The sequence below is a fragment of the Triticum urartu genome, chromosome 2 (assembly GCF_003073215.2).
Source record: "Triticum urartu cultivar G1812 chromosome 2, Tu2.1, whole genome shotgun sequence".
Taxonomy (NCBI): domain Eukaryota; kingdom Viridiplantae; phylum Streptophyta; class Magnoliopsida; order Poales; family Poaceae; genus Triticum; species Triticum urartu.
The window spans coordinates 717,010,456-717,154,634 of record NC_053023.1 but is presented as its reverse complement, the minus strand read 5'-3'; the positions used below and the strand labels follow the sequence as shown (position 1 = coordinate 717,154,634).

Genomic DNA, 144,179 nt, shown 5'->3' with positions numbered 1-144,179 from the left:
AGCCACTGGGTAGAGAAGAGGAAGCTGAACCGGCGAAGGATGATCCACAGCCGTCAGGCCAAACTGGTGACCAACCATAAACCGGGAGCCGGTTTAATCCTCTACATGCTGCGACATGTATTTGAGAAAACAATGATCCTTTTGGGCACTGGAGCGCTTTGTAATAGGCTAGTTAAAATACTTGTGTTGATATGCCTTCGCGCATATTTATCTGCAATTGATGCTTGCTTGATTTGTCAGACATATGATATGCTATCCATATTCGTTTGTCCAAGTTGTTTCTGCAGACAAAAGCTTAAAAGTGCCCTGACGGTTTACCACTGGGCGGGTTATGATACCTATATATATATATGTACAACCAAGGTGTATAACCAAGGTGATAAAAGATAACGAAACACAGATATATATATATATATGCAATACCTGTGATTTTGAAGCATAAGGTTGGCTAAGCAACGTTGTAGTGAGGGGCATGACCCAACTCTTGGAGGAGAAACGACTCCTGTGGACATAAGGTCGGTTTATAGTATAAACCGTTCCGGGTTATTATAAACGCCGGTTTACTCTGTACTTCGAGTTTGATTGAAAACCAAACCGGGTTGATAGTCTCCGGATGATTATTTGATCGTGTACTGTCAACTTGTGATTGACAGTCGAGCCAGGTTGTTAACGCCAGTTTAAAAAGCAAAAATGTTTATCAAAAAGAGAACAAAACTCAAATCAAGGCAAATAAAACCGTTGTAGGCGAGGCTTTGAACCGATCAAGAGGTGTGACCATGGTTCGGACACGACCAAGCCCCCAAGAGGCGTAGCTATGGTTCGGGTTCGACCAGGTCCCCAAATGATGCTGTGGCATTACGCCGATCAAGAGGCGTAGCTATGGTTCGGGTTCGACCAAGCCCCCAAGTGATGTTGTGGCATTGAGCTGATTAAGAGGCTAGCTATGGTTCGGGTTCGACCAAGCCCCCAAGTGATGTTGTGGCATTGAGTCGATCAAGAGGTGTAGCTATGGTTCGGATACGACCAAGCCCCCAAGTGATGTTGTGGCATTGCGCCTATCAAAAGGTGTAGCTATGGTACGGACACGACCAAGCCCCCAAGTGATATAACATAAAGCTTTGAGAAGCTAAATCAAGGGGTAAACTGGACGCCACTTTAAAAACAGAAGCTCCATGTAACCACACATGATGAAAGAAAACAACAGATCCCTCGCTTTAGCTAAGGTTCCAGTTTATTATATTGATCATAATATATACATTGTCATAATATATACATAAGCAGAGCCTATAGCTCAAGTATAGTAGGGCCGAAGATGAGAAATATTCCACGGCCGGTTGGTCTCCTCCTCCGATTTGCATGAGTCTTTGCGCTCTCGAACATCGATTAGGTAGTACGACCCGTTGTGTAGAATCTTGCTGACCACAAAGGGTCCTTCCCAAGGGGGGGGGGGTAACTTGTGCATGTCCGTCTGATCAGGGATGATCCGAAGCACCAAATCTCCTTCTTGAAAGGTTCTGGTTCTAACCCGACGGCTATGATAACGACACAGATCTTGCTGATAAATTGCCGAACGGGCCGCCCCTATGTCACGCTCCTGATCTAACAGGTCAAGAGCCTCTTGCCGTGCCTTCTCGTTGTCAGCTTCAACATACGCCGCTACACGAGGTGAGTCATGACGTATGTCACTAGGAAGAACCGCCTCTGCTCCATAAACCATGAAGAACGGCGTGTATCCTGTCGATCTGTTGGGTGTTGTGTTGGTGCTCCATAACACAGAAGGTAGCTCCTCAACCCAACAACCCGGCATCCGTTGCAAAGGAACCATAAGTCGGGGTTTAATGCCTCTCAAGATCTCTTGATTGGCCCTTTCCGCTTGACCATTGGACTGTGGGTGAGCCACTGATCACACGTCAAGCCGGATGTGCTCACATTGACAGAACTCCTTCATGGCACCCTTGGACAGGTTGGTACCATTGTCTGTTATAATGCTGTGTGGAAAACCAAACCGGAAAATCACCTTTTTAATGAATTGAACCGTCGTGGCCGCATCACACTTACTAACTGGCTCTACCTCCACCCACTTTGTGAATTTGTCAACCCCCACCAAAAGGTGGGTCTTCTTGTCCTTGGACCTCTTGAAAGGCCCAACCATATCCAGCCCCCAAGTCGCAAACGGCCAAGTGATTGGAATCATCCTCAATTCTTGAGCCGGTACGTGAGCGCGCCTTGAGAATTTTTGACAGCCATCACATTGTCTGACCAAGTCCTCGGCATCAGCATGGGCCGTTAACCAATAAAAACCGTGACGAAACGCCTTGGCCACCAAAGATTTTGAACTGGCGTGGTGACCACAGTCTCCTTCGTGGATCTCATGTAAGATTTCACAGCCTTCTTCAGGAGACACACAACGCTGAAATGCCCCTGTCACACTGCAACAATGCAACTCTCCATTGATAATGGTCATGGACTTGGACCGCCGGATTATCTGCCTGGCCAGAGTCTCATCCTCTGGCAACTCGCCCCGGTTCATATACGCCAGATAAGGAACCGTCCAATCCGGGATTACATGAAGAGCCGCCACCAACTGAGCTTCTGGATCAGGAATAGCCAAATCCTTTTCACCAAGGAGCTTGATGGACGGGTTATGCAAAACATCCAAGAAGACATTAGGCGGAACCGGTTTACGTTGAGAACCCAGGCGGCTTAAAGCGTCCGCCACTTCGTTCTTCCGCCGGTCCACATGATCCACCTGGTAACCCTTAAAGTGACCTGCAATGATGTCCACCTCACGTCGACGCTCCCATGAGTGGGTCATTGGAATCCCAAGTGCCAGACACCTGTTGGGCCACCAGGTCCGAGTCACCGAAACACTTAACTCGGCTTAGGTTCATCTCCTTAGCCATTCGAAGACCATGGTGTAAGGCCTCATACACAGCTCCATTGTTAGTGCAAGGGAACTTTAAGCGGAGAACATAACAAAACTTATCACCTCGTGGGGAAGTTAATACGACTCCAGCCCCTGACCCCTCCAATTGTCTGGACCCATCAAAATGAATAGTCCAATAAGTGTGATTCGGCTTCTCTTCAGGTGCTTGTAATTCTGTCCAATCATTGATGAAATCCACAAGTGCCTGAGACTTGATCGCCGTTCGGGGTATGTATTTCAACCCATGAGGCCCGAGCTCAATAGCCCACTTGGCAATCTGGCCAGTTGCTTCCCTGTTCTGGATTATATCTCCCAAAGGAGCAGAGCTGACCACCGTGATAGGATGACCTTGGAAATATTGCTTGAGCTTCTGGCTTGCCAGGAAAACCCCATATACTAGCTTCTGCCAATGTGGGTACCTCTGCTTGGACTCAATAAGTACCTTGCTGATATAGTAAACTGGACGCTGAACCGGATATTCCTTTCCTGCCTCCTTGCGCTCCACCACAATAGACACACTGACTGCTCGAGCATTAGTCGCCACATATAGCAACAATGGCTCCTTGTCAACCGGAGCAGCAAGAACCGACAGATTAGCCAACTGCCACTTTAAGTCCTCAAACGCCTCATCTACGGCAGAACTCTAGATGAAGTTATCCGTTTTCTTCAGCATCTGATACAAAGGAATGGCCTTCTCGCCGAGGCGGCTGATAAACCGGCTCAATGCGGCAATCTGGCCTACCAAGCGTTGAACGTCATTGATACACTTCGGTTTAGCCAAGGAGGTGATGGTATGATTTTTCCGGATTAGCTTCAATGCCCCTGTTAGACACCAAAAAGCCCAAGAGCTTGCCTGCCGGTACACCAAAAACGCATTTGGCCGGGTTAAGCATCATCTTGTAAACCCGCAGATTATCAAAGGTTTCCTTCAAGTCATCAATCAATGTTTCCTTCTTCCTTGATTTGATCACAATATCATCCACATAGGCATGAACATTATGGCCGATTTGCTTATGAAGACAATTTTGCACACATCGTTGATAAGTCGCCTGGGCACTCTTGAGCCCAAAGGGCATGGACACATAGCAGAAGGCTCCAAAGGGAGTTATGAAGGCCGTCTTCTCCTGGTCCTTAACTGCCATTTTGATCTGATGATAACCAGAATACGCATCCAAAAAGCTCAAATGCTCACAACCTGTCGTAGCATCAATAATTTGATCAATACGGGGGAGAGCAAAAGGATCGGCTGGACAAGCTTTGTTGAGATCTATGTAGTCCACACACATACGCCAAGTGCTATTCTTCTTAAGGACCAGCACCGGATTAGCCAACCATTCAGGATGGAAAACTTCAACGATAAATCCAGCCGCTAAGAGCCTGGCCACTTCTTCTCCAATAGCTTTGCGTCTTTCTTCATTGAACCGGCGGAGAAACTGCTTCACCAGTTTATACTTAGGATCAACATTAAGAGTGTGCTTAGCGAGTTCTCTCGGTACACCTGGCATGTCAGAAGGCTTCCACGCAAAGATGTCCCGATTCTCACGGATGAACTCGATGACTGCGCTTTCTTATTTCGGGTCCAAGTTGGCGCTGATGCTGAACTGCTTGGACGAATCGCCAGGTACGAAGTCAACAAGTTTAGTTTCATCAGCCGATTTAAACTTCAGGGCCGGATCATGCTCTGTAGTTGGTTTCTTCAATGAAGTCATATCTGCCGGATCAACATTATCCTTGTAAAATTTTAACTCTTCTGTGGCACAAACCAACTCAGCGTAAGCCGCATCACCTTCTTCAAATTCCAGAGCAATCTTGCGGCTTCCATGGACGGTTATAGTTCCCTTGTGACCCGGCATTTTGAGCTGCAAATAGACATAGCAGGGCTGTGCCATAAACTTAGCATAAGCCGGCCGTCCAAACAGGGCGTGATACGGACTTCTGATTTTCACCACTTCAAAGGTCAAAGTTTCTGATCTTGAGTCATGATCATCTCCAAAAGCCACCTCCAGAGCTATCTTACCAACAGATACATCGATTTACCATGCACCACACCATGGAACACCGTATTGGATGGTTTAAGATTTTTATCTGTTAACCCCATGCGCCGGAAGGTTTCATAATAAAGGATATTGATACTGCTTCCTCCATCCATGAGTACCTTGGTGAACTTATAACCTCCCACCTGAGGTGCCACCACCAATGCCAGATGACCTGGATTGTCAACCCGGGGTGGATGATCCTCTCTACTCCATACAAATTGGCTGCTCAGACCAGCGTAAGTAACGGGGCACTGCCGGTTCAACGGAATTCACTGCCCTCTTATGAAGCTTTTGGTCACGCTTGTCTAAGCTAGTGGTGAAGACATGATATTGCCCACTGTTTAACTGCTTCAGGTTGCTCTGGTAACCCGATTCCTGCTGCTGCTGTTGATTGCCTTGCTGATTGTAGCCACCCTGGTTGCCCTGACTACCCTGATTGTTGTGTCCGCCCCGATTACCATGGAACCCTGAACCGGAATTTCCTCCACCATAACCCGGCCCATGAGATCCGGGGCCTGAACCACCACCTGGTCCGTGATCATACCGGAAAGCATTAGAATTTTTGAACTCTTGCATGATGTAGCAGTCCTTCCAAAGGTGCGTGGCCGGCATCTCCTTCGTCCCATGTTTTGGGCAGGGCTAGTTCAACAGGTAAGATAGGCGGTCCGGGTTACGATTAGGTGCTCCACTGCGCTGGGGCGGTTTACCCCTACGTCGCTGGCCCTTATCTTGCACGCTGGTGTTAGCCACAAAGTCCAAGCTGTGATCCGCTTTACGTTTGTCGTTGTTTCCATGACCCCCCAGGTTGTGGTGCTGTCCCTTGGCATTACCGCTCTTTTTTCCCTTCCCTGTCTTATCATCATCAGACTCGGGATCCTTGGTACTATTAGAGTCAGCATACTTCACTAAAGTGGCCATGAGGGTTCCCATGTCATTGCAATGGCGTTTCAACCATCCCAACTTCAACCTCAGAGGCTCAAACCGGCAATTGCCCTCCAAGGTCAGAACCGTAGTATTCGCATTGATGCGGTCTGATGAATGCAAAATTTCTGAAATCCGGCGCACCCACCGGGTTGTTGACTCTCCTTCCTCCTGGACGCAGGCAGCTAGGTCCACAATTGACATGGGCTGCTTGCAGGTATCTTTGAAATTCTGGATAAATCGGGTTCTCAACTCGGCCCACGACCTGATAGAATTCGCCAGTAAGCTCTTTAGCCAAGTGCGTGTCGTTGCTTCCAAAATCATGGTGAAATACTTTGCACATGCCGTATCATCCACATCCAACATCTCCATGGCCATCTCGTAGCTCTCAACCCACGTCTCAGGGGATAAATCAGCCGTGTAATTCGGCACCTTACGCGGGCCCTTGAAATCCTTGGGTAGGCGCACATTGTGCAATGCTGGGACGAGACACGGCACCCCCAAAGAACTAGAGGTAACTCCTGGCTCTACTGACGTGGTTGGATGAACCGGAGTAAGCTGACGGGCTTCATGCTGTGCCGCTAACTCGGCCTCCCTGCGTGCTCGAGCCCGGTCCACCACCTCCTCAGCATCACCAGCGCCACCTGCCGGGTTGTTTCCACGGGGCGGTTCATAGTTCCATGCATTGCTTGACACAGCCGGTTCATCCATACGCCTGCTGTAACTCCGGCTTGGACGGGGGGGGGGAATGAATTCGATCACGACTGTATGAGTATGCCTCCTGTTGAACCAAGGCCGTCCGAAGAAGCTCCTTAACCCGACGCGTCTCGACCGCCGCCGGAGAATCACCTTCAATCGGGATAGCCTCCAACCGTGAAGCGGCAGCGACAAGATTGTCCATTGGAGTAGAATAATGACCCGGTGGCGTTGGGACGCTGTGCTACAATGTTCTTCTGTCGAGGCGCATCCATCAATCGTGGCTGAACCGGCGCCCCTGCCCCAGGTGCTTCCGCCCGGTTTACCATCGGCGGTTTACTGGTCCCTGCTCCCGGGGTGTTGAAGAGGTTTCTAGCATCATAAACCGGAGGCAGGCGAGAGCGGTATCTCCTTTTCAGGACCTCATGTGACACGTTCTGATCCAGCATAAGCCGGTAAGCCTGGGCATCCAAAGCGGCCTGCTCTGCGGCCATCCTGGTATCCTCACCGGCTAAGTCAACTTTGGCCTGAGTAATCTGATCCTTTACTTTCGCGATTTCTGCATTGTGGGCGTCCTGATCCGCCGGGTTAGCCTCCGCCATCAGTATTGCCAACACATCGAATAAATCAGACAAAACCTGAGTCGATGGTCGCACAGGGCCTCCGGCCCCGGCTGCCGTCGCCGCCGCTGATCTAGAAATCATCGCCGCTGCGGTCGAAGAGTGGATCGCTGTTTGTGTACTGGCCATGAAGATTCCAACGGGCCGGTTTGGCAGATCGGAGGGGTCCAGAATACTGTCGCCATCGGAACAGCCCCCAATTCGGCCATCTTGTAACTGATATAACGACTCGGTCTCTCCGTTCGATGACTCATCGCCAGAATAAATGACGGTTTCACCACTAGATTCCGATCTGTCCTTGTATTCCCCTCCATGGATGACTCCCACGAAGGCACGCTTCATGGCAGGCTTGACCCGGGCAGATCTCGCACGCTGAGCCGTTTCGACGAGGTCGGTGCAGATGTCCGGCTCAGGGCCCGGTTCGCCGATCTTGCCAATGAAAACGTGTATACCGCCAAAGGGGACCCGGTACCCGTACTCGATTGAGCCGGCCTCGGGGCCCAAGCCTGCGTCGTCGATGTAGAGCTTGCCGTGATGACTCTTGGTCATCCGGCCCACAGCGTAACCCTTGAGTCCTTCGAAGTTGCCCTCCAAGAACTTGAAACCATCGTGCGATAGCCCCACGGTGGGCGCCAACTATCATGGGTTTGTCACGGCAGATGTCCTCATGAAAGGACTTAGCCATGGAGCCATCGCTACGGGTTAGCTTAAAGGGGTTAAAGCGGACAAGGGACGCAAGAGAGTTTTATACTAGTTTGGCCCCTTACGATGAAGGTAAAAGCCTACGTCTAGTTGTGATGGAATTGATGGGGTTTCGATGACCAGGGAGCGAATACGCTTGGCCTGAGTCTCGAGTTGTTGTCTGTCGTCCTGAACCGCCGCCGGGTCATCCCCTTATATACATGGGTTGACGCCCGTCGGTTTACAGAGTCCCGAGGCCGTCTCATAAACGTGTCCGGATCGGTCTCCACTCTTTCTATCTTACAATGCAAGTTACATACCAATGCCGGTTTATAGCTACAGGCCTTTAAACCGGTTCTGGGCCCTGGGCCTTTACACATCATCACCGTCTGTCTCCATGGGCTTCAAGTTAATCCGGCCTCTCCTGGCCGGTTTACGCCCAATAGTAATATCCCCAACACATTGAAGGAAATATGCCCTAGAGGCAATAATAAAGTTATTATTTATTTCCTTATTTCATGATAAATGTTTATTATTCATGCTAGAATTGTATTAACTGGAAACATAATACATGTGTGAATACATAGACAAACAGAGTGTCACTAGTATGCCTCTACTTGACTAGATTGTTGATCAAAGATGATTATGTTTCCTAACCATAGACATGAGTTGTCATTTGATTAACGAGATCACATCATTAGGAGAATGATGTGATTGACTTGACCCATTCCGTTAGCTTAGCACTTGATCATTTAGTATGTTGCTATTGCTTTCTTCATGACTTATACATGTTCCTATGACTATGAGATTATGCAACTCCCGTTTATCGAGGAACACTTTCTGTGCTACCAAACGTCACAACGTAACTGGGTGATTATAAAGGTGCTCTACAGGTGTCTCCAAAGGTACTTGTTGGGTTGGCGTATTTCGAGATTAGGATTTGTCACTCCGATTGTCGGAGAGGTATCTCCGTGCCCACTTGGTAATGCACATCACTATAAGCCTTGCAAGCATTGCAACTAATGAGTTATTTGCGGGATGGTGTATTACAAAACGAGTAAAGAGACTTGCCGGTAACGAGATTGAACTAGGTATTGAGATACCGACGATCGAATCTTGGGCAAGTAACATACCGATGACAAAGGGAACAACGTATGTTGTTATGTGGTCTGACCAATAAAGATTTTCGTAGAATATGTGGGAGCCAATATGAGCATCCAGGTTCTGCTATTGGTTATTAACCGGAGATGTGTCTCGGTCATGTCTACATAGTTCTCGAACTCGTAGGGTCCGCACGCTTAACGTTCCGATGACAGTTATATTATGAGTTTATGTGTTTTGATGTACCGAAGGAGTTCGGAGTCCCGGATGAGATCGGGGACATGACAAGGAGTCTCAAAATGGTTGAGACATGAAGATTGATATATTGGACGACTATATTCGGACACTAGAATGGTTCCGGGGGTTGTCGGATATATACCGGAGTACCGGGGGGTTACCGGAACCCCCCCCCCCCCGGGGGTTATTGGGCCCCATGGGCCCAAGTGGTGGAAGAGGAGAGGCGGCCAAGGGGCAGCCGCGCGCCCCTCCCCCGCCCCCAAGTCCGAATTGGACAAGGAGGGGGGCGGCGCCCCCCCCCCTTTCCTTTCCCCCTCTCTCTCCTTCCCTCTCCTCTCCTACTCCAACATGGAAGGGGGGAGTCCTACTCCCGGTGGGAGTAGGACTCCTCATGGGGCGCGCCTAGGATGGTCGGCCCCCTCCCCCTCCTCCACTCCTTTATATACGGGGAGGGAGGCACCCCCTTGAGACACAACAATTGATCTATTTGATCTCTTAGCCATGTGCGGTGCCCCCCTCCACCATAGTTCACCTCGATAATATTGTAGTGGTGCTTAGGCGAAGCTCTACGTCGGTAGAACATCAACATCGTCATCACGCCGTCGTGCTGACGAAACTCTCCCTCAACACTCGGCTGGATCGGAGTTCGAGGGACGTCATCGGGCTGAACGTGTGCTGAAGTCGGAGGTGCCGTGCGTTCGGTACTTGATCGGTCGGATCGTGAAGACGTATGACTACATCAACCGCATTGTGCTAATGCTTCCTCTTTCGGTCTACGAGGGTACGTGGACAACACTCTCCCCTCTCGTTGCTATGCATCACCTTGATCTTGCGTGTGCGTAGGAAAATTTTGAAATTACTACGTTCCCCAACAGTGGCATCCGAGCCTGGTTTTATGCGTTGATGTTATATGCACGAGTAGAACACAAGTGAGTTGTGGGCGATATAAGTCATACTGCTTACCAGCATGTCATACTTTGGTTCAGCGGTATTGTTGGATGAAGCGGCCCGGACCAACATTACGCGTACGCTTACACGAGACTGGTTCTACCGACGTGCTTTGCACACAGGTGGCTGACGGGTGTCAGTTTCTCCAACTTTAGTTGAACCGAGTGTGGCTACGCCCGGTCCTTGCGAAGGTTAAAACAGCACCAACTTGACAAACTATGGTTGTGGTTTTGATGCGTAGGTAAGAATGGTTCTTGCTCAGCCCGTAGCAGCCACGTAAAACTTGCAACAACAAAGTAGAGGACGTCTAACTTGTTTTTGCAGGGCATGTTGTGATGTGATATGGTCAAGACGTGATGAGATATAAGTTGTTTTATGAGATGATCATGTTTTGTTGAATTTACCGGCAACTGGCAAAAGCCTGATGGTCGTCTCTTTTATTGCATAAGATGCAAGCGCCAAATAATTGCTTTACTTTATCGCTATGCGATAGCAATAGTTGCAAGAGCAATAGTTGGCGAGAGGACCACGTGATGACACATTGATATAGATCAAGATGCTGGAGATCATGGTGTCATGCCGGTGACGATAGAGATCATGACGGTACTTTGGATATGGAGATCAAAGGCGCAAGATGATCATGGCCATATCATGTCACATATTTTGATTGCATGTGATGTTTATCTTTTATACATCTTATTTTGCTTAGTTCAATGGTAGCTTTATAAGATGATCTCTCACTAAATTTCAAGATAAAAGTGTTCTCCCTGAGTATGCACCGTTGCCAAAGTTCGTCGTGCCCAAACACCATGTGATGATCGGGTGTGATAAGCTCTACGTCCATCTACAACAGGTGCAAGCCAGTTTTGCACACGCTACTCAGGTTAAACTTGACGAGCCTAGCATATGCAGATATGGCCTCGGAACACTAAGACCGAAAGGTCGAGCGTGAATCATATAGTAGATATGATCAACATAGTGATGTTCACCATTGAAAACTACTCCATTTCACGTGATGATCGGTTATGGTTTAGTTGATTTGGATCACATGATCACTTAGATGATTAGAGGGATGTCTATCTAAGTTGGAGTTCTTAAGTAATATGATTAATTGAACTTTAATTTATCATGAACTTAGTCCTGGTAGTATTAGCATATCTATGTTGTATAGCTCGCGTTTAGTTCCCCTGTTTTATTTTGGATATGTTCCTAGAGAAAAATAAGTTGAAAGATGTTAGTAGCAATGATGCGGATTGGATCCGTGATCTGAGGTTTATCCTCATCGCTGCACAGAAGAATTATGTCCTTGATGCACCGCTAGGTGACAGACCTATTGCAGGAGCAGATGCAGACGTTATGAACGTTTGGCTAGCTCAATGTGATGACTACTTGATAGTTTAGTGCACCATGCTTAACGGCTTAGAATTGGGACTTCAAAGACGTTTTGAACATCATGGACCATATGAGATGTTCCAGGAGTTGAAGTTAATATTTCAAGAAAATACCCGAGTTGAGAGATATGAAGTCTCCAACAAGTTCTATAGCTAAAAGATGGAGGCGAATAGCTCAAGCAGTGAGCATGTGCTCAGATTGTCTGGGTACTACAATCGCTTGAATCAAGTGGGAGTTAATCTTCCAGATAAGATAGTGATTGACAGAATTCTCTAGTCACCATCACCAAGTTAGTAGAACTTCGTGATGAACTAAATATGCAAGGGATAACGGAAACAACTCTGAAGCTCTTCGTGAAGCTGAAATCAACGAAGGTAGAAATCAAGAAAAACATAAAGTGTTGATGGTTGACAAGACCACTAGTTTCAAGAAAAGGGCAAAGCGAAGAAGGGGAACTTCAAGAAGAACGGCAAGCAAGTTGCTGCTCAAGTGAAGAAGCCCAAGTCTGGTCCTAAGCCTGAGACTAAGTGCTTCTACTGCAAAGGGACTGGTCACTGGAAGTGGAACTGCCCCAAGTATTTGGCGGATAAGAAGGATGGCAAAAGTGAACAAAGGTATATTGGATATACATGTTATTGATGTGTACTTTACTAGTGTTTATAGCAACCCCTCGGCATTTAATACTGGTTCAGCTGCTAAGAGTAGTAACTCGAAACGGGAGTTGCAGAATAAACAGAAACTAGTAAAGGGCGAGGTGACGATGTGTGTTGGAAGTAGTTCCAAGATTGATATGATCATCATCGCACACTCCCTATACTTTCGGGATTAGTGTTGAAACTAAATATGTGTTATTTGGTGTTTGCGTTGAGCATGAATATGATTTGATCATGTTTGTGAAGGAAATATGCCCTAGAGGCAATAATAAAGTTATTATTTATTTCCTTATAATCATGATAAATGTTTATTATTCATGCTAGAATTGTATTAACCGGAAACATAATACATGTGTGAATACATAGACAAACAAAGTGTCACTAGTATGCCTCTACTTGACTAGCTCGTTAATCAAAGATGGTTATGTTTCCTGACCATGAACAATGAGTTGTTATTTGATTAACGAGGTCACATCATTAGTTGAATGATCTGATTGACATGACCCATTCCATTAGCTTAGCACACGATCGTTTAGTATATTGCTATTGCTTTCTTCATGACTTATACACGTTCCTATGACTATGAGATTATGCAACTCCCGTTTACCGGAGGAACACTTTGGGTGCTACCAAACGTCACAACGTAACTGGGTGATTATAAAGGAGCATTACAGGTGTCTCCATAGGTAGATGTTGGGTTGGCGTATTTCGAGATTAGGATTTGTCACTCCGATTGTCGGAGAGGTATCTCTGGGCCCTCTCGGTAATACACATCACATAAGCCTTGCAAGCATTACAACTAATATGTTAGTTGTGAGATGATGTATTACGGAACGAGTAAAGAGATTTGCCGGTAACGAGATTGAACTAGGTATTGGATACCGACGATCGAATCTCGGGCAAGTAACATACCGATGACAAAGAGAACAACGTATGTTGTTATGCGGTCTGACCGATAAATATCTTCGTAGAATATGTAGGAGCCAATATGGGCATCCAGGTCCCGCTATTGGTTATTGATCGGAGACGTGTCTCGGTCATGTCTACATTGTTCTCGAACCCGTAGGGTCCGCACGCTTAAGGTTACGATGACAGTTACATTATGAGTTTATGCATTTTGATGTACTGAAGGTTGTTCGGAGTCCCGGATGTGATCACGGACATGACGAGGAGTCTCGAAATGGTCGAGACGTAAAGATTGATATATTGGAAGCCTATGTTTGGACATCGGAAGTGTTCCGGGTGAAATCGGGATTTTACCGGATTACCGGGAGGTTACCGGAACCCCCCGGGAGCCATATGGGCCTACATGGGCCTTAGTGGAAAGGAGAAAAGGGCAGCCCAAGGGGGCTGCGCACCTCCCCCCTCCCCTAGTCCTATTAGGGCTAGGAGAGGTGGCCGGCCACCCTTCTCCCCCTTTCCCCCTTAGGAATCCTAGATGGAATAGGATTGGGGGGGAGTCCTACTCCCGGAAGGAGTAGGACTCCTCCTGCGCCCTCTCCCTGGCCGGCGCCCCCCTCCCCCCTTGGCTCCTTTATATACTGAGGTAGAGGCACCCTAGAACACAGAAGTTGATCCACGTGATCTATTCCTTAGCCGTGTGCGGTGCCCCCTGCCACCATATACCTCGATAATACTGTAGCGGAGTTTAGGCGAAGCCCTGCTGCTGTAGTTCATCAAGATCGTCACCACGTCGTCGTGCTGACGGAACTCTTCCCCGACACTTTGCTGCATCGGAGTCCGTGGATCGTCATCGATCTGAACGTGTGCTCGAACTCGGAGGTGCCGTAGTTTCGGTGCTTGATCGGTTGGATCGTGAAGACGTACGACTACTTCCTCTACGTCGTGTCATCGCTTCCGCAGTCGGTCTGCGTTGGGTACGTAGACAACACTCTCCCCCTCGTTGCTATGCATCACATGATCTTGCGTGTGCATAGGAAATTTTTGAAATTACTACGAAACCCAACAGTGGCATCCGAGCCTAGGTTATTTATGTTGATGTTATATGCACGAGTAGAACACAAGTGAGTTGTGGACGATACAAGTCATACTGCCTACCAGCATGTCATACTTTGGTTCGGCGGTATTGTTGGACGAGACGACCCGGACCAACCTTACGCGTACGCTTACGCGAGACCGGTTCCCTCGACGTGCTTTGCACAGAGATGGCTTGCGGGCGACTGTCTCTCCAACTTTAGTTGAACCAAGTATGGCTACGCCCGGTCCTTGCGAAGGTTAAAACGGAGTCTATTTGACAAACTATCGTTGTGGTTTTGATGCGTAGGTGAGATTGGTTCTTACTTAAGCCCGTAGCAGCCACGTAAAACTTGCAACAACAAAGTAGAGGACGTCTAACTTGTTTTTGCAGGGCATGTTGTGATGTGATATGGTCAAGGCATGATGCTGAATTTTATTGTATGAGATGATCATGTTTTGTAACCGAGTTATCGGCAACTGGCAGGAGCCATATGGTTGTCGCTTTATTGTATGCAATGCAATCGCGATGTAATGCTTTACTTTATTACTAAACGGTAGTGATAGTCGTGGAAGCATAAGATTGGCGAGACGACAACGATGCTACGATGGAGATCAAGGTGTCGCGCCGGTGACGATGGTGATCATGACGGTGCTTCGGAGATGGAGATCACAAGCACAAGATGATGATGGCCATATCATATCACTTATATTGATTGCATGTGATGTTTATCTTTTTATGCATCTTATCTTGCTTTGATTGACGGTAGCATTATAAGATGATCTCTCACTAAATTATCAAGAAGTGTTCTCCCTGAGTATGCACCGTTGCCAAAGTTCGTCGTGCCCAGACACCACGTGATGATCAGGTGTGATAAACTCTACGTCCATCTACAACGGGTGCAAGCCAGTTTTGCACACGCAGAATACTCAGGTTAACTTGACGAGCCTAGCATATGCAGATATGGCCTCGGAACACGGAGACCGAAAGGTCGAGCGTGAATCATATAGTAGATATGATCAACATAATGATGTTCACCATTGAAGACTAATCCATTTCACGTGATGATCGGTTATGGTTTAGTTGATTTGGATCACGTGATCACTTAGAAGATTAGAGGGATGTCTATCTAAGTGGGAGTTCTTAAGTAATATGATTAATTGAACTTAAATTTATCATGAACTTAGTCCCTGATAGTATCTTGCTTGTTTATGTTGATTGTAGATAGATGGCTCGTGCTATTGTTCCGTTGAATTTTAATGTGTTCCTTGAGAAAGCAAAGTTGAAAGATGATGGTAGCAATTACACGGACTGGGTCCGTAACTTGAGGATTATCCTCATTGCTGCACAGAAGAATTACGTCCTAGAAGCACCGCTGGGTGCCAGGCCTGCTGCTGGAGCAACACGAGATGTTATGAACGTCTGGAAGAGCAAAGCTGATGATTACTCGATAGTTCAGTGTGCCATGCTTTACGGCTTAGAATCGGGACTTCAACGACGTTTTGAACGTCATGGAGCATATGAGATGTTTCAGGAGTTGAAGTTAATATTTCAAGCAAATGCCCGAATTGAGAGATATGAAGTCTCCAATAAGTTCTACAGCTGCAAGATGGAGGAGAACAGTTCTGTCAGTGAGCATATACTCAAAATGTCTGGGTATAATAATCACTTGATTCAATTGGGAGTTAATCTTCCAGATGATTGCGTCATTGACAGAATTCTCCAATCACTGCCACCAAGCTACAAGAGCTTCATGATGAACTATAATATGCAAGGGATGAACAAGACTATTCCCAAGCTCTTCGCAATGCTGAAAGCTGCGGAGGTAGAAATCAAGAAGGAGCATCAAGTGTTGATGGTCAACAAGACCACTGGTTTCAAGAAAAAGGGCAAAGGGAATAAGAAGGGGAACTTCAAGAAGAACGGCAAACAAGTTGCTGCTCAGGAGAAGAAACCCAAGTCTGGACCTAAGCCTGAAACCGAGTGCTTCTACTGCAAGCAGACTGGTCACTGGAAGCAGAACTGCCCCAAGTATTTGGCGGATAAGAAGGATGGCAAGGTGAACAAAGGTATATATGATATACATGTTATTGATGTGTACCTTACTAGAGCTCGCAGTAGCACCTGGGTATTTGATACTGGTTCTGTTGCTAATATTTGCAACTCGAAACAGGGACTACGGATTAAGCGAACACTAGCAAAGGACGAGGTGACGATGCGCGTGGGAAACGGTTCCAAAGTCGATGTGATCGTGGTCGGCACGCTACCTCTACATCTACCTTCGGGATTATTATTAGACCTAAATAATTGTTATTTGGTGCCAGCGTTGAGCATGAACATTATATCTGGATCTTGTTTGATGCGAGACGGTTATTCATTTAAATCAGAGAATAATGGTTGTTCTATTTATATGAGTAATATCTTTTATGGTCATGCACCCTTGAAGAGTGGTCTATTCTTGTTGAATCTCGATAGTAGTAACACACATATTCATAATGTTGAAGCCAAAAGATGCAGAGTTGATAATGATGGTGTAACTTATTTGTGGCACTGCCGTTTGGGTCATATCGGTGTAAAGCGCATGAAGAAACTCCATACTGATGGACTTTTGGAACCACTTGATTATGAATCACTTGGTACTTGCGAACCGTGCCTCATGGGCAAGATGACTAAAACACCGTTCTCCAGTACTATGGAGAGAGCAACAGATTTGTTGGAAATCATACATACAGACGTATGTGGTCCGATGAATATTGAGGCTCGTGGCGGATATCGTTATTTTCTCACCTTCACAGATGATTTAAGCAGATATGGGTATATCTACTTAATGAAACATAAGTCTGAAACATTTGAAAAGTTCAAAGAATTTCAGAGTGAAGTTGAAAATCATCGTAACAAGAAAATAAAGTTTCTACGATCTGATCGTGGAGGAGAATATTTGAGTTACGAGTTTGGTGTACATTTGAAAAATTGTGGAATAGTTTCGCAACTCACGCCACCCGGAACACCACAGCGTAATGGTGTGTCCGAACGTCGTAATCGTACTTTATTAGATATGGTGCGATCTATGATGTCTCTTACAGATTTACCGCTATCGTTTTGGGGTTATGCTTTAGAGACGGCCGCATTCACGTTAAATAGGGCACCATCAAAATCTGTTGAGACGACGCCTTATGAACTATGGTTTGGCAAGAAACCAAAGTTGTCGTTTCTTAAAGTTTGGGGCTGCGATGCTTATGTGAAAAAGCTTCAACCTGATAAGCTCGAACCCAAATCGGAGAAATGTGTCTTCATAGGATACCCAAAGGAGACTGTTGGGTACACCTTCTATCACAGATCCGAAGGCAAGACATTCGTTGCTAAGAATGGATCCTTTCTAGAGAAGGAGTTTCTCTCGAAAGAAGTGAGTGGGAGGAAAGTAGAACTTGACGAGGTAACTGTACCTGCTCCCTTATTGGAAAGTAGTACGTCACAGAAAACTGTTTCAGTGACACCTACACCAGTTAGTGAGGAAGCTAATGATGATGATCATGAAACTTTAGATCAAGATACTACTGAACCTCATAGATCAACCAGAGTAAGATCCGCACCAGAGTGGTACGGTAATCCTGTTCTGGAAGTCATGCTACTAGATCATGATGAACCTACGAACTATGAAGAAGCGATGGTGAGCCCAGATTCCGCAAAATGGCTTGAAGCCATGAAATCTGAGATGGGATCCATGTATGAGAACAAAGTATGGACTTTGGTTGACTTGCCCGCTGATCGGCAAGCAATTGAGAATAAATGGATCTTCAAGAAGAAGACTGACGCTGACGGTAATATTACTGTCTACAAAGCTCAACTTGTCGCAAAAGGTTTTCGGCAAGTTCAAGGGATTGACTACGATGAGACCTTCTCACCCGTAGCGATGCTTAAGTCTGTCCGAATCATGTTAGCAATTGCCGCATTTTATGATTATGAAATTTGGCAGATGGATGTCAAAACTGCATTCCTGAATGGATTTCTGGAAGAAGAGTTGTATATGATGCAACCGGAAGGTTTTGTCGATCCAAAGGGAGCTAACAAAGTGTGCAAGCTCCAGCGATCCATTTATGGACTGGTGCAAGCCTCTCGGAGTTGGAATAAACGTTTTGATAGTGTGATCAAAGCACTTGGTTTTATACAGACTTTCGGAGAAGCCTGTATTTACAAGAAAGTGAGTGGGAGCTCTGTAGCATTTCTGATATTATATGTGGATGACATATTGCTAATTGGAAATGATATAGAATTTCTGGATAGCATAAAGGGATACTTGAATAAAAGTTTTTCAATGAAAGACCTCGGTGAAGCTGCTTACATATTAGGCATTAAGATCTATAGAGATAGATCAAGACGCTTAATTGGACTTTCACAAAACACATACCTTGACAAAATTTTGAAGAAGTTCAAAATGGATCAAGCAAAGAAAGGGTTCTTGCCTGTGTTACAAGGTGTGAAGTTGAGTAAGACTCAATGCCCGACCACTGCAGAAGGTAGAGAGAATATGAAAGATGTTCCCTATGCATCAGCCATAGGATCTATCATGTATGCAATGTTGTGTACCAGACCTGATGTGTGCCTTGCTATAAGTTTAGCAGGGAGGTACCAAAGTAATCCAGGAGTGGATCACTGGACAGTGGTCAAGAACATCCTGAAATACCTGAAAAGGACTAAGGATATGTTTCTCATATATGGAGGTGATAAAGAGCTCACCGTAAAAGGTTACGTTGATGCAAGCTTTGACACTGATCCGGATGATTCTAAATCGCAAACCGGATACGTGTTTACATTAAATGGTGGAGCTGTCAGTTGGTGCAGTTCTAAACAAAGCGTCGTAGCGGGATCTACATGTGAAGCGGAGTACATAGCTGCTTCGGAAGCAGCAAACGAAGGAGTCTGGATGAAGGAGTTCATATCCGATCTAGGTGTCATACCTAGTGCATCGGGTCCAATGAAAATCTTTTGTGACAATACTGGTGCAATTGCCTTAGCAAAGGAATCCAGATTTCACAAAAGGACCAAACACATCAAGAGACGCTTCAACTCCATCCGGGATCTAGTCCAGGTGGGAGACATAGAGATTTGCAAGATACATACGGATCTGAATGTTGCAGACCCGTTGACTAAGCCTCTTCCACGAGCAAAACATGATCAGCACCAAAGCTCCATGGGTGTTAGAATCATTACAGTGTAATCTAGATTATTGACTCTAGTGCAAGTGGGAGACTGAAGGAAATATGCCCTAGAGGCAATAATAAAGTTATTATTTATTTCCTTATAATCATGATAAATGTTTATTATTCATGCTAGAATTGTATTAACCGGAAACATAATACATGTGTGAATACATAGACAAACAGAGTGTCACTAGTATGCCTCTACTAGACTAGCTCGTTAATCAAAGATGGTTATGTTTCCTAACCATGAACAAAAGAGTTATTATTTTATTAATGAGATCACATCATTAGTTGAATGATCTGATTGACACGACTCATTCCATTAGCTTAGCACCCGATCGTTTAGTATGTTGCTATTGCTTTCTTCATGACTTATACATGTTCCTATGACTATGAGATTATGCAACTCCCGTTTGCCGGAGGAACACTTTGGGTGCAACCAAACGTCACAACGTAACTGGGTGATTATAAAGGAGCATTACAGGTGTCTCCAAAGGTACATGTTGGGTTGGCGTATTTCGACATTAGGATTTGTCACTCCGATTGTCGGAGAGGTATCTCTGGGCCCTCTCGGTAATGCACATCACATAAGCCTTGCAAGCATTGCAACCAATGAGTTAGTTGCAAGATGATGTATTACGGAACGAGTAAAGAGACTTGCCGGTAACGAGATTGAACTAGGTATTGGATACCGACGATCGAATCTCGGGCAAGTAACATACCGATGACAAAGGGAACAACGTATGTTGTTATGCGGTCTGACCGATAAAGATCTTCGTAGAATATGTAGGAGCCAATATGGGCATCCAGGTCCCGCTATTGGTTATTGACCGGAGACGTGTCTCGGTCATGTCTACATTGTTCTCGAACCGTAGGGTCCGCACACTTAACGTTATGATGACAGTTATTATGAGTTTATGCATTTTGATGTACCGAAGATTGTTCGGAGTCCCGGATGTGATCATGGACATGACGAGGAGTCTCGAAATGGTCGAGACATAAAGATTGATATATTGGAAGCCTATGTTTGGATATCGGAAGTATTCCGGGTGAAATCGGGATTTTACCGGAGTACCGGGAGGTTACCGAAACCCCCCGGGAGCTATATGGGCCTTAGTGGGCTTTAGTGGAAAGGAGAAAGGGGCAGCCCAAGGTGGGCCACGCGCCTCCCCCCTCCCCTAGTCCTATTAGGACAAGGAGAGGTGGCCGGCCCCCTCTCTCTCTTTCCCCCCTCGAGGAATCCTATTCCAACTAGGATTGGGGGGGAATCCTACTGCCAGAGGGAGTAGGACTCCTTTGGCGCGCCCTCCTTGGCCGGCCGCCCCTCCCCCTTGGCTCCTTTATATACGGAGGCAGGGAGCACCCTAGGACACACAAGTTGATCCTCGTGATCGTTCCTTAGCCGTGTGCGGTGCCCCCTGCCACCATATTACACCTCGGTCATATCGTTGTAGTGCTTAGGCGAAGCCCTGCGTCGGTAGAACATCATCATCGTCACCATGCCGTTGTGCTGACGGAACTCATCCCCGAAGCTTTGCTGGATTGGAGCCCGGGGATCATCATCGAGCTGAACGTGTGCCAAGAACTCGGAGGTGCCGTAGTAACGGTGCTTGGATCGGTCGGATCGGGAAGAAGATGTACGACTACTTCCTCTACGTTGTGTCAACACTTCCGTTGCGATCTACAAGGGTACATAGATCACACTCTCACCTGTCGTTGCTATGCATCACCATGATCTTGCGTGTGCGTAGGAAAATTTTTGAAATTACTGCGTTCCCCAACAATAATACATGTGTGAATACATAGACAAACAGAGTGTCACTAGTATGCCTCTACTTGACTAGCTCGTTGATCAAAGATGGTTATGTTTCCTAACCATAGACATGAGTTGTCATTTGATTAATGGGATCACATCATTAGGAGAATGATGTGATTGACTTGACCCATTCTGTTAGCTTAGCACTTGATCGTTTAGTATGTTGCTATTGCTTTCTTCATGACTTATACATGTTCCTATGACTATGAGATTATGCAACTCCCGTTTACCGGAGGAACACTTTGTGTGCTACCAAACGTCACAACGTAACTGGGTGATTATAAAGGTGCTCTACATGTGTCTCCAAAGGTACTTGTTGGGTTGGCATATTTCGAGATTAGGATTTGTCACTCTGATTGTCGGAGAGGTATCTCTAGGCCCACTCGGTAATGCACATCACTATAAGCCTTGCAAGCATTGCAACTAATGAGTTACTTGCGGGATGATGTATTACAGAACGAGTAAAGAGACTTGCCGGTAACGAGATTGAACTAGGTATTGAGATACCGACGATCGAATCTCGGGCAAGTAACATACCGATGACAAAGGAAACAACGTATGTTGTTATGCGGTCTAACCGATAAAGATCTTCGTAGAATATGTGGGAGCCAATATGAGCATCCAGGTTCCGCTATTGGTTATTGACCGGAGACATGTCTCAGTCATGTCTACATAGTTCTCGAACCCGTAGGGTCCGCACGCTTAATGTTTTGATGACAGTTATATTATGAGTTTATGTGTTTTGATGTACCGAAGGAGTTCGGAGTCCCGGATGAGATCGGGGACATGACGAGGAGTCTCGAAATGTTCAAGACATGAAGATTGATATATTGGACGACTATATTCGAACACCGGAATGGTTCCGGGGGTTATCGGATATATACCGGAGTACTGGGGGGTTACCGGACCCCCCCTGGAGGTTATTGGGCCTCATGGGCCCAAGTGGTGGAAGAGGAGAGGCGGCCAAGGGGCAGCCTTGCGCTCCTCCCCCCAAGTCCGAATTGGACAAGGAGGGGGGGCGGCGCCCCCCCCCCCCTTTCCTTTCCCCCTCTCTCTCCTTCCCTCTCCTCTCCTACTCCAACATGGAAGGGGGGAGTCCTACTCCCGGTGGGAGTAGGACTCCTCATGGGGCGCGCCTAGGGTGGCCGGCCCCCTCCCCCTCCTCCACTCCTTTATATACGGGGAGGGAGGCACCCCCTTGAGACACAATAATTGATCTGTTTGATCTCTTAGCCGTGTGCGGTGCCCCCCTCCATCATAGTTCACCTCGATAATACTGTAGCGTTGCTTAGGCGAAGCCCTGCGTCGGTAGAACATCAACATCGTCACCACGCCGTCGTGCTGACGAAACTCTCCCTCAACACTCGGCTGGATCGGAGATCGAGGGACATCATCGGGCTGAACGTGTGCTAAACTCGGAGGTGCCGTGCGTTCGGTACTTGATCGGTCGGATCGTGAAGACGTACGACTACATCAACCGCGTTGTCCTAACGCTTCCGCTTTCGGTCTACGAGGGTACGTGGACAACACTCTCCCCTCACGTTGCTATGCATCACCATGATCTTGCGTGTGCATAGGAAAATTTTGAAATTACTATGTTCCCCAACACACATATGCTATTTCAAACTTTTATGCCCTACCCAAAAATGAGAAAATGTGATACAACAATAGACAAGGATGGAAAGTATAATCCTTATAGACGGATTAAAACCAGATATAGTGATGTCGCATTGATACCTTTCGAGAGCAACCTCTTGACAATGGTGAATGGCTTGATCTTGACGAGATCATCATCATCGTCCTCCTTTCCCATCCCACCACACCCGAGATCCAAGTCAGAGTCCCTAGAGGTGTCGATACCTTTGGAGAAGGACTTCTAGATGGTGGTGAATGGCTTGATCTCAACGCCCAAAATCTAAGTCAGAATCCCTGGAGTCAACCTGAAACTCTTCAAAGTCCACATCTTTGTACTCCATCTCAAGTCCGACCCCAAGCCTGTCAAGCCTTTCAAAGAGCCGACCCCCGCAAGCGCCTCGCCGGGCCTTCTTCTTCTCGCCCACAGCTTTAGCTTCGTCACCCTCTGTGTCACCGCGGGCATGTTGAGATCCCGCCACCACACATGGCCGCTAGTACCTCGTTGTAGTCACTAGGGGGAAGGAGCCTCACCTAAATTGGTAAACGGGTAGAGTATGAAACATGGAAGCGAATGTGTAGGTTGGCACAGGGGGGCGAGGGCAGTCCCATATATACAAAATGGTCGCAAAATCGGCGACCCTTAGACAAGGTGGCGTGTGATAGAGCCCACACACTCGTGAGGGACTACACGACAGGCGGAAGGAATGAGGTGGTTCCAGAAGCAAGCGTTTCAATTAAGTGAATCTTGCATGTTGGCCCCTTGAAAGAAGGGGTATTTCTAGTATTGCCCTTGAAATGGGATGGATGGACCATTGACTTTCTTTCTTTGGTACCAAGCATTTTTTATAGTGTACTCATGATCTAACCATGTATATAGAGATTCTTAACACCTTTATATAATAACATGGCAACATTACTTCATGACTTTTTGTCTTACTTGGAACCAAGAAGAAATAATTTGAGAGTGGTTTTGTTTCTTTTGAGATGATCGTACCCATGCATGAATGAAGCAGTAGCTCTGGGGAAAACCATAGAATTTGCATACAAAATCTACACATGAGTTTTTTGTACTCAAATACCATAAAAATTGTGTAAACCATATATAGATAATTTTGAAAATATCCAAGAACATTCAACATATTATGTCATTACAACCTTGTGTCCTACCTAAGAATGGCAAAATGTAACTTCAGAGTGGTCTTTCGGGTTAGGTTGATGCATAACCTATATAGTTATCTACAGATCAACACATAGATTTGTGTCACCATTGCACCTAGAGAGAGAAAATGAGTGTATCAGTGAAATCGGAAAATATACAAGCGTAAACCGAATGAAACCAGGAAATATAAGAGTGTACACCATGTGCAAATAAGAAACGCCTCTTGCAGACAAGCTTATTATCTGGTTTGGTGCTACCTATAGCCAAGGGGTGCCAGATGCACACTTGACGATGGACCTAGTATAGTTCACAATAGTATGCTAGACATGTGTGTATGGATGTCACATCCCGAACGCAACCAGGGGGTCTCGTCCTAGCTCCACCCCGGGTTATGATCTAACCATATATTTAAAGCTTTAACAACATAAGAAAATAGTAAACACCCTTCAAAAATAGCCATATAAGATTTCATACTTTTATGCCCTACCTAAAAAATGAGAAAATGTGATACTACAATAGACAAGTATGGAAAGCATAATCCTAATAGACAGATTAAAATCGGGATCTAGTGATGTGGGTTGATACCTTTAGAGAGGGACCTCTTAACGATGGTGAATGGCTTAATCTTGATGAGCTCCTCGACATCGTCCTCCTATGCCATCCCGACACACCCGAAAGTCCCTGGAGCCAACCTCAAACTCTTCGAAGTCCACATCTTCATACTCCATCTCAAGCCTGACCCCAAGAACATCAAGCCTTGGAAAGCAGCGACCCCCACCAGCGTCTCGCCGAGCCTTCTTCTTCTCGGCCACAGCTTTAGCTTCGTCACCCTCCGTGTCACCGCGGTCATGTTGAGATCCCGCCACCGCACATGGCTGCTAGTATCTCCTCGTAGTTTGGCACATGAGGGAAGGAGCCTCGCCTAAATAGGTAAATGGGAAGAGTTTTTAAAGACACATGGGAGCGGATGTGTAGGTTGGCACATAGGGGCGAGGACAGTCCCATATATACATGGTGGTCACAAAAACAGCGACCCCTAGGCAAGGGGGTGTGTCGTAGGGCCCACACACTAGTGAGGGGCTACGCGTCAGGCGAAAGGAACGAGGTTGTTCCAGAAGAAAGTGTTTCAGTTCAGGGGATCTTGCGCGTTGGCCAATTTAAAGAAGGGTATTTCTAGTATTGCCCTTGAAACTGAATGCATGGAGCATTGACTTTCTTTCTTTGGTACGAAGCATTTTTCTTGCTCAAGATTGTATGACACCCGTGCCCTGGAAAAAAGTAAGCGCATGATATACACTCGTCAAAATGCTACCCTATGCTACCATTCATATTCAAAGCACTGGATGTTTAATGAATACACCTCACGTCTCCCCAAGGATTGGATTCACACTACCGCACTAGATCTTTCTGTCACTGGTGTTCAGATTAGCGCTTCATTTCCACCTTGCTCCTAACCTGCTCGTGGCTCGAACTCCATGATCATGGGTACCTGCATGTTCGAAGAATTACTAAGTGTTAAAAAATCTTCACGTAATTGAAAAAATTGTACCATTCAGAAAAATGTATATGACACATAGAAAATATATTCATGATTTTAAAAAAGTGTGTTCAGGACAATTTAAACTGAATAAAACCAGGAAATGAAAGAGTGTAAACCATGTGACAATAGGAAACACCTCTTGTAGACAAGCTTATTAACTGGTTTGATGCTACCAATAGCCAAGGGGGGGGGGGCAGGTTCACACTTGCCGATGGACCTAGTATAGTTCACCATGGTATACTACACATGTGTGTATGGACGCCACACCACGGACGCAACTAGGGGTTATGGTCCTAGCTCCACCCCGGGCTATGATCTAACCATATATTTAAAGCTTTAACAACATAAGAAAATATTTAACCTCCTTAAAAATAGCTATATGCGATTTTAAACTTTTATGCCCTACCCAAAAATGAGAAAATGTGATACTACAATAGAAAAGCATAGAAAGTATAATCCTAATAGACAGATTAAAACCAGATCTAGTGATGTGGCATCGATACCTTTGGAAAGGGACCTCTTGACAATGGCGAATGGCTTGATCTTGACAAGCTCGTCGTCATCGTCCTTCGTTCCCATCCAGCCACGCCCGAGATCCAAGTCAGAGTGCCTGGAGGCATCGACGCCTTTGGAAGGGGACCACTTGATGGTGGAATATAGCTTGATCTCAACGCCCGAGATCTAAGTCAGAATCCCTGCAGCCAACCTCAAACTCTTCAAAGTCCAGATCTTCATACTCCGTCTCAAGCCCGACCCCAAGAACGTCAAGCCTTGCGAAGCGCCGACCCCCGCCACCGCCTCACCAGGCCTTCTTCTTCTCAGCCACAGCTTTAGCTTCGTCACCCTCCATGTCACCGTGGCATGTTGAGATCCCGCCACCGCACATGGCCTCTAGTACCTTGTTGTAGTCACTAGGGGGAAGGATCCTCGCCTAAATTGGTATATGGATAGAGTTTTTAATGACACATGGAAGCGAATGTGTAGGTTGGCACATGGGTGAGACGACAATCCCATATATGCATAGTGGTCGCAAAAATGGCTACCCCTAGACAAGGGGGCATGTGGTAGGGCCCACACACTAGTTAGGGGCTACGCGACAGGCAAAAAGAATGAGGTGGTTCCAGAAGCGAGCGTTTCAATTCAGGGAATCTTGCGTGGTGGCCCCTTGAAAGAAGGGGTATTTCTAGTATTGCCCTTGAAATTGAAGCATGGAACATTGACTTTCTTTCTTTGGTACCAAGCACTTTTTTTATAATGTGTTCATGATCTAACCATGTATATAGAGATTGTTAACACTTTTATATAATAACATGGCAACATTGCTTCATAACTTTGTGTCTTACTTGGCACCGAGAAGAAATAATTTGAGAGTGGTTTTGTTGCTTTTGAGATGATGAGACTGGTCCATGCATGAACAAAGCAGCAGCTCTGGGCCAAACCACAGAGTTTGCATACAAAATCTACACATGAGTTTTTTATACTCAAATAGGATAAAAATTGTGTAAACCATATATAGAAAATTTTAAAAATATCTAAGAAGATTCAACATATACGTCGTTACAACCTTGTGTCCTACATAAGAATGGCAAAATGTAACTTCGGAATGGTCTTTCGGGCTTGGTTGATGCATAACTTATATAGTTATCTATAGATCAACACATAAATTAGTGCCACCGCTGTACCTAGAGAGAGAAAAGGAGTGTACGCATGAAATCGGAAAACATACAAGCGTAAACCGAATGAAACCAGGAAAATGTAAGAGTCTAAACCATGTGAAAATAAGAAACGCCTCTTGGAGACAAGCTTATTATCTGGTTTGGTGCTACCCATAGCCAAGGGGAGCCAGATTCGCACTTGGCTATGGACCTAGTATAGTTCACCATAGTATGCTACACGTGTGTGTATGGACGTCACACCCAGAACGCAACCAGGGGGCTGGTCCTAGAGCCACCCCAGGTTATGATCTAACCGTATATTTAAAGCTTTAATAACATAAGAGAATATTTAACACCCTTAAAAAATGGCCATATACGATTTCATACTTTTATACCCTTCCTAAAAATGAGAAAATGTGATACTACAATAGACAAGGATGGAATGTATAATCCTAATAGACAGATTAAAACCAGATATAGTGATGTGGCATCGATACCTTTAGAGGCGGACCTCTTGACAATGGCGAATGGCTTGATCTTGGTGATCTCGTCGTCATCGTCCTCCTTTGCCATCCCGACACGCCCGAGATCCAAGTTAGAGTCTCGGGAGCCAACCTCAAACTCTTTGAAGTCCACATCTTCATACTCCATCTCAAGCCCAACCCCAAGCACGTCAAGCCTTGCAAAGCGCCGACCCCCGCCACCGCCTCGCGGGCCTTCTCCCTCTCAGCCACATCTTTAGCTTCATCACCCTCCATGTCACCGCGGGCATATTGAGATCCCGCCATCGCACATGGCCGCTAGTACCTCGTTGTAGTCACTAGGGGGGAGGAGCCTCGCCGAAATTAGTAAATGAGTAGAGTTTTTAATGACACATGGCAGCGAATGTGTAGGGTTGGATTCACACTACCGTACTTAATCTTTCTGTCACTGGTGTTCAGATTAGCGCTTCATTTACTCCTTGTTGCTAACCTCCTCGTGGCTCGAACTCCATGATCATGGGTACCAGCATGGTCGAAGAATTATTCAGTGCTAAAAAGTCTCCACATAATTGAAAAGAAATTGTACCGTTAAAAAAATGTATGCAACACTTAGAAAATATATACATGATTTAAAAAAAGTGTGTTCATGACATTTTAAACTGAATAAAACCAGGAAATGTAAGAGTGTAAATCATATGAAAATAGGAAACGCCTCTTGCAGGGAAGCTTATTAACTGGTTTGGTGGTACCTATAGCCAAGGGACAAACATGTTCACACTTGGCCAAGGACCTAGTATAGTTCACCATAGTATGCTACACATGTGTGTATGGACGTCACACACAGGACGCAACTAGGGGGTCTGGTCCTACCTCCACCCCATGCTATGATGTAACCATATATTTAAAGCTTTAACAACATAAGAAAATATTTAACACCCTCAAAAATAGCCATATACGATTTCATACTTTTATGCCCTACCTAAAAATAAGAAAATGTGAAACTACAATAGACAAGGATGGAAAGTAAAATCCTAATAGACAGACTAAATCCAGATCTAGTGATGTTGCGTCAATAGCTTTCGAGAGGGACCTCCTGACGATGGTGAATGGCTTGATCTTGAATAGCCCATCGTCATCGTCCTCCTTTGCCATACCGATACGCCCAAGATCCAAGTTAGAGTCCCTGGAGCAACCCTCAAACTCTTTGAAGTCCACATCTTCATACTCCATCTCAAGCCTGACCCCAAGCACGTCAAGCCTAGTAAAGCGCTGACCCCCGTCAGCACCTCGTCGGGCCTTCTTATTCTCGACCACGGCTTTAGCTTCATCACCCTCCGTGTCACCGCGGGCATGTTGATCCCGCCACCGCACATGGCCGCTAGTACCTCGTTTTAGTCACTAGTGGGAAGGAGCCTCGCCTAAATTGGTAAATGCGTAGAATTTTTAATGACACATGGGAGCGAATGTGTAGGTTGGCACATGGGGGCGAGGACAATCCCATATATACATTGTGGTCGCAAAAACGGCGACCCCTAGGCAAGGGGGCGTGTGGTAGGGCCCACACACTAGCGAGGGGCTATGCGACCGGCGGAAGGAATGAGGTGGTTCCAGAAGCAAGTGTTTCAAGTCAGGGAATCTTCCGTGTTGGCCCTTGAAAGAAGGGGTATTTCTAGTATTGCCCTTGAAATTGAGTGCATCGACCACTGAATTTCTTTCTTTGGTACCAAGCATTTTTCTTGCTCAAGATTGTGCGACACCCCTGACCTGGAAAAAAGTAAGCACATTATATACACTCGTCAAAATGCTACCCTATGCTACCATTTGTAATCAAGATAAATAAGACAAAAGCAACGGATGTTTCATGAATTCACCTCATGTCTCCCCAAGGATTGGATTCACAGTACCGTACCACATCTTTCTGTCATTGGTGTTCAGTTTAGCGCTTTATTTCTTCTTTGCTCCTAGCCTCCTCGTGGCTCGAACTCCATGATCATGGGTACCTGCATGGTTGGAGAATGAGTAAGTGTTAAAGAATCTTCACGTAATTGAAAAAATTGTACCATTCAAAAAAAGTGTGTTCATGACATATTAAACCGAATAAAACCAAGAAATTTAAGAGTGTAAACCATGTGAAAATAAGAAACGCCTCTTGCAGACAAGCTTATTAACTGGTTTGGTGCTACCTATAGCCAAGGGGGAGCCACGTCCACATTTGGCGATGGACCTAGTATAGTTCACCATAGTATGCTACACATGTGTGTATGGACGTCACACCCCGGACGCAACTACAGGGTCTGGTCCAAGCTCCACCCCGGGCTATGATCTAACCATATATATAAATATTTAACAACATAAGAAAATATTTAACCCCCTTAAAAAATAGCCATATGCGATTTCAAACTTTTATGCCCTACCCAAAAATGAGAAAATGTGATACAACAATAGACAAGGATGGAAAGTATAATCCTAATAGATGGATTAAAACTAGATATAGTGGTGTGGCATTGATACCTTTGGAGAGCGACCTCTTGACAATGGTGAATGGATTGATCTTGACGAGCTCATTGTCATCGTCCTCCTTTCCCATCCCACCACGCCCGAGATCCAAGTCAAAGTCCCTAGAGGTGTAGATACCTTTGGAGAGGGACCTTTAGACGGTGGCGAATGGCTTGATCTCGACGCCCGAAATCTAAGTCAGAATCCCTGGAGCCAACCTGAAACTCTTCAAAGCCCAGATCTTCATACTCCCTGAAGTCCGACCCCAAGCCTGTCAAGTCTTGCAAAGCGCCGAGCCCCGCAACCGCCTCGCCGGGCCTTCTTCTTCTCAACCATAGCTTTAGCTTCGTCACCCTCCATGTCACTGTGGGCATGTTGAGATCTCGCCACCGCACATGGCCGCTAGTACCTCGTTGTAGTACTAGGGGGAAGGAGCCTCGCCTAAATTGGGAAATGGGTAGAGCTTTTAATGATGCATGGGAGCGAATGTGTAGGTTGGCACATGGGGGTGAGGACAGTCCCATATATACACAATGGTCACAAAAACAGCGACCCCTAGACAAGGGGGTGTGTGATAGGGCCCACACACTAGTGAGGGGCTACACGACAGGCAGAAGGAACAAGGTGGTTCCAGAAGCAAGTGTTTCAATTCAGGGAATCTTGCGTGTTGGCCCCTTGAAAGAAGGGGTATTTCTAGTATTGCCCTTGAAATGGAATGCATGGACCATTGACTTTCTTTCTTTAGTACCAAGCACTTATTTTATAGTGTGGTCATGATCTAACCATGTATATGGAGATTCTTAACACTTTTATATAATAAGATAGCAACATTGCATCATGATTTTGTGTCTTACTTGGCTACAAGAAGAAATAATTTGAGAGTGGTTTCGCTTCTTTGAGATGATGGGACTGGCCCATGCATGAACAAAGCAGTAGCTCTGGGCCAAACCATAGAATTTGCATACAAAATCTACACATGAGTTTTTTGTACTCAAATAGCATAAAAATGTGTAAACCATATATAGATAATTTTAAAAATATCCAAAACATTCAACATATTACATCATTACAACCTTGTGTCCTACATAAAAATGGCAAAATGTAACTTCAGAGTGGTCTTTCGGGGTAGGCTGATGCATAACCTACATAGTTTTCTGCGGATCAACTCATAAATTTGTTTCACCATTGTACTTAGAGAGAGAAAAGGAGTGTACGCGTGAAATCGGAAAACATACAAGCATAAAGCGAACGAAACCAGGAAATGTAAGGGTGTACACCATGTAAAAATAAGAAACGCCTCTTTGCAAACAAGCTTATTATCTTGTTTGGTGCTACCTATAGCCAAGGGGTGCCAGATTCACAATTGGCGACGAACCTAGTATAGTTCACAATAGTATGCTAGACATGTGTGTATGGACGTCACACCCCGAATGCAACCAGGGGGCCTGGACCTAGCTCCACCCCGGGTTATGATCTAACATATATTGAAAGCTTTAACAACATAAGAAAATATTTAACACCCTTAAAAAATAGCCATACAAGATTTCATACTTTTATGCCCTACCTAAAAATGAGAAAATGTGATACTACAATAGATAAGTATAGAAATCATAATCCTAATAGACAGATTAAAACCAGGATCTAGTGATGTGGCATTGATACCTTTAGAGAGGGACCTCTTGACAATGGCGAATGGCTTTGATCTTTAAGAGCTCGTCGACATCGTCCTCCTTTGCAATCCCGACACACCCGAGATCCAAGTTAGAGTCCCTAGAGCCAACCTCAAACTCTTCGAAGTCCACATCTTCATACTCCATCTCAAGCCTGACCCCAAGCACGTCAAGCCTTGCAAAGCGCCAACCCCCACAAGCGCCTCGTTAAGCCTTCTTCTTCTCAGCCACAGCTTTAGCTTCGTCACCCTCCGTGTCACCGTGCGCATGTTGAGATACCGCCACCTCACATGGTCGCTAGTACCTCATTGTAGTCACTAGGGGGAAGGACCCTCGCCTAAATAGGTAAATGGGAAGAGTTATTAAAGACACATTGGAGTGAATGTGTAGGTTGGCACATGGGGGCGAGGACAGTCCCATATATACATGATGGTGGCAAAAATGGCGAACCCTAGGCAAGGGGGCGTGTGGTAGGGCCCACACACTAATGAGGGGCAATGCGTCAGGCGGAAGGAATGAGGTGGTTCCAGAAGCAAGTGTTTCAATTCAGGGAATCTTGCGTGTTGGCCCCTTGAAAGAAGGGTATTTTAGGTATTGCCCTTGAAATTGAATGCATGGACCATTGACTTTCTCTCTTTGGTACCAAGCATTTTTTGTTGGGGAACGTAGCACAAATTCAAAATTTTCCTACGTGTCACCAAGATCTATCTATGGAGAAACCAGCAACGAGGGGAAGAAGAGTGCATCTACATACCCTTGTAGATCGCTATGCGGAAGCGTTCAAGAGAACAGGGTTGAAGGAGTCGTACTCGTCGTGATCCAAATCACCGGAGATCCTAGTGCCGAACGGACGGCACCTCCGCGTTCAACACACGTACAGCCCGGTGACGTTTCCCATGCCTTGATCCAGCAAGGAGAGAGGGAGAGGTTGAGGAAGACTCCATCCAGCAGCAGCACAACGGCGTGGTGGTGGTGGAGGAGCGTGGTACTCCAGCAGGGCTTCGCCAAGCACCGCAAGAGATGAGGAGGGAGAGGGGTAGGGCTGCGCCAAGAAGGAGAGGAACTCATCTGTATGGGCAGCCCAAACCTCAAGTATATATAGGGGGAGGGGAGGGGCTGCGCCCCCACCTAGGGTTCCCTCCCTAGGGGTGGCGGCAGCACCCCAGATCCCATCTGGGTGGCGGCCACAAGGGGGAGAGGGGGAGGCGCACCTGGGGTGGGCCTTAGGGCCCATCTGCCCTAGGGTTTGCCCCCCTTCCCTCTTGGAGGCGCCTTGGGCCTTGGTAGGGGGGCGCACCAGCCCACCTGGGGCTGGTCCCCTCCCACACTTGGCCCATGCAGCCCTCCGGGGCTGGTGGCCCCACTTGGTGGACCCCCAGACCCCTCCGGTGGTCCCGGTACACTACCGGTAAAACCCAAAACTTTTCCGGTGACCAAAACAGGACTTCCCATATATAAATCTTTACCTCCGGACCATTCCGGAACTCCTCGTGACGTCCGAGATCTCATCCGAGACTCCGAACAATATTCGGTAACCACATACAAACTTCCTTTATAACCCTAGCATCATCGAACCTTAAGTGTGTAGACCCTACGGGTTCGGGAACCATGTAGACATGACCGAGACGTTCTCCGGTCAATAACCAACAGCGGAATCTGGATACCCATGTTGGTTCCCACATGTTCCATGATGATCTCATCGGATGAACCACGATGTCGAGGATTCGATCAATCCCATATTCAATTCCCTTTGTCTAGCGGTATTGTACTTGCCCGAGATTCGATCGTCGGTATCCCGATACCTTGTTCAATCTCGTTACCGGCAAGTCTCTCTTTACTCGTTCCGTAACACATCATCCCATGATCAACTCCTTGATCACATTGTGCACATTATGATGATGTCCTACCGAGTGGGCCCAGAGATACCTCTCCGTTTACACGGAGTGACAAATCTCAGTCTCGATTCGTGCCAACCCAACAGACACTTTCGGAGATACCTGTAGTGTACCTTTATAGCCACTCAGTTACGTTGTGACGTTTGGCACACCCAAAGTATTCCTACGGTATCCGGGAGTTGCACAATCTCATGGTCTAAGGAAATGATACTTGACATTAGAAAAGCTTTAGCATACGAACTACACGATCTTTGTGCTAGGCTTAGAATTGGGTCTTGTCCATCACATCATTCTCCCAATGATGTGATCCCGTTATCAACGACATCCAATGTCCATGGTCAGGAAACCGTAACCATCTATTGATCAATGAGCTAGTCAACTAGAGGCTTACTAGGGACATGGTGTTGTCTATGTATCCACACATGTATCTGAGTTTCCTATCAATACAATTCTAGCATGGATAATAAATGATTATCATGAACAAGGAAATATAATAATAACTAATTTATTATTGCCTCTAGGGCATATTTCCAACAGTCTCCCACTTGCACTAGAGTCAATAATCTAGTTCACATCGTCATGTGATTAACACTCACAGGTCACATCGCCATGTGACCAACATCCAAAGAGTTTACTAGTGTCACTAAACTAGTTCACATCATCATGTGATTAAGACTCAATGAGTTCTGGGTTTGATCATGTTTTGCTTGTGAGAGAGGTTTTAGTCAACGGGTCTGCAACATTCAGATCCGTATGTACTTCGCAAATCTCTAGGTCATATTATAAATGCTGCTTCCACGCTCCACTTGGAGCTATTCCAAATGGTTGCTCCACTATACGTATCCGGTTTGCTACTCAGAGTCATTCGGATAGGTGTTAAAGCTTGCATCGATGTAAACCCTTTACGCCGAACTCTTTATCACCTCCATAATCGAGAAACATGTCCTTATTACTCCAAGGACAATTTTTGACCGCTATCTAGTGATCCACTCCTGGATCACCTTTGTACCCTCTTGCCAGACATGTGGCAAGGCACACATCAGGTGCGGTACTTAGCATGGCATACCGTATAGAGCCTATGACAAAAGCATAGGGGACGACCTTCGTCCTTCCTCTTTCTTCTGCCGTGGTCGAGCTTTAAGTCTTAACTTCATACCTTACAACTCAGGCAAGAACTCCTTCTTTGGCTGATCCATCTTGAACACCTTCAAGATCATGTCAAGGTATGTGCTCATTTGAAAGTACCATTAAGCGTTTTTGATCTATCCTTATAGATCTTGATGCTTAATGTTCAAGTAGCTTAATCCAGGTTTTCCATTGAAAAACACCTTTCAAATGACCCTATATGCTTTCCAGAAATTCTACGTCATTTCTGATCCACAATATGTCAACAACATATACTCATCAGAAATTCTATAGTGCTCCCACTCACTTCTTTGGAAATACAAGTTTCTCATAAACTTTGTATACACCCAAAATATTTGATCATCTCATCAAAGCATACATTCCAACTCCGAGATGCTTAATCCAGTCCTTAGAAGGATTGCTGGAGCTTTGCATACTTATTAGCATCTTTCAGGATTGACAAAACCTTCCGGTTGTATCACATACAACCTTTCCTCAAGAAAATCATCGAGGAAACAATGTTTTGACATCCTATCTGCAAGATTTCATAAATAATGCAGTAATTGCTAATATAATTCCAACAGACTCTTAGCATCGCTACGAGTGAGAAAGTCTCATCATAGTCAACTCCTTGAACTTGTCGGAAAAAATCTTAACGACAAGTCGAGCTTTCTTAATGGTGATACTTACCATCATTGTCCGTCTTCCTTTTAAAATCCATCTGTACTCAATAGCCTTACGACCATCGAGCCGTTCTGCCAAAGTCTACACTTTGTTTTCATACATGGATCCTCTCTCGGATTTTATGGCCTCGAGCCATTTATCGGAATCCGGGCCCACCATCGCTTCTCCATGGCTCGTAGGTTCATTGTTGTCTAGCAACATGACTTCCAAGACAGGATTACGTATCACTCTGAAGTAGTACGCATCCTTGTCATCCCACGAGGTTTGGTAGTGACTTGATCTGAAGTTTCATGATCACTATCATAAGCTTCCACTTCAATTGGTGTAGGTGCCACAGGAACACTTCCTGTGCCCTGCCACACACTAGTTGAAGAGACGGTTCAACAACCTTATCAAGTCTCCACCATCCTCCCACTCAATTCTTTCGAGAGAAACTCTTCCTCAAGAAAGGACCCGATTCTAGAAACAATCCCTTATTGCTTTCGGATCTGAGACAGGAGGTATACCCAACTGTTTTGGGTGTCCTATGAAGATGCATTTATCCGCTTTGGGTTCGAGCTTATCAGCCTGAAACTTTTTTCACATAAGCGTCGCAGCCCCAAACTTTTAAGAAATGACAGCTTAGGTTTCTCTAAACCATAGTTCATACGGTGTCATCTCATCAGAATTACGTGGTGCCCTATTTAAAGTGAATGTGGTTGTCTCTAATGCCTAACCCATAAACTATCGTGGTAATTCGATAAGAGACATCATGGTATGCATCATATCCAATAGGGTGCAGTTATGATGTTCAGACACACCATCACACTACGGTGTTCCAGGCTGTATTAGTTGTGAAACAATTTTCACAATGTCTTAATTCTGTGCCAAACTCGTAATTCAGATATTCATCTCTATGATCATATCATAGATATTTTATCCTCTTGTCACGACGATCTTTCAACTTCACCCTGAAATTACTTGAACCTTTCAATAATTCAGACTCATGATTCATCAAGTAAATATACTCAACATCTACTCAAATCATCTGTGAAGCAAGAACATAACGATATCCACTACATGCCTCAGCACTCATTGGACTGCACACATCAAAATGTATTACTTCCAACAAGTTGCTTTCTAGTTCCATTTTACTGAAAAACGAGGCTTTCAGTCATCTTGCCCATGTGGTATGATTTGCATGTCTCAAGTGATTCAAAATCAAGTGAGTCCAAACGGTCCATTTGCATGGAGTTTCTTCATGCATATACACCAATAGACATGGTTCGCATGTCTCAAACCTTTCAAAAACAAGTGAGCCCAAAGATCCATCAACATGGAGCTTCTTCATGCGTTTTATACCGATATGACTTAAGTGGCAGTGCCACAAGTAGGTGGTACTATCATTACTATCTTTTGGCATGAACATGTGTATCACTACGATCGAGATTCAATAAACCATTCATTTTAGGTGTAAGACCATTGAAGGTATTATTCAAATAAACAGAGTAACCATTATTCTCCTTAAATGAATAACCGTATTGCGATAGACATAATCCAATCATGTCTATGCTCAACGCAAACACCAATCTCGATGGTAGAGGGAGCGTACGATATTTGATCAACCTTGGAAATACTTCCAACACATATCGTCATCTCACCTTTAGCTAGTCTCCGTTTATTCCGTAGCTTTTGTTTCGAGTTACTAACACTTAGTAACCGAACCGGTATCTAATACCCTGGTGCTACTAGGAGTACTAGTAAAGTACACATTAACATAATGTATATCCAATATACTTCTATCGACAGCCTTCTCATCTACCAAGTATCTAGGGTAATTCTGCTCCAGTGGTTGTTCCCCTTATTACAGAAGCACTTAGTCTCAGGTTTGGGTTCAACCTTGGGTTTCTTCACTAGAGCAGCAGCTGATTTGCCGTTTCATGAAGCATCCCTTTTTGCCCTTGCCCTTCTTGAAACTAGTGGTTTCACCAACCATCAACAATTGATGCTCCTTCTTGATTTCTACTTTTGTGGTGTCAAACATCGCGAATATCTCAAGGATCATCATATATGTCCCTGATACATTATAGTTCATCACGAAGCTCTAGCAGCTTGGTGGTAATGACTTCGGAGAAACATCAATATCTCATCTGGAAGATCAACTCCCACTCGATTCAAATGATTGTTGTACTCAGACAATCTGAGCACAAGCTCAACAATTGAGCTTTTCTCCTTAGTTTGCAGTCTAAGAAAATCGTCGGAGGTCTCATACCTCTTGACGTGGGCACGAGCCTGAAATCCCAATTTTAGCCCTCGGAACATCTCATATGTTTCGCGACGTTTCAAAAACGTCTTCGGTGCCTCAATTCTAAACCATTTAACTGAGCTATCACGTAGTTATCAAAATGTGTATGTCAGATGTTCGCAACATCCACATACGACGTTCGAGGTTCAGCACACTGAGCGGTGCATTAAGGACATAAGCCTTCTATGAAGCAATGAGGACAATCCTCAGTTTACGGACCTAGTCCGCATAATTGCTACTACCAACTTTCAACTAAATTTTCTCTAGGAACATATCTAAACAGTAGAACTAAAGCGCGAGCTACGACATAATTTGCGAAGATCTTTTGACTACGTTCAGGATAATTAAGTTCATCTTATGAACTCCCACTCAGATAGACATCCCTCTAGTCATCTAAGTGATTACATGATCCGAGTCAACTAGGCCGTGTCCGATCATCACGTGAGACGGACTAGTCATCATCGGTGAACATCTTCATGTTGATCGTATCTACCATACGACTCATGCTCGACCTTTCGGTCTCTTGTGTTCCGAGGCCATGTCTGTACATGCTAGGCTCGTCAACTCAACCTAAGTGTTTCGCGTGTGTAAATCTGTCTTACACCCGTTGTATGTGAACGTTAGAATCTATCACACCCGATCATCACGTGGTGCTTTGAAACAACGAACTGTCGCAACGGTGCACAGTTAGGGGGAACACTTTCTTGAAATTTTAATGAGGGATCATCTTATTTACTACCGTCGTTCTAAGCAAATAAGATGTATAAACATGATAAACATCACATGCAATCAAATAGTGACATGATATGGCCAATATCATATTGCTCCTTTTGATCTCCATCTTTGGGGCTCCATGATCATCATCGTCACCGGCATGACACCATGATCTCCATCATCATGATCTCCATCATCGTGTCTTCATGAAGTTGTCTCGCCAACAATTACTTCTACTACTACAGCTAACGGTTAGCAATAAAGTAAAGTAATTACATGACGTTTATGTTGACACGCAGGTCATAAATAAATTAAGACAACTCCTATGGCTCCTGCCGGTTGTCATACTCATCGACATGCAAGTCGTGATTCCTATTACAAGAACATGATCAATCTCATACATCACATATCATTCATCACATTCTTCTTGGCCATATCACATCACATAGCATACCCTACAAAAACAAGTTAGACGTCATCTAATTGTTGTTTGCATGTTTTACGTGGCTGCTATGGGTTTCTAGCAAGAACGTTTCTTACCTACGCAAAAACCACAACGTGATATGCCAATTGCTATTTACCCTTCATAAGGACCCTTTTCATCGAATCCGATTCGAATAAAGTGGGAGAGACAGACACCCGCTAGCCACCTTATGCAACTAGTGCATGTCAGTCGGTGGAACCAGTCTCACGTAAGAGTACGTGTAAGGTCAGTCCGGGCCGCTTCATCCCACAATGCCGCTGAATCAAGATTGGACTAGTAACGGTAAGCATATTGAACAAAATCAACGCCCACAACTACTTTGTGTTCTACTCGTGCATAGAATCTACACAAAGACCTGGCTCATGATGCCACTGTTGGGGAACGTAGCACAAATTCAAAATTTTCCTACGTGTCACCAAGATCTATCTATGGAGAAACCAGCAACGAGGGGAAGGAGAGTGCATCTACATACCCTTGTAGATCGCTATGCGGAAGCGTTCAAGAGAACAGGGTTGAAGGAGTCGTACTCGTCGTGATCCAAATCACCGGAGATCCTAGTGCCGAACGGACGGCACCTCCGCGTTCAACACACGTACAGCCCGGTGACGTCTCCCATGCCTTGATCCAGCAAGGAGAGAGGGAGAGGTTGAGGAAGACTCCATCCAGCAGCAGCACAACGGCGTGGTGGTGGTGGAGGAGCGTGGTACTCCAGCAGGGCTTCGCCAAGCACCGCAAGAGATGAGGAGGGAGAGGGGTAGGGCTGCGCCAAGAAGGAGAGGAACTCATCTGTATGGGCAGCCCAAACCTCAAGTATATATAGGGGGAGGGGAGGGGCTGCGCCCCCACCTAGGGTTCCCTCCCTAGGGGTGGCGGTAGCCCCCCAGATCCCATCTGGGTGGCGGCCACAAGGGGGAGAGGGGGAGGCGCACCTGGGGTGGGCCTTAGGGCCCATCTGCCCTATGGTTTGCCCCCCTTCCCTCTTGGAGGCGCCTTGGGCCTTGGTGGGGGGCGCACCAGCCCACCTAGGGCTGGTCCCCTCCCACACTTGGCCCATGCAGCCCTCCGGGGCTGGTGGCCCCACTTGGTGGACCCCCGGACCCCTCCGGTGGTCCCGGTACACTACCGGTAAAACCCGAAACTTTTCCGGTGACCAAAACAGGACTTCCCATATATAAATCTTTACCTCCGGACCATTCCGGAACTCCTCGTGACGTCCGGGATCTCATCCGGGACTCCAAACAACATTCGGTAACCACATACAAACTTCCTTTATAACCCTAGCATCATCGAACCTTAAGTGTGTAGACCCTACGGGTTCGGGAACCATGCAGACATGACCGAGACGTTCTCCGGTCAATAACCAACAGCGGGATCTGGATACCCATGTTGGTTCCCACATGTTCCACGATGATCTCATCGGATGAACCACGATGTCGAGGATTCGATCAATCCCGTATTCAATTCCCTTTGTCTAGCGGTATTGTACTTGCCCGAGATTCGATCATCGGTATCCCGATACCTTGTTCAATCTCGTTACCGGCAAGTCTCTCTTTACTCGTTCCATAACACATCATCCCATGATCAACTCCTTGATCACATTGTGCACATTATGATGATGTCCTACCGAGTGGGCCCAGAGATACCTCTCCGTTTACACGGAGTGACAAATCTCAGTCTCGATTCGTGCCAACCCAACAGACACTTTCGGAGATACCTGTAGTGTACCTTTATAGCCACCCAGTTACGTTGTGACGTTTGGCACACCCAAAGTATTCCTACAGTATCCGGGAGTTGCACAATCTCATGGTCTAAGGAAATGATACTTGACATTAGAAAAGCTTTAGCATACAAACTACACGATCTTTGTGCTAGGCTTAGAATTGGGTCTTGTCCATCACATCATTCTCCCAATGATGTGATCCCGTTATCAACGACATCCAATGTCCATGGTCAGGAAATCGTAACCATCTATTGATCAACGAGCTAGTCAACTAGAGGCTTACTAGGGCCATGGTGTTGTCTATGTATCCACACATGTATCTGAGTTTCCTATCAATACAATTCTAGCATGGATAATAAACGATTATCATGAGCAAGGAAATATAATAATAACTAATTTATTATTGCCTCTAGGGCATATTTCCAACATTTTTCTTGGTCAAGATTGCATGACACCCCTACCCTGGAAAAAAGTAAGCACATGATATACACTCATCAAAATGCTACCCTATGCTACCATTCGTAATCAAAGCACTGGATGTTTAATGAATACACCTCATGTCTCCCCAAGGATTGGATTCACATTACCGTACTACATCTTTCTGTCACTGGTGTTCAGATTAGCGCCTCATTTCCTCCTTGCTCCTAACCTCCGCGTGGCTCGAACTCCATGATCATGGGTACCTGCATGTTCGAAGAATTATTAGGTGTTAAAAAATCTTCATGTAATTGAAAAAAATAATTGTACCATTGAAGAAAAATGTACATGACACTTAAAAGCTATATGCATGATTTTAAAAAATGTGTGTTCATGACATTTAAAAATAATTTATACCATGTAAAAAAATTGTTTGAACAAGTATTTGAATGTTTTAAACACATATTTAAAACATGTTCAAAAGCTTGTGTTTTTAAATGTGCAATGTGTATTTGAAAAAAATCGACGTGTACATGAAAATATTTTATGTGTGTTGAAAAAGGAGAGAAAAGATAAAAAGAGAAAGCTGATGAAAAAATGTTGAAAGGAACACATAAACCATCACTCAAACAAACAGGGAAAAAACCATGCAGAAAACTGGTCAAAACCCACCATAAAAACAAAACGGCAGAAGCGAACCAAGCAAAAAATGGTCAAAACCACCACAAAAACAAACTTTCATGTAAAAAAACAATCAATAACTTCCGTGGAAACCTTTCCCCTAGAAAAGCTTACACACCAAAAACCTAGAGGCAAGATCTATGGGCGATGCATAGCTCTCACTGCGTTTTGGATAGAAGAAGAGAAGCGAGTGCTCACTTCAGTTAGCCGCCCCATTTAGCACTGTGGGTAGTATTTGATTATGGTTTTGCGAGCCTTCTATAATCCGTCTATGGTTTATTACGGTTTTGGGCCTTTGTGCTTTCATTTTTCCTGTTTTCTTCTTTACCAAATTTTTATTTTCCACTATGGGGAATCTTGTGCCCTGGCCCCTCGAGAGAACTGGTATTTATAATATTACCCCTGCGAAATGAATGGAAGGATGTGGTACATTTGTCTTTCTTTCTTTGGGGGTAAGCCAACTTTTATTAGCTCAAGATCGTACTACACACTTCTAGTACGACTGCACTCAATGTTGGGGATATCGCTTATCGGGAACTTATCGGTCGACCCATGATAAGGGGTAAATCGGCAAGTTTATCGGCATATCGACCGATTTATCACCATATCAGCTGATTTATCAATTGATTTATCTTATCGGTCAGGCAACGGTAAGTGATAAATCAGCCAATTTATTAGAATATCGGAAGATATCTTGAACAGTGAATGTACTACTACTAATGTACACCCTCCGTCCAGGTTTACTAGACGGGTTCATCCAACCAAATGTTTAACTAATATCTTCTCATAAATGATTCTGTGTAACTCTAAGATTCCTGCGAGTAAGCCATACTAGCTACTTACTTCATTGTTCTCAAAGAAAAAGAAAGTTACTCCATTGAGTTACTAGCATGTATTTTATGTGCAATCATTAGCATTATTATACAGTATTTATCTATTACTCCCTCTGTCACGGAATATAAGATCGTTTTTCAAGCTAACATAGCTCAAAAAACAATCTTATATTGTGGGATCACTACTGGAATCAGGGATTTTGCCATCTGCTAGTTCTTTGCCATCTGCAAGAAGCTCTTTGCCATCAGCTACCAAACAGCACACGATAAAGAACTGGCAGACAGCAAAGAAGGTCTTTGCCATCTGTCATTTCTTTGTTGTCTTCTGGCAGATGGCAAAGAATCTTTGCTATCTGCCAGCGGACGGCAAAGAGGTGCCAGCGGATGTCAATATCCACCCCCTCTTTGCCATCTGCTGGCAGACAGCAAAGATTCGTTGCCATCTGCTGGCAGATGGCAAAGAGGGGGGGCTATCTTTTTTTTGCGGGTAAAAACAATCATTGCCCGACCTCCTCTATCTCTATCCCTTCTCTCTCCGCCCCTCTCTCTCCACCCCACCTCTCTCTCTCTCCCGCTCGTCTCTCCCTCTCCCTCACGCGAGCAGCTCCGGCGGCCAATTCCGGCGGGATTCAACGGCGCCCAGCACACCCACGTGACCCCCTCGCCCCGCTCCTCCATCCCCTCCGACCAGATCCGACGCGCGCATCCTCTTGCGACCACGCGCGACCCTCCCCTGCGGCTAGGGTTTCGGTCACCACGTCGCCGGCGTGGCCCTCTACTGCTTTCTCTCCACAAGCTCTATCGATTCCTCCGCATCGATTTGCTTTTCCCCACCTCCTGCAGTCGTCCCCTTCGGTTTCTCCCCGTTAGGATTTCGGTGCTGGTGGTGGTTCGGCCATGGTGCTCCGATGATGATCTGGTCACCGTGAGGATCCTCCGTCGGTGCTGGATATGCCGTGGCGCGGTGGTGCCCCTAGGTGGCGCCTCCGTGTTGCGGTGCCCCTGGGTGGTCGCCTTTGTGCCCGTTCTCTCGCTGGCGCCACCGTTGTAGTACTCTCTGCCGAGCTCCGGCGTGCTGTGGTGGTGTTGGTTGTGCTACTGGTCACACCATAGTGATGGTGTGGATGCATCCCGCTTCGGCTACAACTCCTCTTGGTGAGCTTCTCCTTGCTCCCCTCCTCTCTCTAATGCATAGCTCTAGCTCTTGATCTTGTTGGATGTGAGGCCCTTTTAGCTGTGGTTAGCTGCTGTATATGAGCATCAACTTGTGTTGGAGCTCTCTATGATGGATTCTTGCTGTATCAGGGTTTTCGTCAGTGGCCATCTATGTGTATTTGTGAAGTATATATGCTCGTGTACTGCTCTGTTCTGTGTTGCTATTACTTGTAGTTGCAGTTTATAATGGTACTAGCCCCATGTGCTTGTGGGTGCAGTTCCCTAATTGCAGAAAAATACCAGGTGCAAGTGTGGTGTTGTGCTACCCTGCTATTTCTTCTATGCTATAGTTACTGAACAGATACACACTTGTTCTTAGTTGTTTTACTTCCAATACCGGTATGAACATATACCACTTGGTTTGGCTATTCCTATTGGTCTCTTTCTAATAGCCTATGAACAAATGCTATACTTAGTTTTGGCCGTTACTTTCCTAGTTGTCTACTGATAAGACAGATAATACATCTGATTTGGGCAGTGATGCTAGTCTGAGCCCCCCTCTCTTAGGCTTAATTTACATGTGGCTATCCCTGTGTTGTGATGAACTAGCCCTGGCACTTCCAGGCTGTCTGAGCACATAATCCCTCAAGTATACCTTGAGGTCTTCTATAGCTTGGTCTTGTGGATTCTAGTAAACCTGCTTCTTGTGGACAGCCTGCTCCTCCTAGCTGCTTCACACTATCTCACAGATATGGTTTTGGGCCCAATCCTGTTTGATGTTTTGGACACCAAGTGTCTAACAAACCCTACTCTAGGGTTGGCTGCCCTATTTATACTGGCCTGATAGGTGTGACTAAGCTGTGTGTGTGTGTTTGTGATGTCCTCACAGGTGGCTTTGGTGATTGTGGTGTTAACAACAGCTGCTTATTGTGTCAAGCTCTCCTTGATAGTTATCTCGTCTAAGCTGCTGGTGGCTGGATGTGTTAGACTTGTTCTGGTCGGCTGGTTGTGATGTATATCTCCTCCTGGAGCTTTGTTTTTGGCCTTGCACAGTGACATGTACCTATTGTCACTGGACAAAACTGATTGTGGTGATGAAGTCTAATCCTTGGCTTTAATCACTAGTTTTTAGTTGGCTTAATTCCTGGAGCTAGTACTGATAGTGGTCTTTGTGTTGGCATTTAACTTACTACTTTTTTTCTCGAATACGCACGAGTGTGTGTATCATATATTAAAGAAGAAAGGGGAAGAGCCCTCCACAGTTATATTACATCCTTACCGGCATTTCATCGCCATCCGCCTACACACTAAACCGACTACTCGCCGTGTGCCCACTCCGGTGCCCCTATAAAGGCCGCTGCCAGGTCTCCTCTCAAAATGCCTGCCTGCATCCAAGCTCTACTCACGCTTCCTATTTGGTCCATAAGGCGTGTAACGCTTACATTCGCCCCGTCGAACACTATGGCGTTCCTGTGCTTCCATAGCTCCCACAGGGTGAGCAGACATACGGTGCGGATTGTTTTCGCAATACGCCCGGGCGAGCCGTGCCTAGTGCACCAGTCCTGCAGTGTCTCTCCTGCCTGCGGCGCACCCGCTGGCATGTTGAAGGCCGAGAAGATGCGGGCCCAAACCTCCCATGCCAGCACACACTCCACAAATAGGTGGCCGATCGTTTCGTCGTGCTGATCGCAAAATGGGCAGGCGTCTTGGTGTGGTAGCCCTCGCCTCACCAATCTGTCCGACGTCCAGCACCTGTTCATGATTGCTAACCATGCAAAGAAACGGCATCGGAGTGGAGCCTTCGAACGCCAAGTGAAAGCCGCCGTGGGGGACACCTATCGTCCGGCAAATCGAGCCGCGTAGGCCGATCGGGCCGAGAACTCGCCACTCCTCTCCCAAGACCAGGAGAAGGAGTCCACAATTTCCTCCTGGAGCTGCACCTCCCCAATCCTGAGCCAGATGCTCATATACTCCTCGATCCCGGCCATGTCACCAATAGGCCCTATGTTCGTGGCCCACCGGCCGTGCGCGACAGCCTCAAAAACTGTTCGTGTCCCTCTGATCCTTGTCGTGACTGAGCCGTATGCGCGCGGTGCGAGCTCTTGAATCCGATAGCTGTCGAGCCAACGATCCTCCCAAAATAGCGTGTCGCGCCCGTTCCCCACAGTCACTCTGGCTGCTGCCTGAAAAAGCTGCTTTGCCTCCTTTGGCACTGAAAAGGAGAACTCCGCCCAGGGCCTGTCGCGATCCACTCTCTTTAACCATAACCACCTGGTTTGAAGCGCCACATTCGTCCAGGCCAGGTCGGGGATGCCAAGCCCACTGGACCACTTAGGCGTGCAAACCCGGTTCCAGGCCACCGCATAGGCGCCTCCGCCTGCATCCGGCTTGCCGGCCCACAAAAATCCTCGGCAAATCTTAACCATCGCGGCGATGGTCCTCGGTGGCAAGCCAAGAGCCAGCATGGAATGGATCGGTATGGCAGATAGCACCGATTGTACCAGTAAAGCACGGCTGCTCTTGGGTAGGGTCGCCGCCTTCCAGTGCGGCAGGCGCATGGCCAACTGATCCATGAGCCCTTGCAGTTGCGCCGCCGTGAGCTTCCTGAGGGAGAGCGGGAGGCCCAAGTATTTGCATGGAAAGGCAGCGGCAGGGCACCCAAGCGTGTCACACACAAGAGTCAGCTGCTCCTCAGAGCATCGGATGGGAAGTGCTGCGCTTTTTGCCATGTTGACAAGCAGACCGGCAGCCTGACCGAAGGCGCGCAGGATCAAATCACAGGCTACCAAGTCCCTCCGCTCCGGCCTGATGAAGATGGTCACATCATCCGCAAACATGGAAATCCGCTGCCGCAGTCCACGACGTGCCAGGGGGTGAGGATGCCAACTGCCGTGGCCTTGAGGAACAGCCGATGCAGCGGTTCCATGCACAAGATGAATAGCATTGGGGATACCGGGTCTCCCTGGCGGAGCCCGCAGCAGTTGAAGATCGTGTCACCGGGCACCCCATTCACCGCAATCCGCGTGGACGACGTGGAAAGAATGCCACAAATCCAAGCTCGCCATCTTCCTCCAAAGCCCATGTGCTCCAGCACTTCCAGTAGGAACGGCCATTGAATGGTGTCGAAGGCCTTAGCGATGTCCAACTTCAGGAGCACCGTGGGCTCCCGCAGAGCGTGCAGGCGCCTAGCCGTGCACTGAACCAACATGAAGTTGTCATGGAGAGACCTCCCGCTCACAAACGCACTTTGATGGTTGCCCACGAGATGCGGTAGTTCCGCCGCCAGCCTTGTTGCCAGGACCTTCTCGAAAATCTTGATTGCCCCATGAATAAGGCTCACCGGTCTGTAGTCCTTAAGCTCCATCGCTCCCATCTTCTTGGGCAGAAGTGTGACTATCGCCTTATTGATTGAAGGCAGCCCCCGCATATCTCCACGGAAAAAATGGTCCATTGCCCGCATGATGTCGTCCCGTATAATATTCCAGCACGAGGCATAAAAGCGCCCCGTAAATCCGTCCGGTCCCGGCGCCTTATCGAGTGGCATCCCTTTCACCACTTTCTCCACCTCCTCATGTGTGAACGGGGCCTCAAGGTGCGAGAGGTCATGCACCGGCAATCCCAAAGTATCCATGTTCAGCGCAAAATCCCTATCCGGTGCTGAGCAAAGAGGCTGGAATAATATGCATCCACTTCCTCCGCAATCTCGTCCTGACCGGATAGCATGCGGCCGTTCTCATGCAACGACAAAATGGCATTCTTCCGTTGTCTATGGCACGCCTGCCGGTGAAAATATGCCGTGTTTGCTTCTCCATCCCTCAGTTGCAGCATCCGGGATCGCTGCCTCGCAATCATACGTTGCAATGAAGCCAGACTGAGCAGCTTCCTCTTCAACACTCTGCATAAGCCGTGCTCCTCAGCCGAGAGCATTCTGTTATCCATGGCTTGATCCAACCTCGCAATGACCTCGAGGGCGATCAAGGTTTGCAGCTTAGCGTTACCAATCCACTTATCGCTCCATCGTTGAAGGGCCTTGGCGGTGGCCCATAGTTTATTATCCAACGCGACAAAAGGGTTTCCCGTCCCGGGCACCGAATGCCAAGCCGTGTCCACTACGTCAAAGAATCCCACCGCCTTTGGCCAGAAGGCCTCAAAGCGGAACCTCCTACCCATCGTGAAGTCCGCGTGTAAATCCACCGGCAGGGGGCAATGATCGGACACAGCCGATCCCATCGCCGTAAGCAAGCATGCGGGGTGCAGATCCTCCCAGCAGCTAGATGTAAAGACGTGGTCAATCTTCTCGAGCGTGGGTCGCTGCCTCTCGTTGGACCATGTGTACCTTCTCCCATTCAAGTACATCTCACGCAGCTCCAGTTGGTTGAGCTTAGTTCGAAACCTTGCCATCATCCTGTTGTTTACCGCATCATTGCTCTTGTCCTCGGGGTTAACCAAGAGGTTGAAATCCCCTACCACCGTCCATGGGCCAGCATGCAAGTCACGTGTCTCCACCAGCTCCCGCATGAATTCAACCTTGGCCTCGCTTCCCTGAGGCCCATACACACCGGTTAGCCACCATTCGCCCCCCTCGATCAGCTTAACTAGTGCCGTGAGTGTGTTGTTCGTTTGGTGCGGGTTTGACACCGCCACCACGGTGGCGTCCCATGCAATCAAGATGCCACCCCGTGTGCCCACCGCTGGAAGGTAGAAGAAGTTCTCCATTCTATTACCGAGGCAATGCCTAACTAGTTCCGGGGCTACAATCTCCAATTTGGTTTCCTGGAAGCAAACGACAGCCGGGTTGGCCATAGCCACTACTTGGAGAATAGCGTTCCGCCGTGCCGGGGAGTTCAAGCCCCGCACATTCCACACGAGCATTTTGTATGGTTGTATAGCCATCACAAAGGCCCACGTACCACCAAGGTTGGCAGTCAATGCCCTGCCTCCACCGGCTCCTCCTGCTCTTGCATCGACAAGATGGACGCGTCCCACCCAAACAGGGCGAGGATCGCGGCAATCTGCTCGCTAGTGAGCTGCTTGGAGAAGAGTTCCGCATACATGAGTAGAGTCTCATCCATGATCTCCTCGCATTCGTTCGCCAAGAAAAGCCTTCTCATCAACACTCTCTGTTGCTTGGACGCCGCAGACCCTTTTCCCACGCCCCTGGCCAGACGTGCACTCCTCCTCGGGTTAGAAACTGGTGTCCTCCTCCTTTGTGACCTCTTCAAGTTCCCCGCTGGCGCACGGCTTGCCGGTCGCGCGAGAAGGGGCGTGAGCGTGCGACGTATCTCCTCGCAAAACTGGTTTAGCTGCTCCTGGTGCGGCACATCCAACCCGCGAGACCCCACAACGCCCTCACCAGGTACGTCCAGCGGCGAGATTGGCGATAGACTGACCATGCACGTAGTCACATCCATGCATGAATCCACCATGGGCCCTACCATGTTGCTGCCCATAGGAGAAAACTCCTCAATCCCCAAGGCGGAGGTGGCCCTGGATAGGCCAGGCAGGCCGGACGAATCCTCCCCATCCTTGTATTGGTCCTCGGGCGGGAGGCGCGTGGGGTCATGGACAGATGTGGGGACGAGTACAGGGGTGTCCTGTAGCAGCAGGTCCCAGGACCCAATCCGGACAGACCCTGGCGAATCCTCCTTGGTATTGCTGCCCGACACGGGATCCGGCGCCAGGCAGTCCCGCTCCACTTCGCCCTCCGAGTGGGCCGCGACCACGTCTTCTAACCTCTGACGGAAAGGACCATAGGAACCGGTGCACACAGGAGTCTTATCCCCAGCTGTCAGTTGGCCCACCTCAGTTCTGGAGGCAGGAGACGACGTGGGCGATTGGACTGTGCCCAATCCCGAAGACGACCGGTCTCCCAACCTGCCCAGCGCGCCTGTCACGTGGCGCTGCGCAAGTGGCCCGCAGACGCTTTCCGCAGTGGCAGCCGGACCGGACGTAGGCCGCGGCCCCACCTGTTCCCTCTGATCCACCGTACCTTCCAATGGACTAATCCGAACCTCCTGTTGCCGCGCCGACGGAGCAGAGACGGCCGATGAGCGCGCCGGCGGGGACGCGCCCCCGGTATTCTGCCCACTCCTCGAGCCAGCGCACCGCCCACCTCTAGACCGCGAGCGGGCGCGGCGACTAGGACGACCAGAGTCCTCCTTAGAGTCGGCGCCCTCCGATGGCGGCGGCGGCGGCGAATCGGGAGGCGCGAGCCGCGGGGTCACCGGCGACGCCTCCTGGAAGATGTCCACTGGGTACCAGAGAGCATCCGGGGCGCCATCCTCCTGACGCAAAGACCGCCGGCCCGGCTCCTCCACCACCAGAATCCGCCGAGCAGGAATCCTAGCCGGATCGTCCGTTCGCAACTAGACGCGGAAACGAGCCATGTCCTGTCGGCTCGCCGTGCGCTCCGCCACCTTGACGACGAGACCCAAGCCCCACAGAACCGCCTCCGCCGTGCGCCTAGTCCATGCATTCGCTGGCACACCCATGAGCGCCAGCGGCACCAGAAACGGCATCGAGACGCCCGTGGCCTGGGCTTGTCGGAGCCATGGCCGCAGGACGAGGGAGAAATGCGCCGTGGACGCCCGACCACCTGCCACCAGCCTGTTGCGCGTAGCCATGTCCCTGCAGAGAACCAGGAAATCCTCGGGGTAGTAGGCCCTGATGGAGATGTCCAGGGGGCTGAGCCTGTACTCCTCGATGATCGCGGTGGCCGCCGACGTGGGGTCAACTGCCGGCCGGCTGCCGCCAATGGAAACCAGCACCGCCCGGGCAAGCTCAGCCTCCAGCTCCCGAATATCCTCACCAGCCTCCAAGAAGACGCAATCCACCGGCTCCGGCCCGGCCCCGCCCACCAGAGCGCGCGGCTCCACCGGCACGGAGAACTGGGGGCCCACCGCACTCGCATTGGTGCTCGCACCGGACTCCGCGCCGGCAACCTGGCACCAAGACCGCCCAACGCGGACCGCACCGGCGGGGGAGGGGGGGCAGGCGGCGGAGGCGACAGCACCACGGGTTGCGGCGGTGGCGGGGGAGGCGCGGGGGGGCTTCCGCAAGCGGAGGACGAAACCGGGGCCGGACGCAGTGCCGGCGGCGGGCGCGGGGGCTGTGACTCCGGAGACGAGCTGCGCGGCCGCGTGCAGCCCCGCGAGGTGTGGTTGTCGCCACCACAACGAACGCAGCGCGTCGGGTTCTTGCATTCCGCCGAGATGTGGTCGTCGTCGCGGCCGCAATTATAGCAGCACCCATAGAGAGAGGCGGGGAGCCTGGAGTCTGGGCGCGGCCTGGGCGCCGGGATGTTGAGCAGCCGACCCGCATGCGCACGACGCGCCGGAGGCGAGCGCTGCCTCTGGCCTCCATGGCCACGCTCCCGCTGGGTCTACCACCGATGGGGATCCGCCGCCCTCGCCGGAGGACGAGGAACAGCAGCAGCCCCGGCGCCTCCCTGGACGATGGGACCAAAGGCCGAGCCGACCACCTGCGGGACGATGATGGAGCAGATCTGGGGCCGCGGCATGGGGGTGGGGGAGGGGGCCTCCGACGAGGAGGAGGCAGAGAGGGAGACGCGGGACGCCATCCGCGCGGCAGGAGAGGGGGGGAGTGGGGCGCCGCCTCCGGGGTGGAGGACGGAGGAGAGAGGTGGCCGCCGGAGCCGGGTGGCTTCCAGCGCGGAGCGGAGCTTCCGGCGAGGCTGCCCGGATTATTGGAATCGTACTACCCGGATTGTGGTGGCTTCTTGATGGGTCCTTGGATGGTTCTCTCCTTTGGCTCTTTGGTATTGGTTTACTCTATTTGGCTTTCTAATTAAGATCACTTTGAAAAACAGGAGCTTAACTAAGATTGTCTTGATCTCAAGTGTTGGCTCCTACAGCATTGCGTTTCACCAAGTGAAATGCTACATTTCTACTCCTAACCCATTCTCTCTTTCTTAGTGTTTTTGTTATGCAGGTTGGAAGAAAAGAAGAAGATCCAGACAAGATCTTAGTAATAAGATAGTTTTAGCAAAATAGATATTTAGTTTTAGGTCATTTCTTGTAATTTCAGATATGGAGTGCTTGTCTTTAGTTTTTGTTTTGACTTTGTGAAACTTGCTACCTATGGATGAAACTGTGTAATATTGATGAAACTATGTATGTGTATGGATACAACTTGCTACTATTGGTGTTTGTGTGTGTGTGTGAAAATGAATTGATATAAGAAGAAACAGAATTAATGCCTATTTGGTCTCTTTGCCATCTGCCAGCAGATGGCAAAGAGCCATGCCCTTTGCCGTCTGCCAGCAGACGACAAAGGCCTTTGCATCTTTGCCGTCCGCCAGCAGACGGCAAAGTGCCCTTTGCCGTAGCTTGTTCAGCCGGACGTTTTGCCATCTACTGGCTAATGGCAAAGGCCTTTGCCGTCCGTCAGGCATGCCTTTGCCTTCAGCCATGGCAGACGGCAAAGTTCCTGATTCCTGTAGTTGATGGAGGGAGTATAAGTTAGCAATCCAACTTTTTCATCGCATTCTTGATCTAACCATGTATATGGACATCTAACATTTCTTTTTAAACTAAGATGGCGCCGACCTTATATTCATTTAATATTCAACCAATATCCCCTTATAAATGACTTTGTAACTCTATGATCCATGTAAATAAGACATATCTACTTGCTCCATTCAGTTACCATCGTGTATGTGAAATCATTAGCATTATTGTATGATTAGTTCATGAATTGTAAATGAGCATTGGAACTTTTTTATAATGTGTTCATGATCTAACCATGTATATAGAGATTTTTAACATTTTTATAAAATAACATAGCGAGATTGCTTCATGACTTTGTGCCTTACTTGGCACCGAGAAGAAATTATCAGAGAATGGCTTTGTTTTTTTAGATGATGAGACTGGCCCATGCATGAACGAAGCAGCAGCTCTGGGCCAAACCAGAGAATTTGCATACAAAATCTACAACTGAGTTTTTTATACTCAAATAGCATAAACATTGTGTCAACCATATATAGAAAATTTTAAAAATATCCAAGAACATTCAACATAATACGTCATTACAACCTTGTGTCCTACCTTAAAATGGCAAAATGTAACTTCAGAGTAGTCTTTCGGGGTAGGTTGATGCATAAATTTGTATCGCCGATGTACCTAGAGAGAGAAAAGGAGTGTACGCGTGAAATCAGAAAACATACAACCGTAAACCGAATGAAACCAGGAAATGTAAGAGTGTAAACCATGTGAAAATAGGAAAGTCTCTTGCAGACAAGCTTATTATCTGGTTTGGTGCTACCTACAGCCAAGGGGGAGCGAGGTTCACACTCGGCGATGGACCTACTATAGTTCACCATAGTATGCTACACATGTGTGCATGGATGTCACAACCCGAACGCAACCAGGGGTTCTGGACCTAGCTCCACCTCGGGCTGTGATCTAACCATATATTTAAAGCTTAAACAACATAAGAAAATGTTTAACCCTCTTAAAATATAACCATATGCGATTTCAAACTTTTATGTCCTACCTAAAAATGAGAAAATGTGATACTACAATAGACAAGGATGGAAAGTATAATCCTAATAGACGGATTAAAACCAGATCTAGTGATGTGGTGTCGATACCTTTGGAGGGGGACCTCTTGACGGTGGTGAATAGCATGATCTCGGCGACCTCGACGTCGTCATCCTCCTTTGCCATCCACCACGCCCGAGATCCAAGTCGGAGTCCCTGGAGCGAACCTCAAACTCTTCAAAGTCCACATCTTCGTACTCCATCTCAAGCCCGACCCCAAGCACGTCAAGCCTTGAAAAGCGTCGGCCCCCGCCACAGCCTTGCCGGGGCTTCTTCTTCTCGGCCACAGCTTTAGCTTCGTCACCCTCCGTGTCACCGCGGGCATGTCGAGATCCGCGAGGATCCCGCCACCGCACATGGCCGCTAGTACCTCATTCTAGTCACTAGGGGCAAGGAGCCTCACCTAAATTGGTAAATGGGTAGAGTTTTTAATGACACATGCGAGCGAATGTGTAGGTTGGCACATGGGGGCAAGGACAGTCCTCTATATATATACACAGTGGTCGCTAAAACGGTGACCCCTAGGCAAGGGAGCATGTGGTAGAGCCCACAAATTAGGGGGGACCGCGCGACAGGCAGAAAGCACGAGGTGGTTCCAGAAGCAAGCATTTCAATTCAGGGAATCTTGCACGTTGGCCCCTTGAAATAAGGCATATTTCTAGTATCGCCCATGAAATCGAATGGATAATGGCTTTCTTTCTTTGATACCAAGCATTTTTTTGCTCATGATTGTATGACACGTCTGCGCTGGAAAAAAGTAAGCATGTGATATACACTCGTCAAAATGCCACCCTACGCTACCATTAGTAATCAAGATAAACAGGACAAAAGCATTGGATGTTTAATGAATACAACTCATGTCTCCCCAATGATTGGATTCACATTACCGTACTAAACCTTTCTCTCACTGGTGTTTAGAATAGCGCTTCATTTCCCCCTTGCTCCTAACCTCCTCGTGGCTTGAACTCCATGATCATGGGTACCTGCATGGTCGAAGAACGTCAGAGTGACAAGAGACAACTACGATGCAATTTACACATAGGTGACATTCATTGAAAGTCATTCCATCGATCCCTCATACAAACACATTGGGTTACAAATCTATACCTCAACTCATTGCCTTACCGAATTACTCACACATGGCGATCGGACCGCAATAAGATGTCGTTGAAGAACACATCAAGATGAAAGATTTATTGGCGATACATCTTACAATGTTTGGGGGATGCGATACATGCTTGCAAGTATGGCTATCTTGGAGATGGATTGATGCGGTGGTGAAGATGGTGGTTGCTATGGAGATGATATGTGAAATGGAAGTGGCTAGGGTTTGTGAGTGGCTTTTGGTGCGAGGATGGAGGTTCTTCCATTCTGGCGTCTGTTATTCACGAATTAGGTACGGGTCCCTTCAACTAAAAAAAGGGTATGAGTCCCTTCAACTAAAAAGGGTACGAGTACCTGAATTGTAATGCTGAACAATACACCCCAATAAACCAGAATAATAAAAACAGTAAATCCACACTAGGTGTTCACGTTAACACTAATCCAGAAGAAATACCAAAAAAACTAAGAACCCTTCTTCCTCGGTGCGTTCACCTATGCGGGGAGAATAGTCAATGATTATGTCGTCATCTACGTCGCCTTCTCCTTCACTATGGCCAACCAGACCGAGGCTTCAACCACAATGTGATCACTGAAGCCACCTGTACGATGGGCTCCATCATGGCAGTCTATAAGCAACCAACGAGAAGAGGCAACATGAAAATAAAAATTATCACTCGACCTACCTCTTCACTCCATTCTCTATTTCTATTTCTTTGACCGATTCAAAGAGAAAGAGAAAAATACAAGATGGTGGATCATCCGTAGAGGATAGTGTTTGCTCAAAAAACTATTGTAGAGAAGTTATTCCTCGGCCTCCAAAACTTCCCCAAGTATGGATATACCACTTATCCTATTTTACAGTTTGAAAAGCGCATTGGGTTGAACGTTCCATTATCATATTATCCCTTCATAGATACTATGTTTAAATAAGTTCTTGGCCAATTACTATCTAATTTTACACCATGACAGCACCCCGCCAGTTAATATCCACTTTTACACCACAACAGATTTGGGGTTTAAATTACTAACAAAAATTAAAATTTGAATCTTACTAAATAAATCCATGTTTGAGAAAGAACAAAAAGTGGTGGCTAGGCATTGAATATGAAATACAAGTGAAAAAGATGCACAAACTGGACAAGAAATATGTTTCCTTACTATTGGGTCTATACATTGCTAACAATCCCTTTTGATATCATTGTTGATAAAATAGGCCATATGAGAATGAATCCAAATACATATTCCTACCACGCCCATCACATTTTTTTACTTACGAAAGGGAAAAATATGTGCTTACGAAAAAAAATAGTAATAGGCCAGCCGGTTTGCTTCATTTCTTAATTCATTTAATTTTGTTACATGTCTACACAGATCATGGGATACAGATAGAATTCATGGTCTCCTTTTCATTTTATTTTATCGCGTAATATATGTTGTTTTCTTCCTTATTTCGGGAAAATACTGACATTAGAAAATACATCAGCAAACTACTCACATGTTTCGAAAAAATGTTTGTGACATATTTAAAAAAATTATGCAGTGTTAAAAAAACAACGACAAATTTTAAATAGTATTAATGGCATTAAAAAAGCTATACATCAAACTATTTTTCTTGTGTTTTTAAAACATGTTCCTGACATTTAAGAAAATGTTTATGCAGTGTTAAAAATATTCGCAATATTTTAAAAAAATAATGAAGTTTTAAAATTTAGATATAAAAATGATCCTGCTTTACAGAAAAATGTTCATGAATTTGAAAAACAATTATTTAGTGTTAAAACATTCTTCATGTAATTGAAAAATATTTATTTGTACCATTCAAGAAAAATGTACGTGACACTTATAAAATATATTCATAATTTTCAAAAAGTGTGTTCATGACATTTAAAAAAATTATACAATGTAAAAAATTGTCTGAACAAGTATTTGAATGTTTTAAATACATATTTAAAACATGTTCAAAAGCTTGTGTTTTTAAATGTGCAATACGTATTTGAAAAGATCAACGTGTATACGGAAATATTTTGTGCGTGTTGAAAAAAGAGAGAAAAGATAAAAAGAGAAAGTTGATGAACTATTGTGGAAAGGAACACGTACACCATCACTAAAACAAACAGGAAAAAAAACCACGCGGAAAACTGGTCAAAACCCACCACAAAAACAAAACAGCAAAAACGAACCGAGCGAAAAACTGATCAAAACCACCACAAAAACAAACTTTCGCGAAAAAAAACAATCAAAAACTTTCCTAAAAACCTTTCCTCCGGACCCGTATTAGGCCGGCCTCGAAAAGCTTACCCACCCAAAACCTAGAGGCAAGATCTAGGGGTGATGCATAGCTCTCACTGCATCTCAGATGGAAGAAGAGAAGCAAGCGCTCACTTCAGTTGGCCAGCCCATTTAGCAGTGTGGGTAGTATTTGATTATGGTTTTACGAGCCTTCGATAATTCTTCTATGGTTCATTACGATTTTGGGCCTTTCTGTTTTCATTTTTCATGTTTTCTTCTTTGACTATTTTTTTCATTTATTTTTCAATTTTAGTTTTTAAAGAAATTCAAATATTCTTAAGGCTTTCTGCGAAAGTTAGGTTTTATTTTTTCTAGAATTTCTAGAATTTTTTTAAAATTTTCAAAAAAATGTGTTCATTTAAAATGTTCACAATTCTAAAAATTATTGTGTTTTCAAATACAATGTGTGTTTTGAACATAATGTTAAAACATTATAAAAATGGTTCTTGTTAAAAAATTAGAGTTTTAATAAATTTTCATAATTTTAACATATTCACTTTTAAAAAACATCAGGAATTTGAAAAAAAAGATGTTCAGAATATCAAGAAATGTATGCGCATATAAAATATTCAAATAATGTTCTCAAAGTTTTTGAAAATGTTTGTTGTTTCAGAAAAAGTGTTGGAAAAATCGTTTTGAAACACGTTCACTTTTTTTAAAACAAATCGGTGTTCTTTTCAAGAACCGAATATAAAAATGAGCAAATTTTTTTTGGAAATAGTCGTCCCTATAGCAGCTAGCTCGCTATAGTGTCGTGCGAATGGGCAGACCCATATGTGAACTCTACTATGGTAAACGGCAGCACCTTGCCACAGCGAGCGGCAAATATGTGGTCCTCAATTGCACTCCAACCAATGATCCTTGCTAAACGGAGACACGTTGCCACAACGAGCGGCAAATTCAGCGGTTCGAGCGGCAAATAGTTGCTCCCTCCATTTCACATTCTCAATGATGGCAGATCTTCGAAGCCCAATGGGCCGACCCTGTAGGACATGCATACAGATCCAAAGGAAAAATATTAAGCCTTATACGATCTAAATAGAGACCATGGCATCAGGTGGACTAGAAGTAGTGCAGCAGGACCCATTTCCAAACCTTTAAGGCAGGCCAGGTCACATAGCACCATGCCCATGTCCTGTTCGACTTTGATGAATGATCGATTCGTTTGGCATCTGTTGCTGATTCGTTTGGCCTCTATGGCCGATTCGAGGACATCCCAATTGAATAATTCTCCATAGACGCAACTCGAAGGCTTCTTCCCCACGCGGCCGTTAGAAGTAGGGCTGGATTACCGAGCTACTCGTTCAACTCATTATCATTATGCTCGTTATCATTAATCTCATTAATATTAATAGGCCAAAACTCATGTTCAGCTTGGTTCGTATGAACTCGTTAAGATCATGAGTGTTCATGAGTACTCGTTAAGGTAATAAGCAACATAGAAGCACCCCATCACAAATATACAAAAGCATAAATTAAACAAGGACGTTCAAAATAGTTCATAGTGCGTGCAATACACAAGTCTGGTGCACATTTGCATAATCTAAACTTTAAAAATAGTAGCAACACGCTACAACCAGAAGCAAAAGAAACAGTCATAGGCAGAAGATGGAGGTGAGGAAATTGCCAAAGTGGGTTGAGCCCCTACGTAGGCTGGCGAAATTAACAAGCTAAAGGAGTTACTCCCGAAACTCGTTTGCTTGCTCATTAAGCTCATTAATCTTATAACAAGCTAAAAACATTGATCAGCTCAAGCTTTTCGTCTAGTCATAGTTAGAGGCCTTGCGAGTCGAGCAGCACACAGTGGAACACCACAACCAGCAACTAGTGCAAAATTTCTCACAGTTCAGGGGCACTAACATCAGACCTTCGTTGCGATGTAGCAAGACGTTCAATTCAGACACTCTGGAAGAGATGAAGCATGGCAGGTGTAGGCGCCAGCAAGAGCGATAAAGCTCGGCGGCACGAGCCGGCACGCAGCGGCCGCGTGCCCGCGCGTCTACAGCGCGTGGCGTCACCATGCCGACACCCGCGCTACGTGCACGCACACCCATACGCTGCCGTACCTTGAAAACGTATAGCACAGGGATTAAGATACTCCATAGCAGGTGCAAATGGAATCCTTCGTTGTTTGGCGTGTTGTCACTAATTTTTTACACGAATGACCATCACACCTTTTCCACTTACTGGATAAATTACACCAGCTCAGGACACAAGGAAAACGAAATTTTCAGATAAAACTAAAAGCACATCGAAGTCGTTGTACCTCATTTTTCTCGAAATCTCTAGAAAAAAAACCCGCAGAAGACCAAAAATACTCAGGCTAGACAAACTTTATAAATATGAGACGACCATCCAACCGTGTACCTTAAATGTCCAGACACATTTCAAATGTACTTGAACAAACTGTAATTTTTTATTTAAAGCAGGCCGAATTCAACAAATTTTTGACATATTTCATTAAACAAAAGCGAATATGACAGTTTTTTAACATAGCAAAAGTTAATCTAGTCTAAATCTTCGTTGGCGTCCGTGTTCCAAGTACTTGTTGATCCCACGCCTGCCTTAAGCTTCTTTGCCATTCTATTTATAAAGAAGAGAGGGAGCAGACGAAAATAATTGACATTTTGATGGGCGCAGTGTTGTTGGACTGCAAATGTAATTGTTCTCATGACTGGTATCCATTAGTTAACACTACATTAGGACAGTGTCTACGTGGTATTATTTCCATTGTTAGTGAGGTTGGTTTTCCAACCAAAATAATCTCTCAGCAGTCTGGTTCACATATACGTGGCATGCATTTTGGATATACCATCAGTTTGATTTCTAAAGTTGTGAATTCCTATGTCATCTTAACGTTGGTTTAGGCAGGGTGTGAACTCGATGAAATTCTATTGCCTTGGCGCAACATGTAAATCAATAATATTTCATTTATTCAAAATATATTATTTTAAATACTCAGACTACAAGAATGCCATATGAAAAAAAAATACTACTTAGACTATAAACCTTAAAATCATAGCCCTAGATTTGTCTCCTAATTTTTTTGTAAATATTTTTTCGGGGTTTATACTACCATAGTAGAAATTGATGATCACAGTTGTACCTGAAAGAACTACTTCCAGCAAAAGAGAAAAACTAATTACATCAATATCTAAAACATCATATTTTTTTAAACCGGAGGGAGTAGAATCTGGCCAATCATGTCGACGTAGAGTCAAGCGAATATTAGGCCGACACCTGGAAAGGGGTATGTGTTTTTTATGGGAAGATCGAGAAAATTAAATAACCAGGCAAGTTGGTGAAGGCACAGAGAGGGTGCCGCGAGAGAATGAGCTTGTACTACATGAAATCTAAAGTTGGCACATAAACCATGCATTGAATGCGTAACGTACATACCCGAGAAAAAAATATTTGCACATACAGCACATGAGAAGGAATGAGATGGGTGCATAGGGGATGAATGGTGGACATTTATCTTGATTAATTTACAAATCATGGCGGTGATATCATCGGCAATGAATGGTCGGATAAGGTGATATCACCGTGCTTCACCACATTTAGCAGCACAAATTCGCATAAACTCTCTCAATTTGAATCATATCCAATTTTGTATTCAGCTATAAAATCTATTGCAATTGTTAGATTATAGGTGTTGAATGACAGAGAGATGGCACTGTCTTCTATCATAGGGTTTGAAATCATGTAAGAGGGGGTTCACATATCATATCTTTCTAGTATTTTCTTCTGAAACATGAATGAAAGTTGAGATGCGGCTCAAGCTCCCTATTGAGACTTTAAGAAGGGTGCTACAAGATATACACATATTTATATAACTATCCTACAAAACCAGCTGAGACAAGGTGTAGGCCTACGTGTTTGAAAAGTGGCCACATGAACAAAGCACAAGCAATTCAAATTAACATAACAAGTGAGGAAATAAATATTGAAAGAATGATTTCTTGATCACAAGCTGGAATTTTATATAGGGAAGGCTAGAATCTAGTGGTCCTATTACGTTAGAAGTGGTCCCAACAAATATCCATTCGTACTCTTTTGGGGTTTTGTTTAAGGAATCTACAGTTGGCTTCCCAAAATATTTTCTGTTGGTCTAGTCCATACCGTTATTACTTCAATAATTTCCAATTCATCTAATATTATTTGATATTGTATATGTATAAAACAAAATAAAGATTGGTTGAAGCGTGTGTGTTGCCACCATAGAGGCCGCCTAGGCTAGTACCAACTACTTGCCAGTACACACAAAAAAGTTTGTACAAGAATGGAGAACAATAAACTACAGACTCTTCCGGTTTATCAAAAACGAACCATAAGAAATGTTTATTGACCCATGGTTCAGCTGAACCTTGACTATCTGTCTTTTTTCATGTGGACATAGGAGCTAGTTTTGTAGGCTATTGCGGCTTAGCATATTTTTAATCCCGCCTAGCACACGAACTAATGCAAAACACATAGGCAATAACATAAAAAAATACTTCAAATTTAAGAAGATTTGTTTTGCTTACATTGTGCATGTTTGTGTCTTATATATACATGCATGCAAATTTCCAAGAAGAACTCATATGTTTTGTGTGATGTGAAAAAAAACCATGCTCCAAAAAAACAAAAAAAATTGGATACTTTGCACGTGGCATGGATTTTGAGTGGAACACAATCGACATCTACAGTCTCGAAACATGAAACTGTTGGTTCAGCAAATCTTCTCACCCAAAACGATTTACATCAAGAATAATGTAAAACCCTTTGCTTTGTTTGCATTGTTGGATCATATATAGTGGTTTAGGGCTACTGCAATAATTAATAAGACATTTTTATGTGTTCCGCATCATCGGAAGGTATGTGTCCCTCACTTGTTATGTTTGCATACTCCTAAAAGAATCATACTCCCTCCGTCTAGGTGCATTAGGCATCTGAGAAGGTGCATCGCAACCTAGCCGTGAAGAGATTGGGCTAGAACAAAAATTGAATCGTAGAGGAAGCCAATCACATCATTTCTTTCTCAACTGAAGACGTGCTATTGATTAGGAGATTCCTTCAAATCCCAATAGCGTGCTGCAGAAATTGCATGCATTAGTCCTCCAATTAATAGATATGGTCTAATTAATATGCATTCAACTAGTACTACTGTTTCGCGCCTTAGCGTTTTAGGATTATTTGATTTCTGTTAGATGCCTAATGCACCGAGACTGAGGAGTAGTGGTTATCTCTAGCAATTAATTCTTAGTGTTATCTCTAGCAATTAATTTTTGCATACTCCTAAAAATATAGAAAAGTGTGAAGAGAAAACCCTTCAATAAAAGAAATAAAACTTATTGTCGTTTCTCTCCCTTCAAACTCATACTTCATCCTAGGTGGCATTGCTAAGATGACACCATTGTATGTGCCCTAAGAAAACATCACTTTCATAAGCCTCCACGTCATAAATAGAGATGTCAAGAAAAAACATGCTAGACAATGGTTTATTTCTTAGCATAATCGGTAGCAGTTAGTATTTTGTATGGCTACAATATTTGTGGTCATTAAAATTTGAGTATAAAATATGTGACTAAAAGATAACTAGTAGTACGATGGAGAAAAAACGTCTTCTATAAGTGATAAGAGGATTTTGTGGGAAAGCTAAACTGAGGTTTTGTAGCTGTCCTTTTCCCATTCCGTCTCTTCTTCCAAGTGATCAAGAATCATACTGGTTAAGAGGATTTCGAATTTAGGTTTAGTATTAAAATAGTACTGCATGACATCTCTAATCAGAATACTTAATAATGGGAGGTCTATTGTAGTACCGAAACTACATCATCTCTCGCTCTATAAATATAAGCCAATGACTTTGGAACTGGCTACTCCATTGGGCCTATGATTGATAGTCAATTTTAATCATCACAGCAAAAATTGGATTAGGGATTCAGGATATCTTTCTCCACTACTAGTAGCTTTTTTTTTAGAAACTCCACTACTACTACTGGCCGCTACTTCTGGTCGCTACAAAGAATATTGCCAAGGCTAGGTAGCTAGTACGTTCCATCTGCAGCCTTCCAAAAATACTGCCCAACTGCCTGTGATGGATCACCACCTATACGGGGACCCGTCCGCGAACAGCTTCTCTCCGCTGGAGGCGCAGATCTTCTCCGGCCAGCTGCCACCGTCACCGCCGTGGCCGAATCTCGACGTTGACCTCGACCTGGACCTCGACGTTCTCGAGGACGACATCGTCCGCGAGCTCTCCGGGAGGCCGGCAAACGCGGCATCGTCAGGCTCCGGCTCCGGCGGCCCCGGTTCCCACAAGAAGCTCAGTCACAACGCGTACGAGCGCGACCGCCGGAAGCAGCTCAACGAGCTCTACCTCTCTCTCCGTTCCCTCCTCCCGGACACCGACCACACTGTAAGCTATAGCTATATCTATAATATTAGTGTCAGGAGAGGTAGCATGAGAGGAATCAAGAGTTCCTGATGTGCCTTTGCTGCCTTGTGGTTCTGCAGAAGAAACTGAGCATTCCGACGACGGTGTGTCGAGCGCTCAAGTACATCCCCGAGCTGCAGAAACAGGTGGAGAATCTGGAGAAGAAGAAAGAAAAACTGGCTAGTGCCAACTGCAAACCAGGGGTACTGAGCGTGAGCGGCAGCATAGCTCCAACTGTGTCCGCTACTTGCCTCAACGACAAGGAAATCATGGTTCAGATCAGCGTGTCAAGAGATACGGATGCTGCTACAGCTCTACCTCTTTCCAGGTGTATCAATGTACTGGAGAACGAAGGACTTCAGCTCATCAGTTCATCGACTTCCTCCACCTTTGGGAACAAAATGTTCTATAACCTCCATCTTCAGGTAAATCTTTTTCTGTTAATACTAATCATAAGGTGGATGCATACAACACACATCACAATCATATACCACCACATAGCATTTACCAGTATTTCTTTTTTGATAAAAGACATCTTGATTCAATTGATGCATCAAGGTGATATAATCGTCCAGCCTTTGCATAGCACGACGCACATAGCATTTACGAGTTACACACATGTTTCTAATATTGGATATTAACTGTAAACTCATATGGTCACGCATGCCTTGTTGTATCTTGTATGCCATGTTTTATACCTTAGTTATCTGTCAGACTATTATATGCAACTAAAATGTATCAGAGGTCATAGTTCTATTTGAAGGTTGCCAAGTTATTCACAGTTCTTCAGAAGAAATTTGGAACCTACCGTACGTACAGTAAGTGATTTACCAGAGGGTCCTACCCACGCCGCCTCCGTCCTTACCTGCATGCTTGGAGGGTTGACCACAGACCACTACCACGTACACATAATGTCCATGTGAAATAAAGGGCATTCAATGTGGCAAAATGCCCCTCGGAACTTCTCAGCCAGAGACAATGGTGGTTTTGAAGGGACCTTTCCCCAGGAAATGATGATGGGGTAGCAGTGGCTCGCCGGGGAACAGAGTAAATGGCCACCCTCAAGCATATAAACAGACATTAGAGGCGGCTCTAATACACAACTCTCAAGCGGTTTTGAGTTTCGCCTCTAGGAAATAGTCGCTAATAATACTCCTAGTTCCTAGTATTAGAGGCAGTTCTAGAACCGTCTATGATAATTTCCTGCCGCAAGAGGTTTCTAGACAAAAACCACCTCCAATACTTGTGAATTGCAAGGGGTATTCTATGATCAATTGCATCCAATAGTATGGTATTATAGGCGGTTTCTACCCTAGAAATGCCTGTATTTTCATTTTAGGGCTGAAAATTAACATATGTTTGCAGCTAGCCCTGCATTCCAAATCCACAAGAAAATCATGGTAAACATCCATTGCAAATTCATCATATCACATATACATCCACATCCACATTCATCTCATAATGCCGCTGCACTTCATAATACGTTCATATCTTTTCAAATGTCTGTGACCAACATATGCAACAAAGTCCTTAGCTAGCTAAAATATATAGAGTAGTAATGAGCAAACAAATAAATAAACATATCTGTTTTGTTGGTAATGTGTTGCCGTTTATTTTGTCGACCAATCACGCCGATGAGGAGAAGAGTCTTGATGTCAGATACTCTGTATTGTGCCCATGTTGTAGAGCCAGTGGCGAATCTTGGAAGAAAATCGAGGGCGGGCTCAAAGTTAACAGGGTGGGAAAAAAAGCCACTAACTCCTAATTCTTTTGCCCAAAGAAGGTTAAAATTTGCCAGAATTTTTTGAAATATGAAATCTTGTACCCCAAATTAGCTCAGAATTTTCCAGAGTACTGCTGGGCACACACCAATACAAAAGACTAGAGAAGCAACAACAATGATAGTAATGTTGCTTACTAATGGTATTGCAGAACAACTAGAAACCAATATATAGAAATAGATGCCCAATTATCCAACTGGAAGCCATCTGTCAAAATTAGCATAAGTATTAGCAATATAATGGTATACCAATATAAGGCATCAATAAGTGACTACTAACACTTGTAAAACTGAGATATACCTCTAAGAAATCACATTGTACTCACGAGGCAAATGTCCATTGCGATCTTTCATTTTCTGGAATCCTATCATAATTTGATTATCGGGAATACTTTTAAATATCCTTTTCTCGCAATAGCACACCATTAAATCATTGAGCCAATCATCCGATATCTTATTGCGTAAATCAGTTTTAATGATCTTCATTGCTGAAAAAATTCGCTCGACCGAGGAAGTTGCCACTGGAAGAATCAATGTCAACTCGATGAGGCGATATACCAATTGGAAAGTTCTATGTTTTGTTGTTTGAACCATCAACCGAGCAAGGGTAGAAACATCCGAACATCCATTGAATTCATCACTTCTCCTAATATTTGTAAGAAATGTTGGAAGTTGAGTTCTTAGCAACAGCCCTTCAGATTGTGTAAAATCCTCAGCATAAATTTCAGCAAGTCGAATAAGTTTGTCAACATTAAACTTTGAGAAGTTGTTGGTTGGAGTAAGGCAAGACATGCAATCCACTAACTCGGTGTTAACTTCATTGAATCGATGATTCATCTCGGTGAGAGTTGCATCAAGAGCAACATTGAATATGCTAACCTTGAAATAATGATATCGAGTCACCTTATTCTTGCTGCGAACAGATTGCCCCATAGCTCCAACAAGATCATCCATGTTTGGCACCTCAATGCCATGTTCCTCACAGAAGTTTTTTGCTTGGTCGCATAATGACTCATACCCATTATCCCTCATATTTTGCAAAGCTTCTTTCACATCCAAGATCAAACGCAAGGCTTCAGCAACATCTTGTTTCTTTCTTTGCAAAGCTTGTGATAGCAAATTAGTGATGCTCAACAAGTTTATTAAGAATAGCATGATGAACACAAACTGGAAGCATTCCATCTGTATGATCAAACCTGAAGCTCCACCTTGAGAAGTGTGTTCCCGGGCATCGTCGACCACAATTGCAAGCACATCCACCACTGCATTCCACATTGTGTACAGACGAAGTAAGGTTCTAAGATGTGAGCCCCAACGAGTAGCTCCTGGTCCAGCTAGGTTAGTTTCTTGATGTAATCCAGTTCCAGATGATATCTTACAATTTTCCATCATTTCTATCAAGTTGTCTTGATGCTTTGCAAGCAATGCATCCTTCCTTTTGCAAGATGAACCCACCTGAGTCACTATCAAGGGAAGGTAGTTGAAAAAATCAGCAATAACTGGACAACACTGAGCCACTGTGACAACCACTAACTGCAACTGGTGGGCAAAGCAGTGAACAAAGAAAGCATATGGACTCTCATCACGAATTAGCTTTTGCAAACCGTTGAATTCTCCTCTCATATTTGAAGCCCCGTCGTAACCCTATCCACGTAGCCTATTAATAGGCAGGCCATGGTACTCCAACACATGGACCAATGCTTCTTTAATTCCGGCAGATGTACAATCTGTGATGTGCTTAATAGCAAGAAATCTCTCCTGAAGCTCCCCGTGATCATCTAAAAATCTGCAAATTTGGGAAGATAAAAGTTAAAAGACAGAAATGAACAATGACTATGCAAGTTTGGGAAGCTACAAGTTAAAGACAGAAATTCATATGCATTACCTCAAAATTATTGCCATTTGCTCCTTTATTGAGCAATCTCTAGCCTCATCAATAAGTATCGAGAAATTCTTATCTCCAAGCTCTTCCTTGATGACTTTGGTTACCTCCAATGCACAACATGTAGCAAGGTCCTTTTGAATATCTGGACATATCATAAGTGTATTGCCTTGCCCCTTATCAAATGCATCTTTCACATCCTTATTCTTGTCCTTATACCAGTCCAAGAACTCCCTAAAATTGCCTTTGTTGACGGAATTGGAGGATTCATCATGTCCACGAAAAGCTTCCCCTTGAGCTATGAGATACCTTGCACAATCCAATGATGCAGTCAAGCGGATTTTATATTTTATATCAGCCTCTTTATTGTATACTCGCATTTTGGTAGCCACATTGGCCCTTTGATTGCTGAAATCAACACATAAGCCCACAGCAATGTTGTGGTAACTAGATGGACCACCAACATGTTTCCTAAAATTTCCCAAAGCAGTTTTCCAACGCTTGTAACCATCTACTGTAAATACATCATTGCCAAATCTAGCCGCTTGTGATGGATTCTTGAAAAGAAAACAAGGGAAACAAAAGGCAGCCTCCTTTTTCACACTATATTCCAACCAATCAAACTTATCTAGCCATTGTGGTTGAAAGGATCTCCAAATTTTACCATCCAATCCCACTTCAAATTTATGCCCAGTAGCTTTGTTTCTTTGTTTCAACAAATAAGCTCTTCTCACTTCACTTCGAATTTCAGGGGCATAATCTTCTATTGGTATTCGATCAGCCGGATCACCAAAAATCTGACTTGGATGGAATTCCAGTATATGATGCTTTGGTGGTTGGTTTGTGCTCTCATTAGTTGGGGGATTGGTACTCTCATTTGCATGGGGATTAGTGCTCTCATCGACATCGGTTGAGGGATTAGTTCTCTCATTTGTTGGAGTAGGATGAATTATGTTCTCAATAGAGGCTGGTTGAACAACAACATCAACTGGACGAGCATTGGGTTCGGAAACAACAAGGGGAGCATTTGAATTGCTTGCAAACCAGCTGTGCAAAGTTCTTTTTCTCTTCATTTCTACAAACAAGAATAGCGATTAGTACTAGGTTAATCTTATATACACAGCTAGCCATATTGGTTCTCTTTTCTAGTACTTGTACAGTTTAACTAACCACTTTTAACAACTAGCTACCATTAGTTCATTAGCATGAATTAGTAGCCAAATAGGAAACCAAATAGCTAGCTACAAATAACTACAGAGTATAGAACTACATACTACAGTACAGAATACAACCTTCGGGTTCAGGAGCTGTCGAGTAGAGCAGCGAGCAACAGCCCGATGGCTCAGCAGCTCGGATGGCCTAGGCGCCCAACAATGAACTAAGCCCCCCCTCCTCTAATCCACGGCCACGCTAGGGAGGGCACGGGTCAGATGGAGATGCAGTCTGGCGCCGTTTTGGGAAGGGGAAAATGACCAGATTAGGGGAGAGCGGTCCGGGCGCCGATTTGGGGAGGTGGGCTGGCGGCGGCGGCGCGAAGGAGAGGTCCGGCGACCGGCGGCAGCGCGAAGGAGGGGTCCGGCGACCGCCGGCGGCTAGGGGCTAGGGCAGTGTAAATCCAGGCGAGCGAGCAACTGCACGAGATGGTTCTCTGCTCTGGAAATTGATGGGCTGGAAAGGGCTATTGAGTGGCTGGGCTGGGCCTTGAAGTTTCAAACTAGTACTAAAAAAATTTGGCATCGCTGGAGGGCAGGCTCAAGCCTGTTTAAGCCTACCTAGGAGATTCGCCAACTGTGTAGAGCTATATATGCTCAACCATCTGTTATGTGCTGACCCTGAAGTCTTCTCAATAATACTCAGATTTCACGTTCCAATGTGACTGTCAGCACTGTCATTGGAATTGAGCTTCAGAGATAAGATATGGGAATTCTTACAGGTCAATGAGTCATACAGGCAGAACACATAGATTTCTAACCGAATAACAACTTACTAAATGTAAAGCATTTCAAATAAATGGCAAACTTACAGATGATGCAGATGACACAAAGGTAGTCTTACTCGAACTGGCGTGAGAATGCATTTTTGTCCGATTTTTGTGTGTAGAGCAACTAAAATAGAGACATGTCGCCGATGTGGCATTTTAGTTGCACCACACAAAATACTCTTTACCTCAAATGATTTGTGTTGTACACCAAAAGGGCACAATAGCAATGAGGTGTGTATGTATCCTTGTTTGCACAAAATAACATTCGCTACACTTAAGAAGCGCACACAGGCATTGCAAAATTAATAGCCATAGTTGCAAAATCAGTGTGCATATGCATTATAGAATCTTCTTCGAAAGAGCCGCCGCATACCCACCAGACCTGGTATAATTGGTTGCACCACCTCGCTCCCTTAGGGTGACTGTGGCGGCCACAGTAGGGGCCTCTTCACAGGGTCGGCAACAAGGATTGACAAAGTGGTGCCAGAAAGACTAGATTGAGACTATTATGTCTCAAGGGACAACCCAGTTTTGAGTTGGTTTTGTGTAGAAAACAACCTTAATTGTTTCTTATTTTACAAAAACCGTCTTGGCAGTGTCTAGATATTCATGATGGACTTCTACAATAATAGTTATGGATGCCACTGTTAGGCTTTTTGCCGACCAAGACTAAGTAAAAGTTGGTTGGATAATTTTTATTGTCCAACACTAGTAGAAAACGGAGTTTTATCACCGGTTCGTAAGGGCCTTTGGTGCCGGTTCTGCAACCGGCACTAAAGAGTGGAAACTAAAGGCCCCCCTTTAGTACCGGCTAGGCACCAACCGGCACTAAAGGCCCACCACGTGGCGTGAGCTCGCGCCATGGTATGGGGGACCTTTAGTACCGATTGGTGTTACCAACCGGTACTAAAGGTGTTTTTTTGGAAAAAAAATTCTAAAAATTTTGGAAAAAAATTTGATTTTTTTTCGATTTCCAATTTTCTGAATTATTTGATGATTTAGTCTCTAATCGCCCATCTTAACTTATCAAGTGTGGATCACTCATTCCAAATTGTCTAACTTCCTGGCCGGTCACCCATCCACTCACTCCCCCAGTCTGAGCACGCTTAACTTCGTAGTTCTATTCCCCTACTTTCTAAGTCTACACTTGTTGTTTTCCTAACAAATGTAAGATGTCAATCCTATTAACCCTCAGCAGATTAGCTTGAGCATTAGGTCACACATTTTCACCGTTTGAGTTTGAAACTATTATTCTAAAAAACAGTAATTATGTAGTAACACTAATATTTTTTGAATAAGTTTGACCCCAGTTTGACCATAGTTTAACCAGATTTGAAAAAAATTCAAAAAAATTGAAATAATTATTTAGTAACACTAATATTCTTGAATAATTATGTAGTAACATTAATACTTCTTGAATAAGTAGTTTGACCATAGTTTGACCAGATTTAACCAAAAAAAACTAAAATTTGAGCATATCTTTTTTTTCTTTTGGAATTTGAGTATTCTAAAAAATTGCAAACAGGTTGTAGGCTGTCAAAATCGGATGCGGATTTTCCTGCTGAACATTTTGATATATTATACGTTTTTTCCGACATCGTATGCAAAAGTTATGGCCGTTTTACTTTTTCATAACACTTTTTGCAAAACATGTCCAAATTTAAGTTTTTTAATTTTCCTAACTAGTAGATGTAGTAATATAACTAGATCTTGAAGAATTTTATTTTTTGAATTTTTTATCATTTTCTTTTGTTATTTTCAAAACTGAAATGGCGATACACAGGGGGAGGGGGTAGAGTTTGAAAATTGCCCTATAGTCCCGGTTTGTGTCTCCAACCGGGACTAAAGGTCAGACCCCTTTAGTCCCGGTTCGTGGCACGAACCGGTACTAAAGGTTAGCCCTTTAGTACCGGTTGGTGCCACAAACCGGCACTAAAGGTGATCGTGGGGCCCCGACCTGACGCCAGCCTGCCACCACCCCTTTAGTACCGGTTCATGGCACGAACCGATACTAAAGGTTCAACATGAACCGGCATTAATGCATAGCCATTTGAACCGGCACTAATGGTACCATTAGTACCGGGCCAAAATCGAACCGGGACTAATGTGTCTCACATTATGTCCTTTATCTACTAGTGCAACTTCAGGTTGATCCCATTTTCATTTATCAGAGGGACCAACGTAAGGAAGCCCACACAGTTTTCTTTCGAAACAGAAACCAAATCCATATTTATTTATTATTTCAAGAACAGTGCAACCAATATTGTAAATGCATGGGATATTTGACAAATACACTGTGGGTTTACACTTTCATCTTTCAAACATACGATTGAAGAAGCCTTATTAATTTTTAAAATCGGTATATGGGTTTTACAAAGTTGAAAGTAAAGAATAACCATATCATAGATCACCACACATGACACATAGTTATTATTTATTTCTCTTAAAAGTGTCATACCAAATCGTAAAGATACGTTTTGCATCACTTTAGAAGTTACGTACTACTTGGAAACCAAATTATTAACACCATGAAATGTGGACTTATTTTAGATAAAATGAAATTTAGAATTTAGGAGCATGTTTTATGCATTTTGGTAGATTTCCAAAACATAAGTCATGAAGAGAGGCTTTTTTGAGAGACTCCGTAAATCACCCATATGTTGTAGAGGTGATACGTGAGGCCCTTTAGGTTCTCTAGAGGTATAGTATCATGCTCGTTTTCTAGTACTTTCAGTCTGCCGTGATACCTTTTCTTTAACTATTTTCGAGATGATGTATACTGGCCAACTCAGAAATAACAATATCTTTATCGCCTTTAGCAAATAAATATATGTTAATAGGTGTAACTATTGTGCAGTACTGAATAGCAAGCCAATTCAAACTCAAAAGAAAAAAACATGCCAATAGAGTTTTTATTAATGTACTGTCCTGATATGTGAAACATGCATGACTTCTTCACGCACACATGACTTAAATAATCAGGAAATATTTGACTGGTTTGTGGGAATATCCAATTCGGCTCCCGAGCTCATCTACACCCTATAAATAGTAAATTCAAAATAGATACTATAAAATTTAAACAAAATTATGGTGAAAGATACTTGAGTGCGTGATGTTCGTGTCAAGTATGAGAGCATTCAGACATCCGAGTAATAAAAATCAGGTCCGAGCAGTGCACAAATAGTAAAAAAATTTATAGACCCCAAATTTATCTTTTTTTGTTGAGAGCTACCCAGATGTCCAAATGCTCTGGAATTTGGCACGGACATCACGCTCTCAAGCATCTTTCACCACAAAAAAAACCGAAAATTTTGAATTATTCTACTCCCTCCGTTCCTTGATATAAGGTGTATAGATTTTTGAGAAAAAATCCAAAATATAAGGTGTATTGCGTTGCATCACTTATTTGGATAATTTTTTTTAGGGATTTGATTATATTTCTTTATATCAGACAAGCTCCTCTATTTTCTCATGTCAATTAGTCAAGTGAAATCTCGCCCAGTACTTGTGAAATTTTCCCTCCACGTGCGTTTTTTAATTTCCGTGCCAAAACCTATACGCCCTATATTTAGGAACAGAGGGAGTACTATTTTAAATGAATCTATGTCCTTGTGTGTGTTGCTTCTGTGTTAAAATCTACACTTACATGTATCAGAAATAGTTGCTTTTGCTATCAGGGGCCTAACCATTTCATCTCACCATTTTTGTTGAGACAGAGAAGTCAAGGAGCACTAAACATGGAGTGCCCATCGTTTTGTGACAAATTGGAACAAGCCATCATGGAAGCAGCGGGACTATATCTGCAGCACTAGAGGATTATTGTTCTTAACTATCATAAATAAAGATTCCTTAAATAGCTATGAGATGCCTGTAGCATGGGTGCTGCGTAGTGGGTGTCCCATAAAAGTTTGTATGTGGCGTTGGTGATTATTGATTGTATATGCTTGAGTAAGTACCTTTTGTCATGTATGAATGTATCTAATACATGGAGGTGAGTTCGATAGGATAAAACAAACAAAAGAAATAAATATGACGTGTATTTGGGAGTAATTGCATCTGCGAGACTTAAATTAAACCCTTTCTTGCGAAAATGCCAAAACCCATATATTAAAACCAACCATCTATTACAGGACCATTCTTCAAATGTAAAAGGACACTTGTCTATGCCACACCGTGAGCAAAACTAGATGCCGCTTGTACTGGAGTCTCTAGAGGTTCGCTTAGAAGGAATAAAGAGACAAGCAACTTCAAGCATTCCGGGCCTCCTAGAATTTGCTTGTCTTTTTATAAAAAAAAAGTTTTTTTTGACAAAGGGTAAATTTTATTGGCTTAAAATGGAGCATCAAGAGAATACAAATATAATGAGCGCATACCCGGTCTCTGCATAACTAAGATGCACACAGACAACATCAACGCACACATATAAAAAAACACGCCAATAAATAGCAAAGTCAAATAAGACCAAAGCTATGCATAGGCGATAAAAAACACAAATCATCAGATCGGTGATCAGCAAACTAAATCGGTGACTGTATCCGCACCAACCATCTCATGACATCACACGACCGACGAGATTCTTCAACAGCAACGCCTTCAGGAAGGGACTGGCGCTCAAGCGCCGCCGTCACTGGATCCAACCATCCAAGGTCAGAATCTAGGTTTTGACCCAAAATAACCTGAACGAGCATATCTGAGCAATGCCTTCAAGAAGGTAACGATGTAAAAGCATCGCCATTGCCAGGTATAACCAACTCGAGTCAGACCTAGGCTTTCACCCCGGAGCTCAAGACCAGGTGCTCAAGCAGCACCACTATCGACATCATATGTGTTGTCACAACCACTTTTCCACGATCCCAACAGCTGCATGCGATGTGCTCAGGTGCTGCACAAACAATCCCTTTGCGTCAAGGCGCCGTCCATAGTTTTTATCTCCCCGCCGAAGTAAACCACCGGATCTTGAGAGAGCACCCTTAGAAAGACCTTTCGGTGATCACCGCGCTTCACAACAAGCCTACTGCCGCATGTCGGGGTGGTCGCCACAATGATCGACACCACCACCGTCCCACCTAGTCGGGGTGTCATTGCCCGAACTGAAGCACGAAAGGCATATTACCGTCGTCGGTCTGCGAAGAACCTATGATGGCCACCAAAATCCGCAGTTCAGTGACGGATCGGCCGACGCTGGCATGGTCAGGCCGGATCCAAGCGAGGGGCTGGCGCGTCCTGGTGCTCGTCTCTGCGGCTAAGTACGTCCTTATGCGAGGCACCGGCAGATGTAATAGCCGAGAGCAGGCTGCTGGATCACGTCCACATACAACACAAGGAAGCAGTGACCAGTAACCTGGATTGCATCCATCTGAGCATGTTTTGGACATGCAAACAGCATGGCTTGGATCCATCCATCTGAGCACGTTTTGGACATGCAAACCGCCCAGGCTGGACCCATCTGCTATGGCTGTTGTCACCGGGTCTTTTGACCGAGCAAGAGCATGCCGCAACCGCCGTCATCCGCAGATCCAATAGCCATTGCCGAGGCTCCGCTCCCGCCGCTGCACGCGCCGCCATCCACGGATCCGACGGCCGCCGTCGGGGCTCCGCCTCTGGCCGATCCAATCTGCATAAGGATCCACCAACCGCCGTCTTGCCGCCAGAACAGAGAGAGGCCCCGCCGCCGCCGCCACCGCACAGACTTTGTCTGGCGCTGGCCTCCGGCAGCGGCAAGGGGGGGAGGAACCGGTGACAGGGTTGAAGGCGTGGTGGATCGATCGCCGCCCATGTCGCCTAGGTTAGGCGATGCAGGGGCCCGTTCAGTTATGACACTATGTATATGCATGGTACGAAAAGCACAGACTACGCAAGCGTCTCGCACACTTTGAGGAACAAACTTCTCAACAATCACAATGTAAAGAAGTATATGACACTATGTATATGACTATTGGTCATAGTTAGCTCCCACAGACGAAGAAATAAAATTGGTGTACTATTGATTTGAGAGCAGAGCGCTAGGCTTGGTGGTGCTAGCAGGCAGTAGGTGCGAGCAGAGGATGTGGTGTGTTGATCAGCAGTCGCCCGGTCACCTAGAATTTTTTTCCCCAATGCATGCTCAATCATCCACTGGTCCATGAGATTGGCAGATATCATAGCCGGTGTCATGCACTCAGAAATAACAAACATGATGACATGGCAGAGAATTAAAGAAGAAAGAGAAGATTAGAGTAACATAAGTAGATACCGTAATATAATAAATGTTACACTACTTTGTGTCATGCATGATCATAAATAAAATCATCTATGATAGTACTTTATGATACTATGCATTATAAAGGTAGTATCATACATAAGTATCATATGCATAATACTAATGATACTTCCCACCATAAATAGCCTGAGTGTGTCCATCGATGCTATTTGTATCACCGCTAACGTGTGGGAGGCCCATCAAATAGTTCCGTTATCATTTTTTCAGGAAGGCGCGAGAAAGCGTGCCTTCTCTCTTTAGATAGGAACCAGTCAGTTGAAGTGACAAATACAACAAGAGAGGGTCATTACTCTCGCAACAAGCCTACATATTTCCACACCTCCTCGCTAGCGATGGAAGACGACATGACACTAATAGACATGGACTCATAAAGGAGTAACCCTAGAGCTACGAAGAATTACGTACGGATTTAACGGACCTGTAGTTGTGGATGGCTTAGAGCATCTACAATCGAACCTCTCAAACCCGCTTCATACATCTGGGCAGGCCGTCCGGTCACGATTTTTTGATTCAGACAAGCCTCTCAAACAGTGCTCAAACGTCTGAACTGACCAGCATCCCTGGTATCCAGTCCAAATATGAGATGAATATAGGGGCTCTCGGGCACGCCCGCCACGTCGAACCTGACAGCCCGACCTCACCCCAAATTGCATCAAATTCATCAAATCCTTCCTCCTCCTCCCACCGCCCTCCAATCATTCCTGTGCCCGGACCCTCGCCGACCTCCACCCTTGCTCCCAATCCTCATCTCCGGTCCCGATCCACCGCCGGAGATGCCGTCCAGCTCGACCCACACCGCCGTGATAGAGACGCGGTCCTCCTTGTCTGTGGGAGGCATGGTGTTGTCGGTGGCGAATTGCAAGGCAAAGAACGTTGCCTGCAAGTTGCGGCGACGCCGACAGCGAGAGAGGGAGGCGGCGGCGTCGCAGGGAGGTTCGGACATGGTGGACCAGCTGTCTTCTCCGCCACGCCCGGATCCCTGCACCCCTTCCCTTCGAGCACCTACCCGGATTACGCTATCTGCCCCCTTTGGGACACAGGATGATCTGAGCGCCAGCTGGGCCATTTCGAAGAGCTTTCCGCCCACGCAGATGCCGGTGGTCAACGTGTGTGACTCGTCGCAGCTCGTTCAGGTGCGGATGAGCACGGGCTACGGCAGTGCCCGGGCTGCCCTCAACATGTTTGACGAAATGACCAAACAAGAGTCAGTACGTTTTCTTTACTCTTGTCCGATCACATTTTAGCATAGACCACGAAACATAGACCACTAGTTCATTTGCTCATGATGAATGCTTGCAAATTTGAATCATGTGGGAGGTGTTCTTGTCGAACATGATCAATGACAATGAAGACCGACCGAAATGGAGTATGAATTGGAGGCCACCACCACATTTGAAGTTGGGACAACATCCGATCCCAATCTGAGAAAGAAGAAGAAGAAGAAGAGGACCAAGACGCCGAAAGCAAGAGGGCCGACATTCTCAAGATTTGAGGACATGTTGTTGGTCAAAACTTGGTTGGCCACAACGATGGATCCAATATGCTGCACCGAGCAAAAGGGGAACACCTATTTGACGAAGATTTGGAAGGAGTACCACGAGCAAAAGGAGTATGTAGAGCCGCATCCTATCGTGACCACTCGCAATGTGGTATCTCTCTAACATCGTTGGGGATCATTCAACGGGAAGTGAACAAGTATGTCGGCTACTACTCACAAGTGACCAAACGCCCTCAAAGTGGGATGCGAGTCGCAACTCACGTAAGCTCGATTGCCTCATCTTATCGTTCAATGCATATGCCTCTTATGTTTGCATTCTCGTCCTCATAGATATTTTATTCGCTAGATGGCGATGGCGGCCACTTTGTATCACGAGGTGGAGAAGAAGCCATTTGCATTTAGCCATTGTTGGGTCATATTAAATGGCAAGCCAAAGTGGAACCAAGTTGTGGCCGACCTCAAGTCTGGCAAGAAGAGGAATGATGGCTCAAGCTCTAACCAATTAATTGGGTTGGACGATGAAGAGGACAACGTTGTCGTGGAGAATGGAAAAGCCACAGAGCCAAAGGACAACCACCAAGTCATGGGAAACAAGTGAGAGAAGGCACATGCTGCCCGTGATGCCGTGGCTACCAAAATGTCGTCAACATGGACGGGCATTTTTTCGGTGAGAGAGAACAAGGAGGAGGAGAGGTACAAGCTCATGTTGGATGCGCAAAAGAAAAGGATGGAGTGGGACCGGAAGAGGGCGGAGAAAAAGCTCGAAATTGAGAGGGAGAAGATCGAGTTGGAGAAGCAACAAGCGGCGATCAAATGGGAGCTCGAGAAGGCCAAGACATTTGGCGACATAGAGCTTCAGAAGGAGAGGTTGCACCTCGCACGGGACGCGGAAGATGCGAGGATCATGTTAGCGGACGAGACCCTCTATGATGAGCATTCGAAGAAGTGGCTTGTGGACAAGAAGATGGAGATCAACGACCGTAAGAAGTATGAGGCGGCGAGGGCAGCTGCGGCTCGGATGCAGTCGGAGGAGGCCGCCCGGATGCAGGCGGAGCAGGACGAGCAGGATGCATTCCGCTCGGAGAAGGGCCGAGCCAGTGATCCGATGCCATCCGTCACGCTCGGACATTGGTTTTATTTTGTCATGTCCGGTTTGTTGAACTATGATTTTTTTTGCTTTGTTTCGAATTTTGACATTCAAACAATTTGTATCGTATAATCGACGTGCATGGATTGCATGAATTTAATAATCAAAAATTGCGCTATGTGAATGTGCGACACAATATTTGAGGGGTGCTCAATTAATGCCCGCGGATGTTCGTGGACGTTTGAGAAGCTAGATTTGGCAAGTCGAGCTGTAGATGCTTTTATGACCGGAAAAGAAAGGAAGGGAGGGGTAAAAGCGTGAAACAAATCCGTACTTTTACAACTATTGCTCATAAAGGAATAGCCTTGCGGTACTTTCCAGCCACATGCGACACAAGTGTGGATGATGAGGCCGTTCCTGAAGTGACTAGGCCGCAGTCCAAGAGGATGCTCGACCACCGATCGACGAGGCAGCCAGTGCTTGACGGGGTGATGCTAGCGCATTCAAGCTCACAGTGATTGGAAGCACACTTAGAGCATCTCCAACAGGCGCCGGTCACGCCGCGCGTAAAAAATAGATATGCCATGCGCGCATCGTCTAGTTTGACGCGGCGCGCAGCGCTGGCTCCAGCAGCCGCGCTAAAATGCAGCGCGCGTGCCGCTCCAGCAGCGCGCCAAAATGCAGTGCGTGCGATTCGTACAAACAATATATGCATTCGAAAACAGAAGCAAAAAGATCAAAACAAACAAAAATAAATAGTTTAATTTCGTTTATTACAACTCAAACAAACAGTTTTTATCGTTCAATACAATAAATAGTGCAATTAAACACAACAAATAGTTCAACAATACAATAAACGAACGCACAAATGATGATGCTCTTTGTGAAGGAAATATGCCCTAGAGGCAATAATAAAGTTATTATTTATTTCCTTATATCATGATAAATGTTTATTATTCATGCTAGAATTGTATTAACCGGAAATATAATACATGTGTGAATACATAGACAAACTTAGTGTCACTAGTATGCCTCTAATTGACTAGCTCGTTAATCAAAGATGGTTATGTTTCCTAACCATGAACAAAGTGTTGTTATTTGATTAATGAGGTCACATCATTAGTTGAATGATCTGATTAACATGACCCATTCCATTAGCTTAGCACCCGATCGTTTAGTATGTTGCTATTGCTTTCTTCATGACTTATACATGTTCCTATGACTATGAGATTATGCAACTCCCGTTTGCCGGAGGAACACTTTGGGTGCTACCAAACATCACAACGTAACTGGGTGATTATAAAGGAGCATTACAGGTGTCTCCAAAGGTAGATGTTGGGTTGGCGTATTTCGAGATTAGGATTTGTCACTCCGATTGTCGAAGAGGTATCTCTGGGCCCTCTCGGTAATGCACATCACTTAAGCCTTGCAAGCATTGCAACTAAATGAGTTAGTTGCGGGATGATGTATTACAGAACGAGTAAAGAGACTTGCCGGTAACGATATTGAACTAGGTATTGGAATACCGACGATCGAATCTCGAGCAAGTAACATACCGATGACAAAGGGAACAACGTATGTTGTTATGCGGTCTGACCGATAAAGATCTTCGTAGAATATGTAGGAGCCAATATGGGCATCCAGGTCCCGCTATTGGTTATTGACCGGAGACGTGTCTCGGTCATGTCTACATTGTTCTCGAACCCGTAGGGTCCGCACGCTTAAGGTTGCGATGACAGTTATATTATGAGTTTATGCATTTTGATGTACCGAAGGTTGTTCGGAGTCCTGGATGTGATCACGGACATGACGAGGAGTCTCGAAATGGTCGAGACATAAAGATTGATATATTGGAAGCCTATATTTGGACATCGGAAGTGTTCCGGGTGAAATCGGGATTTTACCGGAGTACCGGGAGGTTACCGGAACCCCCCGGGAACCATATGGGCCTTGATGGGCCTTAGTGGAAAGGAGAAAGGGGCAGCCCAAGGTGGCCGCGCGCCTCCCCCCTTCCCCTAGTCCTATTAGGACTAGGAGAGGTGGCCGGCCCCCTCTCTCTCTTTCCCCCCCAAGGAGTCCTATTCCAACTAGGATTGGGGGGGGGGGGAATCCTACTCCCAGAGGGAGTAGGACTCTCCTGGCGCGCCTCCTATGGCCGGCCAGCCTCCCCCCTCTAGTCCTTTATATACTGAGGCAGAGGCACCCCAGAAACAACAAGTTGATCCACGTGATCTATTCCTTAGCCGTGTGCGGTGCCCCCAGCCACCATAGTCCTCGATAATATTGTAGCGGAGTTTAGGCGAAGCCCTGCTGCTGTGGTACATCAAGATCGTCACCACGCCGTCGTGCTGACGGAACTCTTCCCCGACACTTTGCTGGATCGGAGTCCGGGGATCGTCATCGAGCTGAACGTGTGCTCGAACTCGGAGGTGCCGTAGTTTCGGTGCTTGATCGGTCGGATCGTGAAGACGTACGACTACATCAACCAAACGCGTCCGTTGTCGATCTACTAGGTATGTAGATCACACTCTCCCCTCGTTGCTATGCATCACATGATCTTGCGTGTGCGTAGGAAATTTTTTGAAATTACTACGAAACCCAACAGTGGTATCCGAGCCTAGGTTATTTATGTTGATGTTATATGCACGAGTAGAACACAAGTGAGTTGTGGGCGATATAAGTCATACTGCCTACCAGCATGTCATACTTTGGTTCGGCGGATTGTTGGACGAGACGACCCGGACCAACATTACGCGTACGCTTACGCGAGACCGGTTCCCCCGACGTGCTTTGCACATAGGTGGCTTGCGGGCGACTGTCTCTCCAACTTTAGTTGAACCAAGTATGGCTACGCCCGGTCCTTGCGAAGGTTAAAACGGAGTCTATTTGACAAACTATCGTTGTGGTTTTGATGCGTAGGTGAGATTGGTTCTTACTTAAGCCCGTAGCAGCCACGTAAAAACTTGCAACAACAAAGTAGAAGACGTCTAACTTGTTTTTGCAGGGCATGTTGTGATGTGATATGGTCAAGACATAACGCTGAATTTTATTGTATGAGATGATCATGTTTTGTAACCAAGTTATCGGCAACTGGCAGGAGCCTTATGGTTGTCATTTTATTGTATGCAATGAAATCGCGATGTAATGCTTTACTTTATTACTAAGCGGTAGTGATAGTAGTGGAAGCACAAGCTTGGCAAGACGACAACGATGCTCCGATGGAGATCAAGGTGTCACGCCGGTGACAATGGTGATCACGACGGTGCTTCGGAGATGGAGATCACAAGCACGAGATGATGATGGCCATATCATATCACTTATATTGATTGCATGTGATGTTTATCTTTTTTATGCAGCTTATCTTGTTTTGATTGACGGTAGCATTATAAGATGATCTCTCACTAAATTATCAAGAAGTGTTCTCCCTGAGTATGCACCGTTGCGAAAGTTCTTCGTGCTGAGACACCACGTGATGATCGGGTGTGATAGGTTCTACGTTCAAATACAAGGGTGCAAAACAGTTGCACATGCGGAATACTCAGGTTATACTTGACGAGCCAAGCATATACAGATATGGCCTCGGAACACGGAGACCGAAAGGTCGAGCGTGAATCATATAGTAGATATGATCAACATAACGATGTTCACCATTGAAAACTACTCCATCTCACGTGATGATCGGTTATGGTTTAGTTGATTTGGATCACGTAATCACTTAGAGGATTAGAGGGATGTCTATCTAAGTGGGAGTTCTTTAATTAATTTGATTAACTGAACTTAAATTTATCATGAAACTTAGTACCTGATTAGCATCTTGCTTGTTTATGTTTGATTGTAGATAGATGGCTCGTGCTGTTGTTCCGTTGAATTTTAATGCGTTCCTTGAGAAAGCAAAGTTGAAAGATGATGGTAGCAATTACACGGACTGGGTCCGTAACTTGAGGATTATCCTCATTGCTGCACAAAAGAATTACGTCCTGGAAGCACCGCTGGGTGCCAGGCCTGCTGCAGGAGCAACGCCGGATGTTATGAACGTCTGGCAGAGCAAAGCTAATGACTACTCGATAGTTCAGTGTGCCATGCTTTACGGCTTAGAATCGGGACTTCAACGACGTTTTGAATGTCATGGAGCATATGAGATGTTCCAGGAGTTGAAGTTAATATTTCAAGCAAATGCCCGGATTGAGAGATATGAAGTCTCCAATAAGTTCTATAGCTGCAAGATGGAGGAGAACAGTTCTGTCAGTGAGCATATACTCAAAATGTCTGGGTATAATAATCACTTGATTCAATTGGGAGTTAATCTTCCAGATGATTGCGTCATTGACAGAATTCTTCAATCACTGCCACCAAGCTACAAGAGCTTCGTGATGAACTATAATATGCAAGGGATGAACAAGACTATTCCCGAGCTCTTCGCGATGCTGAAAGCTGCGGAGGTAGAAATCAAGAAGGAGCATCAAGTGTTGATGGTCAACAAGACCACTAATTTCAAGAAAAAGGGCAAAGGGAAGAAGAAGGGGAACTTCAAAAAGAACGGCAAGCTAGTTGCTACTCAAGAGAAGAAACCCAAACCTGGACCTAAGCCTAAAACTGAGTGCTTCTATTGCAAGCAGACTGGTCACTGGAAGCGGAACTGCCCCAAGTATTTGGCGGATAAGAAGGATGGCAAGGTGAACAAAGGTATATGTGATATACATGTTATTGATGTGTACCTTACTAATGCTCGCAGTAGCACCTGGGTATTTGATACTGGTTTTGTTGCTAATATTTGCAACTCGAAACAGGGACTACGGATTAAGCAAAGATTGGTTAAGGACGAGGTGACGATGCGCGTGGGAAACGGTTCCAAAGTCGATGTGATCGCAGTTGGCGCGCTACCTCTACATCTACCTTCGGGATTAATATTAGACCTAAATAATTGTTATTTGGTGCCAGCGTTAAGCATGAACATTATATCTGATCTTGTTTGATGCGAGACGGTTATTCATTTAAATCAGAGAATAATGGTTGTTCTATTTATATGAGTAATATCTTTTATGGTCATGCACCCTTGAAGAATGGTCTATTCTTATTGAATCTCGATAGTAGTGACACACATATTCATAATGTTGAAGCCAAAAGATGCAGAGTTGATAATGATAGTGCAACTTATTTGTGGCACTGCCGTTTAGGTCATATCGATGTAAAGCGCATGAGGAAACTCCATACTGATGGACTTTTGGAACCACTTGATTATGAATCACTTGGTACTTGCGAACCATGCCTCATGGGCAAGATGACTAAAATTCCGTTCTCCGGAACTATGGAGAGAGCAACAGATTTGTTGGAAATTATACATACAGATGTATGTGGTCCGATGAATATTGAGGCTCGTGGCGGATATCGTTATTTTCTCACCTTCACAGATGACTTAAGCAGATATGGGTATATCTACTTAATGAAACATAAGTCTGAAACGTTTGAAAAGTTCAAAGAATTTCAGAGTGAAGTTGAAAATCATCGTAACAAGAAAATAAAGTTTCTACAATTTGACCGTGGAGGAGAATATTTGAGTTATGAGTTTGGTGTACATTTGAAACAATGTGGAATAGTTTCACAACTCACGCCACCCGGAACACCACAGCGTAATGGTGTGTTCGAACGTCGTAATCGTACTTTACTAGATATGGTGCGATCTATGATGTCTCTTACTGATTTACCGCTATCGTTTTGGGGTTATGCTTTGGAGACGGCCGCATTCACGTTAAATAGGGCACCATCAAAATCCGTTGAAACGATACCTTATGAACTATGGTTTGGCAAGAAACCAAAGTTGTCGTTTCTGAAAGTTTGGGGCTGCGATGCTTATGTGAAAAAGCTTCAACATGATAAGCTTGAACCCAAATCGGAGAAATGTGTCTTCATAGGATATCCAAAGGAAACTATTGGATACACCTTCTATCACAGATCCGAAAGCAAGACTTTCGTTGCTAAATTCGGAAACTTTCTAGAGAAGGAGTTTCTCTCGAAAGAAGTGAGTGGGAGGAAAGTAGAACTTGACGAGTTAACTGTACCTACTCCCTTATTGGAAAGTAGTACATCACAGAAAACTGTTTCTATGACACCTACACCAGTTAGTGAGGAAGCTAATGATGATGATCATGAAACTTCAGAACAAGATACTACTGAACCTCGTAGATCAACCAGAGTAAGATCCGCACCAGAGTGGTACGGTAATCCCGTTCTGGAAGTCATGCTACTAGATCATGATGAATCTACGAACTATGAAGAAGCGATGGTGAGCCCAGATTCCGCAAAGTGGCTTGAAGCCATGAAATCTGAGATGGGATCCATGTATGAGAACAAAGTATGGACTTTGGTTGACTTGCCCGATGATCGGCAAGCAATTGAGAATAAATGGATCTTCAAGAAGAAGACTGACGCTGACGGTAATATCACTGTCTACAAAGCTCGACTTGTCGCGAAAGGTTTTCGGCAAGTTCAAGGGATTGACTGCGATGAGACCTTCTCACCCGTAGCGATGCTTAAGTCTGTCCGAATCATGTTAGCAATTGCCGGATTTTATGATTATGAAATTTGGCAGATGGATGTCAAAACTGCATTCCTGAATGGATTTCTGGAAGAAGAGTTGTATATGATGCAACCAGAAGGTTTTGTCGATCCAAAGGGAGCTAACAAAGTGTGCAAGCTCCAGCGATCCATTTATGGACTGGTGCAAGCCTCTCGGAGTTGGAATAAACGTTTTGATAGTGTGATCAAAGCATTTGGTTTTATGCAGACTTTTGGAGAAGCCTGTATTTACAAGAAAGTGAGTGGGAGCTCTGTAGCATTTCTGATATTATATGTGGATGACATATTGTTGATTGGAAATGATATAGAATTTCTCGATAGCATAAAAGGATACTTGAATAAGAGTTTTTCAATGAAAGACCTCGGTGAAGCTGCTTACATATTAGGCATTAAGATCTATAGAGATAGATCAAGACGCTTAATTGGAATTTCACAAACAACATACCTTGACAAAATTTTGAAGAAGTTCAAAATGGATCAAGCAAAGAAAGGTTTCTTGCCTGTGTTACAAGGTGTGAAATTGAGTAAGACTCAATGCCCGACCACTGCAGAAGATAGAGAGAATATGAAAGATGTTCCCTATGCATCAGCGATAGGATCTATCATGTATGCAATGCTGTGTACCAGACCCGATGTGTGCCTTGCTATAAGTCTAGCAGGGAGGTACCAAAGTAATCCAGGAGTGGATCACTGGACAGCGGTCAAGAACATCCTGAAATACCTGAAAAGGACTAAGGATATGCTTCTCGTATATGGAGGTGACAAAGAGCTCGTCGTAAAAGGTTACGTTGATGCAAGCTTTGACACTGATCCGGATGATTCTAAATCGCAAACCGGATACGTGTTTACATTAAACGGTGGAGCTGTCAGTTGGTGCAGTTCTAAACAAAGCGTCGTAGCGGGATCTACATGTGAAGCGGAGTACATAGCTGTTTCGGAAGCAGCAAATGAAGGAGTCTGGATGAAGGAGTTCATATCCGATCTAGGTGTCATACCTAGTGCATCGGGTCCAATGAAAATCTTTTGTGACAATACTGGTGCAATTGCCTTGGCAAAGGAATCCAGATTTCACAAGAGAACCAAGCACATCAAGAGACGCTTCAATTCCATCCGGGATCTAGTCCAGGTAGGAGACATAGAGATTTGCAAGATACATACGGATCTGAATGTTGCAGACCCATTGACTAAGCCTCTTCCACGAGCAAAACATGATCAGCACCAAGGCTCCATGGGTGTTAGAATCATTACAGTGTAATCTAGATTATTGACTCTAGTGCAAGTGGGAGACTGAAGGAAATATGCCCTAGAGGCAATAATAAAGTTATTATTTATTTCCTTATATCATGATAAATGTTTATTATTCATGCTAGAATTGTATTAACCGGAAACATAATACATGTGTGAATACATAGACAAACTTAGTGTCACTAGTATGCCTCTGCTTGACTAGCTCGTTAATCAAAGATGGTTATGTTTCCTAACCATGAACAAAGTGTTGTTATTTGATTAACGAGGTCACATCATTAGTTGAATGATCTGATTGACATGACCCATTTCATTAGCTTAGCACCCGATCGTTTAGTATGTTGCTATTGCTTTCTTCATGACTTATACATGTTCCTATGACTATGAGATTATGCAACTCCCGTTTGCCGGAGGAACACTTTGGGTGCTACCAAACGTCACAACGTAACTGGGTGATTATAAAGGAGCATTACAGGTGTCTCCAAAGGTAGATATTGGGTTGGCGTATTTCGAGATTAGGATTTGTCACTCCGATTATCGGAGAGGTATCTCTGGGCCCTCTCGGTAATGCACATCACTTAAGCCTTGCAAGCATTGCAACTAAATGAGTTAGTTGCGGGATGATGTATTACAGAACGAGTAAAGAGACTTGCCGGTAACGAGATTGAACTAGGTATTGGAATACCGACGATCGAATCTCGGGCAAGTAACATACCGATGACAAAGGGAACAACGTATGTTGTTATGCGGTCTGACCGATAAAGATCTTCGTAGAATATGTAGGAGCCAATATGGGCATCCAGGTCCCGCTATTGGTTATTGACCGGAGACGTGTCTCGGTCATGTCTACATTGTTCTCGAACCCGTAGGGTCCGCACGCTTAAGGTTACGATGACAGTTATTATGAGTTTATGCATTTTGATGTACCGAAGGTTGTTCGGAGTCCCGGATGTGATCACGGACATGACGAGGAGTCTCGAAATGGTCGAGACATAAAGATTGATATATTGGAAGCCTATGTTTGGATATCGGAAGTGTTCCGGGTGAAATCGGGATTTTACCGGAGTACCGGGAGGTTATCGGAACCCCCCGGACACCATATGGACCTTAGTGGGCTTTAGTGGAAAGGTGAAAGGGGCAGCCCAAGGTGGGCTATGCGCCTCCCCCCTACCCTAGTCCTATTAGGACTAGGAGAGGTGGCCGGCCCCCTTCTCTCTCTCTCTCCCACCCGAGGATTCCTATTCCAACTAGGATTGGGGGGGGGGGGGTCCTCCAGGTAGGAGTAGGACTCCTCCTGGCGTGCCCCAAGGCTGGCCGCACCTCTTCCCCCTTGCTCCTTTATATACGAGGCAGAGGCACCCCAGAAACACACAAGTTGATCCACGTGATCTATTCCTTAGCCGTGTGCGGTGCCCCCAGCCACCATAGTCCTCGATAATACTGTAGCGGAGTTTAGGCGAAGCCCTGCTGCTGTAGTACATCAAGATCGTCACCACGCCGTCGTGCTGACGGAACTCTTCCCCGACACTTTGCTGGATCGGAGTCCGGGGATCGTCATCGAGCTGAACGTGTGCTCGAACTCGGAGGTGCCGTAGTTTCGGTGCTTGATCGGTCGGATCGTGAAGACGTACGACTACATCAACCAAACGCTTCCGTTGTCGATCTACTAGGTATGTAGATCACACTCTCCCCTCGTTGCTATGCATCACATGATCTTGCGTGTGCGTAGGAAATTTTTTGAAATTACTACGAAACCCAACACTTTGTTGTCCATTCCATGCCCACCACTCCTCAATGAGATCCTTCTGAAGATCATTATGCGCTGCGGGATCGAATGGCATGATAGGAGGCAACAAAACGGGCCACCCTTTCAGCCCTCCGTCGCACTCGCACGGGATGTCCCAAGAGCTCATACTGAGAGTAGTCTACATCTTGGCCACGCTCATTCTCGATGATCATGTTGTGCATGATCACACAAGCGTGCATTATGTACCAAAGCATTTCTTTGATCCCAAAATCTAGCGGTCCTCTCACAATAGCAAATTGGGCTTGCAAAATCCCAAAAGCTCTCTCCACATCTTTTCTAGCCGCCGCCTGAGCATTGTGGAAATCAAGATTTTTCTTACCTTCTGGCTTTTTCAACGGCTTGACAAAGGTTTGCCACTTTGGATAGATGCCATCCGCTAGATAATAGCCATAGTTGTATGTACGGCCATTTGCTACAAACTGCACCGGTGGCAACTCCCCATTTGCAATCTTACTCATCAGTGGTGACCGGTTGACAACATTGATGTCATTCAAAGATCCAGGCATTCCAAAGAATGCATGCCAAATCCAAGTCTCTTGATCGGCCACCGCTTCAAGGATTATAGTGGAACCCTTTTTTTGGCCGTGGAATTGCCCATGCCATGCCTTTGGACAATTCTTCCAAGTCCAATGCATGCAATCTATTGAGCCAAGCATGCCAGGAAAACCGCGAGCTTTGTTCATCGCTAAAAGCCTTGCGACGTCTTCAGCGTTGGGAGATCTCAAATACTCCTCGCCAAACACTTGCACAATTCCGACTGCGAAGCGCTTGACACACATGATGGCTTGGCTCTCACCCATAGCCAAGTGATCATCAACTAGATCAGCCGGTATACCGTATGCCAACATACGCAAAGCGGCTGTCACCTTCTGAAAGGTGCTATGCCCGAGCTCTCCGGCGGCATTCCTCCTTTGCTGAAAAAAGCGGTCATGGCTCGCTAGTTTCTCTGCAATGCGCCTGAACAACTCGGTGCTCATCCTAAACCGGCGACGAAAATACGACTCGGGGTATGTGGGATTCTCCGCAAAATAATGCCTGATCAATCTGTTGTGGGCATCGATCCTATCCCTCCAAATTTTTTGCCGACCCATAACCGAACCACCGTGCTTCGGTTTTTTATTAATATGCATAGCTAGGATCATTGCAAGATCCTCCTCCTCTTCCATATCAAATTCTTCTTCGGAAGAATCATACGACGAACTCATCTACAATGTTCAATACTACGCATTTAAAACTAGAAAACTACAATCAACATGCATGAAATTCTACGATTCACCCATCACATCAAAATACTACAATCACGCGAGACGAGAAAAATCCATACATGTAAACGAGTGCTCCTTTCGGAAGGTTCAATATTTACAACATTATATAAGTCCTTTCCATGTCTATTTTATTTCGCCAGTATCTTTGTCACTACCATCTATTAGCCGCGGCACTAAAAACAACAGCCAGAGACTGGATTTATCTTAGTCAATTAAATCAGCTGAGCATGCAGCTCAGATCTCACTCTGCGGCGTAATTGATCCGGTGAAAGGGATTAGGACAACCCGCCTGTTGACACGTGTGTCGGAGGACTAGCTGACGGCACGGCTGCTCTTATGGTTCATGAGGTCTATAGCCGGAGGGGAACTCATGAGGGGATGCGTATGCCCGGACTGCGGACTGGAGAAAAGCTGACCTTGGCGTTCGCCAAAAAAAGTGGAGGGAAAATTACGGGCTACGGGTTTGAGTAACGACCTCACCTCGGTCCTGCTAAAAGCAGGCGGAGAACGGTCGCCCGATATGGCGCCGCGGACGGTGGCCTCCAAGCAGGTACGGGCGGCCAGAAAGCGGCCTGGAGGCGCGGGTTGGGAGATGTGGGCGAAGCGATCGAGCTCACAAGTGCAGATACCATAGCCCGATCCAGCAAAACCTTATCCCTCGCAATTACATTAGAATGACACCAAAATAAAAGAATTTCGTTTTTCTTGGCCATGCGCTTCGCCGGTCTCCCCAATTGCAAGCCCTGCCGCGAAGTCAATGAATGTCGAGCGCGCGCGCCCTTGATCTTTCCTGGCGAGATGCGCGGAGCTCGGGCTAGGTCCCGCTGTCATCTACTCCTCTGCTCCCAATCTTTTGGAACTCACTACGCTACACGTTCCTCAAGAGAGCAACAGACAGAGAGAAAAATGTGAAAATGTATCTGATGTAGGGATTAACAAAATACCTTATCGTAATGCATGTCGAACCCGCATACCGTCAGCAGGATAGAGAGCACGAAGCCCGTGCATACCATTAGATAACGTCATGGTTTAAGCATGGCGGCCCTCACCATACGAGATAGGCAACATCCTTGATTGTCGCCGCCAAGACGGGAATTATCGTAAACAAAGCACGCGCGCGCACACCTGAGAACGGCGCGCGGATTCGCTCTAGGGTTGCAAACTTGGTGCGGCTCTCAGTTGAAGATCTCTTAGGCGTGAGAATCTACATTGGCAAACTGAAGATTCAGTGTTTCTTTCTCGCGTCTCGTGGGTCACTCCTGCGACTCATGAGGGGACCGCCGCCCCCAACTACTCATCTTCTTCGCTCCTCTCCCTCACCGCCGCAGGCGGCGGGGCGCTCCCTCAACCTTCTTCTCCTTGCTCTCCAGGCATGCTTCCTCTTCCCCAACCGGCGCAACGGACAAGATCTCACCCCTGCGGTGGTGCTGTCCTCGGCGGGCGTGGGGGTGGCGCGGGCTGCCGCCGTTGGGTTCTGCTGGCGCGGTTCCTCCCATATGGACGTGGTGGGGTTCTCGTCTGCCACCGGATATTGGTTCCGCCAGTTCCGGCCAGCTCCTTCCCCTTCCATGGACATGGGTGTCGTCTCGTTGGTCGTCCATATGGCTGCTTATTCGGGGGCGTCCGACAGCCCAGATCTAAGGATTTGTCTCCGCGGGTGAAAGTTGCAAGTTTTGGGGACAATGGATTTAAATGAGTTAATTACATCCATGGTACATAAATGATGATGACGCGCTATCATCATCGCCCCTCGTGATTTATCCAGATCAGTAGATCCATTTGACATCCAGAGCCGATGGTGCGATGATGGCAGCGCGTCATCGGCTCACATCAGTGCTTTTGGTCATCATTAGGTAGTCTATGGACCTGAATGACTTTTTTTTTGTTATTTCTAATATTTGGTGTACTGTTATAATTAAAGATGAATAGATAAGAAGTTTTCCACACACAAAAAAAAAACCTATGACAATTAAATATGTCTTGGAATAGCTTCATTATTTGTGCTTCCTCACCTAAAGATCCTAGATCTCTCGAGTAATAATTTTTGTGGGCATATTCCAATAAGCTTATTCTCAGGGCCAAGTTCACTCTAGGTCTTAGATCTCAGTTTTAATTGCATCAAAGGAACTCTCCCGGTTACACGGAACTCAAAAAAAATTTTGTTAACAAATACATTGTACCTGCTGAAATACTAATTTATAGTTGCATCTTCATTATTATGGAATGTTATCTATTTATATTGTTGCACTAAAAGATGATATTTTCTCTGTAAACTAATATAAAATCGTTTAGATCACTAAAGAGGAACCACAAGCCTAGCGAGCGATGCAATTTGACCACAAAGCTAATCTTACACGAGTGGCCCAGCAAAAACAAAAGGTGTACGCATATAAAGTGTAGTCGGTCCTTCGCACACGGCGCACCTTCCCTGCGCCGCCCCATTGGCAACAGAGTGAACCGAGCCGACGCCTAGCGGGAGAACCAGGTACTATAGTGGACTGAATATTGTAGACAATTGGCACCATATCAAAATGGCACTGTAGCAAATGTTATTTAAAATTTTGCGGACAATTTTTGGAAACATGAATATTTTAAGAAAAATGATTTTTTTAACTCAGAGTTCTTCAATTTTGCGATCAATTTTTGAAATTTATGAATATTTAGTAACGCAAACCATTTTTAGAATTTCAAACTTTATGAAATATCAGAAGAATTTATGAAATTCCAAAGATATTTTCAAATGTGAAAAGAAAAATGAAATTCCAAACATATTTTAAAAATATGAACAATTTTAAAAATTGTGAACTAGAATTCTAGTCATTTTTTGAAAAATACGACCAAACTCTGAAATTTTTAAACATTCTTTGAAAACACATACAAATTTTGAAATTGCAAAGTTTTCTTGAACAAATGAAAGAGGAAAGAAAAGACAAGAAAAATTAATAGAAAACCAGTAAAAGAATACACCAAAAAATGAGAATAACCAGACTAAAACATTCTAGAAGGTTCCCAAAACCGGTAATAAATAGATAGGAATCTTCTGGATGGTTCTCACAACCTGGATGGTAGAACATATTGAATAGCTAATGGGCGGCCAAAATAAGTCGCTCGCAAATGTCACACAGGATTCATGACAATCTTGACATCAAGTCTCCATTTAGACGTCTTAAATCCTCTATGACACTTTAGTGTGAAGATTGTCCATCAAACGCACAGGGAACAGCGTGAGGCATGCGTGAGATGGGCCGGCACATTATTAATCTGCCGTATGTTCCACAGATCCTGGTTATGTGAACCTTGTTCTTATTCAGTCTTTTTAAAGGTTTGGGACCTTCTAGAAGGTTCTCGTCTGGTTCCGTTCTTACCTCTTTTGTACTTTTGTTTGTTTTTCAGTCATCCTGTCTCTTTTTTCTCTTCTTTTTGTCGTTAAGTTTTTATAAATTGCACGAAAATTCAAAAACAATATTTGGAATATCAAAAAATGCTCACTTTTTGGAAAAAATATTAAAAATTGTTCACGCTTATTTTAGAAATTGTTCAGAATTTCAAATTTTGTTCCAAATTTTCAAAGATGTTCACAATTTCAGAAAAAAAGTTTCCAATTTAAAATTTATTCATTTTTCCAAAAATGTTTACTTATTTTTTTAAAATGTTCATAGTTTTCAAGAAATGTTCATAGTTTTAAAAATATAATTAAAATTTCAGAAGGTGTTCGATTTTTCAAAAAATATTGTCTAGAAATTTCAACAAAGTCACATTTTGAAAAAAAAAACAGAAAATTTAAAAAATGATTCAGAAATTTAATGAAAGTTTGGCTTTTCAGAAAAAATCGGAAGTTATGAAATGTGTTCCGAAATTTTCGATTTTGTTAGGTAATATAAATATTTTGGAAATTCCAAATTTGTTCGGTATTTTCTTAAAATGTTTAGAAATTTCAAATTTGTTTGAAATTTTCATAAAAAAATTGGAACTTTGAAAAAATGTTTAATTTTCACAAATGAAGTAATATTCATGTGTTCTGAAACCCAAAAAATAAAAACAACTAAATCTTGTTTTTTAGGAAAAAAATAAAAAACCAATAAAAAAGGTGATTCAACTCTCGGTGCAGCAGGTAGCGCTATTGGTCAACCCGCCTCAAGGGATGCGACCATTTTGAGGCAAGGTGTGTCATATAGGACCTATCTTTTGACGCAATACCGATAAAAGAAGCCCAACAATGACATGCAGCATCATACCCATGAGATATTTTTGTCTAAAAAAATCCCAGGCAATAGTAACTCACCGATCATGTTGTCAATCCGGCAGGCGACAGATGCTGGCCACCTTCTGCCGGCGCCGGCAACAGGATGCTCCTTCAGGCAGCGAGAAATCTGGGCAGAAACAGGGCCAACTCAAAACCCCACGCTTGCCTTCGTCCCCAACCGAGACGCCGTCTGCAGATCGTGGAGGGCTAGATGGTGGCTCTGGCGTGATCCGGATAGCAGCGGCAGGGTGTCGCGTGGGCGTAGCCATGGCGGAGGTGTCGAGTCGTTGCCGAGCTGCTAAATACATGAGAGATGTGGTCATGCATTCCTTCACGAAAAAGGGTTTCCCCGCTTTATTTATATATAAGGCAATCACCATACCACAGATACAAGATCAAATGAAGAAATGCAAAAGGGAGACAAAGATACAAGAAGCTATAGAGCAGCTAATACGATCCGACAACACCACACAAGCTTGATCATCGAAGTCCTTAGCGAACCCGAGGACTTGCCATCGATGCTACGAGGCCAAGAGAGCAACTTGCCGCCGGAGGAAGAACAAGCTTTGGCAACTCCCATCGGCCAAACACAGCTGAATCGCTGCCGAAGGCCCCCTGCTTTCTAGTCCTGGATTGGAGGAAGCTACGCCGCTCACCCCTGAGCACTCGCGTGAGTAAGACCAACTGGGTTGATGGTGAAAAGCCCAGCTGCCTCACCTCTCAAGCCGCAACCCCGGCAACATCGCACCTCTCGGCAAGGACCATGGTGCCCACCGCAAGCCACCGAACGGGAACATTGAAGAACGCTGGCGACCCATAAACACGCTGAAACCCGAACCACCACCTCCACCATCCCATGGCGGCGCCTTGAAGACGAGAAACAATGTCGTAGCGCCGCCGCCGCCCAATCCGAAGATTTTGGGCTTTTACCTGAGACACGGAGGTGGGAGCCCGGGATGGACCTCGATGCAGCCTTGAAGAAGATTTTGGGCTTTCACCTAAGACATGGAGGTGGGAGCCCGAGATGGCCCTCGATGGACCGAAAATATATTTTAGGGCACATGCACCCAGGCCCCTCTTATCTAGCCATCCATTTTTTGCATCAAGATCCGTGCAAGTATTTTTTTTATTTCTCTCACATAGAACATGTCTTCAAGTTCAAACCTTTGCAGAACAGTAAAGCTTTCTAGCTGGAATCTAGGATAAAAAAATTTAGATTTTTTCGTCCAACATAAATATACAAAATAAGTTTTATTTGATTAAAAACAATACACTTTTTTTAGCATTTATGTAGGACAAAAAATTCTGAAAGTTTTATCCCACATTCTAGTTAGTAAGTTTGGCTGCGCTGCAAAGTTTGAAGTTCAAAACATGTTCTATATAAAAGAAACGAAAAAGAAAAAATTTCATATACGAAGTTAGTTGTCTCACACAGATCTTAAAGCAACATTGAAGAGTCAGAATAACAGAGCCTGGATGCAAGTGCTCTAAAAATCTATGTCCCTCGATGGACCCCTCCGCCACGCCACATCGTCATGCCCCACACCAGCACGACGCCGCCGCCCGACGCTTCCGGCCGTGCCTTCTACCATCGAGCAGGGGAAGAAAAGCCCCACCACCCGCCAGGGCGCACCGGCGGCAGCGAGGAGGGAGGGTGGTGGAGGGGGAGCTGGGCTCTCCGGGATTTGTATTCTTTCCAATAGTAAATTGTTCAGCCCGGTCATGCGTTCGTTCATCAGTCTCTTCTCTTATTGCTCCAGGTACATCTTGTTTGATTTCTTCTGAATCTTCGATATGCTTAGTAAATTTGCTAGTACTGCTGTTCTAGATACACACATTGCTCAGAGTTTTCTGTAGTTATATTTGGTACATTCGTGAGCCTGGTTGCCTAAGTTTGATGAAGAAACATGTGTGTCGTCTCGTACGTCCTTGTCTCCCTTTGGTCCAATATGACGTTGTTATTAGAACTTGAAAAGTCTAGTCGGCACCTCTATGTTAGAAAAGTCTAGCCCACACATAATGCCGGCTGCGACTAATTGGCCATCCATGCGTGCACCTGGTCAAGAATGCATCGAAATTGTATGTTGTTGGGATTGCACAATGTATTGCTCATGTACAAAGGCACGTATATATGATGTACAAGAGGAACTAGGAGGTGGGCCCAATACACAGATATGCACAACACATATACTCACCCCTCCCGCCCCCCCAGTCGTAGCGGGACCGCTGCTGACGCAAAGACTGGACCGAAACTCCTCAAATGACGCCGTAGGCAAGCCCTTGGTCATGATATCTGCAAATTGTTGGGAAGTAGGGACGTGTAAAACACGAATATGGCCAAGGGCCACCTGTTCCCGAACAAAGTGGATATCTAACTCAATATGCTTGGTCCGACGATGATGGACCGGGTTGGCGGAGAGGTAGACGGCCGAGACGTTGTCACAGTAGACCACCGTAGCACGATCCACGGGACAAGAGAGCTCTTGGAGCAACTGGCGAAGCAACGAACACTCGGCGACGATGTTGGCCACCGCACAATACTCAGCCTCAGCACTGGAGCGAGAGACCGTAGGCTGCCGCTTGGACGACCATGATATGAGTGATGGTCCAAGGAAGACACAATAGCCCGAGGTGGAGCGACGAGTGTCAGGGCAGCCCGCCCAGTCTGCATCGGTATAGGCGGTGAGGGCAGTGTCGGCGGAGGCGAAGAGCGTGATGCCGAGCTCCATAGTGTCGCAGACGTAGCGAAGAATCCGCTTGACAGCGGCCCAGTGAACATCCCGAGGAGCATGCATATGAAGACACACCTGCTGTACGGCGTACTGAATCTCCGGTCGAGTCAGAGTGAGATACTGGAGAGCACCAACGATGGACCGGTAGAATGCAGCATCCGAAGCGGGAGAACCATCCGAGGCAGAGAGCTTGGCCTTCGTATCAACAGGCGTAGCGGCGGGCTTGCAGTTAAGCATGCCAGCGCGATCCAGGAGCTCATGATTGTACTTCCGCTGATGAAGAAAGAAGCCATCCGGACGTCGCACCACCTCAAGACCGAGGAAGTAGTGCAAAGGACCCAAGTCCTTGATGGCGAACTCAGCGCGAAGACGATCAGTGAGCTAGCTGAGGAGGCCAGCTGTACATGCCGTCAGGATGATGTCGTCGACATAGAGCAGCAAGTAGGCCGTGTCAGAGCCCTGATGATAGACGAAGAGTGACGCGTCTGAGCAGGTGGAACGAAACCCAAGCTGGTGTAGGAACGTCGTGATGCGCTGGTACCAAGCGCGCGGAGCCTGCTTGAGTCCGTACAAGGACCGCGAAAGCAGGCACACGTGGTCGAGAAGCGCCGGGTCAACAAATCCGGTGGGCTGCTGGCAGAAGACCTGCTCCTCAAGGTGACCATGGAGGAAGGCGTTGGAGACGTCCATCTGGTGCACTGGCCAAGCACGGGAGACCGCAAGGTGGAGAACCGTGCGTATCGTGCCGGGCTTGACGACCGGAGCGAAGGTGTCGGTGAAGTCGATGCCAGCACGTTGTCGGAAGCCACGAACGACCCAGCGCGCTTTGTAGCGATCAAGGTACCATCGGGAAGGAGCTTGTGTTTAAAGACCCACTTCCCGGTAATCACGTTGGTGTGTCGGGGACGGGGAACAAGCTACCACGTCCGGTTGCGCAACAGGGCGTCAAACTCCTCCTGCATCGCAGCCATCCAGAGCGGGTCACGAAGAGCAGCTCGAACGGAGGACGGCAACGGCGACGGCTCAGAGGTGGACGCCACATGGACGTAGTCGTCCGAGGCGTAGCGCGAGCTCAGGAGAAAAAACGCCCGTACGGGCGCGGGTGACCGGACCAGCCACAGGCGCCGGGCGGGGGCCGCAGGCGGGGGCGCCGGGGGGCCGAGGGCACCGAGGGGGGCGCGGGCGCCGGGGGCGCCAGGGACCGCGAGGGCCGCGGGAGCCAACGTCGGGGGCGCCGGTGCCACGATTGTAGGAGGCGCCGCATGCGGGGGGAGCGCCTCAAAGCCAGGGGGCGGGTCAAGAGAGGCGCGCGAGTGCCCTGGGAGAGGCGTCGAGGAGCCCGCGTCACCGGTGGCGGGAGGAATAGCCGGGGGTACCTGGTGAAACGGAAACACATGCTCATCAAAGTAAACGTGCCGGGAAGTGAACACACGGTGGGAGACGGGATCGTAGCACCGATATCCCTTGGAGTTGGAGGGGTAGCCGATGAAAATGCAAGCGACAGAACGAGGTGCGAGTTTGTGAGGAGCGGAGTCGACAATGCTAGGATAGCAAAGGCACCCGAAAATACGCAAGCCATCATAAGAAGGGGGCGTACCGAAGAGAAGATGGTGAGGTGCATAGTTCCACTGTGGGCGGCAAGGGCGAAGGTTAAGGAGAAGAGAAGCAGTGGCGAGTGCGTCCGGCCAGAAACGAGGCGGCACATTAGCATGGAACAGGAGCGTGCGAACGCAGTCGTTCAGAGTGCGAAGGAACGTTCGGCTCGACCGTTCTGCTGGGAAGTATACGGGCATATGAGACGAAAAACTGTGTCGTGGTGCGACAGAAAAGTGCGGAAAGTAAGGTTGTCGAACTCTTTTCCATTGTCAGTCTGAAGAGCAAGGATGGGACGCCCAAACTGCATGCTGACATAGGAGTAAAAAGCCGTCAAAGTGGGGAGTGCATCCGACTTTCTGCGCAAAGGAAAAGTCCACACATAATGAGAATAATCATCAAGGATAATCAGATAATATAAATAGCCCGAATTACTAGGAACCGGAGAGGTCCACACATCGCTATGAATCAACTGAAAAGGAAAAGAAGCTATGGTGGTGGAGTCATTAAACGGGAGGCGAACATGTTTATCGACACGACAGGCATGACAGGTGTGATCCTCTATCTTATGACAACTAAAACTGAAACTCCTAAGAATATGACGAAGTGTAACGGGATTGGGATGACCCAAACGAGCATGCCAGAGATCGACGCCGGCTGAGAGAGCAACTGGTACGGTGGTGGAGGTGGAAGGCGAATGCACCGGATAGAGCTCGTCGAGGCTGTCACATCGGTGAAGTACCATCCTGGTTTGAGCGTCCTTGACACAAAATCCAAACTCGTCAAATTCAACAATAACAGGATTTTCATCAGTTAAACGACGAACGGAAACAAGGTTCTTAATAAGATGAGGTGACACAAGTATGTTAGACAAAGTAATAGGCATGAAAGTAGATGGAAAAGAAGTGTGCCCGACATGTGTGATAGGGAGTGTGGAACCGTCGCCGACAATGATGCGGTGATCGGTGGTGACGGGAGTGAAGGAGGCAAGATTACCAGGATGAGCAAACATGTGAGCCGTAGCCCCTGGTGTCTATGTACCAATCATCACCTTAGGAGTAGTTGTTCAGCGTAGGAGCGGCATGCAGCCCTGTGAGGAGTACCGGGTCCCAGGGCGTCGGCAGCAGGGCCAGCGAGGGGGACGGACACGCCATGGGGAGGCCGTAGCCGCCGCTCAGCTGCGGCGGTAGGTACTCTCCATACAGTTGCGGAGCCGCGAAGTACGCATGATGCACGGGAGGAGTGGGAGCTTGCTGGCCTACTGACGACCCCACCAGTACTCGAAAGACTCATATGCAGATAGAACCCCGTACACAGACGGAGACCCGTACGTGGATGCGGGCAAAGCCTCGTATGCCCCGTACGTAAGATATCCATACGTGGGAACGGACATGTCATAGGTGGCGGCCGCCCCGTACGGCAGCGGGGCTGCACCGTAGGGCGCCGGCGGTGGGACGGCAGAGACGGATCTTTCCTTGGACGTGTACTAGTACGTGGGTACTAGTACTTCCGGCTGCAACAATCACGGGAGACACGTACGGAGTCAACTAGCCAATCGATCGTTGCCTTGATCGATTCCAGCACCAATAGATACGCACACCACTTGATTGTTTGATGGCCGCAGGCGAGCGATGCTGGCGAGCAGATCGGCGGATTAGGCGAGGCTGGCGGCGCTGGGTAGCGCGCGCGGCTGAGGAGTTGGGTGGGGTGTGCGGCGCAGCTGGGTAGCGCGCGGCTGAGAGGAGTGGCGGCCGGCGTGGAAGACGTGCGGGCGGCGGCGGCGGTGCGGCGCAGGGAAGGTGCGCGGCGGCGGCGGCGGCAGCGGAAGGCTAGGGTTAAAACCTAAAAACTGATACCATGTATATTGTTGGTATTGCACAATGTATTGCTCATGTGCAAAGGCATGTATATATGATGTACAAGAGGTGGGTCACGACCTCAGCTGTACAAGAGGCGGAGGTAGGGCCAATACACAGATATGTATAACACATATACTCAATAGAAATATCTTCACAACAAGATTTCCTGTGGATGATGCATGATTGCTGAAGACTTTGTTCAAGTAATTAAATTGACCTTATGTGCCAAGTTGTACTCCTAGACTTGTATTCCTTGCAAGTCCTTGCGTCTATAATTAGTACCTATGAAGCTAGCGAAAGATCGATAAAAGGAAAGCCTGCAGAACTGCAAAACCACTCACCACTTCTCTCCCAAAGTCTAGCTATGGGTAGCTGCTTGCCATGGGGATTATTGTCTTCGATATTAGTACTATTTTTGTCGTTACAGTTCATGCTTCACTTGTCCTCTGGTTGCTTCGTGGAGGAGAGGGCTGCACTAATGGATATTCAGTCCTCCCTTATGAGAGCGCGCTCCTTGGGCGTGACTAATTCATGGGGGGAGGATGGTGATGACTGCTGCTCGTGGGAGCGTGTGAAATGCAACAGTACAACACAACGAGTGTCTCATCTCGATCTTTCGTACATATTTGTGACTAGTTCACACGATCATTGGTATTTAAACTCAACAGTGTTTTCTGCATTACATGAGCTTGAATACCTTGATCTATCAAACAATTATCCCTGTTCGCTAGCCTTGGAAGGTACGTATGTGTGCTCCAAATTCTCTTTTTATAGAACAATATGTATGTGCAATGACTTCTTATTCTCATTGATATACAAACAAAAACACCTGCAGGATTAGTTGTACTATCCAAGCTTCGATATCTTGACTTTAGTGCTACTACACAGGGAGGGGGTTTCCCGGAATTTCTAGGGCGCATTGTTTCACTGGAAGTTCTAGCTCTCAACGGTAACTACATGACCGGAGCTCTTCCAAGCACAGGTAGAGATTTGTGCTTATTGTAGGAATACTAAGGTAGACATCAAATTTTCATATTAATAATTCGTCTCGCATGCCTGCACATGTTGCAGCTACTGAAAATCTTAGAAACTTGCGACAATTGAACATGTCTTTCAATAGCTTCTATGGAGACCTCCCGGAATCGCTATTTGCACTTCCGTGGGCAAATTCCAATAAATTCATCCTCAGGACCACTTTCACTTGAAGTCTTGGATCTCAGTTATAATAGCCTCAACGGAACTCTTCCAATTTTTACAGGTAGATATTCTTACTTCATGTTTTATTAGTATGTGTTACCTGTAACAATTATACTACTTGCACGCATTGCAGACTTTATAAACATCAAGACCTTGAACTTGGGTGTCAACCAGTTTAGTGGATCTCTTCCTGCGTATTTATTTGCACTTCCTCATCTTGAAATTTTAAATCTCGTATCTAATAAGTTGAGTGGAGCTCTTCCAAATGAACAAGGTATTCCTATCAGAAGAACATTTACTGCGTATATCAGAAGAAAAAATGTGTAACCATTGATGATAACTATTGTTACATGATTTTTCTACTCCTGCAGCATTTCAAATTCTCAAGAATCTACGAGAGTTGTATTTGGCAATCAACCAGTTCAGTGGAAACATTCCAGCATTCGTGTTTTTGCTTCCACATATTCAACAATTGGATCTCTCATATAATTGCTTTGGAGGACAAATTCTGATAAATCAATCATCAAATCTTCCATCGTCGTTTAAGGCTCTTCAGCTTTCCGGCAACAATTTGAGTGGTAGATTTTCTTTCATTTGGCTTAGAAACCTCACAAATCTAGAAGTGATAGACCTTTCAGGCAATTCTAACCTAGTTGTTGACGGGCATATTCCTGGATCGATCCCTTCGTTCCAATTGAAAGTGCTATTGCTCTCTGGTTGTGACCTTGACAAGAACATTATTGCAGAACCACATTTTTTACGCACACAACGTCATTTAGAGATGCTTGATTTATCCAACAATAACTTGTCCGGTAGCATGCCGAGTTGGCTGTTTACAAAGGAATCAACACTTCAGTATCTAAATCTTGGAAATAACTCACTAACTGGATCGATGGACCCAAGGCATACCCAACCTTATCTGTCCACTATCGACATACACATGAACCAAGTCACAGGACAGCTGCCAGACAACATTGGCTCATTGTTTCCAAGATTGTCTGTTCTTAATATTTCTAGTAACAACATCGATGGGAACATACCAAAGTCGTTGTGCGAGAACATTTACATGCAATCTTTGGACATGTCGAACAACAAACTTTCTGGGGGAAGTTCCAGCTTGTATGGGAGTCATACAACTTGCGTTTGATGTGTAGTTTGGTTCTAAAACTTGCAAAATATGGAATTGCGATCATATAACTTGTTCGCACATTCAAATACGGTGCTTCCTCTCGTATCTGGACGTATGGCCTGCACATGTGGCCTATCAGCATGGCGTAGGCCCACCTGTCAGTGGAGGCTGGAAGCATTTTTTTTCCAGATAACTCCCTTGCATTTTATTTACTCACGTACAAAATCAGTCAAATAAAATGAAAAAAAGACACCGCAGTGTGGATCAAACGAATGATCCCCTACTAAACGACTAGCATGGATAGCCACCAGACTAATCATGACTCTTGTTAAACTTTCACAACTATACATGATATGTCCTTTGAAGACCATACAAAATAATATCTAAATCTTAACGAAAGATTGTGAGCCCCATGGTTCAAACCTTTGTGTCCTGCTGGTGGCTGGCTGCATGTGCATGGGCTAACCATCCGACCATGATGACACTTGTTACTATAAAGGGACCCAAATCTTTGTTGTCTAATTTTTTTTCTTTTACTTATGTAAGAAAACAACATATATTTTTTTTTTAAATTAACAATTTATATTCTCATGTATTTTGTTTTTTCTTTATGTTGCCTTTGCATTTTACATTGTTCACAATTAGCTGAAGACAGACTAGATTTTTGTTTCTTAGAGATAAATATAGATAAAAGTGTTTTGTGTTGTATAGTTTCAAGTTTATGAGCCCCAAGTCCAGCCAGCTATATATAAATTTTTCTTTTGTGGGAAAGCTATATTTAAAAGTTAGGTACTGTGTGCAAATTTGTAGTCTTAGCCACCCTTTTATTATCTACTAGGGATACTGCCAGCTCAACCTAAATATAGTAAGTAATCTTAAGCTACATCACGATGAAAAGTTTCACTATTCCACAGAAAATTTAGAAAAAACATAATTTAGTTTTGGATAGACATGACATAAGAACTGACAACATAAAAATAAAATTTGCAAGGTCTGACAGCATAAATGTTGTTTGTCCATTTAAAACATGAAGTGTGATAGGTTATCCCACTCACACGCGACCTTCATTCAGAAGGTAACAGGTTCGAACCATGGTGCTCGTGTCTTCCGTCTAGATTTAAAATTTAGTATAATTTGTACAGTCCATATTTATAGGATATATAGTTGTTTTTGTAAATACTAAGCGTCTAGCCAGCTTTGTCTGGTGGTAATGTATGTGAGTAACTGGGCTGCAGATTGTGGGATCAAATCCCTATTGTTGCAGTTTTAAATTTTATTTGAGGAATTTTGTGTGTAAATAAATAAAATGAAAGGGAGTTATCTGAAAAAAATGCTTTCGGTCATTGACAGGCGGGCCTACGCCGTGCTGGCATGCCACGTGTGCAGGCCGTACATCCTGAAATGGTAGAAAGCACCGTATTTACACAGTGAGACAAGTTAAGTGACCAAAATTCCGTATTTTGCAAGTTTTAGAACCAAACTGCACATCCAGCACAAGTTCTATGACTTGCACTGATATTACCTCTTCACTAATTATCAATGGCTATCCACAATGAAGGTCTCAAACAACAGGCTTGGTGGTCTAATTTCTGGTGGGATGAATAATCTGTCCAATATGAATGAATTGTACCTGGACAGGAACAAATTTGAAGGGACAATACCATATAGTTTGTCAGGTGTTTTAAAAGTCATGGATTTGCATGATAACGAGCTGTCTGGCAATCTTGATAACTCATTATGGAATCTATCTTCTTTGGTAGTCCTGAATCTTGCTGGCAACCATATAACCGGCAAAATTCATCCACAAATCTGTGGCTTCATGGGACTTCGCTTTTTAGATATATCAAGCAATAATCTTACATGGTCTGTACCAAACTGTATCTTTATACAGCTCAATTTTGTTAACCTGTCTGAGAACTCGTTTTCTGGCGATATCTCTTTTCCCTTTTTCAACACATCAAGTCTGATTTCTTTGGATATCAGACACAATCAGTTCACAGGCAACCTCCATTGGGTACGTTATCTTGACAACATTAGGCTACTTACGTTGGGCAGAAATAAGTTCGAAGGGCCAGTTAATCCAAAAGTGTGCAAACTCATGTACTTGAGGATAATTGATTTGTCCCATAACAAGCTTTCAGGTTCATTGCCAGCATGTATTGGTGATATGTCTTTCAAAGGCGACACAGACGATCAAATGTTGGAGCCAGTCTATGGAGAGATATACAATGGCTCTTCATATGACTTACGAGGCTTCACCTTTGCCTCCAAGGGGAATCTCTACACATACGGTCGAAGTTTCTTCGCTTCAATGTCTGGCATCGACCTATCTGCAAACATGTTGCATGGAGAAATTCCTTGGGAGCTAGGGAATCTAAGCCATGTCAAATCCCTTAACCTGTCATACAATTTCTTTGTTGTCCCGATCCCGATGACCTTGAGCGGCATGGAGGAGATAGAGAGCTTGGACCTCTCCCACAATGAGCTGAGTGGACCAATACCTTGGCAGCTAACTCAGTTATCAACATTGGGGGTGTTCTCTGTGGCATACAACAACTTGTCAGGATGTATACCAAACTCTGGTCAGCTAGGCTTCGGCATGGAGAGCTACCTAGGTAACACCAACCTTCACCAGATTACACAGGGGGGCATGTGTGCTGCTCCCAGTCCAGATCCTGCTGCCGGGAAAGAAGTGGAAGAGACGACAGGTCACCCAGTTCTATATGTGGTCACAGCTGCCGGCTTTGTGTTGGCGTTTTGGGCCACTATTGGATTCTCGTTTTGCCATCCTTACGGAAGATCAGTAATGCTCAAGATGTAGTGCTCGAACAATTATGCAATGTAAGCACATTGAAAGTATTACAATTATGTAGTATGCACTACAGTGTTCCTATTCAAAGAAAAAAGATTGGCCTAGTTGTGTATTTTAAGTGTATGTAAGTACACATACACTGAGCTTCCTCAAAAAAAATTCTGGGTATGCAATGTAATTATATTTTGTATCAGATTCTAACTTTTTAGCACTGAGAATGTACCAGATGTACTTGAGAGAAATTAGAAATAAAGAGCGATCTTGCACTTCTCACATAAAGTCAGAAGTTAACATGTAGAATCTTAGCACATACAAAAAATGGTGGAGGTTCATGCATTCGTACTAGCAAAGTCGCCGCTTCCTTCTCTTGCTTGTTCTTGACGACCTTTTACCCTTTCCAGAATCTGATTCCATGGCCAGTGGCACCAACATACCTCCTTTGAAATCATCAGCATGTGAACTCTTCGCAATAGACTTTTGTAACTTGATGGAATATTTGAAGTCTTTTATCTGCAAGGACTATATAGGTCATGTTAACGAATGCCCCTTGTACGTGCTAAACCCACCTCCCAAAGATTATAGCTTTTACAAGAAACAGTAACGAAAAAAAATATAAGAACATCTTCTTCAACTGTGCTCTCTTCCTATGGATACAGATTCATCAAAAAAGGATACAGGAAACTTATGGTATTTTAGAATGGAATAGATATGAAAGGAGAATATTCAATCAACCTTTAAGTAAGATTGAACATCAATATGTATATAGTTCAGCAAATCATTTCAAGTATCTATGTTCATAATGTGCACCAAAAAATGCATTATTTAATTTCCTTGACATTATAGGTCTTGAATGTAGCGCAGCTGCTACCATTTTGAGGTGGAAAGATCAGAAAATATCTTTCCTCTATTCCTTTCACTGTCTGGCGCCATATATCCTGGCTCTTCGTGTGTTTTTCATTCATCTACAGGGTAAGTCAAAGGACATCAGCTACACCAACAGCCAAGCTGGTTGGTGTACCTCACCATCAGCTACACCAACACTCCAGTTGTTGGTCTAATTTATGGTCTAAGTTAATTCTCGAAAAGCATGAACGCACTATATTATGAAATGGTGGGAGTAGTAAATAGGGACAGGGAGTAACATGCTTTTCCCTTTCTAGAGCATGTTTTGTACGTATATTTCAACTAGTCAATTATAGATGCAAATGGATGTCGATCAATAGATACATGGACATACTACCTATATATAGTACTCCCTCCGTTCCTAAATATTTGTCTTTTTAGAGATTTCAAATGGACTACCATATTCGGATGTATATGGACATGTTTTAAAGTGTAGATTCACTCATTTTCCTCCGTATGTAGTCACTTATTGAAATCTCTAAAAAGACAAATATTTAGTAACAGAGGGAGTATGTTGCAAAGACCTCACAAGAATGGGCAAGGGTGCAGACTCTTAAGTTTAAGGGGTTTTATCATTTATGCCACTACTTGTGTCCCACTACTCAGTTTTGCCACTAGGAATGTGTAACACCCACAATGCGGCTATATCTCCCACGTGTCGGGGCATGACTTAGAGGCATAGCCGCATGATAGGTTTGTGGGGTAATCTTCAGTCTTCACACAGTCTCATATACTGAATAAGAAAGGGATAAAGAGTTGGCTTACAATCACCACTTCACACAAATACAAGTTAAACATACATCATCCAGAATACAATCAAGGTCCGACTACGGAACCAAAATAAAAGAAGACAACCCCAAATGCTAGATCCTCGATCGTCCCAACTGGGCTCCACTACTGATCAACAGGAAACGAAACATAACAACGAACAAGATCTTCATCGAGCTCCCACTTGAGCTCGGTTGCGTCACCTGCACTGGTATCATCGGCACCTGCAACTGTTTGAAAGTATCTGTGAGCCACGACGACTCAGCAATCTCACACACACGAGATCAAGACTATTTAAGCTTATGGGTAGGATAGGGTAATGAGGTGGAGCTGCAGCAAGCAATAAGCATATATGGTGGCTAACATACGCAAATAAGAGCGAGAAGAGAAGCAATGCAACGGTCGAGAAGCTAGAAGTGATCAAGAAGTGATCCTGAAACTACTTACGTTCAAGCATAACACAAGACCGTGTTCACTTCCCGGACTCCGCCGGAAAGAGATCATCACGGCTACAGATGCAGTTGATGCATTTTAATTAAGTCAAGTGTCAAGTTCTCTACAACCGAATATTAACAAATTCCCATCTGCCACATAACCGCGGGCACGGCTTTCGAAAGTTCAAACCCTGCAGGAGTGTCCCAACTTAGCCCATCACAAGCTCTCACGGTCAACGAAGGATATTCCTTCTCCCAGAAAGAACCGATCAGGCTCGGAATCCCGGTTACAAGACATTTTGACAATGGTAAAACAAGACCATCAAAGCCGCCCGAATGTGCCGACAAATCCCGATGGGAGCTGCACATATCTCATTCTCAGGGCACACCGGATGGGCCAGATGTCGGGTTGTCATAGACCCTGGTTGCCCAGGGGACGCCGGACATCGCCCAGTTCGGACCAACACTTAGAGAATCACTGGCCTGGGGGAGTAAATAAAGATGACCCTCGGGCTCGCGAAAACCCAAGGGAAGGTTATAGGTTGTTAGGAAAATGTAAAACCAAGGTTGGGCCTTGCTGGAGAAGTTTTATTCAAAGCGAACTATCAAGGGGTTCCCATAACACCCAACTGCGTAAGGAACGCAAAATCAAGGAACCACCGGTATGACGGAAACTAGGGCGGCAAGAGTGGAACAAAACACCAGGCATAAGGCCGAGCCTTCCACCCTTTACCAAGTATATAGATGCATTAATTAAATAAGAGATATTGTGATATCCCAAAAAATCCATGTCCCAACATGGAACAATCTTCATCTTCACCTACAACTAGCAACGCTATAAGAGGGGCTGAGAAAAAGCGGTAACATAGCCAAACAACGATTTGCTAGGAAAGGTGGGTTAGAGGCTTGACATGGCAATATGGGAGGCATGATATAGTAAGTGGTAGATAGCGTGCTTAGCAATAGAGTGAACAACTAGCAAGCAAAGATAGAAGTGATTTCGAGGGTATGGTCATCTTGCCTGAGATCACGCAAGGAAGAAGAACGAGTCCATGAAGAAGACAAACGGACGTAGTCGAACGGATCCTCACAACTCCGGGACGAAACCGAAGCTAACGAGAGAAGCAACCCGTAAAGAAGAAAACAACATGGTAAACAACCATCACATAAACATGGCATGATGCACAAGCAATTATGATGCATGTCCGGTTTAAAGATGCATGGCTATATGGCAAAGTGCAACAAACAACACTACAACAATTATTTAGTTCTCTCCCGTTTAAGTACTCAACAATATTAAATGTTGGTTAGCATGGCAAGGGGTGAAGCATAATAAAACTACTTATCTAGCCAAGTTTAAATGAGGTCGGAACAACAAGCAACAAATCCGGAAAATCCTCATGTGCATATTTTGGATTTGGTACTGTTCTGCCCTGAACTATATTTTAGAGTTGTTAAACATGCAAAGCAAGTACACCATGTTAAACTAGGCATTTTCCTACCCCATTTACATATAAAGTTTATTAAAATCGGAGCTACGGTTATTTAGTTATGAATTAAATCATTTTAACATATCATTCATGCAAAAATAATGCAAACAACAAGTTTAAACATTTTAAACATGGATGGAAAAGACATTTTATGAAACTAGATAAAAAAAACTAAGCATTTTACATATATAATGTTTTTACATGTGATGCATGGTCGGTGAGTTAGGATATGCATGAAACTTAGGGGGTTTTCTGTAAAATAGGCGTCTCTGGATAATTACTAAAATCGATGGACAGGAAAAAAAACATGAAGGGCTTAAATTTGGATTTACTAGTCTGCTCACCCCGGGCTGAGGCCCAGTTCGGTGGAGAGGCCAAGGCAGGCCGGCGGATCTGGCGGCCCATGGCGTAGGCGAAGCAGAGGATGGCTCGCGCGGGCGACGCGGCACTCGTCCACGCTGGCGCTGGGACAAGTCAACCAGGGCGCGGCGCTGGCCTTCTCGTTCGAAGCAGAGGATGCGAGCAGCAGGGACTTGGCGAAGGCGCTGGGACGGCGGCCGGCGATGCGGTTGACCGCTACCTCCGGCTCAAAGCAAGGACTGCAGAGGCTAACGGACGGCAAGGAGGGGTTTCTCCGGCGAGCGGCGGGATGGAGCTGTCAGGGCCCCGATTCCAAGTCACATAGATCTAGCCGGTAACACCTCATATCACTTTGCGGCCTCACGCACGGTATTCCCACGGGTGTCGCCTTACCATGGCCCGGGACCGTTTGCGCCTTTTGGCTCACGTATATGATAGTGTCGCTAGCATCCATAAGACAGAGAACCCGGGCCGACATGACTAGTCGTGAACCCGAAGTGGCACTAACTTACGGGGACATACATACATGAATCAACATCGAGCATGTTGGTCAGCAGCGTGCGAATCCGGGCTGTAGCACTGGGATAACAAGACTCCGGTGAACCGGACTGTAGCAGGCTAGGCAGGACTCCGGATGTCACCGCGTGACATTTCCCCGAAGGGACAGACACAGGAACGAAGTGAATCACATGCCGGCCAGTCAAGTGTTCCGGAGCAGTAGTGTTGGGCTAGCAGGACTCCGGTGAACCGGGCTGTAGCGGACTACTATGGCTCATGGAAGCACAAGACTACATTTCCCCATAAGAGAGGCTACCAAGGATAAACAACTAGGTTGTCGGATCCCACACATACCAAGCATTTCAATCATACACTTAATATGCTCGATATGTGTAAATACAACATGACATCACAACAAAACTCTATGACTCAAGTATTTATTCATTAGGCTCCGAAGAGCCAAGTATTATAAACATGGGTCTCATGAACCAACATACAGAGCATACAAGCAACAAGCACATGCGGAAGCTTAACTTGTCTGAGTATAGACATCTACAAATGAAGAAGGCTGAGAAGCCTGACTATCTACCAGATCCTGCCGAGGGCACAAGATCGTAGCTGAGGTATCAAGCTAAACGTCGAAGTCCACACGAAACTACTAGCGAGACTGAAGTCTCTCTGCAAAACATAAATTAAGCAAACGTGAGTACAAATATACACAGCAAGACTTACATCAGAACTAACTATATATGCATCATTATCAACAAAGGGGTTTAACTGCAGCAAGCCAGCTTTGACTCAGTGGCTAACCTGAACTACTAGTGCAAGTAACTCTTCGAGGTGGCACACACGAGTCCACATATTCACCATATCAATACACCACTATGGATCCGCTCCCGTCTCCCTACGAGAACGCCATCCATATCACTCACACTTATCTTGCGCATTTTAGAGTATCCACTTTCACTTATCTATGAACTGTACAGGCAACCCAGAAGTCCTTTACCGCGGACATGGCTATTTGAATAGATCATTTATAACCCTGCAGGGGTGTACTTCTTCACACACGCTCTCACCACTTACCACCATGTACACGTCGTGTATCTCGGCAACCTTCAAGCGGAAGCCTGGCGAGGGAGTCGGCCACGACTTGACTAACCACACAAGTCTCTAGTCCAGGTTTATTGCCTATTCAGGCTCCATCCGTGAGGAGATCCGGCCGGGGTTTCGCTCACAGCCCCAAACGATGTGTGCAAGGTTCCCGAGACACCAAACGATGTGGCGCCCGGTACACCGTGCCATAGTGTATCTACCACATCATAGCCCACCCCTAGGGTCAGCGCTACGCACGGCCTCCAACACATATCCTACAAACACCAGACACTAGTTGCAACTCCTGGACAGAGGGCAAGGGCAGTTAATAAGTCGAGAGGGTCCATTGGTTTCGGGCCCAATGCGGGGTAGTAGCTGTTCATGGATCACAAACGTAGAACTCAGTTCCTAAGGACGGCTTCAATGAGACAACCCACCATGTACTCCTACATGGCCTCTCACCGCTACCTTTACCAAATCGTGTTCACACACTTAGCTCACACATAGTAGGACATGTTCACAACTTTCCAACTCATCCCCGATGAATCAGACCTGACACAGCTCTAAGCAATAGCAGGCATGACAAACAAGCATGAATGAGTAGGCACATCAGGGCTCAAACAACTCCTACTCATGCTAGTGTGTTTCATCTATTTACTATGGCAATGAGAGGTCATGCAGAGGAAAGGGGTTCAACTACCGCAGCATGTAACAGTTGAATCGTTGTTGTCCTAATGCAATACAAGAGAGCAGGAACGAGAGAGTGGGATTGTATCGGAATGAACAAGGGGGTTTTGCTTGCCTGGCACTTCTGAAGATAGTATAGTTCTTCATCGGTGTCATCGAACTCATTGCCGAATCAACATCTACTGAGGGGGAACAATACCGGCAACAGAGAGGAAACACAATCAATGCAATGCACAATATGATGCATGATCATGACATGGCAATATGAGTGTGTTGGGATAATGCAACTACAACCAGATGGGTTTGAGCTTATTTGAACCAAAGATTCAAATACATACTCAAGTTATGGGTTCATATAAGTGCATTAACATGTTTAACCTAAACAGCAAGGTTAAGTTGCTCTAACATGCATGAAACCAGTACAGATGGATAGATTGGATTTTTCTGATCATTTTTCATACATAAATTATTTCATTTGGAGTTACGGTTTATTTTCTATGATTTTTAGAAGTTTAAACAATTTTCTGGATTTCATAATTCATTTCTGAAATATAAAATCGCCAGGAAATGATTATGAGGTCAGCATGACATAAGCCTGGCGTCAACAGGTCAACTGGGCTGCCCTGGTCAAACCTGACCAGTGGGACCCGCGTATCAGTGTAACGAGGCAGGAACAGAGGCTGACTGGTGGGGCCAGGTCAACGTTGATGTGGCATGGTCAAACTGATGTGTGGGGCCGGCCGGACTAATCTAAACTAAACAGAAGATAATTCTGGGGTTAGTTAGGGCATGGGGCCCGCTAGTCAGTGGCTCTAGGGGTGAATAGTTGGATCATTAGCACTAATTAAGTGTGCCATATCGGTAGTCGCCGGAGTTTTGCCGGCGGCGACCATTCCGCACGGCGGAGGCATAGCTGGGCGGCGCTAGGGGCTGCGGCTAGACGTGACGAGACCACCAGGAGGTAGCTCAAGCTCGTCCGCATCCAATGGAGTAGTCAGCAGCGGCTAGGGTGCGCTGTGCTCGCCGGAGACGAGCTTACGGCGGCGGCCGGAGTTCGGGCAGGTGCGGGGACGCGGCTGCGGCGCTCGAGCGAGCAAACGGGGTGGCTAGGCAGCCTTCTGGAGGCGCCAGGAGCGTGTCAGTGCCTCTGGAGTAAGCAGGAGAGGCTCTGGAGTGCGGGCTCGCCGGCCATGGCGGACGGCGGCCTCGGTTTCATGAGCGATGAGGCTAGAGGAAGAAATCGAGCAGGGGAGGATGGGGGAAACGACCAGTAGCTCACAGCGCGTCACCTGAAGTACTCGTCAGCTCGGGGGTGGCTCTGGAGACGACGGAGTGGCGACGGCGATCACCGGCGCTGGAGCTTGAAGATGATGTCGATGGCGGCGATACGGCGCATCTCCGGTTGCTTGGCTCTTTGAGGAGGCGTAGATGACGGAGTCGGAGCCCATGGGCACGTCAGAGGGGCGATAGGGTGGCAGTGGCTGTGACTATGGCGAACGGCAGCGACGGCGGTTCTCGGTCTCGCTTGGGGCCGAGAGATGGAGGAGGGGAGGAGCTCCAAGGAGAGAGGGTAAAGTGACCGGGGACCGAGGAGGGTCGCGTGGCGATGCTAGAAGGGTTGAGGCGTCGCGGTGGAAGCAGGAGGTGGCGTGCGCGCGTCGGGCACGCGCCCGCGTCCTCCTGGTGCGAGGTGGACGACGACTGGCAGCGCCAGGTGGGCTGGGTCGGCTAGCTACAGTAGCAGGCCGCAAAGGTAAGCTACAGGTAGAAGCCCATGTGAGTTTTGTTGTTCTGGTTTAATTTCTTTTTGTTTTGATTTGAATCTTGCCACTGTTTGGAATTCCAACAGTTTCAAACCAGTGCCAAAAATCCGCTGGACAATTTTATGTTGCTAGATGGACTTTTCCAAAAGCACATTAAACATTTCAAAGTTATTTGAAAATATATTCTATATATTATGAATATAATTCCAAATTCAAATACAATAATGATTTAAATTCAGTGCCCAAAATATTCCTACAAATGTTCATTATTTTTGGTTTGGTGCAAAAGCCTTGCCAAAAATATCAAACAGTTAATAAGAACATTTTGAGAGACATTGAATGCAATTTTCCAGGGTTCTTTGCCCTTCTTGAATTAAAATTTGAGGCTTCCCAATTTCCTCAATTCAAGTTTCAAAAATTTAAACATGATGCAAGCAAGATGCAAACACTAGGCAACACCAGAAGCTAGGGATGTGACAACTCGCCCCCACTAAACAAGAATCTCGTCTCGAGATTCAAGACGTGAGGTAAGAAGACAGAGGGGGCACGGAACTGACAGAGTCTTCATGATCCATTGATTCATATTGATCTTGACGTCTTTGCCTTCGAGATCTTGATCCAACACGATGACGACAGAAGGGAACTCTACAGAAAACGATCTCCTCGAAGATCGAGCACTTAAGATCAACTCATGGAGTGAGACATTGAAGCATCTTTGGAATTGGAACACAAAATATACATCAAGAGGGATGGATAGTAACAAATGAAGAAGGTTCAAGTTGGTAGGCAACGATTCCACGCTTGAGTAAAATGGTGGATGCTTTCAAAGTAGCAAGGAGATAATTGTCATTATTCCATAACGTGACACCTTAGGGAAGGTGACTCGTAGAATTATTCCCTTAAGTAGCAAAAAGAATTACTTTTGATACATAGATCATTGAAACTCTCTATACTAGCCTAAGGCAATCACAATCGATCATTTGAAGGAGTTCGAAAGATTGGCATACTCAGACTAGAATGGATGATGTGGACTACCTTGTTAAAGACAACACAACGGATGATTTTGCTTATCATCAGAAATGGATGGGACCCATAGTATGTCCACTTTTGAAGATGATCTTGGACAACAACTGCTGAAAAGGGCAGCCCATGGGAAATTGGCACAATGGCGGTGCAAGCTGGGACAAAATGCAACTGTTGGGAATGTTCCAACCATCATATCTGCCTGAGATTCAGATCCGATTGGTGATAGGATACTTCAGACTCAGCATGTCCGAAAAGAAAGTTTGCAACACAAACCGACGAGATGACGTTGTGAGATTCTCGGGAAATGAACTACGATAGCAAGCTCCAAAACATGAGCTGGTTGTGTTACATACATGTGAGCATGTTGTCCAAGACAAGCATGACCATCTAGTAGTCTTATAATAAAACACTACCGAGTTCAGATTGGAACCATCATTGAAATAACGAAGTCTTGTGCATGTCCGTCTGGGCCCTTCGGGAATAGCATTTAAACTTCGTATCCTTGAACAAATCAATCAGTGGCTTCGTGTGCTAGGGATACATATAGAATGAAGGTTGCAAGTCTCCAAACCATAGAATACTTCGCACATGTGCATGGCTGACTTGGGATGATTCCAGAGGAAGCAAAACTAACTTTCTCGAATTCACGGTGGCAACTTTCACCAAATGCACGTGAATCAGAGGTAGTCACTTCTTTCATCCAAACATATGCTTCATGAACGAAACACGAAGAAATGCTTACACAAGTTTCCAAGACTAGCTTGATGTCCGACAAAATCATGGAGAAGATAAGGATGTTGTCGATGGGTTGTGAAACTCACGCTTCTTCATGCTCATAGCTCCAGTTGAGACATGGCTTGTGCGGAAAGCTTGCTGAAACTGCTCCCAAGTAACATTGGCTATGGGAAAAGTGGCTGTGTAATTCTCCCACCATGCGGCTGTGGGTCCATCCAATTCGTGTGCGGCAAAACGCACCCTCTCAGCATCTGTGCAACCAGCAGTGGTTAGCTCCCTTCCAATCCTACGTAGCCAATCATCCGCAACTATGGGCTCGGTGCTATTGGAAAACACCGGCGGCTGTAACCTCAGAAAGAGGGCTAAGTTGTCAACTGGAGGTGGTGGCGGTGGGTTGTTGTTGTTGTTGTTGTTGTTGCCCTGATTCTGAACTAACAACTGCATCAAGGCATTCTGCTGCTGGATCAACTGAGTGAGCTCCGGTGGGAAAGCAAAACCGGGGTCACATCTCGGAGGCATCTGATGGGTTTTAGAGGAAGAGATTAGAATAGAATGAGGTCTAAGGAGAAAGCACTATCCATATGCACATGAGACAAACACAATCATATCATATCACTCAATCAATCAATCAAGCAAGGGCATACAATCGATCTAACTATTGTTACAGTGCTCGGACTATTCTATATACATGGGAAACACTACTGATCATATGGTGGTCTACTAGAAATTTGGATCGGTGGAAGACTCCATGATATCTGCTCCAGCTTCATCTTCATAATCATCATCACTATCATCGGGGTCGGAGTCGGTGTCATCAATGATGATGTAGTCTTCAGAACGAATTTCCTTGGGTCCGTCGTCTTCTCCTCCTGGCGCGGGGTCTCCCATGAAAACTCCTATCTTCCTTGTCATGTCGTCATTCCTCTCCACAAGTATCATCATTTCCTCTTCATATCCATCGCGTGTAGACTTAAGCTCCTCTTCTAGCTCTGTGATCCTAGTCATCGCCTTCTTCAAATCTATCATGCTTGCACACATCTGGTTCTCCTGGCGACGAATATGATGGTTTAACTCCTGGATGAATGCTGCAATGGACATGTCCTTCCTGGTGCTGATCATCTCCCATTGCTCATCTCGGCGCCCACATATCTGGTAGATAGTGTCCTTAAGCTCCTTGTGGTAAACTTCGCCAATGCGTCCTATGGCGATGTGGGCTGCCATGCTCTTGCCTACACTCCAGGTTGGTGCGTCAAAGGAAAACTCTATGGGTTTAGTGACTGGTGTGAACGTCCTTCCTGGGATTTTAACTTGAATCAACCAACGCTCCTCTTCTGGTAAAGTAGCGGTGTAGGTCCCGGTGAAGCTTGGTATTCCGATGTTCAGGTACCTAGTGACTTCCTTCAAATGTCGTCCAAACGGGGTGTCTTCATCCGGCTGTGTAAACTTGTTCCTTGAGTCCGCCATCCTAAAGAGTAGAAAATGGAGAGGAGTCATAAATGAGTAGAGAAGAGTGACATATGGCTCATCTTAGTGGTCGTGTCCTACATTCAGAGTGTGCTCTGATACCATCTTGTAGCGACCCGACCTCAGACGGTCAAGTCTCTGTGTTCAGTGTCATCCCTGGATCGGTGATGCTGACACACACAGTACTCGAAGGATTTATAACAGAGTAGCAATCACACACTTATTACATCGAATATCTCAAAAGAGAACTTATTACAATAAATATGGCTTAAGGCCATCTAAAAACGATAACATCGGAAAGCTTGGAAGATAAAGTGAGTCCATCAACTCCAATGGCATACCTGAGTGCATGACAAATGACCTACGTCATCTTACTCCTCATCTGAAAAGTCTGCAACATGATATGTTGCAGCCCGAAAACGGGTCAGCACATGGAATATGCTGGCAATATAACACAGTAGAGCGATGAACAGATAAATGCTATCACTACATGCATATTTGGCTGGCGGAGGCTCTATGGTTATAATGTTTTTGCGAATAGCCAATTTTTTCCTACAACAAAGGAATATATTTTATTTAACTAACATGGTAGTTGAAACAACATTGAGAATGGTACCCTCATCTCAATCCCAATTAAAAGTAGTTATCAACCCAACAAATTAATTTAAAGTGATGAGATCCATATGATAATCCAAGAACCAGATACTCAAGTTATCCATAACCGAGGACACGGCTAACCATGATTAGTTTGTACACTCTGTAGAGGTTTGTGCATTTTTCCCCACAAGACTCGATCTCCTCCGTTGGATTTCTCGCACTATATGATGTTTGAGAAATGGATGACCGAGACACAGTTTTTTAGAAGCATTAACTCTAACCCCGGGTAGACCGTACCAACCTACATCCCCTACATCTTCTAGTCTACCACTAGAAGAGGTCATGCAACTTACTCCACTATGCTAGAGCCCATAATAGCTTGTGGCTGCACATGGAAATTTCTAGAATGAATAATCTTATGATCCCTTTGAGCCTGGGTGGCGGACCATAGGAGGATCACACGGTATAACCCCGGGATCTCATAGGACAACACTGGTATAACCCCAGGTGCCCAAACCAACAACCCACCCAGATGTGTATTAAAGTTGCCACCTTAAGTTTAACCATTAATTAGCAATCTCACATCTATCATGGATACACTCAAACCCAATCCACGTCTACGAGCATAGCATGGCAACATAAGCACAGCATAGAAGTAACTCCCGAGGGTTTGATAATAAAACAGGTAATAGGTTCTACCTCATCATCTACTTCCCAATACCCACATGTTAAACTCATCCTAATCATGCAATGTTTGAGGGTTGAAACTAATGCATAAAAGCTAGGTATGAAAAGAGTATGATCAATGTGTTACTTGCCTTGCTGACGATCCGCAAAACCTAGTGACTCGTAGTAGCATGCTTCGCACTCCGGGTGTTCTATCGCAAACAAACAATAGCATACAATCAAGCAAAGATGCATGAGTAAAACTCAAATAAGAAGATCTAACCAGAAAGTTCAACTGAAAAACTCCGGTTTGCAAAAAGAATCAAATCAAACGGAGCAACGAAACTCAAACTGCGAAAGAAGCAAAATCCGATTACTAATCTAGACTAAAGTCAAATTTTACTGTGTCAAAAATCTTGTTCAAGTTCGTTAAACAGAAAGAGGGCTTCGAGACGAAGATCTAGACGCTTGTTTCACCTGATTTGGATAAACGAGCGAAAAGATAAACTAAAACGAAGATCAGGGCAGAAATCGTGATAAAAAATAATCGTGAAAAACCCTGGAAAAAGAAAAAACTGACAAACAGGCTAACGGACAAACGTTCGCTGTCTGCGGCTAACGGACGAACAACGTTCGTTAAAACAAACGTACGGACGAATGTCCGCTAAAAAAGTAAACCGACGGAAAACCGGACGAACCAATCTAAAAAAACGAGATCTAGAAAAACCGAACGGTTTTTCTGAGAAAACCGACGAACGGCGGCGACGGCGGCGGCTACCTCCGGCGAGGTCGGTGGCGGCGGCGGCGCGGCTCCGACGGGACGGCGGGGCGGCGGCGCGGGAGGCGGGCAGCGGCGCGCGACGCTGGCGACGGCGAGCAGGCGCGGCGCGGCTTGGGCTGTCGGGGTCGCGGGCCTCGACTTTTAAAGCCGGCCGGGCCAAGTGTCCTGGCCGGACACCGCCCGGTAAGTCGGTTACCTTTTTTTATAAAATCCTGGCGCAGAAAAACTAACGAAAGAAATACTAAACGGACTCTAAAAATCCCAAAATAAATTTTCACGGTCCTCTAAAAATATTCCGGACAAAGTGAACATTTATTTGGGACTCTAATGCAATTTTGAAAAACGCGTATTTTTCTTAATTCAAATAAAATAGCGATAAAATCCAAATAAAACTCATTATTTGATTTTAGTATTTTTCCTCCAATATTTCATTTATTTTGAGAAGTCATATTATCTCCTCTCATATATTTTTAAGTTGAAATATTTTCGGAGAGAAAAATTATTAAAACCAAAATGATCCTTGTTTCGATATTTGACAAAATTCAAATATGAAAACGGTGAAATCCCCAACTCTCTCCGTGGGTCCTTGAGTTGCTTAGAATTTCCAGGATCGCAACACGAAATGCAATAAAATATGATATGCATGAATGACCTATGTATAACATTCCAAATTGGAAATTTGGGATGTTACACCTCTAGAGCATATTTTCTTTAATTCAGACACAGATTTTGCGGGGGACAGAGATGATAGAAAATCCACGTCAGGATACGTGCTCAGTCTCGTTGGAGGGGCTATTTCGTGAAAAAACTCCAAATAATCAATAGTTGCATCGTCCGTGATGTATGCAGAATTTATAGCATGTTTTGAGACCACGGGGCAGGCGATGTGGTTAAAGAAATTTATACCCGACTTGGAAGTCGTTGATTGTATTGAAAAACCACTAAAGATGTACCGTGACAACCAGCCCGCAGTATTTTATGCTTACAACAACAAGTCGAGTAATGCTGCCAAAACAATAGAGATTAAAGTATTATTTTTGAAAGATAAAATCCAGGATCACACTATAAGTCTCGAGCATATAAGGACAAAGGATATGCTTGCGGATCCGCTTACGAAAGGCTTACCACCCAATGTGTGCGAGGAACACTAAGCCGGCAGGGAAAGCATATGACTTCTGGACCATGAGAGGCCCAAAAGGAACATAATTTATTTCAAAATAGAGAGGAATGTTGTAGCTGTATGATTCTATCGGCAATTGAGCTGTGACGATGAAACATGTTGCATGTATTGATCTGTGATAAAACGAGTAAAGTAAAATGTATATGGTTAAAAGTAAAGTTGAGATCAAGGAGGAGAATGTTAGGTTGATCTCCTCCCGTGTGGGCCCAACGGCCCACCGGACCCTTAGATCCGCGCCTACCCACTATGATTGACGGCCCCCTGTCATGTTGGGCTATATAAAGAGGTGGGGGCCGGGGCACACACTACGAGGTTCGTCATGCAGCCACCAACCCCACCGACAAAACCTAACAATCTAGGTTAGCCCTGCAGTGACGGGAAGCTCCGCCGCCACTGCCCACTCACCACCACCACCGTCGCCCTCCATCACGGCCACCAGCTCGAGCTCATCGAGCTAAGGAGAAGGTAGGCTACTGTCAATCTCTAACCTACCCGATCCATCGGATCTATCACAGGTGTTTTCTGGTATCCTGAGATCCGATGTCATCTACACAAATTATGGGTTCTCATCCGCGAGTTTTGGATGCTGGATATAGCAATTTTCTTGGTGTTACAAACCCATACCTGGATGAACGCAATTGTGAGAGAAATGTAGCTGGCGTAAATTCCAAGTTATCAGCACACATGAGATGTTTGGAGCGGTTTAGCCGGGCACCGAGGCTAGATGTTGGACAGAGGTTCTCCTGTGAATGTTGCAAAGAGAGGAAAGAGTCTCTAAAGCAAATGTCCATTCCCCAGTAGTGTCCTGCTCTCCTGTGAAGAGATTTGAGCATCCGTCAGTTAAGCAGATGTCAAGGAAGGTTGATCGCTCTCTGAAGTTTCTGAGTTGCCTTACAATTCAACATATTTGTCGAGTGGTAAACTAGATGCTGGCTATTAGGTGACATATCTCAGTTTTAATAATCACTGGTGCAGATGTGATGATGCAAGGTAACCAGAGTTGGGGGGTATACTCTCAGAACTTCCCAGGCTTATATGCTCTTCTACGTCTAGAAGATGCTTTACTACAAAGGCTTGTGAAGCTATCAAACAACAAGCTTGGTGGTGTGATCGATTTGGCCCAATATGTGTGGAATTCCGAAAAAGGGTTTTCCCCCGCTTTGTATTACACCACCAAAGCGATCCGGCGGGCATCTTAGTCGCGAGGCTTTTTCGTTTTGTCGATCCGTCGTTGTCGGCATTTGTTTCTTTTGTCTTTCTCTTTCGGTTCTTTTTGGGTGTGTCTGTGCTGCTTCCGCCCCAGCACCTATCGTTGGTTGTATTGATGGTTGCTTTGTAATACAAAATGGGGAAAACCCTTTTTCGGATGAGAGGGGTGTCTAATTAAGCACCTAACCTCTATATATAAGTGCCGGTGCTTGAAAAAAATTGATTTATTTCTCTAAGAACCCTGTGCCAGAGCCGGGGTTTGGGTGGGTTTTCAACACCCCTCCGATGATTTTCGCGTCGAAGAATGACACATTTGGTCTATGTGGATTTGACGGTGTTCGTGATCTTCGGCCGAGGTTCTCTCGTTAGTGGTTACTTTGTGATGTTGTAGTATGAGGGTTGGTGGTCTTTGTGTGTTGGGTCTGATTGTAGGGCTGATTATGCGTTTCTGGGATTGCATGCTCTGTAAGTAGTCCGCATGTGGTTGATTTGTATCGGTTCTCGTCTAATTTTTTGTTAATTAACTTGACAATCTTCTTCTTCTTAATTAATTGACGAGGGGAAAAAGGCGTTGCAAGCCGTGAGATGAAATGTGAAAAAAAAAAGGCACCACGGCCAGTGACAACAGAACCATGTAGAGTTCCTAACGTTGTAGAGCCAGAAACCTTCACTGAGATGTAGCCAGATGGCTCCGCGGATGTTCATTCTGTGAAGAAATTAGCCTGGCAGATGTTAGCGCCAGCAAGAGCGATAAGGCTCCGCGGCACGAGCCGGCACGCAGCGGGAGCGTGCTCGCATGGCTACAGCGCGTGGCGTCACGGTGCCGACACACCCCGCCCTACGTGCACTCACGCCGATGTGCTTCCGTACTTTTAAACATCAGCACAGGGATTAATAAAGATACTAAAATAGCCGTAGCCTACATCGCCGTTCTCCTACAGGTGCAAATGGAATCCTTCGTCGTTTGGCGTGTTGTCTCTGTTTCTACACTAACTGAACAAAGTACACCAGTTCAGAACACAAGAAAAACTAAAATCTGACAAAACAAAAACTACATTAAAGTAAGTCGTTGTTTCTATCTCTATCTTTTGCATCCCGATTTTTCTCAAAAACCTCCAGTGATTAACCTGCAGAAGACCAAACATTACGCAAACTAGACTAACTATATAGGTTTTCAAAAGCCGGTAACCGGCTTCAAAAAAAAACGGTGACATATCAGAACGATCGACCAATGAATGCACTTCATTTGACCCCCTTGCTAATCAGGTTGCCGAATCGCTGATTCTTTGCCATACTCTTTGGAAAGAAGAATGGTACTCCCTTAGGTTTCCTCTTATTTTGGGCTAAAGTTTTATCTATAGTTTTAACTAATAAATATAAACTATATTTCATAAATATTATACCGTCAGATAGCTCTTTCAAATGCAAATACAACAGTGTACTTTTTATAACTTACATTTTATATTTTATTAGTTATATGGATGGTCAAAGTCTGAAATACGAGGGTCCCCATAAATCCGGATGGAGCTAGTAGCACATAAAAATAAGTGACTTTATGGGGTTAACGTTCTTGTATTGTACCCACACAAAACAATGTTGTTGCGCTGCAAAAATAATTGTTCTCATGACTGGATATGGATCCGTTAGTTGACACCATCTTTAAATATATGTGTGTATGTTGTATCATTTGCATTGTTAGCGAGGTTTGTTAGCAACAAGAATACTCATTCAGACTAGTTCGCATATAAGTGACCTGCATTTTGGATATATCGTAAGTTTGTTTTTCAAAATATTGAATGCCTGTACTCCCTCCATTCCGTTTTATAGTGCGTATAAGTTTTTGACAAAAATTCCACAATGTAGTGCGTATCTCCTTTCTCGAGCGATTTTGGACGAAAATGCCCCCCCACCTAATCGAACAGCCAGCGCCCCACCCAGCCCACCGCATCGCTCGCCTCTCTCTCTCTCTCCCTTATCTCTTTCTTCTCGCTGCTTTCCCCACCTCCCTCCCCACCTCGCTGATCCCCACCGATCTCCCTTCTTCCTCGCTGATCCCCATCGATCCCCACCTCCCTTGCTGATCCCCAACTCCCACAACGCTTCCTCTCCTTCTCTCATCGATCTTCTCCGCTTCACATCAGTAGCCGTCCAACAGATCTGGGCCGAGAGGTGTGGCGGAGGCGGCGGTCTTCATGGGCGGAGGAGTTGAGGGAGAGGTGAGGAGGAAGGTCCTGGCTCTGTTGAAGGAGGCAAAGGTGGCAATACAGCAAATTGAGCTGTTGCTAGGCAAGACGCCCAAGCTGGACGGACGAGTTGCTCAACGATTTGGCAAGCGGCAGCGGGAATTCGAAGACACCGAGGGGGAAGAAGAGGAGGAGGTCCCTGGCGAGGGCTACGCTGGAGACTGGCTAGATGCCCTCAGTAAGGAGGACCTGCTGGAGTACGTCAACGGATTTGATGTCAGCCACACCAACCAAGGTTCGCTTGTGACCCAGGATGCCGATGTCGGCGTCTGTGTAGAAGATGCCTCACCCATGCCGCTCAGTTTCATTCAACAAGGTGTGCATGTCCTTGGGGGCTGCCCAAGTACAGGAACAGGATGCATGTACGGGAACAAGCTCAGTTGTTGCCCAAGTAATGGCGTGCATGTCCTTAGTACATCGAGCTTGCCCATCTTGGCCGGAAAAGAAGTGTCAACCGAGGATGCTGAGACCCAGGACGGCAAAGAGGTGTTGCCCGAGGACACCGAGACCGACGGCGTCGGAGAGTTGCTGCCCAAGGACGCCGAGACAGACGGTGTCGGAGAGTTGCTGCCCGAGGGCGCCGAGACCAACGGCGGAGACGTGTTACCTGTGGACGCTGAGGCCGACGATGACTTAGAGTTGCTGCCCGGGGATGCCGAGAGTGACGACCGTGAGGAGGTGTTGCCCGAGGACGCTGAGACCGGCGACGGCGTAGATGTGGTGCCTGAGGATGCCCAGAGTGACGACGGCGTAGAGGTGTCGCCCGAGGACGCCGAGACCGACGACGGTGAAGAGGTGCCGCCCGAGGATGCCGAGACCGATGTATTATTTGTGCCTGACTCCATGCCCGCTCACGGAGGCGACTCGCTCGATGAACGAACAATGGAGGTAAGGGATAGTATGCTCAGGTTATTAATTCCTGGTTATCTGATGTGAGTGTGTTCACCTCAAATTTGGTTGCATGCATGGACATGGTGATATGATGTGATGAGTATTTTGTTTGAAAATTTGGTGTTGTGTAGTTTCTCAAGTGAATATAGATAGTGTCCTCAGTAGCACGAATTGTCCTATGATGTGTATTTTTCTTATTGTCAAATGAATGCTGATAAACAGATTTCATTCACTTGCTTGCATGGACCATGACCAGAACAAATTACTCATTTTTGCTTGGTGGTTAGCTCAGTTTCATGCATGGTAATTATCATTGATCAACTAAACAAAAAACACGTCCATAATACATTGATTAATATGTCCAGATTACATTGATCATTTGAACCCAAAATATGCCCAGATTGCTAGTATGATCAAGTGAACCCAAAATATGTCCAGATTCATTGATCATTTCTTGCCAAAATATGTCCAGACTACATTGATCCATTGAACCCAAACTATGTCCAGATTGCAAACAGCTGCATGCATAGACAATGACCATGTCTAGATGGTGGCATTTAGGAACTCAATCGCGGCATTTACAATTGCTGGATCACATGGTAACCTAGGAGGGAGAAGACCAGCTCCTGCTAGAGCCATCTTTCTCATGTGTGGAACCTTGTAGTGTTGGCTGCCATTAAGTTTGAGTATCTCCCGCATACAGGACTGCAAAGTGAGGAAGATGCGGTTGCTCCTCTCAGGGGGGTACTCTCCATATGCTTGGAGCACCTTGGCAACAATGTCATCTAGTGAACCTGGGAACAACTTCTGAAATAAAGCTTGTAGGGCTGCAAAAAAACCTAGGTCCAATATGTTCAGATCGGGAGAATTTGGTGGTTGGCACATCAACGTAATGTTCCATCCATCTGCCATTGCGGCTGCACAAAACATAGGATCATTGACGGGAATATGAGTTTTGGCGTTGTCCTGTTGTATGATTATAGGATAACCGCGTTCCGAAGCAGGCCACTTCTCCTTAATGGCAGGCAGAAGTTTGTTCACCATGTAATCTTGGCTAACTTTCCTTGTCACCGCCGGCAATACCTTAGTAACAATTGTTCCCGCATCGCGGTTCTTGCTATCCCTCTTAGCCTCCTCTAGGAATGTAAAAGGCCATATGCCAATCTTGCCATCAAATGTCATGTTGCCATCATCATCATATCGAGGCCTCGCCACCGCAGCAAGGAACATCACTTTTTCAATGTAATTCTTGTTTTGTGTGGTACGCTTCGGATCTTCCTCATTGAGACCCAAATAGAATTTTTGATTCTTCCGAGTGCGATAGAACCACTTCTCATCTATGTGGATGACATTGTACATTCCATCAAATGTTGGCTGTTGTGGGATGCTTAGTGGCTGAAACATAGACAAACAAAACTTAACCCTAGCCCTCTTGTTTTCTTCTGTCAATGTTGATTTGATGGCATTAGAATGCCGCCTGAGTCTGCCCTCCTTCAAACGCCTGAATAAGGTAGTCTTTGCCATGTTCAACTCATTAGCAAGATCTTGGAGACTTGTTCTTTTTCTTAGATCAATATCCTTTATAGCATCTTCATTGAAAGCAATCCTCTTGCGGCCACAATTCTGGGTCCTCTTGCTCAAGACTCCCTTGAATCCACCAGCCTTCTTTCCCTCCAGCCATCTCAGTTGTATAGTTCGCAAAGGAATGTTTGTTTCTTCGGCAATAGCTTTAGTAATTCCATGATTCAGTTTACCCAAAGAAGACCTCTCCAAGATCATGGCAAATAGATTTTGCTTTTCTTCATCTTTGTACTGCCTTCTCTTTTTCTTGCCTTCATTTGCAAATAAGTGGCATCATACATTTATTACATTGCTAACTATATGAACAATCATGCAGGAACCAGTACATGTATGCATGAAGCAGTACGAGCATGCATGATCCAGTATACATGACCACTATAAGCATGCATGAACCAGTATCCATGAACCAGCACACATGCATGCATGAACCAGTACATGCATGAATGATCCAGAATCCATGAAGCAGTACGCATGTATGCGATCAGTGCAAGCATGCATGATCCACAATGCATAGCACACATGTATGCATGAACCAGTACAAGCATGCATACCAGCTGGAGCTGGATGTCCCTCGTCGTTTCCTTCAACATTTTCAGCATCAACTCCGGCGTCGACTACATCAAGTTCAACATTCAAGTCAATGCCAAGCATGCCATGTCCGTCGTCGTCGCCGCCGCTGCCGCCGCCGGACTCCACATTCAAGTCAATGCCAGTATCGACATGAACGGAAGGTTGGCCGAGGCCGGCGTCACCGAGTGGAGGTTGGCTAGCCTGCCACCTAACAGTTGGTGATCTTCCAGTGAGTCCCAACCTCGTTCGTCCGCGTCCGCTCTGGCCATGACCGCGTCCACGGCTGGCGTCTCTGCGTCCACGGCCGGCATCTCCACGGCCGGCGCCTCCGCATCCACGGCCGGCGCCTCCGCGGCCGGCGCCTACGCGTCCACGGCTGGCGTCTCTGCGGCCGGCGCCTCCGCGTCCACGGCCATGACCGCGTCCAGGGCCAGGCTCAGCTTCAGCATACACATGCTCGTGAGGTTCGTCCTCTGGCAAAATAAATCAACAAACCAAGGTGGTGAGCAAATGATCAGCAAGAAGACGAGAGCACCAACAAAAATATGAACCTCGGCAGGGAGAGAGGACGTACCTTCATCCGAGACAATCAGCTCCAGATCGTAGTCTAGCTCTCCGGCAAGACCGCCGTAGTCTTCTTGGACATCTTCCCAGTTGATCTGGTTGTTTAAATCTAACTGTGCCATTGCAGGGTGAAGAACTAGAGAGAAATGAGATGCAGAGAGAAAAATGGTGTACTAGTACACTCTTGGTCCCGTCCTAGAGAGCTGATTCAAATTTGAAAAGGCTGAGCGGGCGTGGGTGGGGCTGGCCACGCAGACGTGGACGTGGGAATGCGCTGAACTTTCCCTCCAATTTCTCTCCGTGGCGGGATTACACGTGGCTGAGGTGATGTGCACATGGGGCTGGACAGAGTTAGTGGAGGGGTATATTAGACCAAAGTACATGTGCCAGCTCACTCATTGGTATTGCCGCTGGAAACTATACGCACTATAAAACGGAATGGAGGGAGTATCATTTTAAGATTGATTTAGCCTGGATGAGAAATCTGTGAAGTTGTATCGTGTTGATGCAACAATGAATCAATAAAATTGCCTTTGTAGAGAATATATTATTTAAGATACTTATATCAATATCTAGGGTTATATTTTTTCCAAGGTTTATGCTAGTTTAGTAGAAACATGTGATCTTAGTTCTATTTGAACAGAACTACATACATCATATTTTGGGAACCGAAGGGAGTTAGAATCTGGCAACAGACGGCCAATCCTGTCTGACATAGAGTCAAGCAAGTATTAAACCGACACCTAGATAGGGGTATTATTTTTTTTACAGGGAGACCGAGAAGATTAAATAATCATGCATTCATGCTAGTTGAACCCATCGAGAGAGGAAGCGAGAGGACAAGCTTGTACTAGACATGAGATGTGAAGTAGGCACAAAAACCAACCATCGAAAGCTTAACGTATAAGCTAACTGTAGATATTTGGGAAACCAACTGTTGGAGTGGTACATATGATTATTACTTCTGTAATTCATGGTTCATCTAATATTGTTGATATTGTGTATATATAAAACAAAATAGAGTTTGATTTGGTTCAAGTGTGTGTTACCCCCATAGAGGCCGGCTAAGCTAGTATCAACCACTGGCGGTACACAACAAAAAAGTGTGTACAGGATTGGAGAACAGTAAACTTCCTAACAGACCCTTTTCGGCTGATCAAACAACGAACCATGAGAAATAGTTGGTTGAGCCATGGTTCAGCTGCACCATGACTATCTGCCTATTATTCATCGAACATACAAGCTAGTTCTTTTTTTTCTAATGCAAAGCTCAACTCACAGACATAACATAAAATAGTTCAAATTTAAGAAGATTCATTTCGTTTACATTGTACTTGTTTGTATCTTTTATTTGCATGCATATTTTCAAGAACGAATGATATATTTTATGCATTGTGAGAAAAAATAATCATCCTCTAAAAAGCGATACTTTGCATGTGGCATGGATTTTATGGGGAACATAATCTGCATCTACGCTCTCAAAACATAGAACTGCTGGTTCAGCAAATCCTCTCACCCCAAGCGATCTACATCAAGATACAACTTATGTACAACACAAAGTCTAACAGTATATCCCGGCAGAAATACTCTAACGGTTTCTGCTGATGCCGTACGACAGAACCTCTAATAGGATCGGTAGACTACCAGCCTCTCAAGGGTATATCATGTCGGTCTGTCAGACCGTGCATGGTAACTGATGAATAATTAGGTTCAAGAAAACATAACTAATAATTTTTAGGGGAGAATAATGTAAAGCCCTTCGGTTTGTTTTCATGGTTGGAGCATATATAGTGGTTGAGGGCAAGTCCAATAATTAATAATCCGTTTTTATGAGTTCCACGTGTCATCTGAAGAAGATAAGAAATATATCATAAAATAGATTTGTTCTTAGTACTATATCTAGCAATTAATGTTCACATACTCCTAAAAATATAAAAAACATGTGATAAAGATAAAACCTTGGAGATGATGTCGTTATTATTAAGAAATCAACTATTAACTAAAAGAAATCAAACTTTTTGTCGTTTCTCTGCTCATAATACTCATACATCATCTAGATGTCATCATTGTATGTGCCCTAAGAAAACCTCATTTTCATAAGCCTCCACGTCATATAGAGATGACAAGAAAAAACATGATAGACAATGATTTATTTCTTAGTGTAACCAGTAGCAGTTAATACTTTGCATGGGTGCAATATTTGTGGTCATCAAGATTGAAATATAAAATATGTGACTGAGAGATGACAACTAGTACAATGGAGAAACAACGTCATCTCTTAAGTGATAAAAGATCCTCTCTTCTTTTTTGTGGGTCAAGATCCTTAACTAAGAGGATTTTGTAGCTATCCCTTTCCCATTCTATCTCTTCCAACTGATAAAAAATCATATACGGATTCCAAATCTATTTTATTATTAAAATAGAACATGATATCTATAATTCAATTCTTTTACTAGGTGTGTTCTCGTGCATTGTCGGGGGGGGGGGGGGGGGGGGGGGGGGGGGGGGGGGGGGTATTTATTACCACAATAAGATGACCGCTATGAGACAAAACTTGATTCTAAATAAATAGAAAAATAAAATTATCTTTTGGTCCTATAGCATATTTTTTTGTCATTTATTAAACTGGCAAAATAGATATGTGCCCGTAATTGATCTGCTTTTTTTATATCTCTCAAACACATTTCGATAGATCGTTTTTCCTCTAGTCCTGGCGGCTGGAACCCTAGCCGCCGCCAGGAGGCCAATCTTCTAGCGCCGTCCTCCGACGGCTCCCCTCCGCCGACGACCTCGGTCGTCGGTGGTGAGGGGGGTCGCGTGGATCCACGCGTGTGGATCGTTTTACTCTCCATAGTCTAGGTTTTTATGTTGTTCATCATCTTGACTTTGGTGGCGACAATGACGACGCTGAATAAAGATTCTTTGGATCCATCTTGACGAGGCCTTCGGTCCTATGGTTGGGGTGAATTTGGAAACCAGTCTGTTCAAGCAAGGATGGTGTGGCGGCGGCGGCATCCTCGTGGTGGACATGTGTCCTCGGGCTCCGCCGTTGCGACGGCGTTTGCTCCAGCGTCGGCACGGAGCTTGGGATGTAGTCCAGGAGCGGATGCAGATTATGGTCTGCATCGACGACATCTGAAAGACGGAACATGTGTTGGGTTCATGGTTCGTGGATGACAGGTATGGTTTCCTCCTTTGGCGTCTTAGTCGTGGTGGGGTGCCAGATCTGAAGTTCGATGGCGTGTCCGGGGTGTTGCCCCGGTCTGGTTCATTCAACGGCAATGGCTTCACTTTTGGTGAGCCACCTTGGAGGTCCACAAAGCTGCATATCAGCGATGGAGCCGCGTCGAGTTCGGGTGAGGAGGTGATCCGTCATTCTTTTCTTCGGTGGCTGCTATGGTGGTGCCGGAGGCAGGTGACGGGTAATGGTGTGAAGCTCGGAGATGTTCTGTTATCTTTTCAGTTTTGTCATGTCGATCCTTACGTGACTTGTACTTTAATCTTTATAATACGAATGAGACATGTATTGCGAGGTAAAAAAATTGATCTGCTTATTTGGGTTTCCAAAGATAAGAGATTCTCATGGTTGCTCCACAGCCCTATATGGATATTAATTTCAAAAAATACCAGGAAAATTAAAGAAAAGGGTTTTGAGGATATCCAACCCGGTACCAATCTACTCCGGTGTGAAGTTTCATAAAAAAAACTACCAGGAAATGTATATGTGGCGAAAAAAATACAGTCCGACCTACGATCCATCTAAACAGTTTTCCTATACATAGAACTTCTTTTTGTCTTTCTTATTGAGAATACGTTTTCTGATCTTTTTTCACGAAACTTCATACAAGGCTAGATTGGGCATTCATGTTTGATATCCTAAAATTCCTATTTTTAATATTCCTAGTTTGTTTTCTGAATTTAGTACTCATATAGGGGGTGGAGCACCTGATCGAGTGCTCCGAATCCTCTTCCTTAAAATAGCTAATACTATATGAAGTCTACTGTAGTACGGAAATTACATCATCTCTCGCTCTATAAATATATATAAGCCAATAAGCCATCACTTTGGAGCTGGCTAACTCGATAGGCCATATGATTGATAGTCAATGTTAATCATCACAGCAAAAGAAATGGATTAGGGATTTAAGGTATCCTCTCCACTACAGTAGCTAGGCTGCTACCTCGGCCGTTCACAAAGAATATTGTCAAGGGCTAGGTAGCTACGTTCCATCTGCGGCCTTCCAAAGATACTGCCCAACTGCCTGTGATGGATCACCGGCTGTACGGCGACCCCTCCGCGAGCAGCTTCTCTCCGCTGGAGGCACAGATCTTCTCCGGCCAGCTGCCGCCGTCGTCAACGCCATGGCCAAATCTCGACGTTGACCTCGCCCTGGACCTCGACGTTCTCGAGGATGACATCGTCCGGGAGCTCTCTGCTGGCACAGTGGCAAACGCGGCATCGTCAGGTTCCGGCTCCGGCGCCCACAAGAAGCTCAGCCACAACGCGTACGAGCGCGACCGCCGGAAGCAGCTCAACGAGCTATACCTCTCGCTCCGTTCTCTCCTCCCGGACGCCGACCACACCGTAAGCTATAGTTTTAGCTGCATATATGTATAGAGTTATTGTATATACTCCATAGTTCCCGCGTCAGGAGAAGTAGCATGAAAAGAATCAAGAGTTCCTGATGTGCCTTTGCTGCCTTGTGGTGCTGCAGAAGAAGCTGAGTATTCCGACGACGGCGTGTCGAGCGCTCAAGTACATCCCCGAGCTGCAGAAACAGGTCGAGAATCTGGAGAAGAAGAAAGAGAAACTGGCTAGTGCCAACTGCAAACCAGGGGTACTGAGCGTGACCGGCAGCATAGCTCCAACTGTGTCCGCTACTTGCCTCAACCACAAGGAAATCATGGTTCAGATTAGCTTGCTGAGAGATACAGATGCTTCTACAGCTCTACCTCTTTCCAAGTGTATAAATGTACTGGAGAACGAAGGACTTCAGCTCATCAGTTCATCGACTTCCTCCACCTTTGGGAACAAAACGTTCTATAACCTCCATCTTCAGGTAAATCTTTTTCTGTTAATATATACTAATCATAAGGTGGATGCATACAACACACACACACCACAATTATATACCACAACATAGCATGCATTTACGAGTTTTTCTCTTTTGATTGATAGAAGACATCTTCATTCAATCGATACATCAAGGTGATATAATGGTCCAGCCTTTGCATAGCACAACGCACATAGCATTTACGAGTTACACACATGTTTCTAGTATTGGATATTAACTGTACACTACTCATATGAGGCATGCCCTGTTGTATCTTGTATGCCATGTTCTATACCTTAGTTATCTGTCAGACTATTATATGCAACTAAAATGTATCAGAGGTCATAGTTCTATTTGAAGGTTGCCAAGTTATTCACAGTTCTTCAGAAGAAATTTGGAACCTACCGTACGTACAGTAAGTGATTTACCGGAGGGTCCTACCCACGCCGCCTCCGTCCTTACCTGCATGCTTGGAGGGTTGACCACAGACCACTACCACGTACTACCTCCGTTTCAGTTTATAAGTCCTACGCGTATACCTAGGTTGTTAATTTTATTACCCTAATATAAACTATATAACACAAAAATTATATTGTTTGAAAATAGAACATCTGAAGTTTATATTGGTATATTTTTTGTAATATATGACGTGTATTAGGTTGGTCAAATTGACGACCTAGGGGTACGCGCACGCCCTGTAAACTGAGAGAGAGGTAGTACACATAATGTCCATGTGAAATAAAGGGCATTCAATGTGGCAAAATGCCCCTCGGAACTTCTCAGCCAGAGACAATGGTGGTTTTGAAGGGACCTTTCCCCAGGAAATGATGATGGGGTAGCAGTGGCTCGCCGGGGAACAGAGTAAATGGCCGCCCTCAAGCATATAAACAGACATTAGAGGCGGCTCTAATACATAACTCTCAAGCGGTTTTGAGTTTCGCCTCTAGGAAATAGTCGCTAATAATACTCCTAGTTCCTAGTATTAGAGGCAGTTCTAGAACCGTCTATGATAATTTCCTGCCGCAAGAGGTTTCTAGACAAAAACCACCTCCAATACTTGTGAATTGCATGGGGTATTCTATGATCAATTGCATCCAATAGTATGGTATTATAGGCGGTTTCTACCCTAGAAATGCCTGTATTTTCATTTTAGGGCTTAAAATTAACATATGTTTGCAGCTAGCCCTGCATACCAAATCCACAAGAAAATCATGGTAAACATCCATTGCAAATTCATCATATCACATATACATCCACATCCACATTCATCTCATAATGCCGCTGCACTTCATAATACGTTCATATCTTTTCAAATGTCTGTGACCAACATATGCAACAAAGTCCTTAGCTAGCTAAAATATATAGAGTAGTACTGAGCAAACAAATAAATAAACATATCTGTTTTGTTGGTAATGTGTTGCCATTTATTTTGTCGACCAATCACGCCGATGAGGAGAAGAGTCTTGATGTCAGTTACTCTGTATTGTGCCCATGCTGTAGAGCTATATATGCTCAACCATCTGTTATGTGCTGACCCTGATGTCTTCTCAATAATACTCAGATTTCACGTTCCAATGTGACTGTCAGCACTGTCATTGGAATTGAGCTTCAGAGATAAGATATGGGAATTCTTACAGGTCAATGAGTCATACAGGCAGAACACATAGATTTCTAACCGAATAACAACTTACTAAATGTAAAGCATTTCAAATAAATGGCAAACTTACAGATGATGCAGATGACACAAAGGTAGTCTTACTCGAACTGGCGTGAGCAAGCGTTTTTGTCCGATTTTTGTGTGTAGAGCAACTAAAATAGAGACATGTCGCCGATGTGGAATTTTAGTTGCACCACACAAAATACTCTTTACATAAAATGATTTGTGTTGTACACCAAAAGGGCACAATAGCAATAAGGTGTGTATGTATCCTTGTTTGCACAAAATAACATTCGCTACACTTAAGAAGCGCACACAGGCATTGCAAAATTAATAGCCATAGTTGCAAAATCAGTGTGGATATGCATTATAGAATCTTCCTCGGAAGAGCTGCCGCATACCCACCAGACCTGGTATAATTGGTTGCACCACCTCGCTCCCTTAGGGCGACTGTGGCGGCCACAGTAGGGGCCTCTTCACAGGGTCGGCGACAAGGATCGACAAAGTGGTGCCAGAAAGACTAGATTGAGACTATTATGTCTCAAGGGACAACCCAGTTTTGAGTTGGTTTTGTGTAGAAAACAACCTTAAATTGTTTCTTATTTTACAAAACCGTCTTGGCAGTGTCTAGATATTCATGATGGATTTCTACAATAATAGTTATGGATGCCACTGTTAGGCTTTTTGCCGACCAAGACTAAGTAGAAGTTGGTTGGATAATTTTTATTGTCCAACTTAGGGTTGATCCCATTTTCATTTATCAGAGGGACCAACGTAAGGAAGCCCACACAGTTTTCTCTCGGAAATATTTATTTATTATTTCAAGAACAGTGCAACCAATATTGTAAATGCATGGGATATTTGACAAATACATTGTGGGTTTACACTTTCGTCTTTCCAACATACGATTGAAGAAGCCTTATTAATTTTTAAAATCGGTATATGGGTTTTACAAAGTTGAAAGTAAAGAATAACCATATCGTAGATCACCACACATGACACATAGTTATTATTTATTTCTCTTAAAAGTGTCATACCAAATTGTAAAGATACGTTTTGCATCACTTTAGAAGTTACGTACTACTTGGAGACCAAATTGTTAACATCATGAAATGTGGACTTATTTTAGATAAAATGAAATTTAGAATTTAGGAGCATGTTTTATGCATTTTGGTAGATTTCCAAAACATAAGTCATGAAGAGAGGCTTTTTTTAGAGACTCCGTAAATCACCCATATGTTGTAGAGGTGATACATGAGGCCCTTTAGGTTCTCTAGAGGTATAGTATCATGCTCGTTTTCTAGTACTTTCAGTCTGCGGTGATACCTTTTCTTTAACTATTTTCGAGATGATGTATACTGGCCAACTTATAAATAACAATATCTTTATCGCCTTTAGCAAATAAATATATGTTAATAGGTGCAACTATTGTGCAGTACTGAATAGCAAGCCAATTCAAAATCAAAAGAAAAAAACATGCCAATAGAGTTCTTATTAATGTACTGTCCTGATATGTGAAACATGCATGACTTCTTCACGCACACATGATTTAAATAATCAGGAAATATTGACTGGTTTGTGGGAATATCCAATTCGGCTCCCGAGCTCATCTACACCCTATAAATAGTAAATTCAAAATAGATACTATAAAATTTAAACAAAATTATGGTGAAAGATACTTGAGTGTGTGATGTTCGTGTCAAGTATGAGAGCATTCAGACATCCGAGTAATAAAAAACAGGTCCGAGCAGTGCACAAATAGTAAACTTTTTCACAGACCCCAAATTTATCTTTTTTTGCTGAGAACTACCCAGATGTCCAAATGCTCTGGAATTTGGCACGGACATCACGCTCTCAAGCATCTTTCACCACAAAAAAACCAGAATTTTTGAATTATTCTACTATTTTAAATGAATCTACGTCCTTGTGTGTGTTGCTTCTGTGTTAAAATCTACACTTACATGTATCAGAAATAGTTGCTTTTGCTATCAGGGGCCTAACCATTTCATCTCACCATTTTTGTTGAGACAGAGAAGTCAAGGAGCACTAAACATGGAGTGCCCATCGTTTTGTGACAAATTGGAACAAGCCATCATGGAAGCAGCGGGACTATATCTGCAGCACTAGAGGATTATTGTTCTTAACTATCATAAATAAAGATTCCTTAAATAGCTATGAGATGCCTGTAGCATGGGTGCTGCGTAATGGGTGTCCCATATAAGTTTGTATGTGGCGTTGGTGATTATTGATTGTATATGCTTGAGTAAGTACCTTTTGTCATGTATGAATGTATCTAATACATGATACATGGAGGTGAGTTCGATAGGATAAAACAAACAAAAGAAATAATTATGATGTGTATTTGGGAGTAATTGCATCTGCAAGACTTAAATTAAACCCTTTCTTGCGAAAATGCCAAAACCCATATATTAAAACCAAACATCTATTACAGGACCATTCTTCAAATGTAAAAGGACACTTGTCTATGCCACGCCGTGAGCAAAACTAGATGCCGCTTGTACTGTAAAGTATGAATGGAGTCTCTAGAGGTTCGCTTAGAAGGAATAAAGAGACAAGCAACTTCAAGCATTCGGGGCCTCCTAGAATTTGCTTGTCTTTTTATAAAAAAAGTTTTTTTGACAAAGGGTAAATTTTATTGGCTCAAAATGGAGCATCAAGAGAATACAAATATAATGAGCGCACACCCGGCATCTGCATAACTAAGATGCACACAGCCAACATCAACGCACACATATAAAAAAACACGCCAATAAATAGCAAAGTCAAATAAGACCAAAGCTATGCACAGGCGATAAAAAAACACAAAAGTGAACAGATCGGTGATCAGCAAACTAAATCGGTGACTGTATCCGCACCAACCATCTCAAGACATCACACGACCGATGAGATTCTTCAACAGCAACGCCTTCAGGAAGGGACTGGCGCTCAAGCGCCGCCGTCACTGGATCCAACCATCCAAGGTCAGAATCTAGGTTTTGACCCTAAAGAACATGAACGAGCATATCTGAGCAATGCCTTCAAGAAGGTAACGATGTAAAAGCATCGCCATTGCCAGGTATAACCAACTCGGGTCAGACCTAGGCTTTCACCCCGGAGCTCGAGACCAGGTGCTCAAGCAGCACCACTATCGACATCATATGTGTTGTCACAACCACTTTTCCACGATCCCAACAGCTGCATGCGATGTGCTCAGGTGCTGCACAAACAATCCCTTTGCGTCAAGGCGCCGTCCATAGTTTTTATCTCCCCGCCGAAGTAAACCACCGGATCTTGAGAGAGAACCCTCAGAAAGACCTTTCGGTGATCACCGCGCTTCACAACAAGTCTACTACCGCATGTCGGGGTGGTCGCCACAATGATCGACACCACCACCGTCCGACCTAGCCGAAGAGAGCCCTGCCCATGCCTATCGGGGTGTCATTGCCCGAACTGAAGCACGAAAGGCATATTACCGTCGTCGGTCTGCGAAGAACCTATGATGGCCACCAAAATCCGCAGTTCAGTGACGGATCGGCCGACGCTGACATGGTCAGGCCGGATCCAAGCGAGGGGCTGGCGCGTCCTGGTGCTCGTCTCTGCGGCTAAGTACGTCCTTGTGCGAGGCGCCGGCAGATGTAATAGCCGAGAGCAGGCTGCTGGATCACGTCCACATACAACACAAGGAAGCAGTGACCAGTAACCTGGATTGCATCCATCTGAGCATGTTTTGGACATGCAAACAGCATGGCTTGGATCCATCCATCTGAGCACGTTTTGGACATGCAAACCGCCCAGGCTGGATCCGTCTGTTATGGCTGTTGTCACCGGGTCTTTTGACCGAGTAAGAGCATGCCGCAACCGCCGTCATCCGCAGATCCAATAGCCATTGCCGAGGCTCCGCTCCCGACGCTGCACGCGCCGCCATCCACGGATCCGACGGCCGCCGTCGGGGCTCCGCCTCTGGCCGATCCAATCTTGCCGCCAGAACAGAGAGAGGCCCCGCCGTCGCCGCCACCGCACAGACTTTGTCTGGCGCTGGCCTCCGGCAGCGGCAAGGGGGGGAGGAACCGGTGAGAGGGTTGAAGGTGTGGTGGATCGATCGCCGCCCATGTCGCCTAGGTTAGGCGATGCAGGGGCCCGTTCAGTTATGGCACTATGTATATGCATGGTACGAAAAGCACAGACTACGCAAGCGTCTCGCACACTTTGAGGAACAAACTTCTCAACAATCACAATATAAAGAAGTATATGACACTATGTATATGACTATTGGTCATAGTTCGCTCCCACGGACGATGAAATAAATTGGTGTACTATTGATTTGAGAGCAGAGCGCTAGGCTTGGTGGTGCTAGCAGGCAGTAGGTGCAAGCAGAGGACATGGTTTGTTGATCAGCAGTCGCCCGGCCACCTAGAATTTTTTTTCCCCAATGCATGCTCAATCATCCACTGGTCCATGAGATTGGCAGATATCATAGCCGGTGTCATGCACTCAGAAATAACAAACATGATGACATGGCAGAGAATTAAAGAAGAAAGAGAAGATTAGAGTAACATAAGTAGATACCGTAACATAATAAATGTTACACTACTTTGTGTCATGCATGATCATAAATAAAATCATCTATGATAGTACTTTATAATACTATGCATTATAAAGGTAGTATAATACATAAATATCATATGCATAATACTAATGTATGATACTTCCCACCATAAATAGCCTGAGTGTGTCCATCGGTGCTATTTGTATCACCACTAACCCACTATAAGTAGCCTGAGTGTGTCCATCGGTGCTATTTGTATCACCACTACCGCGTGGGAGGCCCATCAAATAGTTCCGTTATCATTTTTTCAGGAAGGCGCGAGAAAGCGTGCCTTTTCTCTTTAGATAGGAACCAGTCCGTCGAAGTGACAAATACAACAAGAGAGGGTCATTACTCTCGCAACAAGCCTACATATTTCCACGCCTCCTCGCTAGCGATGGAAGACGACATGACACTAATAGACATGGACTCATAAAGGAGTAACGCTAGAGCTACGAAGAATTACGTACGGATTTAACGGACCTCCAGTTGTGGATGGCTTACAGCATTTACAATGGAATCTCTCAAACCCGCTTCATACATCCGGGCAGGCCGTCCGGTCACTACTCGGTCACGACTTTTTGATTCAGACAGGCCTCTCAAACAGTCTTTAAATGTTCGGACTGATCGGCATCCCTGGTATCCAGCCCAAATATGAGGTGAATATGAGGACTCTCGGGCACGCCCGCCACGTCGGACCTGACAGCCCGACCCCACCTCAAATTGCATCAAATTCATCAAATCATTCCTCCTCCTCCCACCGCCCTCCAACCATTCCTGCACCCGGACCCTCGCCGGCCTCCACCCTTGCTCCCAATCCTCATCTGCGGTCCCGATCCACCGCCGGAGATGCCGTCCAGCTCGACCCACACCGCCGCGACGGAGACGCGGTCCTCCTTGTCTGTGGGAGGCGTGGTGTCGTCGGTGGCGACTTGCAAGGCAGAGAACGTCGCCCGCAAGTTGCGGCGACGCCGGCAGCGAGAGAGGGAGGCAGCAGCGTCGCAGGGAGGTTCGGACATGGTGGACCAGCTGTCTCCTCCGCCGCGCCCGGATCCCCGCACCCCTTCCCTTCGAGCACCTACCCGGATTACGCTATCCTCCCCCTTTAGGACACAGGATGATCTGAGCGCTAGCTAGGCCATTCCGAAGAGCTTTCCGCCCACGCAGATGCCGGCGGTCAATGTGTGTGACTCGCCGCAGCTCGTTCGGGTGCGGATGAGCACGGGCTACGGCAGTGCCTAGGCTGCCCTCAACATGTTTGACGAAATGACCAAACAAGAGTCGGTACGTTTTCTTTACTCTTGTCCGATCACATTTTAGCATAGACCACGAAACATAGACCACTAGTTCATTTGCTCATGATGAATGCTTGCAAATTTGAATCATGTAGGAGGCGTTCTTGTCGAACATGATCAATGACAATGAAGAACCGACCGAAATGGAGTATGAATTGGAGGCCACCACCGCATTTGAAGTTGGGACAACATTCGATCCCAATCCGAGCAAGAAGAAGAAGAAGAAGAAGAAGAAGAAGAAGAAGAAGAAGAAGAAGAAGAAGAAGAAGACCAAGACGCCGAAAGCAAGAGGGTCGGCATTCTCAAGATTTGAGGACATATTGTTGGTCAAAACTTGGTTGGCCACAACGATGGATCCAATATGCTGCACCGAGCAAAAGGGGAACACCTATTTGACGAAGATTTGGAAGGAGTACCACGAGAAAAAGGAGTATGTAGAGCCGCATCCTATCGTGACCACTCGCAATGTGGTATCTCTCTAACATCGTTGGGGATCATTCAAGGGGAAGTGAACAAGTATGTCGGCTACTACTCACAAGTGACCAAACGCCCTCAAAGTGGGATGCGAGTCGCAACTCACGTAAGCTCGATTGCCTCATCTTATCGTTCAATGCATATGCCTCTTATGTTTGCATTCTCGTCCTCGTAGATATGTTGTTCACTAGACGGCGATGGCGGCCACTTTGTATCACGAGGTGGAGAAGAAGCCATTTGCATTTAGCCATTGTTGGGTCATATTGAATGGCAAGTCAAAGTGGAACCAAGTTGTGGCCGACCTCAAGTCTGGCAAGAAGAGGAATGATAGCTCAAGCTCTAACCAATTAATTGGGTTGGACGATGAAGAGGGCAACGTTGTCGTGGAGAATGGAAAAGCCACCGAGCCAAAGGACAACCACCAAGTCATGGGAAACAAATGGGAGAAAGCACATGCTGCCCGTGATGCCGCGGCTACCAAAATGTTGTCAACGTGGACGGGCATTTTTTCGGTGAGAGAGAACAAGAAGGAGGAGAGGTACAAGCTCATGTTGGATGCGCAAAAGAAAAGGATGGAGTGGGACCAGAAGATGGCGGAGAAAAAGCTCGAAATTGAGAGGGAGAAGATCGAGTTGGAGAAGCAACAAGCGGCGATCAAATGGGAGCTCGAGAAGGACTCGCACGGGACGCGGAAGATGCGAGGATCATGTTAGCGGACGAGACCCTCTATGATGAGCATTCGAAGAAGTGGCTTGTGGACAAGAAGATGGAGATCAACGGCCGTAAGAAGTACGAGATGGCAAGGGCAGCCGCGGCTCGGATGCAGTCAGAGGAGGCGGCCCGGATGCAGGCGGAGCAGGACGAGCAGGACGCATTCCGCTCGGAGAAGGGCCGAGCCAGTGATCCGATGCCATCCGTCATGCTCGGACATTGGTTTTCTTTTGCCATGTCCGGTTTATTGAACTATGATTTTCTTTGCTTTGTTTCGAACTTTGACATTCGAACAATTTGTATCGTATAATCGACGTGCATGGATTACATGAATTTAATAATCAAAATTTGCGCTATGTGAATGTGCGACACAATATTTAAGGGGTGCCCAATCAATACCTACGGATGTCCATAGGCGTTTGAGGGGCTGAATTTGTCAAGTCGAGCTGTAGATGCTTTTATGACCGGAAAAGAAAGGAAGGAAGGGGGTAAACGCGTGAAACAAATCCGTACTTTTACAACTATTGCTCATAAAGGAATAGCCTTGCGGTACTTTCCAGCTACATGCGACACAAGTCGTGGATGATGATGCGACACATGCGACACAAGTCGTGAATAGGCCGCAGTCCAAGAGGATGCTCGACCACCGATCGACGAGGCAGCCAGTGCTTGACGGGGTGATGCTAGCGCATTCAAGCTCACAGTGATTGGAAGCACATTTAGAGCATCTTTAACAGGTGCCGGTCACGCCGCATGTAAAAAACAGATATGCCGTGCGCGCATTGTTTGGTTTGACGCGGCGCGCAGCGCTGGCTCCAGCAGCCGCGCTAAAATGCAACGCGCGCGTCGCTCCAGCAGCGCGTCAAAATGCAGTTCAATTTCGTTTATTACAACTCAAACAAACAGTTTTTATCGTTCAATACAACAAATAGTGCAATTAAACACATCAAGTCCATTCCATGCCCACCACTCCTCAATGAGATCCTTCTGAAGATCATTATGCGCTGCGGGACGTCGAATGGCATGATAGGAGGCAACAAAACGGGCCACCCTTTCAGCCCTCCGTCGCACTCGCACGGGATATCCAAGAGCTCATACTGAGAGTAGTCTACATCTTGGCCACGCTCATTCTCGATGATCATGTTGTGCATGATCACACAAGCGTGCATTATGTACCAAAGCATCTTCTGATCCCAAAATCTAGCCGGTCCTCTCACAATAGCAAATTGGGCTTGCAAAATTCCAAAAGCTCTCTCCACATCTTTTCTAGCCGCCGACTGAGTATTGTGGAAATCAAGATTTTTCTTACCTTGTGGCTTTTTCAACGGCTTGACAAAGGTTTGCCACTTTGGATAGCTGCCATCCGCTAGATAATAGCCATAGTTGTATGTACGGTCATTTGCTACAGAATGCACCAGTGGCAACTCCCCATTTGCAATCTTACTCATCAGTGGTGACCGGTTGACAACATTGATGTCATTCAAAGATCCAGGCATTCCAAAGAATGCATGCCAAATCCAAGTCTCTTGATCGGCCACCGCTTCAAGGATTATAGTGGAACCCTTTTTTTGGCCGTGGAATTGCCCATGGCATGCCTTTGGACAATTCTTCCTAGTCCAATGCATGCAATCTATTGAGCCAAGCATGCCAGGAAAGCCGCGAGCTTTGTTCATCGCCAAAAGCCTTGCGACGTCTTCAGCGTTGGGAGATCTCAAATACTCCTCGCCAAACACTTGCACAATTCCGACTGCGAAGCGCTTGACACACATGATGGCTTGGCTCTCACCCATAGCCAAGTGATCATCAACTAGATCAGCCGGTATACCGTATGCCAACATACGCAAAGCGACTGTCACCTTCTGAAAGGTGCTATGCCCGAGCTCTCCAGCGGCATTCCTCCTTTGCTGAAAAAAGCGGTCATGGCTCGCTAGTTTCTCTGCAATTCGCCTGAACAACTCGGTGCTCATCCTAAACCGGCGACGAAAATATGACTCGGGATATGTGGGATTCTCCGCAAAATAATGCCTGATCAATCTGTTGTGGGCATCGATCCTATCCCTCCAAATTTTTTGCCGACCCATAACCGAACCACCGTGTTTCGGTTTTTTATTAATATGCATAGCTAGGATCATTGCAAGATCCTCCTCCTCTTCCATATAAAATTCTTCTTCGGAAGAATCATACGACGAACTCATCTACAATGTTGAATACTATGCTATAAATAAAAAACTACAATCAACATGCACGAAATTCATGACTTTTGAGCAGTACATACCTTCTAGGCGTTTTGTCGAACACCTTGCGGGCGCCGAGCGGCAGCGAGCGCGCGGGCGCTGTTCGTCGGAGGACCAGCACGCGCGCGGGGCGGTGGGACTAGAGGGGGGCCGGAGAAAGCGCGCGCGGGGTGGGGATAGGCCGGGGAAGCGTCGGAACAGTCGCCGGGTGGCGCGGTCGGCAGCGGCGGCGCGGCTGGATGGGGGTGGGAGGTGCAAGCGAGCGCGCGGGAGTCCAGCGCGCGGGAGCGGGCACAGCAAATAAGCGGCGCGCGATTGCGTTTTGGCCCGCGCGCTGGACTACGTATGCCGCGCGCGCGGTTTTCGCACGCCCGCTGGAGCAACTATTCCGGTTGCGCGCACGCTAAAAAGGGGGATTTTGCGGCGCGGCGCTAGTTTGGCGCGCCTGTTGGAGATGCTCTTAGGCGTGAGAATCTACATTGGCAAACTGAAGATTCAGTGTTTCTTTCTCGCGTCTCGTGGGTCACTCCTGCGACTCATGAGGGGACCGCCGCCCCCAACTACTCATCTTCTTCGCTCCTCTCCCTCACCGCCGCAGGCGGCGGGGCGCTCCCTCAACCTTCTTCTCCTTGCTCTCCAGGCATGCTTCCTCTTCCCCAACCGGCGCAACGGACAAGATCTCACCCCTGCGGTGGTGCTGTCCTCGGCGGGCGTGGGGGTGGCGCGGGCTGCCGCCGTTGGGTTCTGCTGGCGCGGTTCCTCCCATATGGACGTGGTGGGGTTCTCGTCTGCCACCGGATATTGGTTCCGCCAGTTCCGGCCAGCTCCTTCCCCTTCCATGGACATGGGTGTCGTCTCGTTGGTCGTCCATATGGCTGCTTATTCGGGGGCGTCCGACAGCCCAGATCTAAGGATTTGTCTCCGCGGGTGAAAGTTGCAAGTTTTGGGGACAATGGATTTAAATGAGTTAATTACATCCATGGTACATAAATGATGATGACGCGCTATCATCATCGCCCCTCGTGATTTATCCAGATCAGTAGATCCATTTGACATCCAGAGCCGATGGTGCGATGATGGCAGCGCGTCATCGGCTCACATCAGTGCTTTTGGTCATCATTAGGTAGTCTATGGACCTGAATGACTTTTTTTTTGTTATTTCTAATATTTGGTGTACTGTTATAATTAAAGATGAATAGATAAGAAGTTTTCCACACACAAAAAAAAAACCTATGACAATTAAATATGTCTTGGAATAGCTTCATTATTTGTGCTTCCTCACCTAAAGATCCTAGATCTCTCGAGTAATAATTTTTGTGGGCATATTCCAATAAGCTTATTCTCAGGGCCAAGTTCACTCTAGGTCTTAGATCTCAGTTTTAATTGCATCAAAGGAACTCTCCCGGTTACACGGAACTCAAAAAAAATTTTGTTAACAAATACATTGTACCTGCTGAAATACTAATTTATAGTTGCATCTTCATTATTATGGAATGTTATCTATTTATATTGTTGCACTAAAAGATGATATTTTCTCTGTAAACTAATATAAAATCGTTTAGATCACAACTAATATAAAATCGTTTAGATCACTAAAGAGGAACCACAAGCCTAGCGAGCGATGCAATTTGACCACAAAGCAAATCTTACACGAGTGGCCCAGCAAAAACAAAAGGTGTAGACATATAAAGTGTAGTCGGTCCTTCGCACACGGCGCACCTTCCCTGCGCCGCCCCATTGGCAACAGAGTGAACCGAGCCGACGCCTAGCGGGAGAACCAGGTACTATAGTGGACTGAATATTGTAGACAATTGGCACCATATCAAAATGGCACTGTAGCAAATGTTATTTAAAATTTTGCGGACAATTTTTGGAAACATGAATATTTTAAGAAAAATGATTTTTTTAACTCAGAGTTCTTCAATTTTGCGATCAATTTTTGAAATTTATGAATATTTAGTAACGCAAACCATTTTTAGAATTTCAAACTTTATGAAATATCAGAAGAATTTATGAAATTCCAAAGATATTTTCAAATGTGAAAAGAAAAATGAAATTCCAAACATATTTTAAAAATATGAACAATTTTAAAAATTGTGAACTAGAATTCTAGTCATTTTTTGAAAAATACGACCAAACTCTGAAATTTTTAAACATTCTTTGAAAACACATACAAATTTTGAAATTGCAAAGTTTTCTTGAACAAATGAAAGAGGAAAGAAAAGACAAGAAAAATTAATAGAAAACCAGTAAAAGAATACACCAAAAAATGAGAATAACCAGACTAAAACATTCTAGAAGGTTCCCAAAACCGGTAATAAATAGATAGGAATCTTCTGGATGGTTCTCACAACCTGGATGGTAGAACATATTGAATAGCTAATGGGCGGCCAAAATAAGTCGCTCGCAAATGTCACACAGGATTCATGACAATCTTGACATCAAGTCTCCATTTAGACGTCTTAAATCCTCTATGACACTTTAGTGTGAAGATTGTCCATCAAACGCACAGGGAACAGCGTGAGGCA

The 144,179-nt window shown here is 45.3% G+C and overlaps 3 protein-coding genes and 2 pseudogenes across 7 annotated transcripts; 4 read left to right on the top strand and 1 right to left on the bottom strand.

The window, feature by feature from the left end:
• Nucleotides 1-47,766: 47,766 nt before the first annotated feature.
• On the bottom strand, nucleotides 47,767-68,540 carry LOC125540080 (zinc finger MYM-type protein 1-like). Of its 5 annotated transcripts, XM_048703654.1 has the most exons (6): nucleotides 68,152-68,540; nucleotides 66,863-67,934; nucleotides 65,304-66,763; nucleotides 65,116-65,185; nucleotides 54,287-54,290; nucleotides 47,767-47,781 (listed from the first exon to the last, which is right to left on the bottom strand). In XM_048703654.1, coding segments are annotated over exons 3-5 (1,368 nt in total). In that variant the 5' UTR covers nucleotides 66,601-66,763; nucleotides 66,863-67,934; nucleotides 68,152-68,540; the 3' UTR covers nucleotides 47,767-47,781; nucleotides 54,287-54,289. The 5 variants fall into 5 exon arrangements, with proteins under 5 accessions (XP_048559611.1, XP_048559615.1, XP_048559612.1 ...); XM_048703658.1 differs by lacking the exons at nucleotides 47,767-47,781; nucleotides 54,287-54,290 and having other exon boundaries at nucleotides 64,593-65,185; nucleotides 65,279-65,498; nucleotides 65,857-66,763; nucleotides 68,152-68,529; XM_048703655.1 differs by lacking the exons at nucleotides 47,767-47,781; nucleotides 54,287-54,290 and having other exon boundaries at nucleotides 64,593-65,185.
• Nucleotides 62,686-72,881, top strand: LOC125540081 (protein IRON-RELATED TRANSCRIPTION FACTOR 2-like). The gene is made up of 3 exons (XM_048703660.1): nucleotides 62,686-63,179; nucleotides 63,278-63,622; nucleotides 72,557-72,881. Exons 1-3 carry the CDS (start codon nucleotides 62,859-62,861, stop codon nucleotides 72,650-72,652), a joined length of 762 nt encoding a protein of 253 aa, XP_048559617.1. The 5' UTR covers nucleotides 62,686-62,858; the 3' UTR covers nucleotides 72,653-72,881.
• Nucleotides 72,882-94,314: 21,433 nt separating this feature from the next.
• Nucleotides 94,315-104,216, top strand: LOC125534320 (annotated as a pseudogene).
• A 14,071-nt stretch (nucleotides 104,217-118,287) lies between these two features.
• On the top strand, nucleotides 118,288-119,663 carry LOC125538140 (annotated as a pseudogene).
• A 10,190-nt stretch (nucleotides 119,664-129,853) lies between these two features.
• LOC125534318 (protein IRON-RELATED TRANSCRIPTION FACTOR 2-like) lies at nucleotides 129,854-134,556 on the top strand. The gene is made up of 3 exons (XM_048697573.1): nucleotides 129,854-130,226; nucleotides 130,357-130,701; nucleotides 134,384-134,556. Exons 1-3 carry the CDS (start codon nucleotides 129,909-129,911, stop codon nucleotides 134,477-134,479), a joined length of 759 nt encoding a protein of 252 aa, XP_048553530.1. The 5' UTR covers nucleotides 129,854-129,908; the 3' UTR covers nucleotides 134,480-134,556.
• Nucleotides 134,557-144,179: the final 9,623 nt, after the last annotated feature.

What these genes read in the sequence shown, in the direction of transcription:
- LOC125540081 (XM_048703660.1), top strand. Translation starts at nt 62,859, where the DNA reads ATGGATCACCACCTATACGGGGACCCGTCCGCGAACAGCTTCTCTCCG. An exon ending in TCCCGGACACCGACCACACT is followed by an intron (nt 63,180 to 63,277) that starts GTAAGCTATAGC and finishes GTGGTTCTGCAG; the next exon opens with AAGAAACTGAGCATTCCGAC. An exon ending in TCTATAACCTCCATCTTCAG is followed by an intron (nt 63,623 to 72,556) that starts GTAAATCTTTTT and finishes TTGTTGAGACAG; the next exon opens with AGAAGTCAAGGAGCACTAAA.
- LOC125540080 (XM_048703654.1), bottom strand. Translation starts at nt 66,600, where the DNA reads ATGAGAGGAGAATTCAACGGTTTGCAAAAGCTAATTCGTGATGAGAGT. An exon ending in TCGCAATGGACATTTGCCTC is followed by an intron (nt 65,186 to 65,303) that starts GTGAGTACAATG and finishes TAATTTTGACAG; the next exon opens with ATGGCTTCCAGTTGGATAAT.
- LOC125534318 (XM_048697573.1), top strand. Translation starts at nt 129,909, where the DNA reads ATGGATCACCGGCTGTACGGCGACCCCTCCGCGAGCAGCTTCTCTCCG. An exon ending in TCCCGGACGCCGACCACACC is followed by an intron (nt 130,227 to 130,356) that starts GTAAGCTATAGT and finishes GTGGTGCTGCAG; the next exon opens with AAGAAGCTGAGTATTCCGAC. An exon ending in TCTATAACCTCCATCTTCAG is followed by an intron (nt 130,702 to 134,383) that starts GTAAATCTTTTT and finishes TTGTTGAGACAG; the next exon opens with AGAAGTCAAGGAGCACTAAA.